This window comes from Misgurnus anguillicaudatus, chromosome 23 (assembly GCF_027580225.2).
Source record: "Misgurnus anguillicaudatus chromosome 23, ASM2758022v2, whole genome shotgun sequence".
In the NCBI taxonomy this organism is placed as follows: Eukaryota; Metazoa; Chordata; class Actinopteri; order Cypriniformes; family Cobitidae; genus Misgurnus; species Misgurnus anguillicaudatus.
This window is the reverse complement of record NC_073359.2, coordinates 28035796-28179466: the sequence shown is the minus strand read 5'-3', so window position 1 is coordinate 28179466 and position 143671 is coordinate 28035796. Positions and strand designations below refer to the sequence as shown.

At 36.5% G+C, this 143671-nt stretch overlaps 11 protein-coding genes across 16 annotated transcripts in view; 7 read left to right on the top strand and 4 right to left on the bottom strand.

Moving 5' to 3' along the window:
* Positions 1 to 20507, top strand: part of ptprsa (protein tyrosine phosphatase receptor type Sa) — a 240010-nt gene extending 219503 nt beyond the window's left edge. The window contains exons 29-36 of the mRNA XM_055217681.2: positions 2407 to 2561; positions 2793 to 3078; positions 7099 to 7277; positions 7397 to 7523; positions 7612 to 7737; positions 10864 to 11018; positions 15703 to 15838; positions 15916 to 20507. Of these exons, the coding sequence (XP_055073656.2) occupies positions 2407 to 2561; positions 2793 to 3078; positions 7099 to 7277; positions 7397 to 7523; positions 7612 to 7737; positions 10864 to 11018; positions 15703 to 15838; positions 15916 to 15984 (1233 nt within the window). The 3' untranslated portion in view covers positions 15985 to 20507. The remainder of the gene's footprint in view (positions 1 to 2406; positions 2562 to 2792; positions 3079 to 7098; positions 7278 to 7396; positions 7524 to 7611; positions 7738 to 10863; positions 11019 to 15702; positions 15839 to 15915) is intronic.
* A 12189-nt stretch (positions 20508 to 32696) lies between these two features.
* Positions 32697 to 48048, top strand: tbxa2r (thromboxane A2 receptor). Of its 2 annotated transcripts, XM_055217937.2 has the most exons (4): positions 32697 to 33097; positions 37071 to 37946; positions 41282 to 41415; positions 44761 to 44982. In XM_055217937.2, the coding sequence occupies exons 2-4, from the start codon at positions 37152 to 37154 to the stop codon at positions 44840 to 44842; spliced, it is 1011 nt and encodes a 336-aa protein (XP_055073912.2). In that variant the 5' UTR covers positions 32697 to 33097; positions 37071 to 37151; the 3' UTR covers positions 44843 to 44982. The 2 variants fall into 2 exon arrangements, with proteins under 2 accessions (XP_055073912.2, XP_055073911.2); XM_055217936.2 differs by lacking the exon at positions 41282 to 41415 and having other exon boundaries at positions 32786 to 33097; positions 44761 to 48048.
* Positions 47323 to 63748, bottom strand: gipc3 (GIPC PDZ domain containing family, member 3). Its single transcript, XM_055217935.2, has 7 exons — positions 63181 to 63748; positions 60931 to 61116; positions 58713 to 58893; positions 52346 to 52455; positions 51948 to 52029; positions 51626 to 51779; positions 47323 to 47871 (listed from the first exon to the last, which is right to left on the bottom strand). Exons 1-6 carry the CDS (start codon positions 63478 to 63480, stop codon positions 51628 to 51630), a joined length of 1011 nt encoding a protein of 336 aa, XP_055073910.1. The 5' UTR covers positions 63481 to 63748; the 3' UTR covers positions 47323 to 47871; positions 51626 to 51627.
* A 3324-nt stretch (positions 63749 to 67072) lies between these two features.
* LOC129453554 (GRAM domain-containing protein 2B) lies at positions 67073 to 85965 on the top strand. Of its 4 annotated transcripts, none has more exons than XM_055217853.2 (13): positions 67073 to 67380; positions 79824 to 79973; positions 80272 to 80332; positions 80418 to 80490; positions 80666 to 80769; positions 80856 to 80954; positions 81071 to 81142; positions 81333 to 81401; positions 81525 to 81609; positions 83351 to 83431; positions 83587 to 83686; positions 84053 to 84160; positions 84275 to 85965. In XM_055217853.2, the coding sequence occupies exons 1-13, from the start codon at positions 67088 to 67090 to the stop codon at positions 84288 to 84290; spliced, it is 1311 nt and encodes a 436-aa protein (XP_055073828.2). In that variant the 5' UTR covers positions 67073 to 67087; the 3' UTR covers positions 84291 to 85965. The 4 variants fall into 4 exon arrangements, with proteins under 4 accessions (XP_055073828.2, XP_055073827.2, XP_055073829.2 ...); XM_055217852.2 differs by having other exon boundaries at positions 81522 to 81609; XM_055217854.2 differs by lacking the exon at positions 67073 to 67380 and adding an exon at positions 73659 to 73824 and having other exon boundaries at positions 81522 to 81609.
* A 2294-nt stretch (positions 85966 to 88259) lies between these two features.
* gpr35.1 (G protein-coupled receptor 35, tandem duplicate 1) lies at positions 88260 to 93225 on the top strand. The gene is made up of 2 exons (XM_055218384.2): positions 88260 to 88695; positions 92304 to 93225. Exon 2 carries the CDS (start codon positions 92313 to 92315, stop codon positions 93207 to 93209), a length of 897 nt encoding a protein of 298 aa, XP_055074359.2. The 5' UTR covers positions 88260 to 88695; positions 92304 to 92312; the 3' UTR covers positions 93210 to 93225.
* A 3271-nt stretch (positions 93226 to 96496) lies between these two features.
* LOC129453965 (G-protein coupled receptor 55) lies at positions 96497 to 99372 on the top strand. Of its 2 annotated transcripts, none has more exons than XM_055218382.2 (2): positions 96497 to 96786; positions 97396 to 99372. In XM_055218382.2, the coding sequence occupies exon 2, from the start codon at positions 97417 to 97419 to the stop codon at positions 98374 to 98376; it is 960 nt and encodes a 319-aa protein (XP_055074357.2). In that variant the 5' UTR covers positions 96497 to 96786; positions 97396 to 97416; the 3' UTR covers positions 98377 to 99372. The 2 variants fall into 2 exon arrangements, with proteins under 2 accessions (XP_055074357.2, XP_055074356.2); XM_055218381.2 differs by having other exon boundaries at positions 96499 to 96748.
* Positions 99107 to 105701, bottom strand: lim2.2 (lens intrinsic membrane protein 2.2). Its single transcript, XM_055218383.2, has 5 exons — positions 105452 to 105701; positions 101982 to 102186; positions 101478 to 101615; positions 99755 to 99889; positions 99107 to 99287 (listed from the first exon to the last, which is right to left on the bottom strand). Exons 2-5 carry the CDS (start codon positions 102157 to 102159, stop codon positions 99217 to 99219), a joined length of 522 nt encoding a protein of 173 aa, XP_055074358.2. The 5' UTR covers positions 102160 to 102186; positions 105452 to 105701; the 3' UTR covers positions 99107 to 99216.
* A 1121-nt stretch (positions 105702 to 106822) lies between these two features.
* ftsj3 (FtsJ RNA 2'-O-methyltransferase 3) lies at positions 106823 to 112312 on the bottom strand. The gene is made up of 20 exons (XM_055218147.2): positions 112155 to 112312; positions 111855 to 111960; positions 111733 to 111779; positions 111569 to 111648; positions 111396 to 111495; positions 111130 to 111324; positions 110907 to 111022; positions 110714 to 110818; positions 110536 to 110636; positions 110377 to 110460; positions 110130 to 110291; positions 109908 to 110043; positions 109268 to 109458; positions 108991 to 109102; positions 108679 to 108917; positions 108083 to 108171; positions 107891 to 107993; positions 107625 to 107808; positions 107457 to 107551; positions 106823 to 107372 (listed from the first exon to the last, which is right to left on the bottom strand). Exons 1-20 carry the CDS (start codon positions 112219 to 112221, stop codon positions 107126 to 107128), a joined length of 2559 nt encoding a protein of 852 aa, XP_055074122.2. The 5' UTR covers positions 112222 to 112312; the 3' UTR covers positions 106823 to 107125.
* A 1681-nt stretch (positions 112313 to 113993) lies between these two features.
* On the top strand, positions 113994 to 126877 carry lonp1 (lon peptidase 1, mitochondrial). Its single transcript, XM_073861398.1, has 17 exons — positions 113994 to 114575; positions 116844 to 116932; positions 117047 to 117166; positions 117266 to 117521; positions 118586 to 118647; positions 118864 to 118993; positions 119071 to 119154; positions 119375 to 119595; positions 122395 to 122533; positions 122626 to 122804; positions 123206 to 123293; positions 123921 to 124043; positions 124118 to 124234; positions 124325 to 124631; positions 124895 to 125115; positions 125221 to 125385; positions 126323 to 126877. The coding sequence occupies exons 1-17, from the start codon at positions 114009 to 114011 to the stop codon at positions 126470 to 126472; spliced, it is 3018 nt and encodes a 1005-aa protein (XP_073717499.1). The 5' UTR covers positions 113994 to 114008; the 3' UTR covers positions 126473 to 126877.
* A 1304-nt stretch (positions 126878 to 128181) lies between these two features.
* rpl36 (ribosomal protein L36) lies at positions 128182 to 132084 on the bottom strand. Its single transcript, XM_055217565.2, has 4 exons — positions 131973 to 132084; positions 131440 to 131534; positions 129244 to 129378; positions 128182 to 128312 (listed from the first exon to the last, which is right to left on the bottom strand). The coding sequence occupies exons 2-4, from the start codon at positions 131530 to 131532 to the stop codon at positions 128223 to 128225; spliced, it is 318 nt and encodes a 105-aa protein (XP_055073540.1). The 5' UTR covers positions 131533 to 131534; positions 131973 to 132084; the 3' UTR covers positions 128182 to 128222.
* A 540-nt stretch (positions 132085 to 132624) lies between these two features.
* On the top strand, positions 132625 to 143319 carry lmnb2 (lamin B2). The gene is made up of 12 exons (XM_073862245.1): positions 132625 to 133066; positions 134151 to 134290; positions 137433 to 137586; positions 137666 to 137791; positions 137878 to 138048; positions 138143 to 138268; positions 138364 to 138584; positions 139428 to 139665; positions 139747 to 139851; positions 139939 to 140058; positions 140132 to 140230; positions 141114 to 143319. The coding sequence occupies exons 1-12, from the start codon at positions 132851 to 132853 to the stop codon at positions 141153 to 141155; spliced, it is 1758 nt and encodes a 585-aa protein (XP_073718346.1). The 5' UTR covers positions 132625 to 132850; the 3' UTR covers positions 141156 to 143319.
* Positions 143320 to 143671: the final 352 nt, after the last annotated feature.

Here is a 143671-nt window from a genome sequence, read left to right as displayed (position 1 = left end):
CAAGTGCACATACAATATAATAAGTGTACAAACACTGACAACAACCAACATTTAACATTTTAACGTTGAAAAGACAGGCGCTCATGAGACACACTAGGGAACGCTTTTGCTTTAAACAGAGTTTTCGGACGCAACCCTTATTTCCCTCTTGCACGTTTTTTAAAAGGCCCATTTCACTTTGAAGAAATAAGGCAGCAGTATGATTGCAGACTGTTGAGGGAACGGTTTTCAAATGCCCTCGCGGGGTTCTCATCTCGAACGCTTACAAGAACGCACACGAGCGTTTTTATAATCTCCTCATTCCACATCCATCATCTTTTAATGTTACGCCTGCCAAGGAGAAGCACTTAGCTAAGTGGCCGGAGCAAAACTACTCCATACAAAATTGGCTTCCCAGACACGCAGCGGTCAAGTAAACATAAAGATGAAGAGAGAAATGGAGAAGGGTCGGTGAGTTACAGTCAGACGGTAACGTGAATTAAAATGGATCGAGCTTTTACTGTAGCGAAGGGCGCATGGTAGGACACAAGCCGCAGCATTGATTAAAAAGACTGTGGCACTAAAAGCTATGAAGTTTCTTCTCGCGGTTATGAAATGCTTGCGTTTTAAAAGCTTGCGTGATGGCTAATGCTAATTAATTCATCAAATGAATCACCTTCTCGGTGACATTCATCGATGTTTGGCATGGAAAGGTATAAATCATAAAGATAACGATGTTGGATGTCCTTGTTTAAAATAAACCAACAATACAACAGAAACAGGTGCACGCTTTTGCAATGTATTGGGTTGTCCGGGTGTTTTGCTTACATTAGAAACATACTCGCACAGTGTTTGGGTCCGTGCGGCGTATTTATGTGCACGCATTTTCTGCAGTGGCACGCAGTCGTCCCGAAGTCATGAATTGTTAAAAACACATCTACTGCAGAGAACAGAGACTGCAGAAGACAGCCGGAGAAAAAAAACAGAAAACTGTGCCAGCTCGCTCTTAATTACGCCTTTTATTTATTCATTTATTCAAAAGAGGCCTCTGTTAGAAGAGCAGCGTTGAGATGTAAAACCTTCTTTTAAAGAGAAAATAAAATTAGAAGGAAAAACTAGCAGGCTTTTCTGTCGTCTTACTGCAGTCAGATTTTTTGTAATCAAAACACGGTTGGTATAGCAGAAAATGACAGAAAGCAGTGACAACAAAGTCACATGTTACATACATTTATCATACTAAGGAAATTATGGATAATTGCATACATAATTAAAGTTTGTTTGCATAATATATATGTATGTGTAATTATTAAAATATTTATTTAAATACACACACATTCATATATTTTAGAAATATTTACACGTGAATATATATTTATTTATATTTGTATATATTGTATTATATTAAATTATTTATAATTTATAATAATATATATATAAAAGTATTTTATATATATATATATATATATATATATATATATATATATATATATATATATATATATATATATGTGTGTGTATATAATTATTATATATATATATATATATATATATATATATATATATATATATATATATATAATTATTATTTTATATATATATATATATATATATATATATATATATATATATATATATATATATATATATATATATATTTTGTTTAAAAGATTGTTATTATTGATATATAATTTTATATTTTTTCATATAGTTATAAATAATAATAAAACAAAAAAATACAATTATTTTATATATATATTCCCCATACATATTCATGTATGTATTTAAGAAACATTAACCTATATGTATATGTATTTATTTATATATATTTAGATATTCTATATTATATATAAATTCAAAAAGGATATTTAAAATAAATGTCTGAAATGTACACATGTATGTGTGTGAGTGTTAAAATAAACCTAATAATTACACACGGTGCACACACATATATTATTTAAAGAAAATCACTTTTATTTTGTAAGCAATTAATTTCGATTAATCTTTGCCAGCACTAATATACATATAGAATTTTTCTTAGATGTATACATGTATTTGTGTGTGTTTAAATATACATAATATTTACACACATTTATTATGCAAACACAATTAATCGTGATTAATCGCTTGCCCACAACTAAAAAATACATAGATAAGTATTTAGTAGTGATAAATGTGCTGACTTGGTTCAGACAGAAATAAAGTGATTTGGTGATTGAAAAAGAAATCTTCATGATCTTTTGCATTCTGAATATTTTGGAATTAAACAGAATTATACATCGATAAAGTTTAAAGTTCCTAATCCTTTTTCCCTGTTTTTTCTAAATTCATTCATTGCTGCGTCCATCACCATACTAAAAACTGTACTGACTTTATTTCTGCATTTGTTTCTGCGTGTGTTGACGATTTTCTTCTCATTGGTTTTTGAAGAATGGCTCCAGCGAAAAGCGTGAAGTTCGACAGTTCCAATTCACTGCCTGGCCGGACCACGGCGTTCCCGAATACCCCACCCCATTCCTGGCCTTCCTCAGGAGGGTAAAGACCTGCAATCCACCAGACGCCGGCCCCATCGTCGCCCACTGCAGGTAAAAAACATATATTTTTTTAAACTGGAAGTATAGTTTGGTTTATACGCATGCGCATGTGACGCAAATTTCGTGTACAGTTTTTTGTAACCGCGCGTACAGGAAGATGTAGTTTGTAGTACAGGAGATGCATTGCATTATGTTGCAATGCGCATGTGTTGAGCGTCATGCATATACTTTGCAAGACTTGTGCGTTCGACCATGGTTAACAGAAGGTATATTTGTTTTCAGCGCTGGCGTGGGTCGTACGGGCTGCTTCATCGTGATCGACGCCATGCTGGAGCGCATCAAACACGAAAAGACCGTGGACATCTACGGTCACGTGACCCTCATGCGCTCTCAGAGGAACTACATGGTGCAGACGGAGGATCAGTACAGCTTCATCCACGATGCCCTATTGGAAGCGGTCGCCTGCGGTAACACCGAGGTGGCCGCACGGAGTCTCTTCTCCTACATCCAGAAACTGGCACAGGTGGAGGCTGGAGAGCACGTCAGTGGTATGGAGCTGGAGTTTAAGGTGAACAAAATATATATAAATTTGAAATTTTGTTGATTGTAGTGATGAATTTTGCTAAAGTAACAAAGGACAACAGCTTTATAGTTAAAGGCGGGGTGCATGATTAAAAAAAAACTTTGGTAAAGGGATTTCGGTTGAGTACCAAAACACACTTGTAGCCAATCAGCAGTAAGGGGCGTGTCTACTAATCGACATCAGTACCTGGATTGTGTATGTGTGGGGTGGGTCTAACAAAAGAAGGTCCAGATTCTATTGGGGGCGTGTTTGTTTAGGTGATTTAAAATATCAACATTGGCTTTCAGCGATCATGCACCGTGCCTTTAATGTCACAGATTCATTGGTATGAGAAGTTCACACTTTTGTATCAGACGTAGCTTGTAATCATGCATTGTTTTTAGCAGCTTGTAGAAGTGAATCCCGTGACGAAGCCTCGATAATAAACCGTGGCTGTCAGGAGCTTGTTTTGTTATTGTGGATACAGGTGTGAAACTCAGGCTCTAGTTGTGACAGAAACAAATGAAAGTTAGCAGGAACCTGATGACAGTCAGAGAGGAATTGTGTGAAGGGTAATTAACAGTCAACAAAGTTTGATGTTAACCGGACTGATTTGTTTTGTATTAAACTGAAATGAATCACATTGAAGGTTTCTGGCCTTTGAGATTGACGCATTATAAAGCTGTTACACGTCTTATTATTATGATGTCGTTTAGATATTTTAATTTGTTTCTCTTGTAGCTGTTGTTTTGATTTAAGTAGCAAGGTTGTTTTGTCACAGTAGGGTCTCTATTTACTATAAACAAAAAAATCTTCAGTGTAGAGAACTATTTGGTCACATAGATTTTTTTAGTCCTTAAAGAGATGAAAAAATTAAAATTCTGTCATTCACTTACCCTTAAGTTGTCCCAAACCTGTATAAATTTGTTTTGCTGAACATTAATGAAGATATTTTGAAAAACTGATCTGGGGCACCATTCACTTCCATAGTATTATTTTTAGGTCAGTTCAGAAGTGTTTGTTTCTCCATTTATGATGAGTGTTTGGACCTCAAGAACATTGTAAAAAATATTGGCACATTGGCTTACAGAAGGTAAATGTGTTTTCCATGCCGGCTTGGGTTGTATGGGCCCATGTTTCTTTCTACTTTGGTCACATAGCTTGTAGCATCTTTATTTTTAAACTTCTTAAAAGATTAGTTTACCGAAAAATGAAAATTCTGTCATCATTCACTTACCCTTAAGTTGTGTCCAAACCTGTATAAATTTGTTTTGCTGAACATTAATGAAGATATTTTAAACTGATCTGGGGCACCATTCACTTCTATAGTATTATTTTTGTGTCAGTCCAGAAGTGCTTGTTTCTCCAGATTCTCTGAATTTAGACATTTATGATGAGAGTTCAGACCTCAAGAACATTGTAAAATGGCACATTGGCTAACAGAAGGTAAATTTGTTTTTGGCTCGTACGGGCCCATGTTTCTTCCTACTTTAGTCATGTAGCTTGTAGCATCTTTATTTTTAAACTTCTTAAAGGAGTAGTTAACAGAAAAATGAAAATTCTGTCATCATTCACTTACCCTTGAATTGTCCCAAACCTGTCTAAATTTGTTTTGTTAAACATAAATTAAGATATTTTGAAAAACTGATCTGGGGCACCATTCACTTCCATAGTATTATTTTTAGGTCTGTTCAAAAGCGTTTGTTTATCAAGACTGTCAGAATTAAGACATTTATGATGAGAGTTCAGACCTCAAAAACATTGTAAAAAAAATATTGGCACATTGGCTAACTGTTTTAAAAAACTGTTCTGGGGCACCATTCCCTTCCATAGTATTGTTTTTAGGGCAGCCCAGAAGCGTTTTCTTTTCAAGACTCTCTGAATTTAGACATTTATGAGGAGAGTGCTGACCTCAAAAACATTGTAAAAACATTTATTGGCACATTGGCTAACAGAAGGTAAATTTGTTTTTGGCTCGTACGGGCCCATGTTTCCGACTACTTTGGTCATGTAGCTTGTAGCATTCTTATTTTAAACTCCTTAAATGGATAGTTCACCGAAAAATTAAAATTCTGTCATCCTTTTCTTACCTTTTAGTTGTGTCCAATCCTGTATTAATTTGTTTGCTGAACATAAATGAAGATATTTTGGAAAACTGATCTGGGGCACCATTCACTTCTATAGTATTATGTTTAGGTCCATCTAGAAATGTTTGTTTCTCTAGGCTCTCTGAATTAAGACATTTATGATGAGAGTTCAGACCTCAAGAACATTGTAAAAAATGTATTAGCACATTAGCTAACAGAAGATAAATGTGTTTTAAGTGCTGGCGTGGGTCGTACTGACCCACATTTCTTCCAACTTTGGTCACGTATCTTGTAGCATCTTTACTTTTAAACTCCTTAAAGGGATAGTTTGCCGAAAAATAAAAATTCCGTCATCATTTACTTACCCTTAAGTTGTTCCAAACCTGTATAAATTTGTTTTGCTAAACATAAATAATGATATTTCGAAAACTGATCTGGGGCACCATTCACTTCCATAGTATTGTTTTTAGGGTAGCCCAAAACTGTTTGGTTTTCAAGACTCTCAGAATTTAGACATTTTTAATAAGAGTTCAGACCTCGAGAACATTGTAAAAAATGTATTAGCACATTAGCTAACAGAAGATAAATGTGTTTTAAGTGCTGGCGTGGGTCGTACGGACCCACATTTCTTCCAACTTTGGTAACGTAACCTTTAAACTCTTAAAGGGGATAGTTTATCATTTACTTAACCTTAAGTTGTGTCCAAACCTGTATTAATTTGAGGATATTTTGAAACACGGATCTGGGGCACCATTCACTTCCATAATATAATTTTTCCTACTCAAGTCAATGGTGCCCCAGATCTGCTTGGTTACACACATTCTTAAAAATATCTCCTGTGTTAAGCAGAACAACAACATTTGTACGTAAATGATGACAGAAAGGTGAACTATAGCTTTAAGGAGTAGTTTGCTGCTTTTTTACAAAAGATCAACGCTCACCCCTTCATATCCTGAAGAAATAGTGTATGAGAAATCATTGTAGATTGATGCGATGCTGCTTAGAAAACAAGGCTTCAACCTCTCTGAAGCCCCATGGACCCCCTAAAGCTTGCTTGTTTCTTATTAATTCAGCAGCTTGGTTTATGATTGGCTCTTCCTTTCCTTCCTTCTTGTGCCCTTTCGGGTGCTTCTCTAAGAGCAAAGAAGAACACAGAGGTAAAACTCAAGGCCTAAAGCAGGAACTGAATGAATTTTGAACTGGCTAAAGGCTTAACCTGCTGGAACATTGAGAGCAGGATCATTCCAGACATCTGACCTAGAAAGAGAGAAGAATCGTGGGTACTGCGGTGCCGCTGATGGTAATTGAAGGTTGCAGGCCTTAATTTGGATCATAACACGAGAGCAGGAGAACCGTGTACGTGGAATCACTCAGTGTTGACCCGTAACAAAAACAACAACGTCCTATGTGTCCTAAAAAACTGTGATAAACGGTGACCCAGTTCGCCAGTTCCTGTCAAGTTTGCGTGATGTTTCTGTGGTATCTGAGCGGGGTTCTGCGCCAACGGATGGACGATGGATGGATTTTGGGTAATTATAACAACAATGGGTGCTGACAGTGTTTCCTGCGAGCACTCATAAACTAGGTCACCCAGTCTCGCCCGATTACAAATACTCTGGGAGCAGGTGGAGTGGAAAAAATAGACCCATTAAAACCAAAATAAAGGTCAGGACAGTTAAATGGCCGTCCTGCTGGATCCTTTAGAAGTCAAAGTGTGCAGTTTTACGATCAAAAGATGAAGTCATTTTAGCTGGAAATGTTTACGGTTGTATGATGAATATTATACAAGGGAATTTCTCTGATGCTCGATTCTCCAGCCACACCACACCGCATCCTGGCCAGGTGCAAGGAGCGGCATCTTTCAGCCCGTCTGAATATATCTTTTTTGGTATGATGCAATGCAAAGCATTTATTTTCTTGTCTTTGTTTCTGCCCGCAGCGCTTGGCAAACTCCAAAGCCCACACGTCTAGATTCATAAGTGCCAATCTGCCATGTAACAAATTTAAAAACCGTCTGGTCAACATCATGCCCTACGAGACCACTCGAGTCTGCCTGCAGCCAATCAGAGGCCTGGAGGGGTCGGACTATATTAACTCCAGCTTTATCGATGGATACAGGTACACTTTTACTATTACATACTATACATTTCCAAGTGTCCAAGATTGATGAGTGAGTTAATGTTCGACTTCATTGTATAGATCATCTCACATAGATTTTCCTTTTTTCATTCCCGCAGACAACAGAAAGCTTATATAGCCACACAGGGACCATTAGCAGAGACCACCGAAGACTTCTGGAGGATGTTATGGGAAAACAACTCCACCATCGTAGTGATGCTGACCAAACTGAGAGAGATGGGCCGAGTGAGTTTCTCAACATGAGCGTCGAATGAGACAAACTTTTCGCAGTGCGACACAGTTCGATTGAATCCTCTCTCGTGTGTTTTTGCAGGAAAAGTGTCACCAGTATTGGCCGGCAGAACGTTCTGCTAGATATCAGTACTTCGTGGTGGACCCGATGGCCGAGTACAACATGCCACAATACATCCTTAGAGAGTTTAAAGTCACGGATGCACGGGTGAGTCCTGAAAACACGTAGTACATTGCAAAAAACTTTCTTACTTAGTATTTTTGTCGTTTTTAGTACAAATATCTAAAAATTCTTAAATAAAGATGCTTTTTCTTGATGAGCAAAACGACCCAAGAAAATAAGTCTAGTTTTAAGACCAAAAATATCAAATTTAAGTGATTTTGTGCATAAGACAAGCAAAAAAAAATCTACACTAAATTCAAGAAAAATTTGCTTACCTCATTGCAGATTTTTTTGCTTGATATTTTTACTGAAAACAAGATAAAATACTAAGACATTTTTTTCTTGAAAAGCATTTTTTGCAGTGCAGCAAAAATATCCAACATGACCAAAGAAAATAAGACAAACATAAAAATTTAAGTGAATTTGTGGATAAAACAAGCAAAAAAATCTGCCAAAAAATGTAAAAAAATATTGAACTTTTTGCTGAAATTTAATTGGAAAAAATTCTTACCCCCGTTGCCAGATTTTTTGACTTGTTTTAAGCACAAATTTGCTAAAATTATATATTTTATTGTCTAAAAACTAGAAGTATTTTCTTAAAATCAAATAAATACATTTTGAAAAATAGATCTTTTTTTCTGAAAACAAGACAAAAATACTTAGTAAGAAAGTAATTTTTGCAGTGTTCAGAAGAATTACCTAAGAAAATAAGACAAAAAACATAAAATTTAAATCTGCCAAAGGTTGTAAAAAAAATTATTGAACTTTTATTTGAGAAAATTTAAAGAAAAAAAATTCTTACCCCGCTGCAACACTTTTTTAGCTTGTTTTAAGCACAAATTCAGTTAAATTGTATATTTTTTTTGTCTAAAAACTAGACTTATTTTCTTAAAATAAAAAATACATCTTGTTTAAGAATTTTTAGATATTTCTACTGAAAACAAGACAAAAATACTAAGCAGTGTTCAGAAGAAATATTTAAAAAAATCACCTAAGAAAATAAGACAAAAAAACATACAATTAAATGAATTTGTGCATAAAACAAGCAAAAAAATCTGCCAAAGGTTGTAAACATTTCTGAAATTTAATTTGAGAAAATTTAAAGAAAAACATTCTTACCCCGTTGCGAGATTTTTTAGCTTGTTTAAGCACAAATTCACTTAAATTGTATATTTTTGTCTAAAAACTAGACTTATTTTCTTAAAATCAAAAAATTCATCTTAATTTTTAGATATTTTTTACTGAAAACAATGGATGTCATGAAACTTTTTTACGCATCTTTTAATGAATATATTAAATCCCTACCAACTTTCTTGAAAAAAAAAACTATATTTAAAAATAAAAATTTCAATTTCTTTTCCACATTGCCAAAAAATGACTTTCTTACTTAGTATTTTTGTCTTGTTTTCAGTATAAATACAAAAAATTGTTAAATTAAGATGTATTTTCTAGCAAAATGACCCTAGAAAAAAGTCTAGCTTTTAGACAAAAAAATATATAAACTTAAAACAAAAAAAATCTGCCAATGAGGTGAGAAAATTTTTCTTGAATTAAGTGTTTAAGAAAAAGTTAACTTACTTAAAGTTTTTTTCCAGATATTTTTCCTTGTTTTAAGCACAAATTTAATAAATTATATATTTTTTGTCTTAAAATTAGACTTATTTTATAAGGTAATTTTGCTCATTAAGAAACTACATCTTAATTTAAGAACATTTAGATATTTTTACAGAAAACAAGACAAAAATACTAAATTAGAAAGCCATTTTTTGCATTGAATGAGTCTCTTGCTCTTCAGACGGTTGATCGATGTATTAAATGAGCGAGCGCGTCCCGCTTAACTAAACCTCTTACATAGCGAACCCTCATCAGTCAAGTGGCCTTTTCGCCGAACTGTTAGCGTTCACGTAGAAACCATCGGACAGGCCGGAGGAGAAAATGAGCATCCAGAGCGTCTCTCAATTCTGATTGAATCATTCAGTCAGAGCTCTCCAATAATCAGCCTCCAGCCCGGGAACTTTAATCAGATGAGAGGGTCCGAACGTTCGGATCAAGAGGAACACAATCCAGCTCTCCGTTCGGCTCAGGAGGAGTCACGTATACAATCACACGATTCGACGCGCATCGTTCAGCCCTTTAGGGTGCAAGCGTGATTCGTTTCAGGCTGTTTTACGCCTTGTTGCTCTTATTTTGTCACAAAAGTAAAGGGTGTTTGTTCAAGTTGATGAAAGGGGAAGATAATGGCATGACGTTGTGTGATTGCAAACAAGCACTTTATGCAGAGATTAGGGCACAAAAAATTGTGTGTTTGATCTGGAATGCCTTTCTGTATACAATTCATTTGAACTAAATGCTGTTTAATGCAAACAGTAAAATAAAATACAATAAATACTCAACACTACTTTTCACAACCAAAGCACTTTTTTGAATCAAATTTATTTAGATGAACCAATACAACAATGCTACAAAAATACTCCTGATATTGACGATCTTGTTCATTTTTTATCATTGTTAATACATGTCATAATAATTATGATGTAGCATTCGGTCCAAGATTTAGGTTTTGATCCTCCAGCGTCCTTTATAGACTCGCACTGCACAGATGAGTGAATATTCCACCCCTTCCACAGGCCCAACCAGATTTAATCGTTTCGCCTGAACTTCCCTTCGATTATTTTTCTCTCGCTCTTCAAAGTGGGCACCGTCCAGACTTCCCTTTCTCTCCTTCATCGGGGGGGCTGCGCTGTCTCCGCTCATCCATCAGCGGAGCCGCTGCGAGGTTCTCCAAAGCACGAGTCGGGCCATCGATCACCTGCCCGGATCACTCCATTTAGCACCGTCTCCACGAGACTGCACTCGTCATGCCAACCGCCCCATCGATTTCCCTTAACTCAGAGTTATTCCAGCGAAAGAAAAGAAACAGTGACACAAAACAGAAGAGTGCGGAGTTGGCCGAGATCGCCGGGTTGATGTACCGACGTAGTCTCTCTCTCGAGTAATCTAGCATCTAGATGGCAGGTATCCGTTGTACCTTTCAGCGTCCGCTCGGATACGGTCATTGATCGACTGATGTTGTTCCGTGAAATAAGGGATTGTGTCGGAATTAAAGGTTCTGATAAAGGGTGATTGACGTCGGCCCACCTGACATTTATCTCTTTGTTGTCTCGCTCGCAGGACGGACAGTCCAGGACCGTGCGGCAATTCCAGTTCACCGATTGGCCGGAACAAGGGGTGCCCAAATCCGGAGAGGGTTTCATAGACTTTATAGGGCAGGTGCATAAAACCAAGGAGCAGTTCGGGCAGGACGGGCCTATTTCTGTCCATTGCAGGTGAGCACATACACTAAGATTATTAATTTTTGTCTGTAAAATCAAAATTGGAGTTTTGTGTTTCTTAAGTTGTCATGTGACCAACAGGAAGCAGTTTTACTCAAATCTTGCTTTTCTTACATGTTAGGATACGATTTATGCATCAGTGAGACATCGTAATTCCTAAACGTGACAGGCTTCCAACGGGTCCTTGAAATCCTTGAAAGTTTGTAAATCTGGGGGGGGGGATTTCAAGGCCCTGGGAAGTTTTTTAAAATATACATACATAGATACAGGTCATTGAAAGTGCTTTAAACTATTTTATGCAAGAAGATGTATGGAAAAAAATCCATATTATTCCCTGTGTAGTGTAAGATAATATCATACAAATTCTAGACTTTTTAAGCACACGTGCTAAACTGTTTGCTTTAAATGCTTATATCTTCTATATCTGAATGTTGATTCATACCAAAATGCTTTTTTGCATAGTTGTGTTTGACACATAATAACGTCTCGGGTAACGTATGTAACTATTGTTTCCTGAGAAGGGAACGAGACGCTGCGTCTCCCTTGCCATACTTCCTGCATCTCTGTAACACCGTCTTTGGCAATATTTCAGATAGCGATATACTTCCTGACTCCCACGTCACCCTGTCTTTGTCATTAAGCCTCAACATTGAATGAATTTGATATACACATTCAGACACACTTACCCCTGGAGGCGTCCCCAAAGTGTCACCGCAGTGACGCAGCGCGAGTTCCCTCGAAAGGGAACTGTAACAATGTATCTTAAAAGGTAACATGATGTACCTTGCTCTCACTTGAAAACACATTTAGTCCTTGAATTTGAGGGTATTGGACCTGGAAAGTCCTTGAAAGGGCCTTGAATTTGAAGTTAACTAAGGTGTGGGAACCCTGAATTGAAATTTATAATTATTATTTTTTTATGTACACAAATGTTGCACAAAGAAAACATTTTCAAACCTTGTCAGCAACAGTGCATCACAGAGCGATGTGTCGCCTTTTCTCATTACAAACCTGACCGCCGGCTAAAGTGGCATGGCCACCATTTAACAAGCGAATTTGAAAGAAGATATCCTCCAGCGCTTTGTGAATAATGGCCACGTTTGCTTAACTCCTACAGATCTGTTTCTGCCAATACTGCCAACGCTCCACTGCATATTAAACACCATTATACAGGCCAAATAAAACACTGGACATGTTTGTGTTGTGTCATAAAAAACAGAAAAGGGATGTCTATAATAGGACTTATTAAACTGTCAGCTGCGTTTCCATTACCCTTTATATTGCGCAAATTGACATTGCGAATTGAAAATATGACCAATAGAAACACGTCAACTTCTCAAAACCTCTCATATGTCGCAAAAAAACCGTTTTTATGTTCGTTATTTTGCAAAGGTACTAAAAAAAGTATTGGGTAATACGTACTGCACCCAGTGGAAAAGCCCCCAAAAGTAAGCTTTGCAAAACTTCGCAAAAACCCTCATATGTCGCAAAAAAGCGTTTTTATGAGGTGGTTTTTCAAACAATTCTGAAAACTGTAAATGAAAACCCGTTTTCAGGTCACCTGATGCAAGTAAGTCACATAATTATTATTATTATTATTTGAAGATGATGCTGTATGTACTAAAACCTCCCAGAAACACCTCCATACATGTCTGCTCCAAAGTATAAGAGGCTTTACTTGCCAATAATGTTTGGATAATACTCTTACATCTCCTTCAGTTAAAAATAATACCTAGTGCGGTGGATGTGAGATTAGTAAACGTACCAACATCAGTTGACGTGATGTTTGGAATGACTATGAAACTACGTTTCAGTCGCATATCATTGATTAATGGAAACGCCGTCTTTTGTTGACATTTAGAAAATAACGCTAAAGTTTGCGCAAATCTGCAGTGGAAACGCAGCTTGTGATAGGACATGACTACAGAATGGTAATCATGTAGTAATTATTTATTTTGGATTGTAATGACAGTTGACCAATCACAATTCAGTATTCCTATATTGTTTTCTCCTCGTCTCTCCTCATCTATCTCTCTTCTGTCCAGATTTCATATCTAATAGAGACACATGGTTTTGTCATTAATTGCATGATTACATAGAGTGAATGGAAGTGTAAATCCTTTCATTCAATGCTTCTTCACGCCTGTCAGATTTCAGAGTCTATCTGTTTAGCCAGCACGTCGCTGAAGTCGCAGAGCAGTGCGACCGTCTGCCAGAAGAGCGGTTAGATGCGTAGTTTCTTTTCTTTCTTCTCCCGTTTGGCAACATGAAATGTCAAAACAGTTCTGTTTCGTCCATCTAATGAACGTTTCGTAATTGTATGATTATAATGCATTATATGTCACCTCCATCCTCACTTTCCCAGCACCGTCGTCACTTTCAATCTTACCGAGTGCAGAAGGAAATATAAGCCTGTTGTCATATCAATTATTGTTCGCTTGGTGAAGCTGCTCGGCACTAAAGCGGCTTATTGAAGGAGGCCTCGGAGTATTAGACTTAAGACTCCTATTTCAAGCACTGTCAAAGCGAGACGAGCACAGAGTTTGTGAGTGGGCTTTATTCAGAATGGCCTTGAAAAAGTAGGTAAGAAATAATTGACGACAGGCAATTATTCGAAAATAATGCACACCCAAGGTGGTAATGCAGGATGGCGTGTGCATTATTTTTATATAATTCAAAGGAGTTAATTATACCACGGTTACTACAAATATTGCTCTGGTGGTTATTTTAAGACATTTGATAGGTTAGGTTTGCAATTATCGAAAAATAATGCATATCCGTGGAACAGCCCCGTGGTAAAATAGTATTTATATCACGGCCTGTTGAATGTTTTATTCTGATTGGTTAAGAAATGTTCCATGGGTGTTGATTATTTTTTTCTGTAAAACACACACCTGAGTTACTGTGGGTTCACACCAGCCACGTATGAGGCATCAAATTTGCGTCTACCGCATCTAGTTTGCCGCTTGAACATTTTGAGTTTACTCGCTTCATGCGTGTAATTCTGGTCATCGAGACATTCAGGCGGAAATTTGCGTCATGGGCGGGGCATCTGTGACTCCGCTCGCTTCCTGTAATCACGTCACTACTAGAGCAAGCTCCTGATTGGTTAACGCGGCGTGTTTTTTCGCCAAAGTTAACATTTTCGACTATACGCTCGAATGAGGCGGAATCGCGTCTACCGCACCGTGCTAAATGCCTCATTCGTGCCACAAGACATCCAGATGCGCGTCAACGCGTCTTCACATTGACTTAACTTTGAAATCACTCAGGCTTCACGCCTCTACCGCCAGAATAATTGACTCGAAAATAATGCACACCACTTCGCATCGTGCCGCATTACCAGCTTGGGTGTGAATTATTTTTTAATAACTCAATGACTCATCGTCAGTTATTTCTTGCGTAGTGCATTGTGCACAGTGTGCTAATTTTCAGGGCTTTACGTTACGTGCTTTTCCATTGCATATTACCCCACAGTTTGGTTTGGGTGAGGTCAGCTTACTTTGTGAGCTTTTCCACGTAGTACCTGATACTTTTTTAGTACCACCTAAGTTGGGGTTCCAAGTGACCCGAGCTGATACCAAAACGTGATGCGAAAACACTGTAGATCACTGATTGGTCTGAGAGAATCATCACTACCAGCGTCATCGCTATAATAAGATTAGCTTTACCTTTATGCTAGCTTGTCTCGGGTAAACCTGTTGTCATCTGTGCTCTGCTATAAGTTCCCAAACTCCCTTTAAGCGATGAAAAACATCTGTTTTGTGCATGTGGCGGCACATTTGCGACACGTACGTCTGCATACATGCTTAAATGCAACTTAAATGAGGCTCAGCGGAGCGCGTCGACTGACGCTACGGGTGTTTGTACAGAAACTGTCATGGTAGTGATAAACGTGATGTGCAAACATCTATTTGTGGTGGCCAATTTTAATTTTGTGGTAGACTGAGAAATAAATAAATGTATGGAAATGTACAATGACGCTCTCAGCTCGTGATGGTCGCTTTCGAAGCACTGCTTCATGAGACTTCGAAAACTTTACGAATCTTTTGTTTCGAATCATTGGCTCGGAGCGTGTTTCAAACTGGCCAAGTCACGTGATTTTAGCAAACGAGGATTCATTACGTCATAACTGTTTTGACGTTTTGAAAATATGATGATTTACCACTAGGGGGAGTTGTAAAAAGTGTAAACTTTTTGGACAGAACTGCTTTTAAACAATATTGACCAGCAGGTGTCGCCAGCGTGTGTGGTGTTTCGAACACTTCGAAAACTGAATCAATTTTGGGAGAAAACCAATTGCTTCGAAGCTTCGGAAAGCTACGTTTCTCCCATCACTAGTCACAGCAGTAGGCAGCGTAAATATAACAACACGCCTATAATCCCTTTCACTCCGAAGTGTTACTAAACTTGATGGAAAAGCTAACCAAGCCAAAGTGAGGTAAGGTGAGCCGACCTGACCCAAACCGTGGGGTACTATGCAATGGGAAAGCGCCATTAGTGCCCACATTGTATACGGTATCCCACAATGCATTTGACTGTCAACCACAATTTTTATTGTTCGATCGGGGGTAGCACCTGAAGTACTATACCTTTGCATAAATATTACTAGAAAAATCGTAATCGCATGCATTGATCATGTTAACTGTGATGTTTAACTGTTTTATTCTCAATGCAGTGCTGGGGTGGGCCGCACCGGGGTCTTCATCACGCTCAGCATCGTATTGGAGAGGATGCGTTACGAAGGTGTGGTGGACATCTTCCAGACGGTCAAAATGCTAAGAACACAACGACCAGCGATGGTGCAGACAGAGGTAAGAGATTGTTTATTTCAAAAATACAATTTTTGTAGGTGAAACTAGCATCTCATCATTTGTTTTCACCTCTACAGGACGAGTACCAGTTTTGCTACCAGGCGGCTCTGGAATACCTTGGAAGTTTTGATCACTATGCAACGTAAAAAGCCATTTTGTTCGTCCTGCCCCATAGCCCCCTCTCCCCCCCGACAGCCTCCTGAGCCATAAGAACTTGCTTGAAACAATGACAAATATTCGAAATTTAAATACAGAGAAGAAAGTTTTTAACCGTATTTTAGGAACCATTCGGAACGCCATGATGAATAATCCCGATTGGATAGCGACACTGTAGTAATGCAATCCCACTGAAAACAGATCTTCTTCGCGGAGGAATCGAACATCACGGCTCAGGCTGTAGGGTGGGAATGATTTAGGTGTCGGACCACTAACTTTACCTCAAGTGTTCTGAGGAGAACGTGCATCTTTTAGTTCCAAACTAACTATGAACATTTTACAAACGAGTTAATGAAGGAAAAGCCGGGAGCAATCGAAATGTGCCCACGAATGAACTAAACGGATAAATGGTTACACGTGATTGGGGTTGAATGGAAATCCTGCCCTGTTTACTAAGATGGAAACATTTGTTAGTTTAACAGTGGACATCATGAAGGATTTGTAGATTGGGAACTTGAAGCGACGGTACAAATGGACAACTCACATTTAGTTTTTCTCCAATCCTTTCCTTGTGACATTTCGCCATCCGAGTAAAATTGGGAACAAATTGAAGGCAAACCATTCATCCACTTCACAAAGTAACTCTCCTCTGGACACTACCGGAGTCCGACTTCACACTTCTTGAGGAGGCATTCGTGCTAAGTTAATCGTATTTCTTAACGCATCGAGTTTCTCTGCCACAGGTGCGGACAGTTCGAGGACACACTAGCAAACGTTTCTGCCGATGTAGCTCCACCTCTATCCTCCTGTGAGCCAATGAGAGCACGATCTTGGGTGCAAGAGACTGATCGGAGAGAGATGCGTGGGAAATGTTTTCGTTATTACGATGTCCCTAGTGACCAACGTTCATTGCCATCGTTCAAAATGACTATTTTGTTTTTTCATTTTTCGCTCTCGATACCAAACGTGCTGCTTTCGCTCCATAATGCTGTACGTGTACATGTGAAGATTTCGATCGAGGATGGGTGTTCTGGTCCCGGGTGCAAAGACATGCAGTGCCCCCGTGCATTATTCAACGATTTCTTGCGTCGGTTCGTTTGGGAGAAGTGGATTTGGCATTAAAAGCAAGAAACAAGGAATAATTATACAAAATATCGGTACAACTATCTTCAGACGGGCATGTTTTGTTGTGGGTGGAACTGTTTGATATGCGTATGAGGGGGAGGAGTCTCCTCGCTGATTGGTTATGGTGACGAATGCTTGAAACCTTGAGTGAATGAAAGGAGCCGTGTGTAATCTTATTTCCAAAAAAAGCCTTATTCTTGTAACATCATATGATATAGTATACATTGATGTATTATTTTGTTTATGGTTATCGTTAACACACATTTGATTTAGTTTTTATTTGTTTGTTTTTTAACAAAATACTCGTTTTTTATTAGCAAGAAAAAATAATGCTCATTTTGCTCATGTTATGTTAAAAGACATTTCTATTTTTTCACTCTAGAAAAATTATGATGCGTTCGTGTATGCGTACATAAACATATACGTATACATACACGATCGCATATATAAAGCGAATATAAAGATGAATAGCCTTTTTTGTGTCTGTATTTTTTTTTTTCGAAAGGGAAGCGTTGATTTTTATATCACCAAGAAATTAACTGCGTGTATGAATTTTTTTTAACAAGTTGGGAATGCGAAAATTTCCCATAAATCATTGCGGTAAGAGCTCCGATCGTGAGCCGGAACGCCTTTGACTTCCTGTTGCCCGGTAACAAAGGGCAGATTAATTTCAATCACTATTGTTAATCATTAGGAATACTAGTATTAACTGAAGTATTACTTTTATATGATGTAGAACTGGTTTACTAACCTTTAAATCGAACAAAAAACATCTTCCAAATTTACCTAAATAAACTTTACAGTTTGTTACAGCCCGTCTCTGTGAAAACCTTCATTTTTTGTCTTTTCGAATCTTTTTTCTTTCTTAACCACAGAATGTTTGCTCGTTTGTTAGATATCAGCTATGATCCTGAATATAATGACTGTAAATAAACAAATATATATTATATGTATTTGTATAAATTGACCCACAAGATTTCTGTCTTTGAACGATACAAAAAAAAGTTTATGCTAATGGAAAAACCTTCCAGAGTTTTGAAAGAAGCTTTGTCTCACGCTAACAGCTCTGTTTATCTGCGATCCCTTCATTTCTTTCGTCTTTCATCCATTCACTCGTTCTTTTCTTATCTTAGCAGCCACACGCTGAAGCCCAGTGGTGAGAGAAATACTGAAGGCGCTTCTTCTGTAAATCTTTGGGCAACACTTATTTTTCATTCTTGTAACTGTTAAGGATGGAGCTCTCGAATCTTAAAGAGCGAGTTTTATTAAACTTGGCCTTGTAAGACCATTGAGATTTTTTGCATTGTGACTTATTGGTCATCCACAACCTAATTTTACAGTATTACCGTAAAAATTACATTAAAGGCAGTACATCAAATGCTTGGACAGTACTTATTAACGTCAATATGTAAAGATGCAGTTCTTTACTGGTGCTCACTTTAGCATTTCTACAAATGATGGTATTTTACTCTTCACCTGTTGATCTTCAATAATAAATCCTAAAAAAGAATTATTAAAACTCCTTAAGATAAAACAATACAAAATTAAGAGCGTTTGACTACCTTTTGACCATTGCGATATTGAGAATGAAAGTGATCCTGTCATGAAATGTCACAATGTTGAAAGTCTTAATTTTCTTTAAAATAATCTCCATCATCTTTCTTCGAAAAATATATTCCTCTCTTTTGGTTTATGGTGAAAAATTACCCAAAAGTCGCAAATGTGAATCCAGTTTTTACCTGTACGAAACCTAGGGCCTCATTTTTAAAATGCGTAGAAAACATCCTAAATTTGATTATATGATAATTTCTTGTGTTCGTGTGATTCATAAAACTAATGTGTTTACAAAAAAATATGGGTATAGATGTAAAATCTATAAATCGTTAATGATCTTAAAATTGTGCGCAGCTAAATAGTTTCAAATCTCTTAATTTAAACGTTGCCTAATTAATGTCATTGACATATAAAAGAGCGTCTGTCAATGTTTAAATCCGTTTCGAGCAGCAAGAATGGCTTATATTTTCAAAAACCTGCAGCAATCGGACAAGCAAAAGTGCGTACGTCTGCTCAGACCCTGACGTGGCGCTAAGCACTTTTCAACGTCAACGCCAGTTCTTATAAATATATGGACTTTGCCGTGGATTTTAACACACCTTACGATCAAATCTGTGCGTACGCAAGCTTTAAAATCAAATCTGTGCGTACGCACACTTTACGATCAAATCTGTGCGTACGCAAGCTTTATTATCAAATCTGTGCATACGTACGCTTTACGATCAAAGCTGTGCGTACACGCATTTTATGATCAAATCTGTACGTACGTGTACTTAAAGGTCAAATCTGTGCTTACACACTCTTTGCAATGAAATCTGTACGTACACAAGCTTTATTATCAAATCTGTGCATACGTACGCTTTACGATCAAATCTGCGTGTACACATGCTTTACGATCAAAGCTGTGCGCACGCAAGCTTTATTATCAAATCTGTGCATACGCACACTTTACGATCAAATCTGTGTGTACACACTCTTTGCGATGAAATCTGTACGTACGTGTGCTTTGCGATCAAATCTGTGCGTATGCACTCTTTACGATTAATTCTGTGCGTACGTGCGCTTTACGATCAAATCTGTGCATACGCACGCTTTATAAATGAGGCCCCTAAAGTTTACAATTTATATATATATATTGTTGTTAGATTTGGATAAAGAAGGGCTAGTGTGGCCAGTGCCTATACAAATACCATATAAACAGCGAGAGGAAATTGCCTTCAGTGGTTGCGGATTAGCTTCATGACATCATAGCTAGCATAGCATCTCTCACCACTGCCCCCTGTGTTTCACCTTTTCAGTCACAATTCTTTTAAAATGTTTCATTTTTTGTAAAGAACTAGAAGTTTACTGATGCATGCCATGTTACTTTAATTTTTTTTACTTTGGGGATTTTTCGTTAAGGGACGAAGTATGAGAGCAGAGAGATCTTGGAACCTGGAAATTCCAGCGCTGCCTTTTAAACCGTTGGGAGTTTTGTGTGTTTCTAATGAACTTTCTTTCGGAGAAGCAAAAGGACACTTGTGCGATTGGACTGACGGATTTGCTCGGAAAATCAAACGTTACGATGTTGGACTTTGGACTAACGAAAACTTGGACTGATTAGGGAACATAAAACGACGAACCAGTACACAAAAGTGAACGTATTAATACAACGGCCAACAAAAAGAAGAAAAAAAGCCAAACTTGAACGTGAAAATTGTTTCTCTTTGTACGAAAGCCAAGTGCTATCAAACTGCTTTCAAACTGTTACTTCTGGTGGACACACAATAATTGGTTTGAAACCACTGTGTATGTAGATATGTTGACTTTGTATTAAAGAAATGTTGTCTGAATACATCTGCGTGCCTTTTCTGATATTTTCACACAGTCTTACTTACATTTGAGTCGTTACGAATTTCCATTATATTTCACATAATCATTTAAATGTACCGAATGCAGTTTGATGCGACAGATGGTTAGATTAAATTGCTTACGGACGACCAATCAGCTGTCATCCCGCATACCAACTAAACAGAACAATCAATTATTTCACAATCTGGCCTGATAGCTAAATTGTAATCACATCCACAAGCTCGTGTTCACTTCACTTCATATGCGAACATCACCTAATGCCGCCCGCGGCGTCGTGTTTTCATATAGTGACCTGAAAAAGTAATGACTGTCAGATTGTTGCCTTGCTGATGTAGATTTGCCTGAAATTTCCATATCTCCTCAAGAACCAATAAGCAGAGAGAAAGACTTGCGTCCAATTACACCACCAGCGGTGTCGGCTAAGATAAGCATCACCTTTTAATATTGTTTGTATTCACTGTTAAGGATTTAAAGAAATCCCTCGACACCTTTGTAAACCTGCCTGTGGTCTTGATTCTCTTTTATATTTCTCTTGGATTAGATTCTCTTTCTGATGTCTGTGTTAATATCACCTTACAGTTCACAGACTCGACTTAAATCGCAATAAATGCCACTTGGTTTAGCAGGATTCAACCTTTGCCAGATGCTATTTGCTCTCAAGACAAACACGTAGACAGATAATATATATTGTCTGTAATCTCTTATAAGAATGTAAGAAGCTGACTTTGAAACAATATTTGGTTTTTGATGACATCACCTAGGCCAGGTATGTTATTGGAGAATAGCTAAACAGCAATTTAGTCATTATTTTAGGCTAATGTTTATAGGTTATTTCTATGTGGCCAGTGGTTAATGCTGTAATTTTCTTACGGGTAATGTTATAATAGAAAAAGTGAAGGAATTGCTACAAAAATGCATTACTGTTAAGATACATGATGTTGTTTCCGCGTTTTTCCGTGATCGTATAACGAATTCCTGTTTTTGTGTGATTATGGTTACTCAACGGTTTTGTCCTATTTTCTTACCATTGTCACTTCGGTTTAGGGTAAGATTTACATAAAATGACATCCTTACCCAAACCCAACTCTTACCCTAACGCCAGGCAACATATAAAAAAATAAATCAGAGAAAATAGTATAAACCAATACAAAAAGTGACAGTCTAATGCAAGCTCCAAATCTAACCTTAAACCGAAGCAACAATGATTTGAATATAGGAAAAAGCAGTTGAGTAACCAATACATTCGTTATACGATCACGAAAAAACGCGGAAATACGTGATAATGTCACGAAAAAAGAATTAAAAATGTACATGACTATATCGCAAAACCTCATTAAACACATTGTTTTATACCAAATATACAAAATAACAATGTTTTTAGCAATGAAATAGGTGCTCTTTAAAATCTAAACATGTAACTTGTAGCGATCATTCTCTGATGATGTCAGCTTGAGGGCTTGGGCGGAGTATCTGTTAACCCCGCCCCCTCCAACTGAGTTCCATTTCTGAACTAAACGCCTACTTTTCTATATCCAATCAATTCACGGTGGAAAACACAAGTCACGCCCACTTTTTTTCTTCGATATTCCATTTCAATCAGAAATACGTCACATGAAAGTCGATCGTGACTTCCTGTTCCGGGAACTTCAAACTTTAGCCTCTATGTTGGTTAAAAAACAAAATCTTCAAAACCAGATACTGATGTTGAGAAGAGTAAGGGGTCGATCACACAGGACGCGTTTTTATCAATTAAAAGTGTAAAGGGGGTCGCACACCGGACACGCAGCTCAGCGCTGCGTTGAGTCGCATCTAGGACAACTCGGAGGTATCATACACCAGATATGCACATTAAATAATGCGAGCTTAGTCAGATAGCGTCTACTTCAAAATGCAAAATATACATTAGCAGCCAATGTTAATCGTTAATGATTTGGGATATTATTATAATGTTAAACTGTGTGAGTGGCGCGACAAGGATTTGCGCAACTTCCTGAGTCGTAGCTGGGCATCGCGGACAGGCACCACCTGTCGGCGCCGGTGTGCGTATACTCATAGAAAACAATGTGTTTGTTTTTTTAGAATGGCGCGGCGCTGAGCTGTGCGTCCTGTGTGTGACCCCCTTAAGGCGGACCACACTGCCTTTATTTAACTCCATGTAGCGTAAGCTTTAACGCTTCCCATTCACTTTTAATGGGTGACTGAATTGTAGATTCATCGGTGCCACTTCACTGCCGTTCAGATCGCCTTGTTTAAATAACCTAGGCAAAGCCAGCCAATGATGTTTATGGAAGACCGGAGCATGTATTGCGGCCACTGTGATTGGCTGTTGGCCACGCTTCAGACAAGCCTTCCGTCAAGCGTTAACGCTTTCGCCCCGTGTGAATGTACCGTTAATCATCCAAAATTCACTGCAAACTTGCGACTTCATTTAGGTGTGACACGCCCACTTTTCACCATCCAATCACAACAATGAAGATAAAACTGAAGTGAAGGTGCTGGTTTAATTACTTTCCTCAGTTATTAACTCATTAGCGTGTTTACAATGAAAACCATCAAATATTTAATTGCATCACTGTGGCCAAAAGTCACAGAAACGTAAAATATTGAAATGCAAATAAATTAAGAGCGCCGGCGGTCCATGGCGAATATACGCTACAAAAAACACATAAATTAAATAGAGCCATGACAAACTTAACACTGGAACAAGAAACAAAATTTATTTTCTGTTTTTTGTTGTGAGATTAAACACAAAAATTGATTTATACAATGCAATTGCTTTTTTTTTATTTACTTCTTTTAATGAACAACCCATAGTTTAACTGTGATTTGTTACCTTTGACTAAATCACATTTTGCACACAGGCTCACTTCTATCTGAAATGCGAGTATACTTTGTTTTAAGTACGGTAGTGAAGTAGGGTTCCTGTTATGGTTTTCCAATTTTTGGGCACCCTTAACCGTGACCTTTTCGTGAAAGCAAATCACTTCTTTCTGAAAATCCGCTCGAATACACTCGAGGTTTATCTCCGAGTGTCTGCTCTTCCGAGTTTATTATGCAAATGAGACAATTTGACAGATTGCACGCAACCCTTCATAATCACTGTTCACGGGCGGCTGACTTCTGCATGGTGAGCTCATTCGCTGGGTGCTGTGCATGTTTATACGTCCTAAAGAAGCAGCACTTACGAGAGTAACCCGCATTACATGTGGGATGGAGTACTGGGTCGTTGACCTTTGCCCTTTGTCCTGGGACAAACCACAACAAAAATGCAAGTCTGATGACAATAATAGAAACAGATCCATGCGGCAAACCAATCTACATGTTATATGTGAGTCTCATAATCTAATTATGAAGCAAGAAGCATCAAAGTTTGATTTCAATCTTATATATTAAAGAATTAATTCATCTAGAAAACAATAGATCATAAAAACTACTACAAAATCTCTCTCTCTCTCTCTCTCTCTCTCTCTGTCTCTCTCTCTCTCTCTCTCTCTCTCTCTCTCGGCACTCTGCTGCCCTCTAGTGATAGACAGAGGAACTGCTATAAGTCATAACTTTATTAGAGTAATTACTGTACCATAAACCGTAATGAGAAGCAGAGATCATATCAGTTTCGGTCGGCAGTGTAACTGTATTGTAATTCACCCTCAAGATGTTTCTTATAACAAACTCATTTAAACCTAATTAAAGATTACACTAGTCTGGGATATGAGACTGTTATTGGTCGTACCGGCCATTTATGTCACACAAAATGAATCTCTTTTAATAACTTTAGGAGATTTTCCATCATTTGTTTCATTTAAAGAGCCCCTATTATCTTGCTATAAGAATGTTATTTGGTTCACACTGTAAAAAATGTCTTTCTTACTTAGTATTTTTGTCTTGTTTTTTAGTACAAATATCTAAAAATTCTTAAATCAGGATGTTTTTTCTTGATAAGCAAAATGATCTAAGAAAATAAGTCTAGTTTTTAAACAAAATGTATTACATTTAAGTTAATTTGTAAAAAATCTGCCAATGGGTTAAGCTAATTTTTCTTACATTTTTCTTGAATTAAGTGTTTTAAAAAAAAGTTCAAGATATTTTTGCTTACCCCACTGATAGATTTTTTTGCTTGTTTAACCACAAATTCACTTAATATGATATTAATTCACTTATAATTTGATATTTTTTGTCTAAAAACTAGACTAGATGCATCTTGACTTGAGAATTTTTAGATATTTGTGCTTAAAACCAGACAAAAATACTAAGTAAGAAAGTCATTTTTTGCAGTGTGTAATGTAATGTATTCATGTGGTTTATGGTTTATTTTCCACTTACCGTACATTATCGTTGCTCTTCTATATGCTTTGTCTTTCTGTAATGCGTCAATTTGTACAAAGCTCATCATTCTGAAAACGTGGTGAGCTTTGATCGACAAGCTATCCAGTGCGTTGTGATTGGGCGAATACCTCAAGCATGTGACGGAAATACCATATTTGGAAGATCACCTATAAAGAAGTTAATATCGTCTTTATTTCCTTATCCATTTGAGACTAATCTGATCCAGAAAATGCAGATTACCTAGGTGATCAATCAACTTTACCTTTAACATAACAAATTGGTAAAGTAGGAATACTAAAACTATGTCCACCGCAAAAAAATGACTTTTTTACTTAGTATTTCTATCTTTTTTTCAGTACAAATATCTAAAAATTCTTAAATTATTATGTTTTTTTATGAGCAAAATGACCCAAGAAAATAAGTCTAGTTTTTAGACAGAAAATATAAACTTTAAGAAAATTAGTGCTTAAAACAAGAAAAAAAAATCTGCCAATGGGGTAAGCAATTTTTTTTGAAAATTTTCCTGATTTTAGTGTTTAAAAAATTTTTCAAGATTTTTTTGCTTACCCCATTGGCAGATATTTTGCTTATTTTATGCACAAAATCACTTACATTTGATATTTTAGGTCTAAAAATTAGACTTATTTTCTTGGGACGTTTTGCTCATCAAGAAAAAGCATGTTAATTTAAGAATTTTTAGATATTTTTACTGAAAACAAGATAAAAATATTAAGAATTTTTTTCTTGAAAATCATTTTTTGCATTGTACTAAGTATTTTAGTTTTGTTTTCAGTACAAATATCTAAAAACTCTTAAATCAAGATGTATTTTCTGCATGAGCAAAAGACTCAAGAACAAAATCTAGTTTTTAGACAAAAATATTAAATTAATAAATTTGTGCTCAAAACAAGTAAAAAAATCTGCCAATGGGCTCAAAAAAATCTTGAAATAAGTTTATTTTTTTATTAAAAATTATTTTATTCTCACCCCATTGGCAGATATTTTTGCTTGTTTTAAGCACAAATTCACTTAAATTGTATATTTTTTTTGTGATTTAAGAATTTTTAGATATTTGTACTGAAAACAAGAAAAACTACTATGTAAGAACGTCATTTTTTGCAGTGTAGTCCAAGAAAAGAGATTGCAGTTTTGAATTTATAACTTTGCAGATGGTTAACATCTAACACACACATACACACCAAAGGAAATGTAAAATCATAAAATGGAAAATAGGGGCTCTTTAATATCTGATAGCAGAGCTCAGTTATAAACACAGCTGCTTTGCATAGGATGGCAATGCAATGTAGTTTGTCTCTTAGAGTAAAAGTTGTTCATTGGATGTTTTTGTTCATCTGCTATGTGAACCTTGAAAACGAACTGATAAGAAACTTTGATGTATACAATCATAATAAAATAAATGTACCATGTACCATTTGAAGAGCTCAGATGCAAAAGCCCGTACAGTATTTGGTTCCAAAAAAATCTTGTTTAATATCAATCAAACTGCTGTTGCTTTATTTTGATTAAAGCCTTCATAACTAAAAAATAATACAGCACAATAAAAACATGATAACATAATAATAAACATGTTTTGACAAAAATTTTGGAACCAAACTTTTCATATGTTCATTAAATACCTTCATGTAGTTCAAATCCGCTTGATCCTCAGACTATTTAGAAATATCATTTTATGGTCAAAATCGGCTAAACGTCTTTTTTTTAGCAAAGTCTTCTTAAGTGCACAAAAGATTAATTGGATCTCATTCAAACTTGAGTCCATTGTAAGTACTTGGACCTGAATGCGGCCCATAAGTGGCAGTCATACGGACCACAGCGCCCCCTTATGTGTGGTTCAGTTTCTTCATTTTCACATTCTGACTTTCGTTATTTGTAATGTTTCTAGTTGCATCTTTAGTGATTGTGCAACTGTTGTTTACTATGTCTTGGATATTTTGCCAAAAAGCTTGCATGCACTTATAAGGTTTCGCAGTGAAAATGTGTTAAATACCAATGCAATGACTAAAGTGACATTTGTGAAAATATAGCATTTCGATTTTGATAATAACCTTTTCTTTGGCATTAAAGTTATATTACTAAACCGAAACGAGCCTGAGAAAAAATGCTAATTTACAAGAAAACACGTCAGAAGCGCTTAGAGGGTTTTGTATCTGAACTTCTTATTTGTTGTACAACATTTCCAAAAATAACATATGCACATTGCAGTATCAAGAGGTGTTCACGTAAAAAAAATTTTTGTTGTTAACTGATTAACATAATTTGTTATCTACAGCTCAGATCTTTAAAGAAGCAGTTTAGACCCGAGTACAGTTTGTTGTTGAACGCAGAAGTATTTCCTGTTCAAAGGTCGGATTGTTTTGGTCAAAAGCCTTATTTGGTGAACTTTCTGCTGATTGATGGATCACTTAGAAGAGTTTGTTTGAACTTGTCTAGATAAGTTTACTCTGAAATTACTGACCGTAAAATTCCGGTAGTTTCAGGGTAAAACAGATTGTTACTGTGATTGCATTTTTGTGCTTTCTCAGTCTCATGTGTCCAGATTTGAAACCATCAACATAAAGACTGGTTTAGTTTGCAGCTCACACATCACACTGATCCATTTATATTATATAACATTTATGCAAATTGGAGACGAAAAAGATCATGGGTTTTATTCCCTGTGAATACACACATGATGAAATGTATACCTGAAGTTACTTTGGATAAAACCATCTGACCGATGCATACACGTAAATCATGATATGTGCAATAATAGCGTAATGAGTGTGACATTTGCAGGCAAAACTAGAAATATCAATTCACAACGAATGCATTTATTACCAATATATTGTTTATATTTTTCTAAACCCCTGATGATAGACTATCAGTCTATACTCTATATGTTTTCTATTTTAAATAAGGGAAATATGCATGCGTTATGGATGTGACAAAAAAGTTTTTAGGTTTTGGCTAGAAGGGATACAGCTATGGCCAAATCTCGCAAGATGTTGGGGTCAAGGTTAGGTTTGGACTGTATGCCTTCTAGCCACAACCAACATACGTTGTAGGAATTTTGTGGACTAAAATGCACAAACCATAAACAATAATACCCAACAAATGAAGAAAGGACGGCTCTCCAAAGATCATTTAATATTTATTTGATTTACATTTTTGTATGCACATTCATGAGGAAGAAACAAAGCTATTGAGATCTCTATTATGGATGTGACAATTTTGAAATTTGTACTTACTTAAAGCAACACTAAAGAGTTTTTTTTACCTAAAATAACATTTCCAAAAAAGTTTCAGTCGTTCATCCACTCGAAACAGGGTGAACGGCACTTTCACATTCGCTTTGCAGCCCTCTATCGGCCAAAACCGCAATAAAGAAGTTTCCAATCGTCGGGTCGCGGTCCTGTAGTTCGAGTGAAAACTACAAAAACTTGCTTTACGGCAGACGTACAATCCAATCAGAGCCAGCTTTGCTGCAGTAGGTTAAATTATTTATGACAGTGGTAATGGACAATTCGGCTTCTAACCTGTGGGGGGAGCAAAGAGCAAAAACTCTTTAGTGTTGCTTTAACTGTGGATAATATGAGTATTTAAATCACCAAATATTGACATCTGAGATTTCAGTTTGGTTAAAAACTTTGGGTTAAAACTTTAGTTTTCATAATAAGGTTGATATTTGCATGAAATAGCCCTAGTGTCATTAATAAGGGGTGATATAGAGCGATTTCTGTATGTATGAATAGTTTATCATGTATAAAAACGTGAAAAATAAAATGTTATAAGAAAAGTAGTTGACATTTCTCATAACCTTTTTATTTTTAATAACATTATTAACTTAAAATCCCACTGAAGTGCCCTGACATGTGCAGCATTATTTGATGTGTTGACGCTAGTTTAACTAAAACAACGGAGCTTTGGAGAAGACCCGCCCCCTTTTTGAAAATAGCCAATAGCGTTTCATTTATGGCACAGTCCAGCAACTACATACTGTAACAAAACTTCAGCATCTAAAGAGCATTTGATTGAACAGAAAATTTGATGAGAATTGTCGATTGTAGTGTAGAGTGATGTCATAAAAATTTGCAACTTTTTTAGCTGTAGGTTTTGAATGCTTATATCGTCTGTATGAGAATTTGGTCAGTGTTTTGGACCATACCAGTTTATATTTATTCTTAAGCCTTACGTTTTCATACTAAAAGAAAAAAAGTTTAATTTTAATTTCATGGGGACTTTAACCTCCTTTCAGCGTTCAAGTAATTTTCTATCAGTAACCCAGACATCGCTTCAATTTGGACGCTGTTATTGTGATCATCCGAAATCTTGCCGATGGGAGTTCAAACAGAGGGCATGAATTTTCCCGTCGGGCTTGTAACGTATCCCCCTCTGTGTTAAATGATGAGAGGTTTGGCTCTGAAACGCACCAGCCTGCCATTGAGGCTTAACTCGGTTTCTCTCCTGTTGTTTCCAGACCTCTGTATGTGTGTGTGTGTTCGCATGCCGTGATGTGAAACTGTGTGTCGGCCGTGACCTTGATCTGTACCCGTGCGTCAGGGTGCCAACATGGGCATCAGGTGTTGGCATCCGCGCTGCAGGTGCCCGTTCCCAATTATAAGGGCGGGCTGACAAGCTGCCCGGTGGGCATGGCAGCAGGCCCTTAATTTAATTACATGGAAACGCGGTGATTTGGGGTGAAATGAAGCAGAACCTGTCTGTTTGTTAGCCACAGCTGACTGCCACTTTGACTGACAGACCGTTCGGATCCAGGTGCTGTAGTTGATGTTATTAACACGGGTTCAGCGCTCTCGAGGAGGGAGACTGCGGGGCGTCTGAAGAGTTGAATTTTCTTATGTAAAGAAAGGAGGATTTTGGACCGATTGGTGTGATGCTCATTGATTTAGTAAATATTTACATTGAGGCATACGGTAGATGCTTGAATCCAAAGTGGTTCACAGTGTAGACGTCCAAAAATAAGCTCTTCAGAGGCGACACGATCAAAAAGCATTGCAGCTCTTTACGACCGTCTCAAAAGATGCATGCTGTGAAGTAGCATCACTTTGAAAGAGTTAATAGTTTGGACGAGTTATAAAACTTGAACGTCAGCTCTTAACTTGGCCCAGACTCTGCAGAGAGAGAGAGATAACTTCTGCAAATGACCCTAGACGTGCTATAAATGTCTGTAAGTATCAAATAAATCAAGTCGGGTTCAGCTGTATTTGTTTAGATTCTAGTGTCTCATGTTGTCATATGGTTTGTGTTATACGTCAGATTCATTCTGTGGAGATTTATCAGTTAAACTTAGTGAGGAATGTGAGCATTTCTGAATTCAGCGCCAACATGAAAAAAGCACAACACACATCTTTCTGCGGAAATTTATTGGCGGACCAAAACTATGTGAGGATCTGCTTCTGTTGTTAATTGCATGGGTTTATAAAATGGCCAGATGACGCATGTTCTGTATGTGTAACCCATATACCCATTTATCAGAATTGGCTTGTGTGTAACCACCTAGCAACCACCAAGAGCACCCTAGCAACCAGGAAGATTAAAGCATGGATATGCCTCTTATATGTTCTTGAGAATGATAAAAATATGTAGTTATTAATAAACTTTATTCATATAATAAACATATTAATATAGAAATGTCTTCTAAAATATTTGTCTGTCTGTCTATCTATCCAACCTGTCTGTCTGCCTGCCTGTCTGTCTGTCTGTCTGTCTGTCTGTCTGTCTACCCACATAGAGAGCTGTCTGTCTGTCTGTCTGTCTATCCATCCATCTGCATGTCTGTCTGTCTTTCTATCCAACTTATCTTCCAGCTGTCTTGTCTATCTGTCTGTCTACCCACTTAGAGAGCTGTCTGTCTGTCTGTCTGTCTGTCTGTCTGTCTGTCCATCCATCTGCATGTCTGTTTGTCTATCTATCCAACTTGTCTTCCAGCTGTCTTGTCTGTCTTTCCACCTACTTAAAGATCTGTCTATCTGTCTATCTATCTGTCTATCCATCTGCATGTCTGTCAGTCCGTCTGTCTATCCAACCTGTCTTCCAGCTGTCCTGTCTGTCTTTCTGTCCAACCTGTTTTCCAGCTGTATTGTCGATCTTTTTGTCTGTCTGTTTGTCTGTCTGTCTGTCTACCCACTTAGAGAGCTGTCTGTCTGTCTGTCTGTCTATCTATCCAACTTGTCTTCCAGCTGTCTTGTCTGTCTGTCTGTCTACCCACTTAGAGAGCTGTCTGCCTGTCTGTCTGTCTGTCTGTCTGTCTGTCTGTCTGTCCATCCATCTGCATTTCTGTCTGTCTATCTATCCAACTTGTCTTCCAGCTATCTTGTCTGTCTTTCCACCTACTTAAAGATCTGTCTGTCTGTCTGTCTATCTATCTGTCTATCCATCTGCATGTCTGTCAGTCCGTCTGTCTATCCAATCTGTCTTCCAGCTGTCTTTTCTGTCTGTCTGTCTATTCAACCAGTATTCCAGCTGTCTTTTCTGTCTGTCTGTTTGTCTGTATATCTATCCAACCTGTCTTCCAGCTATCTTGTCTATCTCTTTGTCTGTCTGTCTCTCTGTCTATCCAACCTGTCTTCCAGCTGTCTTGTCTATCTATTTGTCTGTCTGTCTCTCTATCCAACCTGTCTTCAAGCTGTCTTGTCTATCTATTTGTCTGTCTGTCTCTCTATCCAACCTGTCTTCCAGCTGTATTGTCTATCTTTTTGTCTGTCTGTCTGCCCAACCTGTCTTCCAGCTATCTGTCTGTCTATACAACCAGTCTTGTCTGTCTGTCTGTCTGTCTGTCTGTCTGTCTGTCTGTCTATCTATCCAACTTGTCTTCCAGCTGTCTTGTCTATCTCTTTGTCTGTCTTTCTGTCTCTCTGTCTGTCTGTCTGTCTGTCTGCCCAACCTGTCTTCCAGCTGTCTTGTCTATCTATTTGTCTGTCTGTCTGCCCAAACTGTCTACCAGCTATCTGTCTGTCTATACAAATAGTCTTCCAGCTGTCTTGTCTGTCTGTCTACCTTCTTAAAGAGCTGTCTGTCTGTCTATCCATCTGCATGTCTGTCTGTCTCTATCCAAACTGATTTCCAGCTGTATTGTGTGTTTATTTGTCTGTCTGTCTGTCTGTATGTCTGTCTATCTATCCAACCTTTCTTCCAGCTGTATTGTCTATTTATTTGTCTGTCTCTCTGTCTATCCAATCTATCAATAATCTATCTATCTGTCTCCAGCTGTCTTATCTGTCTGTCTGTTTGTTTCCTTCAAAATAATTAAATGCCTCAATTCGACTATAGCAGCATTTAAACATGCCGTATTCTAATTGTAGAGGAATGTTTTTTGCAAGCCATGCTTAAATGCTCGTCTTCTAAGCAGAAACAGACATCATGTGCTCTGAAGGTCCATAACAGTAAAATATTTTTGGTTTAACAGCTCGAGCTATTTATGGTGCTCATTACAGCAGAAACGGCTTTCAGCTTGTATACGATCCAGTGCTAATACTCTCCTACAGAAGAGCAACTTTCTTTTTGAAGATGTCTGGGCAAAGCCATTAGAGCACAGCACATCTTTAAAAAAATTACAGCTAGATGTTTTCATGTATACATGTAAAACATTTTAATATAATATTCACTATATGATCATGTATTTCAAGTATAATGTACAATGGTCTTCTATTAGTTAAAATGTTGATTATATCTATAAGGCCCTGTTTTACTGAGACTTTAGTAAGCCACCTTCTAGCTAACACACACCCTACCAACCTCATTGTGACATGCTTAAAACCAGAATGCCCGCAACGATGCAAAATTGTTAAAAAATATAAATGAATTTAAATTGAACTTGATCTTAAATCACTTTCACTGGTTTGCATTATTAACATGATGTAAAGTCATGTTCACAGAGCCATTATCAGCTCATGTAAAGTTAAAGCAAATGTAAATGCGCAGCCTACACAACAAACACTTCAAAGAGACTATCACTCATTCAGACGGGTTCGTTAACATTTCCGCGTTTTGGCATTGATCTTAATTTGAGAAGTTTCTTCCAGATCGAGGCTCATCCGGGGGCAGTCGCACTCATACAGTAGGAAAAGATCATCATCCTCACGGTCATGTGTGTTAGAGCTGACGATCACAGATGTGTGAGAGCTGTAGCAGGATGAAAGTGATGACGCGCAGATCTTCAGGCTCTTTTGGAGAGACGCGCGTCACTGGAGGAATGCGCACTGGAGAGACTCTACAGCTTTGACGCTTTCAGAGGTAAACTGGTTTTATATTTATTGACTTATAAATGATGCCTTTAGACAATCATTGTTTCGCTTTACAAACCTTGTTTTTGGATTCAAACGTTGAGTTTTATGCGTTTCCTCCTGCGCGTTGGAGACGTACGCGCCCATGAAAGATAAGCACGTGCATAAACTCAAGAAACATCGTTTGTTTGTGAGCTTTACAAACTTTACAACTGGGAAAAATGTCATGGCTAGAAATGACTGATGACTTTGTCAGTAGATATAAAATGTAAGATTAAAAAGACCATTAAACGCAAAACCATTGTTTATGTAATTCAGTGTCTTAATTTTTATTCATTTTATTTCAATTTATCCGCATTAAAAATACTGTAGTATACTTTAGTATTAACTATAGTAATCTGTACTAATTTACTACATTCTGTCTTTTTGAACCTTACTGTAGTAAATAGTAAATTATATTAAAGTATTTACAACACTTCACTGTAGTACTACAGAATACTATAGTATACATTAACAAAATGTAGTAGTTACTATAATATACTACATGCTTATATATTTTGATTATAGTGCTGCATAATGATTAATCGCAACTAATCGTTTGCAAAATAAAAGTTTTAGTTTACATTATTTATGTTTGTTCTGTGTATAATAATTATGTATATATAAATACATGCATGCATGTATGTATATATTTAAGAAATATTTAAATGTGTATACTTATTTTGCAAACGATTAATTGCGATTAATCGTATTGCAACCTTTTTATATAATACTGCTGTTTTATTAACAATAATGCATTTGGCAGATAGTTTTATCAAAAATGACTTTCAGTTCATGTTTGTGTGTTTCCTGGGAATCGAACCCAACATGAGCTTTGCAATGCTTCACCATTAAAGCTATAGGAACCTTAATTATATCGTAACTTTTATTATATTCTACAGTAGTGCCACTTATCGTTTTTGCTTATATTACAGCATTAATGCGATTTGCAGCTATACGTTGAAAACCTGATCTCTGTGAATCGATCTGAAAACTCTCATTTGAAGGAATCTGATTAGCTTAGTTCGGTAAAGAAAACGTCTCCGGCTAATGGGAGTTTGTTTTGGAAAATATCATGCGCACAAACAGAATCTGTTTCAGGTTACCGTATACTATATCATCATTACAGTAAACCAGAAGACAAACAGGATCTCAATCCATCATTAGCAGTCAACTTTCATTCCCTCATGTATTCTGATGTTTTGTGAAAAATAACATCTGAGATTATACAGCACTTAAAGTATTGATCTAAACTTAGAAAGCAAACAGTATTTGTAGTTGAAGCCACCTAATGTTTAATAAAATAATTGGCAAGGAGCTGCTTCATATTCCATGGGGAAACACCGGAGAGGGATTTAAATCTCATCGGACGGCTCAGTGTAACAAATAATATTGCATTCCTAAAATGTCATAGTTGACTTCCTGTTTTTTCATTTCCATCTTCTCAGCATCTTTAACAGAAGCTTTAGAGTTAAAAATGTTGAGGGTTATGAGAGTAGTGCATGAATAATACAATAACTGTGAATTAAATAATAGTACATGATGTGTAGTAATAATGTAAAACAATTAATTCTATGAATAATGTGAACCTTTCATGTTACATACACTTAAAAATAAACGTTTTATCCAGCATTGGCTGCCAGTGACTTCTTTTTTCGAGGGCAAGCGATGCGAAGTTCGTCACAACATGTATGTAGCTCGTCATGTGTGTTGTTCCTTTTTTCAAAATATATGTTCCACGCGTTGAGAGATCCTGTGTGCATAACGTGTCTTGTTAAAATAAGTGCCTGCTGCAGACGCGTCTAAAGGGTTTATGATAAAAGAGACACTCGCATTTGCCAGATACGCGCATAATCTCATGCATAATCAAAGTTTACTGTTAAGTGAGTGTCTTGCGTGTATTTTGTGAATGTGAGCGTCTCTTTTATAATAAACGGTTTTGACATGTGTGCAGCAGGCACTTATTTTAACAAAACACGTGATGCACATTGTTCCAATGATGCAACAAACACATATTTTGAAAACACAAGCAACACACATGACACTCCGAACACATACCGTGAACCCGCGCCCCTCGGAAGAGCAGTCACGAGCCGCCACTGCTACCCAGGATTCACAGTAGCTGCGTCTCCATTAAAGATTTGCGCAAAAAATAGCGCTATTTTCTAAACGTGAACATTAAACTATTGACATCATTAAGCATTTCCATTAATCAATGTTATGTGACAAAATGTCAACTAATTTTGTTGTGTCGCATTCCAAAAACCTCGGCGAAGGGTGTGTACGATTTTATACGGTGTTGTGCACTTGACGGTTTTTGTGGCGCAACAAGTCGTCGAACACACCTCTTCTGTCTTGTCCTTCAATCAAACATACAGAGACATATTTCATGTGTAAATTTTAGGAGGATCTCTTGGCAAAAATGTGATATAATATACATAACTATATTATCAGTGATGTATTAGATCGTACATAATGAACTGCATTGTTTTTATTACCTTAGAATGAGACGTTGTTACATGGAGGTGTCCGAATTGTTTCTACAGTAGCCCTAAATGGACAAACTGCTCTACGGAGCGCGTTTTGTCCCTATGTTATTTTAGACGACAACATGTTTGTCCTGTGCCGGCTATCATATGAGTTTTGAAATTGAGGGGTGAGCTGTTGGTTGCAATTCGCAGTCTTACCACTAGATGCAGCTAAAATTGACACACAACAACTTTTTAAGAATGATCATGTGACTTTTACACACATCAGGTGACCTATAAATGCAAAAAACATGTTTCTGTTGCAGTTTTGCCATATATTGCCCCTAAGATGACATTGGAGTAAAAAAAATCTAAAGTTTGGTTTCATGTGCTCACGTAAAACTTCCATGTGCTCATGTGAAACCTTCATGTGCAGAATTTATTTTTAAAGTTTAGTTTTGCGTGCTCACGTGAAACTATCGCATGCGCAAGTGAATCTATCGCGTGCGCACGTGAAACTTTCAAAAAATTAAATAAAGTTTAGTCTTGCACGTGCGCACGCAAAACTATCGCGTTTAGTCTCATGTGCGCATGCTATACTTTCACGTGAAACTATCGCATGCACACGTGAAACTAAACGCAATAGTTTCACGTGCGCACGTGCGAGACTAAACTTTATTTAATTTTTGCTCCATGAACCCTTAGAGCTCCGTAAAAAACACCTTTCCTGAGCATAAAAACCATTTTGCGATATACGGGAGTTTATGCAAAATGGCTATGTTTAAAATTTATTTCAATTTGTTCAATTTGAAAGGCAATTAATAAAAAAAACATTAAGTCAAAGATACTTAAATAATAAAATAATTTAAAAAAATAATACTTTAATTATTACTTTGTCATAATCTGATCATTATTGACTTTAAGGTTTTATATAAACCCTTTAACATAAAAAAATATATATATATATTTTTGGCATCGTTTTAAAAGGGACTTTTTAGACTATAGAAAAATACAAAAGAAAAGATTCAAGAACCTGAAGATGTGTCTTCTACGACATCACTGGAAAGCACGTTTATTTTTAAGACAAGTGTATTTATATTTTATAAGTACTCATCCAATAAGATTTTATAACCAGAACTGTTTTTTTATTTCAGGTTTGTTGTTTACAGGACCTGACAGATTTGATGAACAGTGTAATATCTGAATTGATAACAGTCCATTCCCACACTATGCTTCTAGTTTTAGTTCGTGTGCGCTGTTGAACATCTGCTCAAACGTCTGTGTATTCTGTTTTATTGCACATGCTTGAAAAGAAACATCTGACTAATTTATTCCAAAACAATATCTGAAAACGCAACATGTTGCGTCAAATCTGAGCAGAAATTATGTGACATCAACAGCTAACATGCTTTGAATCAAGAGTGTACATAAAACATTGTTTTTGACTGCCGTTTTATCTTTGTGTTTGTTAACCAGCTCAGAAGATCCATAAAGGTTCACACAATGCAATAATCAGAAGTCCTTTATTCTGGAGAAGACCTCTCATCTTTTGGCATCATGGATTCATCGCTGTCCTCCAGCAACGCAACCCCTCTGTGCTTCTCTATCAACAGCCCTCCGTTCGAATACAACCACACCGTTGCTTCGGCGTATTTCTCAGCCGTGTTTAGCGGACTGGGTCTCAGCTCCAACCTCTTCGCTTTGGTGGTTCTGGCCAAGACGTTCCATCACACCAAAAGTCGCGCGCGTTCCAACTTCCTGCTCTTCCTCGGCGCCCTGGTGTTCATCGACTTCATGGGACTTTTGGTGACGGGCTCCATCGTGGTCTCCTTCCACATCACGCGCTTCAACTGGCGCGAACTGGACCCTCACTGCCACTTCTGCAACTTCATGGGCATGTCAATGATCTTCTACGGCCTATGCCCGTTGCTGCTCGGTGCCACTATGGCCATCGAACGTTTCATAGGCATCAACCGACCGTTCGCTCGTTCCTCGAGCATGACGAAGGACAGAGCGTGCTCCACGGTGATCATGGTTTGGGTTACGGCCGGTTGCATCAGCCTGCTGCCTCTCACCGGGCTAGGAAGCTACCATCTGCAGATGCCCGGCTCCTGGTGTTTTCTCAACATCAGCTCCAAACCTCTGGATATGACCTTCAGCCTGATCTTCTCGCTGGTCGGCTTGTTGTCGATTGCCGTGTCCTTTCTACTCAACACGGTGAGCGTGATCACTCTTCTGAAGGTGTGCTGTGGACAGGACAGCCAACAGCGGAGACGAGATTATGAAGTGGAGATGATGGTGCAGCTCATCTTGATCATGGTCATCGCCTCCATCTGCTGGTGCCCTCTACTGGTATGTTCTCAGCTACCTGTGTACCTGTCTCCATTCAAATCACATTTCAGATAGATGCGCGACTTGACACTACTTCTTGTAATTTCTTGTAATTGTCCACATCCTGTGCAATCGACTGGTTTTGCATCACTACTTTATCTAACTATTATTTGTTCGTTTTCTTCAGTACAGTGCACATATAAAACGCAGGTACGATAATTAGGTCAGATAGATTTAAGCTTACATAGCTTTAATAAGAAATTGTCATTGAGGAACATGAAGGAATCGTGTGAGGGCTTCTGATAAGACCAATGCCACAAAGTCATTTCCTGTTGAGCGGAAGAACAGGAAGTCCTCCCAAACAAATATGCACCCATATGCGATCCACCTCAGAGTTTCACCAAACATGAACGACATCAACCGTGATCGTAAGTCAATCAAGGGCGTTGTGTCAGATTTTGGGGTGCATGAACACCCAGAATGTCGCCTTGGATCTCTAGAGTCCTTGTGTGATAATACTTGAGAAAACTGAAAATATAGCCTCTGTGAATTTCAGGGGCGTAATCTGGATAATTGGGAATACAGTCTCTGGGAATTGTAAGGAAGTGGCCTTAATAAATAAGAATACAGGCTCTGGGAATTTTAGGGAAGTGACCTTGAGTACAGTAGGATGTATACATCTCAGCTGATACGCCACGACATCGAAATATTTGGCTGGTGTGTAGTGATGATAATTCCACATGATACTAGCCATATAATTGTCAGGAGAGCAAAGTAAACATCCTTATCGTCCTTTATAAGAAGGGAGAGTTTGCATTTAGTCAACGTCTGTGGATTTTGGAGCAAATAAAGTCTTTCACTTGATAGTAGATGCCACTTTGGGCTGAATGTGTGACATCCCACAATAAATACAAATCCCAGATGAGATGTAAAGAAGAGAAAATGGAAAGTTATGCTTAAGTCTCCTGTGTATCAGATGTTTCCCCTGAGAAAAAGACCCAGTAATCTCACAAATGTTCTCACAATCACACAAAAATGTATTTTTATTTCTCCTAAGCACAGTGTTTTAGTCGAGTCCAAGTTAAAGCCAAGATCAGAGATCGAGGGTCAAGGGGCGTCATGCACCACAGTGTGCAACGTGAAGACTAACTTTCATATCAAATACTTGTATTAATGTATAAGTGACATCTGAAATGGCATTTATGTTCATTTACATTCTGTTTAATGACTTTAATTGTGCCATTAATGCATTTGCACAACATCTGCGTTATGTTATAAAATAAATGTCATTATAAATACATAAAGTATAGAAACAATGAAAATGAGATAAGCAACAGTCACGTGATTGAGTTTAATTTTCAGCGCTGCAAAAGCATTAATGCTGTAATCTGCACTTTTCGTTTATTTGCAACTTTCATTTTAATTGCCATTATTAAAAATGTAAAAAAATATGTTTATATAAAATTAATAGAGGAACTCATATGTGAGCAATGTGACTCTGCGCCCTGCCGTTGGACCAAGATGAATCTAGAAATCAAAATTTTAAACAATAACTTCTTTACACATCAAGAGTTAACTGCACATTACCGTACTTGGGTTTGGGAGTGTTGTGAGCATTTTTGATTGCGCTGTGGCGTCTGCGGCGATTGCGTTGTTGCGTCTATGGTGATTGCTTTGTTGCATCTGCAACACCTGCGCTGTTGCATCTGCGGCGAATGCTCTGTTGCGTCTGAGGCGATTGCGTTGTTACATCTGCAGCGACTGGGCTGTTGTGATTGCGCTTTTGCGTCTGCAGCCACTGCGCTGTTGCGTCTGTAGCGATAGCAATGTTGCGTCTGCGGTGATTGCGCTGTTGCGTCTGCAGCGATTGCTTTGTTGCGTCTGCGGCCACTGCGCTGTTGTGTCTGTGGCGATTGCGCTGTTGCATCTGCAGCGATTGCTTTGTTGCGTCTGCAGCCACTGCGCTGTTGCGTCTGCGGCGATTGCGCTGTTGCGTCTGCTGCAATTGCATTGTTGCGTCTGCAGCGACTGGGCTGTTGTGATTGCGCTTTTGCGTCTGCAGCCACTGCGCTGTTGCGTCTGTAGCGATAGGACTGTTGCGTCTGCGGTGATTGCGCTGTTGCGTCTGCAGCGATTGCTTTGTTGCGTCTGCGGCCACTGCGCTGTTGTGTCTGTGGCGATTGCGCTGTTGCATCTGCAGCGATTGCTTTGTTGCGTCTGCAGCCACTGCGCTGTTGCGTCTGCGGCAGTTGCGCTGTTGCGTCTGCTGCAATTGCATTGTTGCGTCTGCAGCCACTGCGCTGTTGCGTCTGCAGCGATTGCGCTGTTGCGTCTGCTGCGATTGCATTGTTGCATCTATGGCGATTGCTTTGCTGCATCTGTGGCCACTGCGCTGTTGCATCTGCTGCGATTGCATTGTTGCGTCTATGGCGATTGCTTTGTTGTTTCTGAGGTCACTGCTCTGTTGCGTCTGAGACGATTGCGCGGTTGCGTCTGCGGCAATTGCGCTGTTGCGTCTGCAGCGATGACGCCTCTGAGCTTTAACTTAACACTTGATCTCTGGTCGTGGTCTTGACTCAGACTCGAGTTGGACTCGACTACAACACTGCCTGAGCAATTTTAGAAGAAACATATGAGACTAAATTGATATTTAAATTCCAGTGCAACTGAAAATTCCATCAAATCTCCTGAGCTATGAAAGAACAGTAAAATTTCTGGGATGATCTCAAACTCAAAAACAATATGAGTAGATGAAAATGCATCCCAGATTGCAATAAATACGTAAGGAATAATTGACAACGGGCCGGAGACTTTTTCGAAAATAATGCAAGGTGGTAAACGGCCCGAAGCGGAGTGCCTTTACTCCGCCCTTTCGTTATTACATTAAAGGCGGGGTGCATGATTTTTGAGAAACACTTTGGAAAAGTGAGTCAGGCAAAGTACCAAAACACACTTGTAGCCAATCAACAGTAAGGGGCGTGTCTACTTACCAACATCGTTGCCTGGGTTGTGTATGTGTGGGGCGGGTCTATTAAAAGAAGGTCCAGATTCTATTGAGGTAGGGTCGTGTCTTTAGGTGATTTCAACATTGGCATTCAGAGATCATGCACCCTGCCTTTAAACGCATGTCGTCAATTATTGCTCTAGTGTTTATTTCAAGGTAAGGTTTTTGATCATGTGTGTGTTTATTGAAAAATAATCAATACCCGTGGAACATTGCCCAACCAATCAGAATAAAGCATTCAACGTGGTATAAAATACAATAAAACAGCTTGTGTTGAGGTCCGATGTAAAGTCTTGATCCTTGCGCAACTCCTTTATTGAGTTTGCTGTCTAACTTTGTTTCTCCTGGACAGATTTACATTTTGAGGACAGTTGTGTTGTCCGAACCTGTCCAGCCGCATAGTGTTCTGTTTTTTCTGCGAATGGCCACCTGCAATCAAATATTTGACCCCTGGATATACATCTTATGTCAAGAGTCTAGACTGAGGCGAGTAATCCAGATTACAATCTGAATTAACTTTGATCGTCATTCACACTCACTCATCGAACGGCTTCGACTGCTTTTGACGCTGTGCTGGTTGACTTCAGAGCACATTTACACCTGGGATTAAGATGTGCTTTGGTCGATGTGGACTAGAGAAACACATTCACGTTTACACCTGGTGTTTTAATCTGTGTCTTTTGTCCACTTTCACCGCTTCTGTCCGATCGACCAAAACGCATCTTAACACCAGGTGCAAAAAGGTTGAAAAGCAAAAACGGCCGCTGCTAACTGACATCATCATCATCATCATCATCCACCTAACATCTGACAGTGGTAACCATAGCTTCTGCAAAAATGCATGTGTTCATACAGTTACTGTTACTGTAAAGCCATAACAGATTATTTGAGGGTTTTTAAAAAGCACAAATATAATAAATATGTAATAAATATAAATGTCATACATAATTTTTTGTTGGAAGCTGTGGTTACCATTTGACTTTTTTGCAGGACTGCATTATGTTTCACCGAATGAACTGTGTGTAGTTGTCTGTGTGCGTGCGTGTTTGAGCATGTGTGTTTAATCAAGTGTACACTTCGACAAGGTCTTTGATTTAAAAGTGCGTAGTGTACTACTTTAAATAGTATTGAATCATTCCTATGTGTTCATGTTTACAGTAAATCCCTTCGCTATCTTGCAGGAATGTGAAAAGTGTCCAACACGATCGTCTGACTAACAAGTTGCTTAAACCCTTGAGATATGAAGAAATACAAGTGGCCTGATTTCATATTTAATATCTGTGTTTTTTTTACTGTAATTGTTTTTACAGTAGCAGGGTGAATCTTCTCCAGGTCAAGGATTATTTGCATGTTTTAAATAACAGTTAAGCAAACAACTTTCCTTTAATTCTCACACATTTAATCTATCCAGACACTTTCATTTATTTATTATTTTTACAGGATGAGATATCATCCAGACACAGGCTGCGACGGGTTTATCTAATAAATGGTTTTGCGGGTGGTCATGAAAAATATACACAACAAAAAAAATGTAGTCAGCCAGCGGAGTAAGAAAAATAAACAAATTAAGTTTTGCTACATTATTAAGTGTTTCTTTTTAAGTTTATCTGGTAACACTTTACAATAAGGTTCATTAGTTTACATTAGTTAATGTATTAACTAACATGAACAAAGCATGAACAATACATTTATTACAGTATTTATTATTCTTTGTTTATGTTAGTTAATAGAAATACAGCTTTTAATTGTTTGTTCATGTTAGTTCACAGTGCATTAACTAACTTTAACAAGATTTTAATAAAGTATTAGTAATTGTTGAAATTAACATTAACCAAGATTAATAAATGCTGTATAAGTGCAGTTCATTATTATGTTGCGTTTACACCAGCCGCGGGAGAGGCAGCAAAAACATGCTATTCGCGCGTAGTTGGACGCTTGAACATTTGAGTTTACTCGCTTCATTCACGTGTGATAGCCGCGCGTGAAATTCTAGTCATTCACATGGAAATTTGCGTCATGGGAGGGGCTTCTGCGGCTCTGCTGAGACTCCGCTCGCTTCCTGTAATCACTTCACTACTACAGCAAGGTCCTGATTGGTTAACGCAGCACAGAAATCCACAGATTTTTCAACTTACAAGTTTTCCGCGGCAACGCTCAATTCCGCGCCATTCGCACTGCGCCTACAGCACAGCAGGATGTTTAATCGCGTCTTTGCATTGACTTAACATGTAAATCACCCACGCTTGCCGCCTCTACCGCTGCTGGTGTAAACGCAGCATTAGTTCGACTAATGTAGTTAACTAATAAACCTTATTGTAAACTGTTACCGTTTATTTTTTTCTTACCGCATTGGGAGATTTTTGTTTTGACTTTACGCATAAAAAATTTATCTTGATATATTTTTTCAGATAAGAGGACTTTTTCATATTTGTTCAACAACGCAGCTTGATCTCAAGAAAATGATTGAAAATGAAATTTATACAAATTTTTACAAAAACATGATTATTTTAAAAAAGCCCCATCCATAAACCCAACCACACTGCAAAAATGACTTTCAAGAAACATTTTACTTACTTTTTTTGTCTTGTTTTCAGTAAAAATATCTACATTTTTAAAAGTATTAATTATTATTAATACGTCTAGTTTTTAGACCAAAAATATCACATTTGGGTGATTTTGTGCATAAAACAAGCAAAAAATCTGCCAATGGGGTAAGCAAATTTTTTTATTTACATAGCAAAAAACGATTTTCATGAAAAAAATCTTAATATTTTTGTCTTGTTTTTAGTAAAAAAAAATCTAAAAATTCTTAAATTAAGATGCTTTTTCTTGATTAGCAAAACGACCCAAGAAAATAAATCTAGTTTTCAGACAAAAAATATGGAATTTAAGTGATTTTGTGCATAAAACAAGTAAAAAAATCTGCCAATGGGGTAAGCAAAAAGTTTTGAACATTTTTCTTAAACACTAAATTCAAGAAAAATTCAAGAAAAAATTGCAGATTTTTTTGGCTTGTTTTATGCACAAAATCACTTAAATTTTGTATTTTTGGTCGTTTGCCTATCGAGAGAAAGCATCTTAGTTTAGGAATTTTTTTATATTTTTACTGTAATAGACAAAAATACTAAGAAAAATATGTATTGAAAATCATTTTTTGCACTGTAGTGTTTAAAAAAAATGTTTTATGCAGAAAATCACTTAAATTTGATATTTTTGGTCTAAAAACTAGACTTATTTTCTTGGGTCGTTTTTCTCATCAAGAAAAAGCTTCTTAATTTAAGAATTTTAAAATATTTTTACTGTAAACGAGACAAAAATACTAAGAAAAATATGTATTGAAAATAATTTTTTACACTGTCGTGTTTAAAAAAAATGTTTTATGCAGAAAATCACTTAAATTTGATATTTTTGGTCTAAAAACTAGACTTATTTTCTTGGGTCGTGTTTCTCATCAAGAAAAAGCATCTCAATTTAAGAATTTTTAGATATTTTTACTGAAAACAAGACAAGGATGCTAAGTAGAATTTTTCTTGAAAGTCATTTTTTGCAGTGCATTACTTGGGCGAAAACTAAAGTATGGAAATGAGATCTGAATTAGCCACCTTGTTAAACTTCACATAAGATTATGTTGAACATCGGCCTCAGATAACCTTCTGCTCTTTGCTTCTTCCATCACACAAATCCATTTTTCGAATCATCTCATAAACATTTTCAAGCCTGTGGCACCGCATTGTTTATTTGACTCAAGTGAGATTCGAGCATCCACTGACGTTTGATAAACACACGGCCAGATATGTTTCTCTCTCATCGTCCCTCTGTATTTTTTCGCAGGTGTTTATTGCGCAGACCGTGTTGTCAGGCAGCAAGCTCGAAGTTCCCTACCTTCTTCTCTGGATTCGTTTTGCGACATTGAACCAGGTCTTGGATCCCTGGGTCTACATCTTATTCCGACGTTCCGTACTGAAACGCATCTACCCCAGGATGGATTGGTCCCGCGGCTCCATCATCAGCCTGTACCCGTCATTTTCCACCTCTATCCGCAAGCTCACGCGCGGCTCCCTGGGAGGAACGCTCGGACAATTGGAAAATCCAGACGGGGCCAAACCAGATGATCCTTTGTCAGAACAGAACACGTCGGTCTCCTCCGAATCCCTTAAAAATTAGGACGCAAGTCTGGCTTGCCCTTCTCTACATTAGCAATGCAAAGGTCATATATGATAAAAGAAAAAAGTATTGATTGAATGCACCGCAATGCGTAAATGTAAACAAAATGATGGAAAGCATGAGTAGCTTACTAGAAATGTTTATTTTGTAGCTTTGTCCTGATCTCTAAGTAAACACATTCACACCGAAGTGTGCAGAAATCATATGTTCTTGTGGATCAGATGTTCTTCATCATGTGTCACTTTATGGTCCACCACGTTTGTCTGGAGTCATTTTTAAGTGGACTCGTCTGACAGATACGTACAGATGCCATTATAGGAGTTTCGCAGACTTGGATGATTTCAGGAATTCTGGCCTGTTTCCCGGACATATACACTCCTTTCACTTACTGATAAAACTTTGAGGACCACACAGTTTGTTAAAATGACATTTAAGCACAATTCACAATTCTGCATGTAAATGTGAAAAGAGAAACACGCGCTCGCTTTCTTAATGGAACATTTTTTTATATTTTCTGGATTTTGGATGCTGTTTAATGTAAGAATTATATTGGTAGTCGTCACGGCTTTAATACGTCTCTGTTGGATGGCCAGTCAACAATAGGCCCCGTTCCATATGTGTACGAAAATGTGATGATTGACACGTAACCATAGCAACATTTGGCCGTCTTGAGGGGTTATCATTCACAGCTTTGACTAAAATAATATTACAGCATTATGTTTTGCAATTAATCTTCTTTTTGGCATTGTGTGTTGTACGCATTTGTGAGGGTGCTTCTCTCATCACTGTCTTGCAGTGTTGCCAGGTCCTCGTCTTTTTTGTACTTGCATACTGTTGTGGCGCTTTTAACCATTTATGGCTTTTGGCTCATGAAGCAATCAAGTTGTTAATAATGTAAAAAGCTGCCGGTCTCAATATTTTGATCTTTAAGGTAAAGCATTTGGATTTATTTCCGTTAATTATTGGATTTATGTTGTTTTTGTGCAAGATCTGGCAATACTATTCAGCAAACGCCTCTGTCATTTTCTGCACCATGTATACAGAAGACTTTTCCCCTTCTAGGCATTTTTTTCATGATGCACATTAAATTATTTCGTCAACAACTAGTTGTTAAGTTCGGTTATGTACACACTATGCAGAGTTTCTGTAAATGCGGTTGCCAGTCCTGTAAATTTCTGGCCTGTGCATGTATGCTTCAAAATATGACTGTGTTACTTAGTATTTTTGTCTTGTTTTGAGTACAAATATCTTAAAATTCTTAAATCAAGATGTATTGTCTTGATTAAAAAAATACCTAAGAAAAAAATAAGTAGATTTTTAGATAAAAATATACAATTTAAGTGAATTTGTGCTTAAAACAAGCAAAAAAAAAATGATTGAATTAAGTGTTAAGTGAATTAAGAAAAAAGTTTTTCTTCTTTCCCCATTGGCAATTTTTTTTTTTTTTTTTTGCTTGTTTTAAGCACAAATTCAGTTATTTTGTTATGTTATTTGTGTAAAAACTAGACTTAGATTTTTAAAAATAAAGATGCTTGATGAACAAACCGACCCAAGAAAATGTGATTTTGTGCATAAAACAAGCAAAAACGGGGTAAGCAAAAAAATCTTGAAAATTTTTCTTAAACACTAAACTCAAGAAAAATTAGCTTACCCCATTGGCAGATTTTTTGCTTGTTTTATGCACAAAATCACTTACATTTTATATTTTTGGTCTAAAAACTAGATTTTATTTTCTTGGGTCGTTTTGCTCATCAAGAAAAAGCATCTAATTTAAGAAGTTTTAAATATTTTACTGAAAACAAGACAACAATATTACGATTTCTTTTTCTTGAAAATAATTTTTTGCAGTGTAAAAGGTAAAGTGACAACCGAATTTAAATGCAGTGTGTACGAGGCCATATATATTCATGTCGATAAATTCAAATCGCACTGAAAACTTTACACTTTAAGCTAAATTTGGACATACAGGAGATGAACATCATTGTGTGTTTAATGAAATAATGGGAGTTGTGCTTTCTGTGTGGTCTCAAAATGCTTCCTTGTCATGTTAATTTCCTGTAATATATTTATGTCATTGTGTTTCCTCGGTGTGTCAGCCAACATGTTGCATCAGAGTCATTATTTAACCCAGTTTTGTTTCATTTGCATTGACCCATCAGAATTGTGCATAACAGGATGAAATTTCAGATAATAGAAAACATAAGTCCAATAAGTACAAGACGTGCGATATGTAACAGCTTTTTTTATTTGTACATACATTAAAATGTCACATCAGATCATCTTAAAAGTAAAACATGTAAATGTGAAACAAGAAATGTACTACGCAGTGCTACTGTATGTCCACTTCTTTTTTTAAGGTTTATAAGCATTACAAGTATTCACATGTGTCCGGATTTGATGATTTATATTTACACAAATCGTTTATGTCACAAGAACTATCATTAATCTTAAAGATCATTCATTTTGTATTGCTTGCAACATCTGTATGTATCTATTCATGAAACAAAATTTCTTTTAAAAGCAAAGACAACTAATGTATAACCTACAGCCCTACTATATAGTCAAAAACATTGTAATACTTCAAGTCAAATTTGTTGTGATAAACACATACATGATTAAAGGTTTAAACGTAAGAAAATGTGCAGGACCGTTTGATCTGAAGCGTTCAGCCGGAATACCTTGACATTTTCCATTCCTCAGGATCAGTACGGGAATCGGGAGGTTTGTGTATGAAGATAGTCGACAGAGGTCACAAATCATCCGTAACGATCAGATACACTGAGAAACAGACAAGAAACATGTGCTTCTGTGAGATATCAGGAGGTCATGAACCACAGACCCAAATCTTCAAACGCTTCTGACGGTTCAGCGTCATGTCACAATATACTGTACTGTAAGTGTTTCTTTGTTTCTGTGAAGAACCAATACTCAATAATAAAGACCTTATGGGATAAGCTTTGTGTGTTTGTAAATAATATATGTAATTTAAGTAAAAAATTTAATATTTAGACCAAATTATAAAAAGAAATATATGGGTGGTTTCCCAGTCAGGGCTTATCGTAGTCCAAGACTAAAATGCATGTTTGAGCTGCTTTCATTTAAAAAATACCTTGTCCTGTTTAATTTTAACATATTTTGGCGACAGTGTTTTGTCTTAAGATGAACACCTTTGGGGTTTTGTAAGGTATGTTTGTTTTTTGATTTTCACAAAAGTTTCACAAAATGCCTTCCAGGAAAATTTTCTTGTAAAAATATATAAACATACAAATATAACAAATATAATATTACAACAAACATAACGTCCTATCTATATTTTTTCTCTGCTGTTAAACTCTTAAATACGGGTATTTGTCTTAAAAAATAAAATAATATCAAAAAGCTGAAATAATTGCATTTTTGTAAAATAATTTTGTTAGAGATCAGATTTTGTAAGATTATTAAAACATACACATAGTTTCAAATGAATTAATAATGTTTTGGCTTCAGTTTTTTTATAAATTGAGTAAGTGGATTATCTAGTGAATTATTGCAGTATTGCAGATGAACATAAAAGTTCATCAGGAACACATTTTTTATGCAAATGTTTTCTTTTAATTAACGAGATAACTCATCAATGGTGGAGAAAGAGTTATTAACGCCTAGTCTTCGATTGACATAAACCCTGTCTGGGAAACTGCCCCATAAAGTTTGGCTAGTGGTCCCCTACTTAAAGATCATCTGGGGCCTCATTTATAAAGTGTGCGTACGCACAGATTTGATCGTAAAGTGTGCATACGCAAAAATCCATGGCAAAGTCCATATTTATAAAAACTGTCTTTGACGTGGAAAAGTGCTTAGCGCCACGTCAGGGTCTGAGCAGACATACGGGTTTAAAATTGGGTTTAAACATTGACAAGCGTTCTTTTTTATGTCTATGACATTAATTACGCATCGTTTAAAGGCGGAGATCTGAAACTGCTCGGCTGTGCACACAAGTTCAGTTCATTTGCGATTTATAGATTTAAAAAGGGTACGGGCGTTTTCTGCGCCGCGTACGTTCGGTTTATGAATCACACGTACGCATTTTTGATAAATGATCGTAAGATCAAATGTAGGATGTTTTTACGCAGCATTTTATAAATGAGGCCCCTGGACACCAAAATCCAGTGAGAATTACTAACATGATGTCGTGGCAATTCGTAAGTATTTTACGAGATACTATGCTAATTTGAATGACTTCAAAAAATATTTGTACGTTTTACGATCGGCTTGACCCCTTGAAATCACTGAGAGCTGTATTGTGACGTATTTCCAAGTGAAACAGAATATCACACGAAGTAATTAGTGAGCGAAGTAATTAGTGAGCACGTCTTATGTTTTTCACTGTGAATTGATTGGACATAGAAAAGTAGGCGTTTCATTCAGAAATGTAACTCACAGCAGATTGACAGTTGGAAGGGGCGGGGTTAAGGGATGTTCCGCCCAAGCTGTCTAGCTGACATCATAAGAGAATGATCACCACAAGAGCGTGGAAGTTTATTTTTTTATTAGAGTTTATGATGGTGAAATGATGACTTGAACAGATAAATGATGAACACGGCAATATTTCATTAAAAATAAGGTTAACACTTTACTTGAATGTGTGTTTATAAGACTGACATGACACCTTTATAATCATGACATGAACATGAAGGAGATTTTATGCACTTTTAAGACAACTGTCATTAAGTGTCATTTGTTTAATTATGTCATTTTTGATGCAAAGATGACATTGTTGGAGATGTCTTTGTTATGACAACTTGACATAAACCCATACATCATAACTTGTCATAAATCTGTCACAGAACCATGACATAGCAGAATAATGATCAAACTTAAGAAACAACCTAGCTTTATGGGATAACATTACATTAAACTGTCATTTAAATGTCATTAAGTGTTAACACTATGTGAAGTAATTTAAATAATTTAACAAAATGCAACAGACACGTCAAAAGATTATACTTAACTTTATGTATGTGCACAATACATAAAAAACTAACAAAACATTTCATTGATTTAATTAATAAATTTAATGTGATAAAAAGTTTTTGCAGTGATATGGACCCAACACTGCATGGCTTAACCATTTTTGTACTGATTTAATTAAATTTTAGATGAATCAGTCTCCAAATGCAATAAAATATAATTGTATCAATTTTAATTATTATTATTATTATTATTATTAAATTATTTATTTTATTTGTTAAACACATGGAGGGAACTTAAAAAACATAAGAACTAAATAATATTAATGGCATTGACATTTTAATGGCAAATTATATTTGTATCACTGTAGTTGAGGTCAAGAAGAAAAATATTCATGATTTTGTTATAAAACTATTTCACAGAATATTAACACTTATTGACATTTTAATGGCAAATTATATTTGTATCACTGTAGTTGAGGTCAAGAAAAATATTTATGACGCGTTATGAAACTTTTTGACGGAATATTAATACTTAAATGACATTTTAATGCCAAATTATATTTGTATCACTGTAGTTGAGGTCAAGAAAAATATTTATGATGCTGTTTTGAAACTTTTTGACGGAATAATAATACTTAATGACATTTTAATGTCAAATTATATTTGTACCACTGTAGTTGAGGTCAAGAAAAATATTTATGACCCGTTATGAAACTTTTTGACAGAATATTAATGCTTAATGACATTTTAATGACAAATTATATTTGTACCACTGTAGTTGAGGACAAGAAAAATATTTATGATGCTGTTTTGAAACTTTTTGACAGAATATTAACACTTAATGACATTTTAATGACAAATTATATTTGTACCACTGTAGTTGAGGTCAAGAAAAATATTTATGATGTTGTTATAAAACTATTTGACAGAGTATTAATACTTTATCGCATTTTAATTACAAAATATATGTGTACCACTGTAGTTGAGGTCAAGAAAAATATTTATGATGCTGTTATAAAACTATATGAGAGAATATTAACACTTAATGACATTTTAATGACAAATTATATTTGTACCATTGTAGTTGAGGTCAAGAAAAATATCCATGACGTTGTTATAAAACTATTTGACAGAGTATTAACACTTAATGACATTTTAATGACAAATTATATTTGTACTGCTGTAGTTGAGGTCAAGAAAAATAGTTATGACGCGTTATGAAACTTTTTGACGGAATATTAATACTTTATGACATTTTAATGGCAAATTATATTTGTACCACTGTAGTTGAGGTCAAGAAAAATATTTATGATGTTGTTATAAAACTATTTGACAGAGTATTAACACTTAATGACATTTTAATGGCAAATTATATTTGTACCGCTGTAGTTGAGGTCAAGAAAAATATTTATGACGTAAAAAGCGGTCAGTTATGTTGTTTTGGTAATGCCAAGTTGTTATGACAAGTTAAAATGTATTGGTTAATGTCAAGTTGTCATAACAAAGACTTCTCAAACAATGTCATCTTTGCAAGTGTTACCAAAATAAGAACTGTCAAGTTTTGATTTCATGGGGCCTTTTACCTCTAAATCCGTCCGTTCTTAACGTCTCCAAGAGCGCCCCAAACTTCAAACAGAAAGACGTCGGGAAAGCCGAAGTCTCCCAGAACGGAGTCGAGCGCCTCTGCAAAATCGTCCGGGTTGTTTTTGTCCCTTCCAGCTTCCACTATGGTGGTCGCTGTTGAACAATGCACAACATGACATGGGAAAAATGGAATGAAGTCTGGCTTAAGTAAACTACTTTGAAATACTTTGTTGCTATATTTCTGCTTTTCCTAACATAAACTTTCCATCATTTGGTTTGTTTTATGAAAGAATTCTTGTAGGGGAAAATGTCAAATCTCACCGAGCTCCTGGTCCCGGATTCCCATGTAGCTCTCCAAAAGCTCATCCACCTTCCTGATGGCCTTGTCTTCAAACTCGTTGGGCTGGTAAGAAATGAATGGTTTTTGAGTTCAACTAGAACAGAACTGTATTGAAAGTATAACCCAGCAAGCAATTTTACGTTTAAAAGACATCCTAGACGTCTAGGCTTAAATAAATAAAAAACCAAACACTTGTAATCACTGTTGCTTACATGATATTAGTTATAGTTATTTAGGCAAAAATGACATGTAACCAAAATCAAGTTTATTTTATAAAGAAGTGAGTTCGCATAGCCAGACTACATCAGGTCTATAGTTGACCTAGATAATAAAACGACGGCTATTGTTTGCGTAGAAGTTTCTCACACCCTGAACTCACCATTTCCTGAAGCGTCGCTGCTCCTTTGGATCGTAGCCGAAGGGTCTCCTTCCCGCTCACCATTTTGCCCTCACTGGACTTGGGCGCTCTCGTTCTCTGGCCTATCATGTCTAATCGAGACAGAATGTTCAATAGAAGCACTTAAGTTTATGAGTAAACAATGTCAGACGGACCTACTGATTGCCATCTGGCTTGCGTGTTTACGTGGCTGAAACAGGAAAACAGATAAAATCACCAATAGCAAATGATGAAAACAAATTCCAATGCATCTCAGTCTCGCCTAAAGTTTCCTGTTTGTGGCTGAAACCTTACCGCATCTTCTCGTGTGTGTGATGGTAAATTCATGCATTGTAACAGAGATCTATAAAGAAAAATGATTGGATATTATTTAGACACATCAATGCGACGTAATGACGCATGGCTGTATTGCACGCAGACGAGAGAAATGAGATTCCTTCAAGTGAATCACTGTGTTTGTGTCTCTACATAGCATCTGAGATCTGTTAAATCAGAAATGTTACATTAATTTTGCTTTTTACAGATTTTGATCGTGCTTTTGTTACATTTTGTATAAATTGCTTATCATATTAAGTGTTTGAATTCTTGTGGTACTGCACAGACAGATTGCTCTTGATGTCACCACAGTCTGAAAATTACCCGAATAACTTTTAACTGAACCTGACGTGCATAATTTTTTTTAAAGAAAGACCCAACACGAGATAAACAACATTTTTATAAAGATAAAAGTGCCCTGACATGGTGCTAAGGACATTTCCATGTCAAAGACATTTTTATGGACTTGGATTTTTTCGTACGCACACTTTACGATCAAGTTTGTGCGTATGCACACTTTATAAATTAGTTCAATAATCTTATTGCTGGAAAATCAATTAAATCACAAGTGATTGAACTAAACTGAACTACAAAATTGGTAACAAACTGTGTTCCTGTCAGCCCAGTCACACGAAATTACGTACCTATAGTCACATATATTTTTTATTTTTTTTCATGATACCGTCACGAATTTAATTTTTTTCATGATGCCGTCACAAATTTTATTTTTTTCGTGATCGTACCACGAATTTCTCTATGTGTCATTGTCACGTATTGGTTACTTAACTGTTTTGTCCTATTTTCTTACCATTGTCGCTTCGGTTTAGGGTTAGATTTAAATAAAATGACACCATTACCCAAACCCAACTCTAACCCTAACGCCAGGCGACAATGTTTTAAAATTTAGAAAATATAAAAAAATTAATCTGAAAAAATAGTATAAACCAACAAACACCAAATCTAACCCTAAAACGAAGCGACAATGGTTTGAAAATACGAAAAAGCAGTTGAGTAACCAATACGTGACCATTATAAACAGAAATTCATGATACAATCACAAAAAATACGGAAATTTGTGAAAGTATCACAAAAAAGAATAAAAATATTACGTGTCTATAGGTACATAATTTTGTGAGACTGGGTAGGTTCCTGTAGCCCATGGTTTTCAAACTTTTTTGTCAGCCGAACCCCCTTTACCTAATTTTTTTATTAAAGTACCCGCCGAGATTTTACGTAAATATTTGAATAATTTAAAAGCACATTTGCATATTTAATTTTTATGATTTTAGTTTTTATATAGTATTTTACATAGGTATTGTTATTTTTACCTTCATCTGGTAATTTTTTGTCAACATGATCTCACGGCAAGTTGTGTTATAGTCACAAAATGTTTCACTAATTCATTGGTGTCCATGGCAAAAAATGCAGCTCCTTCTCGTGTCCCGAACACAAACGTCTCTTTCGTGTCACTCAGCACAAATCTTTATAAATAGTTTTTTGTGTAAGTGGCAGTGCTTGTTTCATGTCATTTTATGTATTCTCGTTTTTTTTCTATTTTTAAATCATTGTCGCTTGAGGTTGAGAATGATTCTGATCCCAACCCCAAGCAACAATGGTTAGAAAATAGGAAAAAACTATGAGAAAACAATACATAAAATTACACGAAAAACTATTTGAAGAAATTTGTGCGAGTGACATGAAAAAGCTGAATTTTGTGCCATGGACTCGAACAAATTAATAAAAATTTTCATGACTATAACACGACTTTTCGTGAGATCAGTCTGTTTTTGTAATATTGTGCAATGTTCACATGACATGCAGATTAAACAAAAAAAACTATTTTTTTGTATATTTAACTTTTATGATTTTTCAGTTTTTATCAGTAGTATTTTACATAGATATTGTTATTATTACCTTCATCTGGTAATTTTTTGTCAACATGATCTCACGGCAAGTCGTGTTATAGTCACGAAAAATGTTATTAATTTATTCGTGTCCATAACACGAAATTCAGCTTTTTTGTGTCTTGAGCACTCAGCACGAATTTCTATAAATAGTTTTTCGTGTCCGTGGCAGGACTTTTTTCTGGTTATTTTATATATTCTAATTTTTTCCCTATTTTTAAATAATTGTCGCTTGAGGTGGGGTTAGATTTGGGGTTTGGATTAGGATGTCTAAAAATGTAACAGAAAGTGATTCTAACCCCAACCCGAAGCGACAATGGCAAGAAAGTAGGAAAAATCTATGAGAGAACAATACATAAAATTACACGAAACAGAAAGTCGTGCCTCCGACATGAAAAACTATTGATAGAAATTTGTGAGAATGACATGAAAAAGACATTTGTGCCCAAGGCACGAAAAAAGCTGAATTTCGTGTCATAGATACAAAAAACTATTTATAGAAATTTGTGAGAATGACATGAAAAAGACATTTGTGCCCAAGGCACGAAAAAAGCTGAATTTCGTGTCATAGATACAAAAAACTATTTATAGAAATTTGTGTGAGTTACACAAAAAAAACCATTCGTGCTCAAGGCACGAAAAAAGCTGAATTTCGTGTCATAGATACAAAAAACTATTGATAGAAATTTGTGTGAGTTACACAAAAAAAACCATTCGTGCTCAAGGCATGAAAAAAGCTGAATTTCGTGTCATAGATACAAAAACGATTTATAGAAATTTATGCGAGGTGACACGAAAAAGACATTTGTGCTCATGGCTCATGAAATAAAGCTGAATTTCGTGTCATAGATACAAAAAACGATTTATAGAAATTTGTGCGAGTTACACAAAAAAGACATTCGTGCTCAAGGCACAAAAAAGCTGAATTTCGTGTCATAGATACAAAAAATGATTTATAGAAATTTGTGCAAGTTACACGAAAAAGACATTCGTGCTCAAGGCATGAAAAAAAGCTGAATTTCGTGTCATAGATACAAAAAAATTATTTATAGAAATTTATGTGAGTTACACCAAAAAACATTTGGGCTCAAGGCATGAAAAAAGCTGAATTTCGTGCCATGGACACAAATAAATTAATCAAATTTTTCATGACTATAACACGACTTTCCGTGAGACCAGTTTGTTTTTTGTAATGTTGTGCAATGATCACATGACATGCAGATTAAACAAATAAAATATCTCTTTCGTTAGTAAAAATCTAATTTTCTAGTAAATGTTTTGTTTAATTTTTTTTTATTTTAAAATCATTAGTTTGCATCTTATAATTAATAAGTTAATAAATATTTTTCATCAACTCATAAACCCCCTGCAATTCCATCGTGAACCACTAGGTGTTCACAAACCCCATTTTAGCTGTAGCTCAACTGTTAGCGCATTGTGTTAGCAACACACTGTAAGTTTGAATTTACATACAGATTCATATTGAATACACTTTGATAAAAGCGTCTGCCAAATGCATAAATGTCATGTAAATTCGAGATCCCAACCCTGCCGCATAATATCATCAAATTAGCCAGCAGACAAATTTTGGTGTCAGCCATTTTCCTCCATATGGCTTTGATCTTGTATGCGCAAACACAGTGGGAGAATTCAGTGTGCATTCGAGAGTATAATTAGCCGCGTTTCTCACACAAAAGCTAATCCATCATCCTAAAACATCCAATTAGCTAATGCTATAATGATAATCAAAGACCTTTCAATTATTAACAGCAGTAATTTGCTGTCACAGAAAGCACCGACTACTACGCTCATTGCAGCCTGAGAGTATTAAGGCTAATTCTGTATTTGATTACGCTACCGAGCGTGACGGGACGTTCGCACAATAGACCGAGAGAGAGAGAGAGATGGAGATTAGTGTTTGTTTTTCTAGCACAGGGACCTGTGGGAGGAAAGCAGTCATCTAATTATTAGTATTTAACACTTTGAGTCTGTAATTATGGCAGAGGACCTGTGTGCAAGCAAAGCAATTACAAACTAATTTATGAAGGCCCTGTAGTTCATGTAGTTTCAAATATGGGTATGCACGGAGATTAAACAGAGCCCACCTGCAGGATTCATTTGCGTACGGTCAAATATGGCCAACATTGGTTTTGCATTATTGCTGTAAAGTTTGTTGAAAATGAAACGTGATCCTGTTTGTGAAATCCAAAGATTCGGAGCACACTCCCTGACTTTGGGTTACGTGATAGGATATCATCTGGGTTTAATGTAAGGTTTATTATTTTTAAAACAAAGGGAATATTAAAAAATAATCACGTGTTTTAAGGCTACAGGATATTAACATCCTGTCTACAAAGAGGTTTTCATTGTAATGGTAAGAGGGGAAATTCAGCACCTCATTTAATCATCTGAAAACATTTCCTTTATAAAATTGGTGTATTTTCCGTTTTTCCTTCACATTTCCTAATCTGTACTGTAAGGTCATTGCAATGTAAAATTTGACTCTGGTATTACAGAGCAGGGGTTTATGATGCCAAGGCCTTCCAAATATATACACACTCACCTAAAGGATTATTAGGAACACCATACTAATACTGTGTTTGACCCCCTTTCGCCTTCAGAACTGCCTTAATTCTACGTGGCATTGATTCAACAAGTCACTGAATGTATTCTTTAGAAATGTTGGCCCATATTGATAGGATAGCATCTTGCAGTTGATGGAGATTTGTGGGATTCACATCCAGGACACGAAGCTCCCGTTCCACCACATCCCAAAGATGCTCTATTGGGTTGAGATCTGGTGACTGTGGGGGAGATTTTAGTACAGTGAACTCACTGTAATGTTCACGAAACCAATTTGAAATGATTTGGGCTTTGTGACATGATGCTTATCCTGCTGGAAGTAGCCATTAGAGGATCATAAAGGGATGGACATGGTCAGAAACAATGCTCAGGTAGGCTCGTGCAAATTGTAGCCTCTTTTTCCTATTTGTAGTGGAGATGAGTGGTACCCGGTGGGGTCTTCTGCTGTTGTAGCCCATCTGCCTCAAGGTTGTGCGTGTTGTGGCTTTACAAATGCTTTGCTGCATACCTCGGTTGCAACAAGTGGTTATTTCAGTCAAAGTTGCTCTTCTATCAGCTTGAATCAGTCGGCTCATTCTCCTCTGACCTCTAGCATCAACAAGGCATTTTCGCCCACATGACTGCCTCATACTGGATGTTTTTGCCTTTTCCACCATTCTTTGTAAACCCTAGAAAGGTTGTGTGTGAAATCCCAGTAACTGAGCAGATTGTGAAATACTCAGATTGGCCCGTCTGGCACCAACAACCATGCCACGCTCAAAATTGCTTAAATCACTTTTCTTTTCCATTCTGACATTCAGTTTGGAGTTCAGGAGATTGTCTTGACCAGGACCAAGCCCCTAAATGCATTGAAGCAACTGCCATGTGATTGGTTGATTAGATAATTGCATTAGGAAATTGAACAGGTGTTCCTAATAATCCTTTAGGTGAGTGAGTGTATATATATATGGGATATGTTTTACTTAATTCAAGAGCAGAATAGTTGTTTTAAGTGGAATCAAAATCTGTGACAACTAGCCCCGGTCTCTCCGCTATATTCCTTACAGAACAGCATTGAAATGGTCCCATATAGCTGGACTGTAGTTAAACCACTAAGTCATAAAGATATCAGTGATAAGCATACAACAATGAAACAACACGAGAAAACATATATCAGGATGAAAGCTTTTATGGATATTAATGGAAATCATTCCAGGATTTTCTATTTGATATCTCACTGTATCGTTTTATTAACTATGTCTCAATTTCCCTTTTAATGCTGAATTAACTCTGGATGTCAGTGAGGGTTAATATCTCATCTAGCAAATAACTGATTTGTAAAGAGAATACAGACTCAATAATGGGATAATAATAGGCTCAGTGGTTCTGCAATGTATACTGTTTATAAAAAAAATAAAACAATGTTGCTTGTTATACAAGCAGGAAACGACTAGATGTGTCAGATACCGTCCACTGTACTTTTAAATTGGGATGTGTTGTTACCCTGTTTGACCACATGATGGAGACTCTTCAATATAGAGTCCCTAATGCTGGTGTTAGAAACTCACCAAAGGCTTTTTTAGGCTCCACCAGACGCAGCGTGAATGGATTTCCTCTCGTCTGCTCCTTCAGCATTTTTGCAACTTCATAATGCCGACATCCCACAATGCTCTGGTCATTGACGGCCTCAATGTGATCGCCAACACACACCGATTTTATTCTGTCAATGGTGCTGCCTTCCTTTATCCTCTTGATAAACAAAGCATATAACAACATTAACACAACATAACATTTAATATGCCAAATGACAAATAACATTTGACATAACCTACAACAAAACAAATAGCACATAACATTTAACACAATTTATAACATTTAACATAACAAATAACACATAACATTACATTTAACACAATGTATTACATTTGACAGAACAAATCATCATATAAAATATAACATAGGCTAACATTTAACATAACATAACAAATAACACATAATATAACATTTGACATATTTGATGGGGTGTTCATAAGACTGACATGACACCTTCACAATCATGACATGACACGTGTCATAAACAAGAAGGAGATTTAATGTACGTTTATGACAAATGTCATTAGTGTCATTCGTTCAATAATGTTATTTTTTATGCAAAGATTACGTTTGAGATGCAACTTGACATTAACTAATACATCATAACTTGTCATGACAACTTGACATTACCAAGAAGACAACATAACTGACCACTTTTTACAAACGATACAAATTGAACTGTTCATTAAAATGTCATTAAGTGTTATAGTTTTATAAAAGCATCATGAATATATTTCAGTTCATGTTTTTTTTTTAAGTTTCATCCAGGTGTTAGAGAACCAATTATCGAATAATAATAATAATCAAAATTGATAAAATTGTTAGGGCTGGGCATAGATTAATCTAGATTAATCTCATACAAAATAAAAGTAATTTTTTGCATAATATATGAGTTTGTGATGTGTGTAAATATTATGTATATTTAAACACACACACACATACATATATATATATATAAGAAATGTTTTATTTAAATATTGTTTTTTATTTATATATAATATAAAAATATAAATAAATATATATACACATGTTAATGTTTCTTAAATACATACATGAATGTGTGTGTATTTATATATACATAAAAATTACACACAGCACAAACTCATATGTTATGTAAAAAAATACTTTTATTTTGTATGAGATTAATCTAGATTAATCTATGCCCAGCTCTAAAAATTATATTTTATTGCATTTGGAGAGCGATTCACCTAAAATTAAATTCAAACAGTACAATAATTTGTTAAGCTATGCGGTATTGGGTCCATATTGCTTGAAAAACGAATTAAATGAATTAAATATATATTAATATAATAATATATATTGTTTTTTCTTCTATGTCAGAAAATTATGTATTGTGCACATACATAAAGTTAATACGTCTTGATTTTTATTACAAAATTATATTTTTTTTATTTAAGTTAAGGTTGTCAAAATATTAAACTTGTTTCCTCATAAGTGTCGGGATAAGTATTGTAATCACAATGCAAAAAAATGACTTTCTTACTTAGTATTTAGTACAAATATCCAAAAATTCTCAAATCAAGATCCATTTTCTTGATGCACAAAATGACCCAATTTTTAGACAGAACACATCAAATTCAAGTGAATTTGTGCATAAAACAAGCAAAAAAATCTGCCAATGATATAAGCAAAATTTTCCTAATTTTTTTAAAATTAAGTGTTTAAGAAAAAAATATTTTTTTGCTTACCCCATTGGCAGATTTTTTGTTTGTTTTATGCACAAATTCACTTTAATTTGATATATTACTTATTTTCTTAGGTCATTTTGCTCATCAAGAAAATGCATCTCGATTTAAAACAATATACACTTCAAAAAAATGTCAAATATAAGTGATTTTGTGCATAAAACAAGCAAAAAAATCTGCCAATGGGGTAAGCAAAAAATCTTGACATTTTTTCTTAACCACTTAATTTAAAAAAAAATAAGAAAATTTTGCTTACCCCATTGGCAGATTTTTTGCTTGTTTTTTGCACAAAATCACTTAAATTTGATATTGTTGGTCTAAAAACTAGACTTATTTTCTTAGGTAATTTTGTTTATCAAGAAAATGCATCTTGATTTAAAAAATTATAGATATTTGTAATTAAAGCAAGACAAAAATACTAAGTAAGTAAGAAAGTGATTTTTTGCAGTGCACTACAAGTGTGGTGTTATATTGTGTTTACACTTACTTTAATGAAAGCATATCCCGCCCCATTGTCTGTGATGGTCAGGCCAAGTGCATCCTCTGTCTTAATGACCTCGACCTCTTTAGTTTCACCTCTCACGTGGGCAAATATGAAGTCATCCAGGCCTATCTGACCTCCTAAAAGCTTCTGCATGTCAACTTTATGGGAATTCAAGGTGCAGAAAAGGATCTTGGAAAACAGAAACAGACATTAATACTTATATTCATGTTAGTGACGTACAAAGAAAACGAAACCTTTTCCAGTGTTTTCCATAGTGAACCCAGTCACATACAGGACTGATACAGTAGAGGGCGCTGTTGAGTCTTATACATACATGTCACATACAGAGGTCGCTGTGGTGCAATATAAACTGATATCTTGGTTAATTATATACAATTTTACGATTGCTTTATTATTTATATAGGTGAAAACATAAAGCATATAGAGCTTTTGCCTGTTTTTTGAGAGTGTCGTTATGTTCATGCATGCTTATAAAACCTTATCAGCTCCTGACAATAAACTTTTGACTCATATGAAGCACCTACTGTAGATAGAGGTTTAATAAATCCTTGCGTGCTGGTGTCTCATATCCTTGAACTCTGAGTTAGTGGTGAAGGGGCTTGATAAAAAAGATCTTGAAGGACATCTTCTAGCCTTTGTGATTTTTACAGTGCACAAAAGTTATCAGTCTTGCAAGGTCTAATATACAAGGCCACAGCAATCATCCCTTATGGCCAAAACATTAATTTCTTTGGCCAAAAATATGTTTAAATATATGCTAAATACATTTTGTAGAAAGCAAAGCTTTTTGAAAATATATTTAGTTTTAACCTTCATATATAAACATATATTTTATTATTCAGATATGGCAAAAAAATATTTTTTCCTGACCAAAATATAAAAGTGTGTTTAAAATGTATAAAGTATAAGTATAACATGTATATAGTATGTATAAAATCTAAAATTTAAATATATTTTTACAGTTGAAGATATATTTGATTTTAATATATTTTTAAACCTGTTAGGTTTGTAACATACAAAGTTTTTCTTCCAATGCAACGTGAATATAAATACTTTAAAATACATAAATTTTTTAATACATTTCAAAACATAGAAAAATGGCTAAAAATATATTGGTGAAAAAATAGTTTCAAAATATATTTCAGTAAATTTATTTTGGCCATGGTTTGCATTATTTTTAGATATTGAAATATGCTTAATTTATATTTGAAAATATATTTTTTGCTTTATGGGATTGTAGGAGGCACTGCTCTAAAAAACTATTTTGTATTATTTGTTATTATTTTGTTTTAATCAAACAATTATAATTAATCATAAAATTACATTTACATTAAGACATTTGGCAGACTCTAAGATGAATTGCTTTATTACTTCCCATATATATTTCAAATATTTAATATTAATTAAAAATGAAAAAAATTATATAATTAATAAAGCAAATAAAGCATTTAAAATATATTTAACCCACTTTGCATCCAAGCAAATAAATTCACTTCATATTGGAAGAAAAAAAACATTTTCACTAAAAATATAATTATTTAAATTAACTTTATTGTTTATAAAAATGTATTTATAAAATATTTACAATATTAATATTATATATTTTTCCTGTATGGGATGTAAAATTAGAAATGTATGCTTGGCCCTGAAATATTTTCAAATAAAAAATATATTTTATTAAGCTTTACTTTCTACAAAAATGTATTTAGCATATATTTAAAACATACCTTTGGCCAGATAAACTTTTTTTTTCTGTATGCGTTTGCTTAGCACAAACACATTTGCTGAATGCATAAATGTAAATGTAAAAAATATTTATTTTAAATCTAATAGTTCATCATTTATACTGCTTTTAACAGGAATATAAGAAAGCATTCTGGCATTTTTGTGATTTGTATTATTTTGTTTGTTAGACCTAATAATTAAAATGGCTCGTATTTCCTCTTTTTTAGTGTTCACCCAAAAACCAAACATGAGATTCACTAAAGGATGACATATTTGATTAAACTTCACATTAAAATTAATTTCTTCAGGTATGCCTATACATTTCATCACTATGTGTTTTTCCTGGTATTCAAACTCTTGACCTTTGCACCTCCAACTTAATGTTCAACTAAGCTATATGAACAAGAATACACATACATCCATAATATACATCCAAAGTGAGGCCAGACGCCACAGCTCAGTTTCATTTAAAAATACAATATGGTGATATTGACTCGATCGCCGTACCTCAGATGCTGAGATGTTGAAGACCTCTGCAATTTTGGCGTATAGTTCCTTCACATTGGTGAACCCATGAATGCGGGCCGTCGGGCTCCCGTGAGCCAACTGCGTGTGAAACACCAACTTCGCTCTTGGACACGGAGGAGGCCCGGATGGCAGATCTTCCTGGGATAGCGGTGGCGCTGATGGGGCCACTCCCTGGTTCTCCTCATCTCCCACCGAACCTTTAGCGTCCCGTACATCCGGACTCATGGCCTCTCCGTTGGGCTCCCGGTCATACGTCGTCTTCTCGGACTCCTGCTGCATGTTGAAGACTGAGGCGTATGCGGGCGCCTGTAGTTCAGTCTGGCCAGTTAAATTAAAGATGAGGGTAGCCGAGCAACGCTGAACAGCTGAGCGATTTTGGGCGCTGCTTGGTGGAAACCCAAAACCACCTGAGCTGGAGATCTTATGGGTGACACTGGAGACCTGAACAGGGCTCTTCAAAGAACCGACACATCACACCGACCCGGCACCTGAAGTGAGGTGACAGAGTCGAGGACGTGTTGACCATCTGGCTACAGAACTGGCAGATCTTCATAATAGAGATCTGCCGTTGGTCTATTGTGTGTGCATTGTGTGTTTAGACTATAAATTTGGGTAAAACCCAGCATTTTTAGCTTTCATGTTGTTGCAAACCTGCTATTATATTTTTGGAAAACATAAAGGTCATGGGTTTGATCCCAGGAAACACACAAACGGATAAAATTGGATAAAAGTTGCCAAATGCATAAATGTGATGTAATGAACAAATCTGTAACTTTAAAATTAAACATTAGTACATGCATGAGAGATTAGGGGGTGGACTTTTTGACTAGGACAAGTAAGCGATCACCTATTAGCAACCATGCAGATCATCCTGGCAAAGAAAAGCAATTAAATGTGTTGAAAGCTCATGTTCAGAAAATAGTAGCACAAAGTGTATATTTTGCTGAATAAAAGCAGTCTCATCATGAGCAACATTAAAGGTCAAATAGCAGATATCAGGAACTGGCTGTAGGCCTGATGTTTGTCCTGTAGCGGGTACAGCGCCTCCTCTGTGCATTTTGTAATCTGATCCGCTGTGTCAACTCCTTCCCCTCCCCACATATACCGACTGTACACAGACTTCATGCTCGGCCCTCGCTATGTTTTATGCATAACAGGGCGTGTGCGGGTCGTATGATGTCATGTGACACAGTCATGTGATGAAAGCACAGGGATCTGACAATAGAAGGTCTTAGAAAGACTGTGATAAAGTGGAACTGTACGTTGCGGTGCAGGATACGAGTAGCTTGAGGGCTGGATATTTTATGTGTGAGGCTAAACCTGACTGACACTTTTGTAAAATAGACACAAAAGAGAGATTTAGTGATTCAGATAAAAGGACAGAGAGACGGATACATGCATAAATAGAAACATAGTGAATTATAGCATTTATTAGTCATTAATAATAAGATTAATTTCTAAGATAGATATATAGGCAGGCAGACAGACCAGACACACAGACAGATACATAGACAGGTAGACAAACAGACAGATACACTGATAGATACATAAATAAGTAGACAGACAGATACACAGATAGAAACATACATAGACAGATACACCGATAGATAGAAAGATAGACAGGTAGAGAGACAGACAGATACACAAAAAGATACATAGACAGGTAGACAAAAAGACAGACAGATACACCGATATATACATAGACAGGCAGATACATAGAAGGATACATAGACAGGTAGACAGAAAGACAGACAGATACACCGATAGATACATAGACATACAGACAGACAGATACATAGATAGATACATAAATAAGTAGAAAGACAGATACACAAACAGATACATAAATAAGTAGACAGACAGACAGACAGACAGACAGACAGACAGACAGATAGACAGATAGATAGATAGATAGATAGATACACTGATAGATAGATAGATAGATAGATAGATAGATAGATAGATAGATAGATAGATAGATAGATAGATAGATAGATAGATAGATAGATAGATAGATAGATAGATAGATACATAACATAAACAGACAGACAGACCGATACACCGATAGAAACATAGACAGGTAGACAGACAGACAGACAGATACATAGACAGGTAGAGAGACAGACAGAAACACCGAAAGATACATAGACAGACAGACAGATACATAAAAAGATACATAGACTGGTAGACAGACAGACAGACAGATACATAGACAGGTAGAGAGACAGACAGAAACACCGAAAGATACATAGACAGACAGACAGACAGATACATAAAAAGATACATAGACTGGTACACAGACAGACTGATACACAGACAGATACATAGACATGTAGACAGAAAGAGAGACAGAAACACCCATAGATACGTAGATAGTTAGACAGACAGACAGACAGACTGACTGATACACATACAGATACATAGACAGATAGACAGACAGACAGACAGACAGACAGATACATAGACAGATAGACAGACAGACAGATACATAGACAGGTAGACAGACAGACAGACAGACAGATACACAGACAGATACATAGACAGATAGACAGACAGATATATAAATAGACAGGTAGACAGACAGACAGACTGATACACAGAAAGATACATAGACAAATAGATAGACAGGCAGACAGACAGACAGACAGATACATAGACTGACAGACAGACAGATAGATACATAGACAGAAAGACAGACAGACCGATACACTGATAGATACATAAACAAGTAGACAGACAGACAGATACATAGACATGTAGAGAGACAGACAGATACATAGACAGGTAGACAGACAGATACACAGATAAATACATAGACAGACAGACAGATACATAGAAGGATAAATAGACAGGCAGACAGACAGACAGACAGATACATAGACTGACAGACAGACAGACAGATACATAGACAGAAAGACAGAAAGACAGACAGACAGATACACTGATAGATACATAAACAATTAGACAGACAGATACACAGACATATACATAGACAGATAGACAGACAGATACACAAATAGAAACATAGACAGGTAGACAGAGAGACAGACAGACAGATACATAGACATGTAGAGAGACAGACAGATACATAGACATGTAGAGAGACAGACAGATACATAGACAGGTAGACAGACAGATACACAGATAAATACATAGACAGACAGACAGATACATAGAAAGATAAATAGACAGGTAGACAGACAGACAGACAGATACACTGATAGATACATAAATAGGTAGACAGACAGATACACAGACATATACATAACATAAACAGACAGATACATAGACAGGTAGACAGACAGGTACATTGATAGATACATAGACAAGTAGACAGACAAATTGTAAATTAAATAATTTATTAGTAGCATTAATTATGAATTGAGAAAGTATTTATGACATTTTTAAAGCTATATGTCTTTTAAAATGTGCATTTTTGACGGTGCTTAATTTTTATTGTTTAATATTTTGTCTGTAAAAAACTGCATTTAAAGGCATCATGAATATTATTGTTAATTCAATATATCTTGTGAGTGTTCAAAACCAGATTCCCACACTTTTAAAATATCTAGCCAGATAATTCTTTAGTCTATATACTCAATCTAATGGATAAATTATTAGTTATTATTTAAAATTATTTCATATATGTCTCAAAACCTCATTCAACCCCTAGTTAAATAAACGCAGAAAGCGATACAGTGAACAATAAACATACAATCTAATCTATAATCTAACCCCGCAATATGTTCAACCTCAAACACAAGGCCAGTGTGTCATATACATGAACGTCCAGTATATCATCAACAATCCATATAGCGGTTCTCCCCCTCACTTCCTCCCCCTACCACCACGTTGCATCAAGACACGCGTATGCCCATAAAAAGGCATGGGCGGAGTCGACGCCAGCCCACCGCGGTGTGATTGGACGGCGCGGCTGACACCAGCCGCTCTGATTGGCCCAGAGCACTTGGTCCGATTTTGTCTCATTTTGTTAATCAAGCAACGCTCATGGGACGCCGAAGAGAAACCGGATCGTCGCATCCTCGTTAAACGGTGTTGTTTTTTTGTCGGCGTGAGTGAAGGAAGGATGCTGGAGAATAAGAGGGAGAGACTGAAGACATTTCTGAGGAAGATCGACGAAAGCGCGTTGACCCGAATCAAGCATTTAATGAAAGAGAGGTGAGCCAAATCGTTAAAGACCGCACATCCGGTCACGCCATATACGCGGATCTGATTTAAATATGTTAATTTCTATTTATATTTCATATTTTAAAGTCCTAGCGTGTCAATATCAGGATCCATACGGTTTGCAGGAATATAGATCAAATACGTGTTCGTTTATAGGTTAATCCACCCTGTTTGTGTGTGTGGTGTGCTTGCGTGTGTATGTGTGTGTGTGTGTTGGCATTACTGCTTCCTGTTGCCCGATGCATATCTAAACAAATGCATATTAGAGAGTGTACAACAATATATTTCTATATGATTTGTGCTTGCACTTGTTATTTATATAGTGTTAACCGCTATTTCACTATTTTTGTGAGGATGCCAACAGTTAGCATGTTTTATAATAATGCACACAGACAGTAATACTAAAATATCATTAACTGGTTATTTTTGGCTGTATCCTTACAAAAATATCACTGTGATGTTACCAGTACATTGATGGTATCAAATGCTAATACCACTGTACTTGGATACACAATGACACTGAATGATTGACATGTTAATGCACTGTGACATTTGCATGGCCATTCAATGAATACAATGGTGCACCATCAAGTACATGTTCAAAACAAAGCTGTACCATAGTGATTATTTTACTTTATTTAGATGTCAACACGATCGTGTCATTCGCAGAAAGCTTACAATCAGCCTTGTGGGATAATATAAGCTAATATGTGTAATATAAGCTAAATATTGACACATTTACGTACACACTTTACGTATTGTTATTATTAGAAATATTAAACCCGTATTGTACCTGTATCGCATCACGCATGTTATTGTAAAGTCACTTTTAGATCTAGTAAAGCTTGAACGGCTATTCTTGACACTGGGATGAGTCAGTACTATATTTATAGTTTAGATTTATATGACCAGTGTGACTTGGAAAGTCATCAACCATCAGGTGGAAAAAATAGGGCTAAGACGATTAGTCGCGATTAATACTAATAATGCCTCCTTAATCAGAAAGGAGATATACGCACACATCTTTCATTTTCTACGGCTCTAAAAAAAGTCCTTATAATCTAAAACCATTGAGTTTGAGTCGTTTTTAATGTTCATTTTAAAAACAGGACTTGTCGAACATAATCATAATAAATATTTTGTATTATCATGAAAGTACCTGAAAAGGTTTGATGAACAGCGATATAAATATTAGTGCTGGGCAAAGATTAATCGCGATTAATCGCATACAAAATTAAAGTGATTTTTTTGCATAATATATTATGAGTGTGTGCATTCATACATTCATATGTATTTAAAAAGCATTTACATGTGTGTGTGATATATTTATTTATTTTTATATATTCTATATGATATATAAATGTAAAAAAATATATAAATAAAACATTTCTGAAATTAATATATATGTATGCGTTTGTGGTTAAATTTACATAATAATTAAACACAGTATACACACATATATTATGCAAAAAAGCACTTTTATTTTGTATGCGATAAAAGTGATTTTTTGCATAATATATGAGTGTGTGCAATTATTATGTATATATAAACAGACACATTCATTTATGTATTTAAATGTGTTTGTATATATTTATTTATATTTTTATATATTCTATATGATATATAAATAAAAAAATTATATATAAATAAAACATTTCTGTAATAAATTTATGATTGCTTTTGTGGTTAAATATACATAATAATTAAATACAATATACACACACATGTATTATGCAAAAAAGCACTTTTATTTTGTATGCGATTAATCGCGATTAATCTTTGCACAGCACTAATAAATATGTTAATAGGCATTTCATATTGAGTTTCTGCACGAGAGCGCCCTCTGGTTTTTGGATGTAACGCAATTTCACCGTAATTCGTTTAGAAACTGAATTGATTTATCGTCTCAGCTCTAGAAAATTTCTCAATGAATTTTGGACGCCCTAAAGTGGTACTTTCTCATACTCCACTTTGACAAAAACAAACGAATCTAAATCACAATCGCGCTCCAAATTCCTAACCGTCGTGAAGGTGTGAATGCGTTTGCTTAACAGGTGACGGCAGTTGACTCTCTTCAGTTTGGATGCAAATTGACCTCTTTATTAAGCGAATCGTTTTTCTTCCTGGCGTGTTTTGAATGATCGAATCGCATCTTGTAATCAAATTAAGGTACGTTCGAAGTGGAGCCGTTACTCACAATGCCATCTGATTAGTTTAAATTGACAAGTGTTTGTCTAGATAAAGCGTTAAAGTCGTAGTAGTATTCAATGCGTTTTATACTGTACTATTTTTATCCCAAAGGCTTGTGGGACGTGGCAGGTGGGCATGCCAGGTGTCGGCAAGCTACTTTCTCCAGCCCTTGTAAAGAAAACACCACGCATGTGTGCTCGTGTCTGCTTCTCGTAGCCATAGATAACTGTAATACGATGTTTTATTGTTTATTATACTGTTACGCAATTTTGTACAGAGGACACATGCAAGGACAAGTCGATTCAAAGATTCGGTTTTGGTTTGAGTTTCCCAGCAATGATCTCTTGTGAGCCACACCTCACGCATCTTTAGAAGCTCAAGACCTTGCATTTTTCCCAGCGACGTGCTAATGATTTTTCGTTTAATTTGTCGCGTGAAGGTCAAGCAGGCGTTCGCCGTGGTCCTCACGCATTTCACGCTAGTTTGATAAAAATCCCCAGTTCGACTTTTAACTCATACTTCTTTCGTTTTAAGGACGGAAAGTGTTATTTGTTACTTAGACTTCCCCTAAGCTACTTGTCATGTGATCATTTCAATCATTTTTCTCTGTTTTCCATGGACATAAAGACCTTTTCTGTTTGGAACGGGAAGTGAGGCTGATGCATTGGGGTCACATGACTTTCACAAATGTTCTCTGTGTTGTTCGCTTGGCCTCCGTCCACGATCGACAAGCTGTTGTTTGGCCATTGCAGTTGGTGTTGGTCACAAGCTGGGTGGAAGTTTAAGCACAATTCACCTCCTCCTCCTTTATTTCTATATGTTAGTGTTATGGTTTAATGATTAAGACCTTTACAAGAGTCCTGACTACTGAGTACTGAGTTCTGTTCTTGTGAATTGGGCGGGTTATTACTAGTAGTGAAGACCTGGTGGTAGTTTGGTTTGTTAATGCTATAGCTTTGGTTAACACATCCTCAGCTGATGTGGTACAGTTTGAGGTGTGACCCATCCCCTACAAGCGGTTTGACTTTATTTTCGTTTCAATTTGAAGGTCATCTGATTCATTTTGTAAGATGGGAAATAAATTAGTTGCTCAATGGGTAATTCAAACAGGAATTTTCTTGAAAACAATTCGTGATTTCCTGGTGTGCTGCGTTGGCTCATTTCGAACAGTTGCTTTATGATCTCTGTGTCAGCAGCATGTTGGCAGTAAACTGATATTTATATCATGCTACTCGTTTACTCCACCCAGTGGCGATTTAGTACACTTGCGTGCCATAGGCCGTTAAAATCTTGTCTATCTGTTTGGTTATGCCGTGACAGCTTAGATGATATTCTCAGTATCATATTATGTTAGCGTGCTGTATGTTCTCTCTGCTAGTATAAACTTTCTGTCACATTCACTTTTATCTTTCTCAGGACATGGCGTGCTGTTTGTAAACCCGAGTACAGGGTGATCTGCTTGAGTTTAGGGAGCATCTGCAAGTCTAGCCTTGTTTTCATTTGACATTGTTGAATCACATATACATATGCTAATGCATTTTAGCTAATGAACGTTAGCCTTGAAAGCTTGCGTACGTGTGAATGACTCATTTGGGTTTAATGTGTCACAAGGAGGTCATGGGTCGGATGGAGAACAGGATCAAGGATGAGTTGGACTTTCTGTTCATGTGATGTAATTGCTTGTGCAATATCTATTCCATTGAAGGCATTTGTCATGTGTAAATTTGATCTTGTATGGTTTAAAGGGATAGTGCACCAGACAAACCTTTTTTTATTATTTAAACACCCTCAAGTTGTTCCAAACTTTCTTCCAAACAAGTTGTTTCCAAAAATCCTGTGTCATTTACAAACCAGTATAATTTTTTGTTATGCTGAAAACGAAGACATTTCAAAGAATTTTGATCTGGGGCACTATTGACTTCCATAATCTGAAAAATAATACTATGGAAGTCAATGGTGCCCCAGATCATTTTGGTTATTAACATTTCTCCGCTGAACACAAATTAGATATTTTGAAACATGTTAATATCCATGGAAATCTGGGGCGCCATTGACTTCCATGGTCGAAAAAAATATACTATGGAAGTCAATGGTGCCCCAGAACTGTTTGGTTATTAACATTGTTCTGCTGAACACAAATGAGATATTTTGAAGGACGTTTGTAACCAAGCATATCTGGGGCACCATTGACTTCCATAGGCAGAGAAATAATAATATGGAAGTAATGGTGCCCCAGTGCACCAGAAAAACCTAAAAAAATTATTTAAACACCCTCAAGTTGTTGAAACACAAGGTACTTCCAAAAACCATGTAATAATTTAGAAACCTGTATACATCTTTGTTTTGCTGAAAACAAAGACATTTTGAAAAATGTTTGTAACCAAGCAAATCTGGGGCACGTTGACTTTCATAGTCAGAAAAATAATGTATACTATGAAAGTCATTGGTGCCCCAGATCTGTTTGGTTATTAACATTGTTCTGCTGAACACAAATGAGAGATTTTGAGGAATGTTTGTAACCAAGCAGATCTGGGGCACCATTGACTTCCATAGTATTATTTATCCGACTATGGAAGTCGATGGTGCCCCAGAACAAAAAGTTGTACGGGTTTGTAAATGATCACAGGATTTACATTTTTTGGTAAACTATCCCATTATATAAGATTTTCTTGCAAATAAGTTAATTCCAAAAACCATGTAATAATTTACAAACCTGTATTCATTTTCTTTGCTGAAAACTAAGACATTTTGAATAATGTTTGTAACCAAGCATTTCTGGGGCACCATTGACTTCCATAGTTGGAGAAATAATAATAATATGGAAGTCAATGGTGCTCCAGATCAGTTTGGTTATAACATTGTTCTGCTGAACACAAATGAGATATTTTGATGAATGTTTGTAACCGGGCAGATCTGGGGCACCATTGACTTCGGTAGTCAGAAAAATAATACTGTGGAAGTCGGTGGTGCCACAGATCTGTTTGGTTATTATTAACATTGTTCTGCTGAACACAAATTCGATATTAAAAGAATGTTTGTAACCAAGCAGATCTGGGGCACCTTTGACTTCCACAGTCTGAAAAAAATTATACTATTGACGTCAATGGTGCCCCAGATCTGTTTGGTTATTAACATTGTTCTGCTGATCACAGATATATTTTAAAGAATGTTTGTAACCAAACAGATCTGGGGCACCATTGACTTCCATAGTCGGAAAAATAATACTATGGAAGTCAATGGTGCCCCAGAACAAAAAGTTATTACGGGTTTGTAAATGGTCACAGGATTTATATTTTTTGGTTAACTATCCCATTATATAAGATTTTCTTGAAAGGAAAGTTATTGTTATTGATGCAGCAGTAATATGTTTTTAGTTATTTGGCATTTTTTATTAGTTTAGTTTAGTTATTTATAGTTTTTGACGTTATGAATCTGTAGTTTTTCCATCTTGGAAAGAAAAATCAGACACAAGAGGCCAACTAAATGTTAATGTATAATTTTGAGTTTGCATAGGAATTTCAAACAATGTAAATGGGTTTGGAACTTAATTTAAAAGTACTTTATATTACGCATTTTAATTTTCAATTTTATAGTTGCACACTCTTTTGTGCTTCTAATATTGGCCAATTAAATCAATGCTAAAAGTAATTTTGCATGGATTTAATGCTACAAACTAACTGCATAACATAACATTCCTAAACATTTCCTAAGCCCTTATGTTGTCCGGGCAAACCCCTCTTTTGATTTCCCATGAGCCTGTAATGCTGCCTTCTATGTCACAACAAAGACAATATACAGACCACTAGCGAGGCTATTGTCTGTTTCTCTTTTGTGTTCCTATGTCTTGCCTGCCGTAGTTTGCATTCCTCTGCAATCCCTCAATAGCATTTAAATGGGCCATTGTGTTATTCCCCCATAACCAACCAATCCCAACACACTCCGGTCGTTTCCAAGGAAACACCGGCTGCCGGGGTTGGAGGTGAGCGGAGTGGGCCGGACGAGGATCGTTGGTTACCTCTTGGCTTCTCTGTTCTCATTATCTCATTTGTTCCATCGGACCGGCCGAGCTTGTGTAATTTAACAGCTGTAAAGTAAACCTTTAGACTCCGGCGCGTGGCATAAGACGTTAAGTGGGTCCAGACTGAAGAGAAGAACCACTGGAGATCACCGGAGAAAAGTCACTATTATGGACAGCGTGAAGTACCAAAGCAATACTGAAACGGGAGCTTGTGAAGACGTGGGAAGGTAGGGGTTTGCTTTTGTCGGGGTGATAAATTCTTGTGCCTGGGCAGCTGAAATTGCGTCGTAAACAGCTGTGGAGAGACGTCAGATCGGGGGTTCACATTGGATGATATTTGTACTTCTTAAGAAACTAAGTAAAGTAAAAAGTGAATTAGTTGATTAAGTAATTTTTTGTGACATTTAGCATGATTGTTCTTGGTCTTTCTCTGAATTTTGGTGCGAAAGTTGAGACCTTTTGTCACTGATAGGCATTTAGCACGTTTCCTTATTTAGAATATGGAGAGCTCCTCACGACATTTGTGTTAACAGGTAATTGAAATCAGATTAGATAGCCATCACTGTCTAAAGAAAAAGCACAACTTGCAAAAGACTCGCATTTTATCTTTGGTATCATTAGAATGAATCAGCAGGGGATATTTGACGCCCACTGTCTCTATTTTAAATCTATGTGTGTCTTTAAGCTAATTAAAGTATGGTTGCTTTTACTGTATAAAAAAATAATCTGGATTACAATTACGGGTAAAACAATTATATAATCGTCAAAAGCCTCAATTACAGCTGTCCAATTCTGTGCGTTTTGTCAGTATGTTTGAGCACCAAATTTTATCAAAGAGTTTAAAATTGGTAAGTTGACGTGTACTTTAGTCATTCGTTTTGGATTTTTAACTAACAACATAACTCTCATAATTATTTGTTATTTACATTATTTAGTTTTGGATGTTTAGAATTTATCATGCAGCTGCTTCACAGAAAATTATAAAACTTTTTAAAACTTTAGTATAAAACCAGCAATAAAAATCGTAATATTAAGGCGAATAATTGTCAAATTATGATTTTTGTCATAATTATACAGTCCTAGTGTATAACGCAATACTAATACAATATTGCAACATAAAAAAAAACAGTTAATAATAAAAGTTGCAATTACAATATTAAGGCGAATAATCGACAATTGATTTTTGTCATAATTGTGCAGTCCTACTGTATAACGCAATACTAATACAATATTGCGACATAAAAAACCCCGTTAATAATAAAAGTTGCAATTACAATATTAAGGCGAATAAGTGACAATTCATTTTTGTCATAATTGTGCAGTCCTACTGTATAACGCAATACTAATACAAAATTGTAACATTCAAATGTAAAAAAAATTAATAATAAAAGTTGCAATTACAATATTAAGGCGAATAATCGACAAATTATGATTTTTTTGTCATAATTGTGCAGTGCTAATGTATAACGCAATGCTAATACAATATTGTGATGTCATATAATTGTAAAAAAATTATGTTAATAATAAAAGTTGCAATTACAATATTATGGCGAATAAGTGACAATTAATTTTTGTCATAATTGTGCAGTCCTACTGTATAACGCAATACTAATACAAAATTGTAACATGCAAATGTAAAAAAAATTAATAATAAAAGTTGCAATTACAATATTAAGGCGAATAATCGACAAATTATGATTTTTTTGTCATAATTGTGCAGTGCTAATGTAGAACGCAATGCTAATACAATATTGCGACGTCATATAATTGTAAAAAAATAATGTTAATAATAAAAGTTGCAATTACAAAATGTGTTGATTATTCACCTTAATAATGATATTTTGTCATAATTGTGCAGTGCTAATGTATAACACAATGCTAATACAATATTGCGACATATAATTGTAAAAAAATTATGTTAATAATAAAAGTTGCAATTACAATATTAAGGCGAATAATCGACAAATTATGATTTTTTTTTATCATAATTGTGCAGTCCTACTGTATAACGCAATGCTAATACAATATTGCGACATATAAATATAAAAAATGTTCATAATAAAAGTTCCAATTACAAAATGTGTTGATTATTCACCTTAATAATTATATTTTGTCATAATTGTGCAGTCCTACTGTATAACGCAATGCTAATACAATATTACAATATTGGATACAACTTTGTATCCCTGGTAAATTTTTCTATTAATGTAATATGACACGGATTGCCACTCCTTTTTTCTAGTCTATTATGTCGTGTTTATATAACAATGGGTGCAACAACCCAGCTCTACAAAGTGAAAGTGTTGAGATTATATTTACCATTATGTGAATGTTGCTTACTTTCCCATCAACACCCACACTGGGGCAGTAGTTTCCCATCCAGGCAGCTCTCTACCACAACCCCACCTCAATGAGGTGCAAAAACCCTGCTGACAGCGTTTTACAAATTCTCACTTAACAGGGCGTGCAGGTAGTGAGATTAGAAAGTTTAACCACAGAAACGTCAATCTTGCGTCACGTCACAGACAGATAATGCAAGGTTCAAGTTCAGTTTAAACGGATGAAATGATATTTCTGTTTGCAGTCGCTGAGCTCCAGTCTGGAGTATAAAGTAAATGATTTAATTTGCTTAAATGAAAGTTAATTTTCTTGATTTATAACATGTATTCATTGAGGTCAAAAGCCACAGTCTCCACCTTTACCCTGAAATGTCGTAATTGCGTTATGGGGTTTACACGTTTGTGAGCCCGGACCACAAAATCAATCATAAGTCGCATGGGTATATTTGTAGAAATTTTTCTTTTATGCCAAATAGGATATTAAGTAAAGTTCATGTCCGATGACATATTTTTGTTAGTAGATGCATTGCTAAGGAACAAATTTTCTCAGTATTTAGATTTGTTTGCACCCTCAGATTCCAGATTTTCCAATAGTTGTATTGTGGCCAAATATTGTCCTATCCTAACAAACCATACAACATTGGAAAGCTTATTTATTCAGTTATGATACATCTCGATTTAAAAAAAAGACCCTAATGACTGGTTCAGGGTCACAATTTAATTGCGTATCGCTCTTTTAAAGGGAAAGAATAACTGAAAATGTTGTGATTTTTAGGATAAGAATTGAGCAAAGCAATTTGAGTATTTGTGTACCCTGGGAATCAAACCCATAAGCTTTTGCACTGCTAACGCGACACTTTAACAACTAAGCTGCTTTTTACCACATTGGCTAATTCATCCCATCGGTTTGCATGGTCTGTTTTGAATGCATTTGTGTACCACATGTCTACATTTGCTTTGATGTCAAAAGACCACAACCACATGAAGTTAAATGCCTATTTTGGTATTCTTCTGAATAGTACACTGTAATTATGCAGCTGGTTGCCAGTAACTTACTGTAGAAGACAAAGCCTAAAAATGTTTCAAGTAGATTTAACTTTGAACAAACTGTTGCCAGTAAATAACATAAATGTAAAATCTACAGTAAGTTACTGGCAGCTAGTTGCCATACTGTAAAAAAAATTGCTGTAATTATGCAGCTGGTTGCCAGTAACTTACTGTAGAAGATAAAGACTGAAAATGTTTCATGTTTATTTAACTTTGAACAAACTGTTGCCAGTAAATAACATAAATGTAAAATCTACAGTAAGTTACTGGCAGCTACAGTAAGTTACTGGCAGCTAGTTGCCACTGTAAAAAATGTGCTGTAATTATGCAGCTGGTTGCCAGTAACTTGCTGTAGAAGATAAAGACTGAAAATGGTTCATGTTTATTTAACTTTGAACAAACTGTTGCCAGTAAATAACATAAATGTAAAATCTACAGTAAGTTACTGGCAGCTACAGTAAGTTACTGCAAGCTAGTTGCCACACTGTAGAAGATAAATACTGATAACTGATAATAACATAAATGTAAAATCTACAGTAAGTTACTGGCAGCGATAACTGATAATAACATAAATGTAAAATCTACAATAAGCTACTGACAGCTACAGTAAGTTACTGGCAGCTAGTTGCCACACTGTAAAATATTTGCTGTAATTATGCAGCTGGTTGCCAGTAACTTACTGTAGAAGATAAAGACTGATAACTGATAATGACATAAATGTAAAATCTACAGTAAGTTACTGGCAGCTAGTTGCCAGTAACATTCAGTAATACTGTAATTTCTACAGTAATTTTTTACAGTGAATACTGTAATTTTTATATACATTTTTACAGTGTATTCTTTAAAACATACTTGCGCCTATATTGTCATTGGCCCATATAAACGGATAACTGCTGTCAATTTTCCTGTAACCTCTGTACTCTATAAAATACGTTTCATAGTTTTCTCACACGGCATAAACCCTTCCCCTACTAATGACTTTGCGTGACATTAAAAAATTATTTGCAGAGGCCGTGCCCATACAGTAGCTGCCTGCCATAGCCAATTAAAATGGCTGGTGTGGCCTCTTGCGAATGTATTTATCATTATCTCTGGTCACGTGATGTGTTGTGATAATTGTAAAATGTATAGGTTGACAAAACCTTGAAACGGAATTAAAACTACCAAATGTGGACAGATGAATAAAATCCTGCACACTATTAATCCTTGTTAAATATTAATGATTCGTGCACATAACAATGGGAAAGTTTCACATTTCACCTGAATGTTTTTGAATGAATGCCTTTAGCTTTTACTTCCTTGTCCGTTCCTTTCACAAAAAAATTCCTATAGTTCAAGAAACGCAATCTGCTTTCATTTTGCCTTTAGTGGGCCAGGGTGGTGCCGCATTTCTCATTTCTTCAAGCATGCTATTACCTGCATGCAGGTGTTCCATTACATCACGCTGCCTGTCACACCATCTGAGGTCAGTGACTCCGCCCCCTCTCATTTGCATTTAGAGGAAGGATGGCACTCCTATTGGAACGCAACCGCAAATGCTGGGAGGAGATACTTGTTTTTTTATTTACAGAGCTTCTGTGTGCGGTTTTATTGTCGTATTGGCAGACTGTCGGACTGTAGAGTTATGGCTTGAAGCCAGCGTCGGTGTCTTTTGTCGCTTTTTGAAGGATTATTCGATTATGAATAGATCTTTGAGTTTACGTTTACCCAGAAGACATGGCATTAATCTGTACAGGTGAGGTGGATCTTTAAAAATGGGCATTTTCTTTATAAATAGGAAGGATGGGTGGATGTGTACTTGGGTTTTAAAATAAATGTGTGTTCTAGATTGTGTTTTTAATGATATAAGACATAGTCATAGGAGTCAATAGAAGTTTGACGTATCAAGATTGTGTGTTTAAGTTTTTCAGTTGTTAGTATAACAAATAAAACTTGTAAGCCTTGTTTGTCATCATTGGTCATTGCCAGTTAAAGGAAGTGTTGCTATTAGATTTAAACTTGAAATAATAAGTGGCCCATTTATGAGATAACTTGACTGTCCAGTTCCTTTAAGTGACATCAGGTTTTAGCCCGTGGCAATCTGAGTAATGAACGTCATAGTTTTTGGTCAAAGTATTGTAGGGCTCTATGAAAGTTTTTTTTAGTTTTAATTACATTTTATTATGTTGTTTTTATTTTTCTGGATTTTGTAAAGAAATAATTAAATTTAAGTTATACAACAATGGTTTATTAATGGTTTGCATTCAAAAGTACATTTTGGTAGTGCTTTAATACTGTATTTGGGCAATGCTTATTATTTAATAATTGTATAGTAAAATCCAACATTAATTATTTTCCTCATCCTTAAAGTCCTCAACAAATGTACGTCTTGCTTCCGATGATGTTCATGTACTTGTTATTGAACCTTGCAATGTTGTATTTTTAGCCTGTAGCCCCCTCCTTACTTCGAATGTGTGTCTGATCGATAGTTTGTTGACAGAATTTGCAAAACAGCTGCTGTCCCTCTTTATTTTAATTTTTTTGAAGACTTTGTGGTCTCGGATGGTCGTTTTTAACATGGTTTTCTCTATTCAGAATGAATGTTTATTGTTCATGGTGCATAATCACGTGACCGTGTTCCGTCCCGCAAACAGTGAAATGTTTCCAAACATTTTTACCATTTTATTTGCCAGTAAAGAAAAATAAGTTATACGTTTTTTTTAACAGTTTATGCTAAATTCCGCACTATAGAACACATTCCGTTTCATGTCTCGATTCCGTGATTTGTCCGTATTTTCTGCATTGCGTTCCTATTATTTTCTGCGCTGTGACACTTACCGTATTTTGACGTGTTTTCACAGCTATGCAGTCGATGCTGGAACGCTTCCAGGAAAGGTTAAGAAGGGGAGGATGAAAACCAGAACGGGAAGCAGGAAAGCTTTTAGTTTAGAGGAAAACCAGCTTGAGGTTCAACAGCAGGCCAAGAGTCTGAGCCGGCCGGTCCAGCTCAGGTAAACCACTTACTTTTGTTATTTACCCTCATCATTTTCCATTCAACAAGGGGAAGGCCTCAAGGCTTAAACAATAACCCTGATGGTTTACCAGCATGAAAATTCGACTTTAAGCCCTCTGGTGATTTAAATGTTGACATAGTTTAGGTCTTTTTTTCCCTAGTGGTCGACCAATGTTTGTTTTTCCACCAATTAACAAGGTGAACATGGGTATTGGCCAATTCAAGTCATTTGAGATTGGTCAAATATTGACTGAATAATTGTATTGTTTCTTAATTTGTGACTCAATTTTCAACAGGTCTCAAACTTTTGATGTGGACAAGCCTTTAGAAAGGAGCGAGAGCCTCAACTCTAGAAGTGTAAGCTTTTATATCTTGACCTGGGTTTTATTGTATTGTATTGTACGTTTTCGGCGTTTTTAATTCGCTACGTTTTTCTTCCCAGAGTTTTATAAAGCACAACAAAACATTCCACAAACTTTTCCCAGAACTTCCTGAAAATGAAGATTTACTACATGGTGAGTCTATTGAATATGTCCATATCTAATAATACTTTTCTATTGTGCATAAAGTTAACCTTACCCAGCAGGTCTTTTACACAATACAGCAGGTGCGGCCACAATGGAAAATGCGCTGAATGCACAACCGATGTGATGTAACATTTTTATTCGAACTCTTTTATTTGTCCTCTAGCCTACATCTGCGCCCTGCAGAAGGAGGTGCCTTATCACGGTCGGCTGTATATCACCGACACCAACGTCTGCTTCTTTTCCTCTGTGCTGCTCAAGGACACGAAGGTGATAAAACTCACCGACCTTCAAATCAAACCAACCATAAAAAGGATGTTTGAACAATCTGGACTAAAACGAACTGTGTGTTACAGGTGATTGTCCCGGTTTCTAATATAACTATCCTAAAGAAGCAAAACACAGCGCTGCTCGTGCCAAACGCCATTTCTATACGAACCACGGAGGGCGAGAAGGTCAGTGGTTCACGTCTGGCCTTCAAATGTCTGAACATATACGAGTAATAAAATCATGAATGGCAAAACACTTTAAAATCAGATGTAATGATGTACTTTATCTTTCTGTGTTGCAGTATTTATTTGTGTCTTTACGAAATCGAGAAGGATGCTACAAGCTGCTACGATCAGTTTGCCCTCAGCTAGAGGTAAATATTTGATCCTATTCGATGATCTTATTCAGTCAATATTTAATATATAAAGTTTATATTTCACAGAATGTTTTTTACATTATGATTTTATATAGAAATGGTATATTAATAATAAAATGGCAGGTGAGTTTTTACAGATATTAGATCAGATATTAACAACTTGTTTGTTCTGATTTTATCTTTACAGGAAGGAAGTGCCAACAGCAGCCCTCTTTTCTCCTCAGCCGAGAATAGCTTTGATCAAAGCAAACTGGTGGTAAGTGACACTAAGATTAAAGTAGATGAGCTGTACTTGCTCGACTGGAAATACCCAGTCGTGTCAACAAGATGGGCCGACTTTCGTTTGTTTATCAGCATGTTTATCGTTTGCTCTCAGCAGAACTCGAGCCAGTCCAGTTTAGACGATGTGTACGAGGTGGATGGAGGACGCGCTTCTCCCCAGCTAGAGATTCCTAGACTCAGAGGTTCGTACAAATGCACAAAGTGCAAAGATATTTCATTTTTACAAGATGCATCACTGCATGCTATTGCTATGAATTTGGGGAGATCACAGCGGTCAGTATGGCCGCTCTAGCAAAGGAAGTCCCGCCTTCAGGTAAAAAGAGCCAATCGTCATCCGTTAAAAAATGTAATTTTCTGGGGGAGGTGGCTCTGTACACACTTACCTGTTCTTTTATGACAGTCCCTGATGATTGTATGGCATGCGCAGTATTTGACAGGTCTTGCAAATATGGCGGCGCAGTGACGTGACTTCCTTAAAATTATTGATTATATACGTTTTTTACGAGGTGAATTTTTGTACGATTTGAAAAAAATTCCGCCTTTGACGTTTAATTTATAATAATTTTTAATAAACACTTTTTTTACTATGCACTTTATACAAATTTGTACAAATTAGCTGATTTGTAAAATATAAATGGTACAAATTCCCATGAGATAAGATGATGAAGCCAAGTTTTATTTACACAAATATGCAAGCACAATCTCAAGGCGATTCGTATGTATTTTACAAGGTGGCTCAAATTTTGTGAAGAATGCTCTCGCCCCATGACGTTGGGTTTAGGGGTGGGCTAAAATGATTTTATTCCAAAAATCATGTGTTTTATTTATTTTTTTTTAAGAAAGTTTTATTTACATACACATGCTAACACAATCTTCATACGTGTTTTATGAGGTGGTCGAATTTTTTTACGATTTGCTTTCGCCTCATCACGTTGGGTTAACGGGTACGTCATGAGGCGAAAGCAAATTGTACAAAGATTCAACCACCTCATAAAATAATATAAAAAATTATATATAATTTTTTTATAAATCATGCATTTTTGTACAATTCACTTTGTACAATTTCGTACAATTTAGCCAATTCGTAAAATACAAATGGTACAAATTCCCATGAGATAAGATGATGAAGCCAAGTTTTATATACACACGACAAAGTCTCAAGCCGATTCATACGTATTTTATGAGGTGGCTGACCTTTTGAACAATTTTTTTCCACATTTCATGTTTAATTTAGAGGTGGGCTATAATTTATTAATTTTTTCTACAAAAAAAAAAAATTTATGATGCACTTTGTACAAATTCGTACAAATTAGCAGATTCGTAAAATACAAATGGTACAAATTCCCATGAGATCAGAAGACGAAACAAAGTTTTATATACACACGACAAAGTCTCAAGCGATTCGTACGTATTTTACGAGGTGGCTGAATTTTTTAAGAAAAAAATTTCACCTTTTACGTTTGATTTAGAGGTGGGCTATAATAATTTTTTTCTAAAAATGTTTTTTTGCGATGCACTTTGTACAAATTCGTACAAATTAGCAGATTCGTAAAATACAAATGGTACAAATTTCCATAAGATCAGAAGATGAAGCAAAATTTTATTTGCACAAATATGCTAACAAAGTCTCGAGGTGATTTGTACGTGTTTTACGAGGTGGTCGAATTTTTGTACGATTTGCTTTCACCTCATGACTTTGGGTTAAGGGGTGGGCTATGTATATTTTTTCATTATTCGTTTTTGTACGATTCACTTTATACAAATTGGCTAAATTGTACTTAAATTGTAAAATACAAATGGTACAAATTCCTATGAAATCAGAAGACGAAACCAAGTTATATATATACTCATTTCATACAAAATTTATACAAATGAACCAATTCGTTGCCAAGTTTCGAGTGTTGATGTATGTTTCTCTTACAGAAAATGCCGTTGTTGGAACGCACTCTGCAACGAAAAGCATCGTACAAGAGCCGGATGACAGCTCTGCTGATGAATACACAGGTATGAAAAACCAAAGGGGCAACCTTGAATCGAAAGTGCGTCACACATTGTCGTAGCTTTTGCAGCACAACTACATGAGCTGATTCTGCATGTTTTACCAAATGAGCGTTGTCTGACTGGCTAACGGCTAAGATTTTTTTTTCTTTTTGCCGCAGGAGGTTCATGGGTTTGGAACGTGACGGGCCGAGCTCGATCTCTCCTCATTCAAAGAGAAGTCAGCAACCTCAATACTCTGCTCCTCATCTACCTGATTCTGTAAGTGTTTCGTGGTTGATTTTGACATTTCTAATAGTGATTTTGGAAGATATCAACATGTGTATTTTTCCCCAATTCATAATTTTGGTATGACGTTTGCGATCATTTTAAATGGCAGTTTATTTGGTTTTACGTTTTAAATGTCACAAAATCACTTCAGTAGTAGATTTCAGTAATATCGAGACAAACCTAAACAATGTCTGTAACCGCAGTAGCATTAGTCATGCCAATTGGAACTGTAATGTAGTTTTAATCGCCAAATACACATGAGAAATAAACCCGTTGACATAGTGGAGAAATGCATTTTTGTCTGATTTTCAAGTTGAAACTCTCTTAATATTTTTTTCTTCATTTTTTTTTGTGCAGAGTTGTTCTACTCCTGCTGTCTTCTGGTTATATCGGCTTGCGTATCGTGGCCTTAGAGGAGCAGCTGAGTTCTCTTGGTGCCCTCCCTGAATTCACCTTGCATAGCGGGTAAATGCATATATTGGCACACGTTGAGCAGGCTTTATGGCATGCACCCAATATAAAAAAATTTTAATGCCAACCCCAGGAACTCAAATATGTTTTTGTCTCTTCACATTACAGGTACAAAGACACATAGCTCTGCACCAGTGAGGCGGCACGATCTCGGAAATGTTCGGCTTTTGTGAAGGAACCACCAAAAATATCTATCACTTTGGATCTTGCGGTTGTTCGAGGATCCCTTATCTGCCCGCAGCAATAGCCGGGAGAAAATTTTATATGCACATGCCACGGCCACCTTAGTTCCCAAAATAAAATTGAAGGCGTGATCGTTCACAGAAAGGTGTCGGTTACGACAAGCATGTCTTTACCTGCTGGTGGAAAACTTTGGGTTTCGGTTTGCCCGACCTAAGCAACCAAAGACAACCGGTTTGTCTCTGAACGGCATGAAGGATTCAGTTATACCATGGGAAAGCATGAGGCCTTTCATCTGAAGTGCACAGTTTTTGGTTGGACACATTGGAGCTTTTACAACCACCGAAACAGCGCCAACCTAGCATAACCAATGACTTTATTGACTTCAGTTTATCCAAATTTGCATATTTTGTTGACCTGCTCATATCTTCTTGTTTTGTGGTGGCTTTCGCTCTGTTCATTATAAGGGTTGCAATTATTAAAATTAATCTTGGTTTATTGGTTAAAAAGATAAAAGGTAGGCTAGCTAGTCAACCTTTAGTATTACTGTATGTATAGTCTATGCACACAAAATGCTCAGATCAGGTATTCAACAAAATTTTTGTAACTTTATTGTTTGTATTTTATACTAGGGAAAGAGACAGAAGTTAACCATGCAGGTCTCATCCTTGCCAAAAAAAAAGAAAAAAATATTGTATTGTTTAAGAACAGATGTGGAATGGGGCGTTGCCAGATTGACAGCTTAAATTGCATGTTTTCGCCAAACAAAACAAACTTTTCCATACAATAGAAATGAATCGAGATACTCACGTCATGTTTGGCGAATGTTCTAAAGAAAACGGCACGGTCCAAAATATGCATGGTTTTGCGTGCCTATACGTGTGTTCTTAAAAATACGTTGCAATATGTTAAGAAGATTGCTTGTAAAGTGAGAGATGTGCCGATGTTGGAGTAATAGTGCACTTTAAAGTGTGAAGACTGCCTCTGGCCGAAGGGGGCGCTATTGGGAAAACTTAGTCTGTTGATGTTTATTCATTCATGGTGTATTAGATGGTGCTAAGATGCTCTCACTCAGGGCTAGTACAACCTCCAGGAGTTTACTCGCAATGCATTGTGGGAATGCGTTTGTGTTAGCAAACACGTTCTGTCGGTTTTATGGTCCGCGAACCATTCAGGCACTCGCTAGACATTTCTCGGTACGCATGTCAGGAACGGACATGCATGAACTCTGCCGGAGGCGTTATGCATTTCTTTCGATTTCTAGAGTTTCGCAAGTGCATGTTCATTAGAGATCTATTGAATTTCATCTGATGTAATTCTAAGGAGATGCTCTTGGAATGATTCAGATTGATTTGCACATATATTGTTAAAGCATTGCATTTCATTGATGGGGCATCACAACGTTGTAGTCCCTTAAAACTGTCTAATAACCACAATGCAAAAATCTTGACTTTCATAAATCGTGTTTATATTGCACTATTAAAGTGTTGGACTTATTGTTTTTGTAACAATTTGTTAGTAAAAAATCATTGTTTTGTCTATTTATTGTCTGTGTAATTAAAAGTGGTCTCTGTGAGACTGGTTTTGAAAATTGTTTGAATAAATCATATGGTACCAAACATGTGTTTGTTTGTTTATTTAATGTACATGTAATCCTAATGCAATGCATTATTTGTTATTATCACAAAAGTGCATATGATAGATTTAATCCTACAGGTTTACAGGATTCGTGACAGATGAATCTGCCGTAGGGTTTCACCTTAAGCGACTTGGCGTGGCGTGCATTCAATGCATATTTGTGTATTTTGCAGATGCTTTTATCCAAAGCAACTTGCAGTGCATTCATATATTTAAATACATAAACTATAAGAATTAAAGAGAGAATCATTTTCTTATCCTCATGTTGTTTTAAACCTGTATGAATTTCTTAAAATGATGGTAAGCACATAGCTGATTGTAACCATTGACTTCCATAGTAGGGAAAATAAATGCAATGTACTTCAATGGGTGCCGTCAACTGTATGCTTACCATCATTTATCAAAATACCTTTAGCATTTATCACAACACTTCCATAATATTTGTTTTTCTACTGTGGAAGTCTTAAGTTACGGCAGCTGTGGGCTTAACATCATTTATCACAATATTTTCTTTTGTGTTCCTCAAAGTAGTAGGCTACACTAAATCTATAACTTAAATTTTAAGGGACCTTCAAGACAGCACATGTCGACGGCCATGCACAGACATTTTTAATAAAATATGATTATTATTATAGATTACTAGTAGCAACTAAGAAAAACTTATTATAATATGTTTAATAACAAGAATTAAAGTGTGACAAACTGCTTAATATTCTATATGATTTACCTGCTGGCTTTCTGTGGAGCTTTGTATCCATGTTTGCAATGTTGAACTGCCTTAAGCAGCCTCCCTTTCCACTTTATTTATTCCACTTATTTGTGAAGGCATTGTTTTTTGTATTTTTTGTCTACAAAGTGTGCCAACAACAATCACAAATTTGGTAATAAATTTCCAGACTTTATACTGGAAAAAACATTTATGTTGTCAGTTTGCTGTATCCACTTGTGTTCGATTTTGAATTCAGATCAATGTTGGATATTGACGTCAGGCCAAAGTTGGGCCTTACATCAGGCCAACGTTGGATTTTGATGTCGGCTCAATGTTGGATTTTGACGTCAGACTTTGACATCAGATCAACGTTGGATTTTGACGTCAGATCAACGTTGGGTCCTGACGTCGTATCAACGTCAAATTTTGACTTTGGACCAACGTTGGATTTTGACATCAGATCACGTTGGGTCCTGATGTCGTATCAACGTTAGATTCTGATGTCGGCTCAAAGTTGGATTTTGAAGTCGGATCAACGTTGGATTTTGACGTCGGATCAACGTTGGGTCTTGACCTCAGATCAATGTCTTTCCCATCTGTCTTCTTTTTTGTGAAGGCATTGTTTTTTTGTCTACAACACTGCAAAAAATGACTTTCTTACTTAGTATTTTTGTCTTGTTTTCAGTAGAAATATCTAAAAATTCTTAAATCAAGATGTATTTTCTTGATGAGCAAAATTACCTAAGAAAATAATACTAGTTTTTAGACAGAAAATATACAATTTAAGTGAATTTGTGCTTAAAACAAGCAAAAATATCTGCCAATGGGGTGAGAAAATTTTACTTGAATGAAGTGTTTAAGAAAAACGAAATCTTATTTCACAATTTTTTTTTCTCACCCCATTGGCAGATAATTTTGCTTGTTTTAAGGACAATTTCACTTAAATTGTATATTATTTGCCTTAAAACTAGACTTAATTTCTTAGGTCATTTTGCTCATCAAGAAAAAGCATCTTAATTTAAGAATTTTTAGATATTTCTACTGAAAACAAGACAAAAATACTAAGTAAAAAAGTAATTTTTTGCAGTGAAAGTGTGCCAAATTTGGTGATATTTATGATTGGGTAGTTTAATTTGACAAGACAAGCATTGTAATTCTAAGAATGTGAATATTTTTTGTTACTGATACCACACATACATCTCGGATATGTCAATTTGATCTCTGCATCTACATCTGCAAGATGTCTCTGAGACGTTTCCTAAAAGATGTAGTTTAGACATATTAAAGAAGTCTTTGATTTAGAATGTATGTAAAACAGCTCTTTAGCAGATGTACCTCTTTGGTTGCTAAGTTGTTAGCAATTTTAGAAGACAGAGCAAATCATTACAGACGAATTACAAAACAAACTACCAAATTACTAATTCAGCTGATCAGCAACTGAGTTAATGTAATGAATCTACCTGTGACTGCAACAAACGTATGGAACTGTCATCTCCACTCTTTAAAGACCGGACACAGGTTGTGAGAGATGCTCTGGAGCGACCGGGAAAAGAGGGCACCTCTCACCTTCCTGTGCACGGCCCAGCATGTCAAGAGGCAAAAAATAAACATGTCTGGTGAGGTTGCTCGAGGAATCTAGCACTTTGACATCTGACTGTAAAGTGAATGCATATTTTTGGGGTTAGTTGAACAAAAAAGGTGAGTTGTAGTGGTGTCAGCAGTTTTGGGTGAAGATATATCAGCTCAATCTAACAAAGAGGAACAGAAATGGCCGATAAATGACAATGGAAATTTCTAAAAGTCTGCCTTGTGTTTTTCAATGTAGTTGTATGTCATTAATACATGATGTGTTTCTAATGGCTCTACGGCTTCAGGAGGAATACAGAGCATGTTGATGCTTGTCTTTTTCTTCAATGTGTTGACTGGTGTATTAAGGACCCGAGTGAAATTTTAAACTCCAGATATCAACCAAAAGCGTTCTTCTCTACCGGTCCTCTCACAGGTAGGCTATAAACTTTTTTGTTTGCTTTTTGTATGAAATTGCAAGATGTTTATTTAACCTGTTAATTTTAATTCATTCACAAATACTTTAACATATTCCTAGATGGCACATGTACGTCTGTAAGATGTCTGCTAAAGATCTGCGGTCTCATTTATAAAGCGTTTTTACGCACAGATTTGATCTTAGACCGTGCGTACGCTCAAATCCACTCAAACGCGCAGATTTATAAAACTTGTCTTTGACGTGGAAAAGTACTTACCTCCACGTCAGGTTCCGACTTGACGTACGCACGTTTCCTTGTGGCAATATTGCAGAACTGCAGGAAGGCATATTCGAAACTTTTTGTTTTGTACCTTTTGTGGTCAACATACAGAAACATTTTTTCATTTGTTTTGGAGTTGTCCTTATTCAAAAAAAAAAAAAAAAAAAAAAAAAATGGTTAGATTTGCCCTCTTTTTTTAGAATTGATATATTTTGCTTAAGACTTTGTTTGGAGAATATTTAATTAGTTTTTTTTCTCTTATGATATCTTATTACATAAGAAATATTATTTGATTAATGTGTCACTTTTGTTTGCAACGTTTATTATAAATAAATGTAAATATGGTGATTATAAACCATTATTCCGTATTTTTTATTAGAAGTTAAGCAATAGGCTACCTAAAATCTATTAATAATCTGATTAACAAGAAAGCTGCTAAATGTATTGATGTATGTCAGCATTTCCATGTTTTTATTTAATTCTTTTTCTCTTTCATCCCCTGGCTAATGTAAAAAAGTGTTGAATATGTTTGATAAAAAATAAATAAATATTCGAAACGTTTACAGCGTCAACATCATCTGTATAAGAGCTTAGACCGGGCACAAAAAACCATAACCGAAGCTTCTGCACGTTGTGTCCGAGCCCGGCCCGACCGACACATTACCGACAATGTTTTAATAGTGCGCCATGACGTTCTCAACTACAATTCAGAGTTGTTTGAATTACAGAAATCTGTTTAGAATTATCTTAATGAACTAATGCAACAAGGACGAAGCGTGTAAACTGCGCTGTTTGTTTATTCAGAATAGAAACATAAAAACATGCAACAATGATGCACACAGAAAATGAACAAGAATGAACTGTGGAGAAGGCCTACTAGGCTGCCCAAAATAATTTAACCAGGGGCCTCATTTATAAAGCGTTTTTACGCACAGATTTGATCTAAGACCGTGCGTACGCTCAAATCCACTCAAACGCTCAGATTTATAAAACTTATCTTTGACGTGGAAAAGCACTTACCTCCACGTCAGGTTCCGACTTGACGTACGCACGTTTCCTTGTGGCAATATTGCAGTGTTGCAGGTAGGCATATTCAAAACTTTTTGTTTTGTACCTTTTGTGGTCAACATACAGAAAGAAAAAAAAAGGTTTGTGCTCTTTTGTTAGAATTCATATATTTTGCTTAAGACTTTGTTTGGAAAATATTTAATTAGTTTTTTCTCTTATGATATCTTATTAAGAAATATTATTTGATTAATGTGTTACTTTTGTTTGCAACGTTTATTATAAATAAATGTAAATATGGTGATTATAAACCATTATTCCGTATTTTTCTATTAGAAGTTAAGCAATAGGCTACCTATAATCTATTAATAATCTGATAAACTAAAGCTGCTAAATGTATTAATGTATGTCAGCATTTCCATGTTTTTATTTAATTATTTTTCTCTTTCATCCCCTGGCTAATGTAAAAAAAGTGTTGAATATGTTTGATAAAAAATAAATACATATTCGAAACTTTTACAGCGTCAACATCATCTGTATTAGAGCTTAGATCGGGCACAAAAAACCATAACCGAAGCCCCTGTTGTGTCCGAGCCCGGCCCGACCGACACATTACCGACAATGTTTTAATAGTGCGCCGTGACGTTCTCAACTACAATTCAGAGTTGTTTGAATTACAGAAATCTGTTTAGAATTATCTTAATGAACTAATGCAACAAGGACGAAGCATGTAAACTGCGCTGTTTGTTTATTCAGAATAGAAACCTAATAACCTGCCGCAATGATGCACACAGAAAATGAACAAGAAGGAAAGGCATACTACTCCAAAATAATTTAACCAGGTTTTAGAATATATTTTAAAACAAAATATGTTGGCCTATTTTGATATTTTAAAATGTAGGCCTATTCTAATGCAAAAAGATGGCGCCCAGCTATGTTCATGAAACGATTTTCTAGTTCGTCATCTTTTAATAAATATTTAAAAATATAGCAAAATTGTTTCGCGGTGTTTAACGCACATGTTAATGTTACAGAACATGTGCTTAATTGAATGAAAGTAATACCGATCGAATTTAATGATTAAAACGACTTGAAAGGAACTAAATTGTGAAGCCTTGATGTATGTATCCTACAATAAGGGACATGCGACATTTAAGAGTGATGGGTATTTCAAAAATTAATATAAATTATTCCCATGCATCGATTTTAATGTTAAACATCTGTAAATCCAAATGAATCCATATGGAATATATTCCGACAGTTTAAGATACGATCTTTGAATTTTAAAGTCGAAAATATGTTATTTTAACACCGCCGCGCAGGAGGCATGGCAAACTGAAACAAAACTTTAAATACACAAATATTACGTTTAGCCTACGTGTAAAATTATATTTAAATGAAACCCGAAAGATCTACTAATAATCGCCTTAACTTGAGTGATTTCAATAAAGTTTCCATGTTAGAAATTAGAAATATTTAAAACTTAAGCAAACGACAACGAATATCTTTTCTTACCACTCGCCATTGTAGCAGTCAGAGAATTTTGCCTTTGAAAATGTAATATTTATATGCTAATGAATTAAATTAGGGGCGTTTAGAAGGCGGAGTTCTACGAGCATTCAGCTGCGCACAATTTTAAGATCATTTGTGATTTATAAACCGCACATCTGGAAATGAGGCGTACGCACGGTTTTTTGTGCGTAAGCTCCTTTTCTCTGAATCACACTTACGATCATTTCAGAAATGATCTTAGATGAAATGTAGGACAGTTCCTACGTCGCACTTTTATAAATGAGGCCCCTGGTGTGTAAAACATAAAGGTCTTAGAAAGAGCTGCTTAACACATTCTAAATCAAAAACGTCTTGCAGACGTCTTCAATAGGTCTATATGACATCTTTTAGGAAACGTCTTGCAGATGAGCAAACAATCTAAATAATACGTCTTGGAGTTGTATACGCAGACATCAAATAAACGTCTCCGAGATGTATATGTGTGCTTTCAGGGTTGTGTGTATATAGTAAGGAATAATGTACCTGATACCAAGCTGGATATACATTATTACATGGCTGCCTTCCTGCCACACAAATAAATACACAAAATATTGATTTGAAATATTTTGTAAGCTCATTTGTAACAAAAGTGGCATGAGAAAAGAGACAGCGGAGTGATACATTCGACGAAAGTAGTACCGGTCGCTCGCAGTACCCGGATGAGCGAGTGACCAATCAGAATCAAGTATTCCAGAGAGCCGCGTAATAATATTTTATAATAGTAAAGCCTGTTTATGTTCTGTTTGCTTTACAACAAACTAGTTAAACGCGGTTTATTTTCATTTCACAGAAGTTGAAGATGCTCAACTGCACCCTCAAGGTCACCGACGCGTTCTTGCACGTGCAGAAAGCCATATACATACCTACATTCATACTGGGAGTTCTGGGGAACATCTACGTATTTGTGATCTTTTGTCGGCGTCCAAGGACCGACTGGACCTATATGATGGTCTACATCAGCAACATGGCCATCGCCGACTGCGTCTTGTTAGTGATCCTTCCAATTAAGGCGCATTATTACAACAGCACGTTACAAGAGCACTCGAAGAGCACGTGCAATTTTCTTTTGTCACTCTATTACGTGAACATGTACGTCAGCGTCTTCACCATGACTACCGTGAGCGTCGTGCGCTACGTGGCCATCGCGTTTCCATTGAAGGCGCGCGAAGCATTCTCCTGCAAGCGCGCGCTCGTGGTGTGCGCTCTCATATGGCTGGTCGTTGGAGGTTTTAGCCCCGTTTACTTTCTCAAAGACTCTGATAATGACAAAGCTATGTGTTTTCAGCGAGTTAAAGAAACACTGTCGTTGCATTTTATAGTTTTGTTGACTGTAGTTGGGTTCCTCGTGCCACTCCTCATCATGTTGTATTGCTCCATCAAAGTCATTTATACTTTAAGAAAGCAGTTAGATGTTGGCTTTCGTTCAGAAAAGATTCAATGCATATTCATAATCGCTGCCAATTTAATTGTTTTTGTCATTTGTTTTCTTCCCGTCAATTGTGGGTTTGTGTTGAAGTACATTGCGCAGGCGCACGAGTTCAGTTGCGACGTGCAGTTTCTTGCGCACAACTTCGTGCACGGCGCCATGTGCCTTTCCACCATGAACTGCTGTCTGGATTGCTTTAGTTATTATTTTGCAACCAATACAAGGTGGAATATATGTGGCATAAATCAAAGAAACGAAGAATATGAATAAAATTGTAAAATGTTAATTCAGTTATATTTCTTTAGCACTTTTCACAATTGTACTATTCTAGAATAATGTCGATGATGTGTTGTTGCGGCTGGGTTGCCGGTAACTTGCTGTGGATTTGGATTTATGTTATTTGCTGGCAGGAGTTTGTTCAAGGTTAAACACATTTTGAATATTAACAGGTCTTTGTCTTTACAGAATGAAGCTACAGTGACGGCCTCATGCAAAGCATTCTGGGAACCAGAAATCATCATCAACCTTTTTCTGTTTTTTGCTTCAGATTTTGTTTCCCAGAATGTTTTGCTTGATGCTGTTTTTTTAGTTTTACTCTGGAAAGACAAAGACTTAAAAATGTTTAATGTTCATTTAACTTTGAACAAAATGTTGCCAGTTAATGACATACATTTAAATCTACAGTGGGTTTCCGGCAACCCAGCTGCAATAACACAGTATTTTCTACGGATAAATTCTGTAGAGATTGCTGTGTTTTTGGCGGCTGATTGCCGGTAACTTGCTGTAGATTTTGTATTTATGTTGTTTACTGGCGGCAGTTTGTTCAAAGTTAAATTATAAACATTTTTGTCTTTATCTTCTACGGTAGGTTGCTGGCAACCAGCTGCATAATTACAGCTAACTTCACTGTAAAAAATTGCTTTAGTTATGCAGCTGTTTGCCATTAACCTACCGTAGATTTAAAATTTATGTTATTTACTGGCAACAGTTTGTTGAAAGTTAAATTAACATTAACAAGTCTTTGTCTTTACAGAATAAAACTATAAAATAACAGCCTCATGCAAAGAATTAAGGGAACCAGAAATCCTCATCAACCTTTTTCAGTTTTTTCCTTCAGATTTTAGTTCCCAGAATGCTTTGCACCAGGCTGTTATTTTGGATTTATTCTGTGGAGATAAAGACTTGTCAATGTTTAATGTTCATTTAACTTTGGTCAGACTGTTGCCAGTAAATGACATCAATGTTAAATCTACAGTAAGTTACTGGCAAACAGCTGCATAACTACAGCATTTTTTTACAGTGTGGTAACCGCAAATTAACAATGGTTTTACTACAGTAAGCATAGATAAACCATGTTTTTTTTTTTTTTTGCAGTAAATCTATGATTTTACAAATGGTAATTTGTACAGACATTTTAAAAGTGCATTTTTTTGTTTATTTTATGTGTTGTAAAATCATAGATAATTTTCTTAAAGGAAACAGGAAAATAATGAGAAATGATGCAAACTTAATCAAAGCACTTAATGTGAGATAAAATGTCAATCATTTCAGGTTCAGGTTGGGGAATTCATAAAAAATTTGAGTGCAATTTTTCACAATTATTTATTGCTGCAAAGATTTACAGTAAATAAATGTATTCAATATATTTCATCATAATATGTCTATAGTGCCTGTACTTACATAATATCATTGCAGAATACATTTACATTAATATCAACTGTAAATTCAATCTGTTTGCAATTTGGGCCGCTATAATGAGTGAAGTATCAAACAGGCCTTTTTTCATATAAGCAAGATATCCATTTTTAATAAGATGTATTAGCTATAGGTTTCCCAAACTGGGCTTCGGGAATGGTTCACCAGAGGAGTTCGTAAGTCAATTCAATGACAATAAAATAAAAAATAAAAACACTTAGGTGTTAGCTAGGTACGCATCTTAAGACAAAACGATGGCACTGATATATTTTGAAGGGATAGTTCATCCAAAAATAAAAAATCTGTCATCATTTACTCATCCTCATGTTGTTTTTAACTTGTGTGAGGTTTTTTATTTTGGTGCAAACACAACACAAACGAAGATATTTTGATAAATGATGGTAAGCAGCTTATTGTAACCTGACTTTCATGGTAGGAAAACAAATATTATGAAAGTATTTTGATAAATGATGGTAAGCACACAGTTGATGGTACTCATTGAAGGGACGTGCACGGGGGTTTCTCAGGTTGCACGGGCAACTGCCCATATGGCCTTCTCGACTCACTTTGCCCCTCCGAGGTGGAAAACATAAATGATGCATAAAACAAGCACAAATCACTTAAATATCACTTGAATTTGATATTTTTGGTCTAAAAACTAGACTTATTTTCTTGGGTTGTTTTGCTTATCAAGAAAAAGCATCTTAATTTAAGAACTTTTAGATATTTTTACTGAAAACAAGACAAAAATACTAAGAAATGTTTTTCTTGAAACAATTTTTTTGCAGTGTGGAGACAAATTAGTTAAAAAGTTTGTCCGTTAAGGGCTTCTGTAGAAACATGGCGGCCCAAAATGGCGACTTCCACGTAAGGGGACCCTCGATGTATGTAGATTAAAACGTTTCATTCTAAGGTAATAAAAACATAATGGTTCATTATTAAAAAGTCTTTATACACCCCTGATAATATAGTAATGTATATTGTTTAGCATTTCTGTCAAGAGATCCTTTTAAAAATTACACACTGCACCTTTAAGGTGATTGATGTATTTCAGTGTTTTACTTATATATTTTAATATAAGTTATTGTCAGTCCTTCATATAGCTGTGAGTTGTTTTTCTTTTTTTGGGGAGGGGGTGCCCTTTTATAGGTCACAGCAACTGCCCCCTTAAAATTCCTGTGCACGTCCCTGTCCCATCATACTTTTTTCTTACTATGGAAGTTGATGGTTATACAATCAGCCGTGTGGTTACCATCATTTATCAAAATATGTTATTTTCTGTTCATCAGAATACATGAAAATCATACAGGGTTGGAACAACACGAGGATGAGAAAATAAGATGAACTATCCCTTTAAGATATGTCAGTGCAAGATGTTTTAAGGCAGATCAAACATTTTGGGACTGGGATATAAGCCCTGTGCGGGAAACCACTCCTACTTGCACAAAAGATACTTTGTTTAATCTGAAAGCATGTGGTCACAACGCTACAATCAGAAAATGAGAACTCAAAAAGAAAATTAAATGAAGATCCAATTACAGTGTCCTTCAAGTGAATCATTTAGGTTGAGGGGGTTACGCTGACAAAAAGTTTGAAAGCACCTGAGCTATAGCCTACTGTACAAAATAACAGTCTGACTGTGTAATAATAATCAACACTTTAATTATTTATTAACATACAAACAGTGGTCCACATATGATATTTTAACTTTAAACGTCTTCAAACCCTTAATATCCTAAACCGTGGTTTACTACAGTTTAAACAAAAAACATGGTTAATGTAGTAAAACAATAACAAAACATGGTTACTACACTTTTACCACAAAAAAAACATGATTTAAGGGCGTGATCTTCAAGAAATCGGTTCATTTCGATAAAACGATCGAGCGAACCGACTCCTAGATTTGAACGATGCCAGATACAATCATTGAGCATAAAAAAGAAGGTATTTCCGGAAACTGAAACACTTTGCAGAACCGCGAGCCGAGGTGTGATCTCTCTTTGTCCTCCAGATCGTTAAAAATTACTTGTACGATGCTTGAGATTTTATTTTCACAGTTTTGAGTGAAGGAAACGATCGCGCATGATTGATTCTTTTAGCCGGGCACGTAAAAGGTAAAGACATACCTTATTTGGCTGATGTTTCAGTGCAGGTACTGTTTAGGTTATTTACGTTGGTTATATTTGGCTTCATCATTTTTATTTTTTCGAAAGTTTGGGTTAGCTTTTTTCGTTTTAATCCCTTACCACATTAACCATGTTTTTTGTGATAAAAGTGTACCATGTTTGTTGTATTGATTACTATTAGCAAAACCATGGCTGTTTTAGTAACCATGCTTTTTTAAGTATAGTTAATTTTCACATGGGATGAAATACAAATTAAAATATTGCAATGAAAAAACTTGTGCAAACATGCATTTATTTTGCAAACATGTCATTTTTTCCTTTTAATGAAATGCAAAAAAAGAAACACTTAATTTATTGTGATTTGCAACCATGGACCAACAAGTAATGTTAAGTGTTGTGTTAAGTTTTTGTATTTTATGTAGCCCTGCTGAAAAACGATAGAAATCTCTAATGGTCTTAGGGTGATTCATGGTAATGTGTTTGGATTTAATGGTTATAATCAGACTTGCATTGGTTTTAATGGAGACTATAATGCTCTCAGGGGATCTCTAATGTGTTTTTTTCAGTGGGTTATGTAAACATATTGGTATATGTTATGGAAATTACTGGATTTTCTTTTGATATTTCTTCAACAGAGTGGCGAATCCATTTAAAGGATGAATGAGACCTGCAACCTCAACATCACACAAGGCATCCAAAACCTTCAGTTAGCCACAGCGATCCCCACCTTCATCGTCGGGGTTGTGGGGAACATCTACGTATTTGTGATGTTCTGTCGGCGTCCCAGAAAAGACTGGACTTACATGATGGTCTACATCACGAACATGGCTATCGCCGACTGCGTTGTGTTACTGATGCTGCCCGTCAGGATTGTGTCCTACTATGAAGACTCAAGGAAAATCTCGAAACTATGGGACCATTCCAACAAGGAACTGTGTTACGTTCTCGTGTCGATATATTATGTCAACATGTACGTTAGTATCTTCACCATGACGGCCATAAGCGTGGTGCGTTATGTGGCCATCAAGTATCCTATAAGGGCCAGGAGTGTTTTGTCCTGTAAGAAAGCCCTGTTGGTCTGTGTGCTCATATGGGTGATCACCTGCTCTTTAAGTGCTTGTTTTCACTACGTGGATAAGAACGAAGACAAAACGACCAATTTTAAGTGCTTTCAGAAGAACAAAGCGAAACCACTTGACATGAGCTTCGTCCTGGTGTTGGTCATAGTTGGGTTCCTGTTACCCCTTTTGATCATGTTGTATTGCTCCAGTAAAATCGTTTATACCCTCCAGAAGCAGTTAGACGTTGGATCTCGTTCTGAGAAGATTCAATGCATATTTATCATCACTGCTAATTTAATTGTTTTTGTCATATGTTTCTTCCCAGTCCACTTTGGGTTTCTTTATAAGTTCCTTTTGCAAGAGCATAAATACAGTTGCGACGCACAGAATTTTGCGCACAATTTTGTGCACGTTGCCATGGGATTGTCCATCATGAACTCCGGTCTGGACTGCTTCAGTTATTATTTTGCAAACAAAACGACGTGGAATATGTGTGGCTTGAATAAAACGAAAGACAATGGCGATGAAAACGTTGCACTTCAAGATAGTAAATAGAATTTGTAGACGTTGTAAAGGTGCGTTCACATTAGCAGCGACTTTATTGCTTGCATGTTCCCAGGGACGGGCGCTTAGGTTGCTAGTAGGGTTGGGTATCGTTGAATTTCAACAATTCCGATTCTGATCAATTCAGATTCTTTTCGATTCCTAACGTCGATTACAATTTTGTAAAAGAAAAAGTCGACTAACTTTTCTCTTTTTCTCCTGTCGGTCCCAAAAGTCGCTCTTCATTTGCATAAGACTTAAATATTCTTCAATTTAGCTGTGTCGCTGGACACACCTCCTCCGGCTACCAATCGTAGCCATCACTTGTGTCGTCAGAAATCGCCAGCTCTCCATTGAAATCAATTGGATGGTGTCACTGCGTGTCGCTTTTATTGTGAACGGGGAATTACTCCATTAAATTTTGGTGTCATCAAAAAACATTATTATAAAGATAGATGAGCTTATGCACTTTTTTGGACTATTTGAATGTTTACAGTATTTGGCAGCTGTCTAAACTACTGTATAGCTGAATATATACGTGATATGTCAATACAATGGGTTAGAATTTCATTAATAGAAATGAAAGCATAATAGTGTTTGTGTGGCAAATCATAATATCCTGGGGCTGTAACTGATATTCGATCATCCTGCATTTGTACGCCATCTGTGGGATAAACACGCACAAAATGGGACCAACATATGTAGAACAATGTACAACATTGCAGCAAGAATCCAAACGCAGTTGATTTATTTAGTGCCTTTATTTGCAGTATCAAGGTTTCAAATCAATGTCTTGAGAGGACCGAGTCATGATGCATAGCTTAAACAGGAGATTGAGATTTCTTGAGAATTTCAGGTGTCTGAAACGCTTGAAGGCGCAGGTTCAGCGATGGTCCTCTGATAAGCACAAAGCTGCGTGACACCTAAAATACAAAGAAGCTTGCGAGTCAGACATCATCATCTGCTTTTCGCATTTATTATATTGTAATAAAAAAAAAAGTCAGTAAATGCTAATGTTTCGGGAATTTTTTTTACATTTTTTAAATTTCTTATTCTTTTTTAAATACATTTTTATCTTCAATATTTTACGTTTTTTAAGGTTCTCTTCAAAATACCACAATTGTTTTATTTTTGATAATAGCATTTTTTTTTCAATTTACCGTTTTTTTTACATGTTTTTCTCTTATTTTATCTTTTTCCTCTTAAAATTTTTTTCTCAAAATTTGTATTGCTTAATAGCTACGGTGTAACGATTAGCATGTGTTACCAACCTGTGCCAGTATCGGTAACCATAACATTTTACCCTTACAATGCATTGTTACATAATTGCGACGTTGCAATTAATTTTTGCAAAGAGCACTGAAGAGAGAGAGTAAAAGTTGATATTTACCCGCCCCTAAAGCTAATATGATGCCGATCCAGCCAACGATGTAGGACCACGAGAATTTCCATTCGATGTAACGCTTGCCAAAAAAATGCACAGTCATTCCCGTGTAGATTGCCAAAGCCAAAAGCGCAAAAAAACCTGAAACACAGAAAAACACAAATGCACTTGTAACTAGGGCTGTCACAGTTATGAAATTTGGCTGGCGGTTAATTGACTAAGAAAATATGAGAATAAAATGTCAAAGCAATAAAACAGACAGTTAATCGTCATAATCTTCACAATTTCTTTAACGAAATAATTTTCACTCATTGTTGTAATTATTTAAATTAAAATATTTTGCGAGGTTTATCTGGCAGTAAATATTAATACACATAACACATTTAAAAGTAATCTGATACGGTCTCGTTTATACAGGCGCTGCAGCTCCCCCTTGTGTTTTTTAAAGAGATGTACAATCATTGCGGTGATCTGAAATCATCGCGATGAGATGATTATTTAATCGAAAAGTGTTCCGATTTTGGTATTACAGAGTCACTGACAACAAATAGACACTTTAAATATCTGTCAACTTGAAATGTAATGTTTGTATTCATGTTGGTTTTTAAAGCCATTTGAAACTTTTTGAACAAAAACGGATTTCATTTACATTTCAAATTTATGTATATAGCGCTTTATACAATCTTGCTTCGTTTCCGATCAGCTTAGTAAGTAAATAAGAAAATGATAAAATAAACAAAATACCATAATGGTCCTCATATATATAGATTATAATTTAATTAAACAGTATATCTATTTTATCTGAGACCATAAGGCATTTAGTAAATTAATGTGACATTAAACCATGTCTTTTCAGGATGTGAAAGAAGGAAATGGCACGTAAAAAACAGGTGTGTTACATACACAGAGCATTTGTAATAATACTATGAACTATAATATGCTTGCAGAAACAGTTTGCAGTAATATCATGAAACGTACCCAGGAATTACACACCAAAAAAAGTGAAATAGCAAAAATGTAAGAAATATTACCCACGTAATGTCTAGAAATGTTAAGTGTTTAAAAAAACATAGCTTTTTGTTACAAGTTGTATAGGCTATGTTTTGACATTTTCATGCATATTTTACAAGGTTTAAAGTATTTTATTTTTTTGATAGTGCACTTTATGTTTTACCACATCAATCTTGCGGTTTCATAGTATTATACAATCTGTCATATGACGTCAATATAGCTTTCTGTATATTGGTTGCATGCATTTGATTTGTCAGACTTAAAAAAAATATTATAAAGTTTTCTTTTTAAAGGCGGGGTGCGTGATTTTTGAAAAACACTTTGGAAAAGGGAATCCGACTTCATTGCCTGGTTTATGTATGTTTGGGGCGGGTCTATCAAAAGAAGCAGATTCTATTGGGGTAGGGGCGTGTTTGTTTAGGTTTGTTTGGCTTTCATGCACCCCGCCTTTAATGCCACTTCTGTTATTACAGCAAATACCAACTGGACATTTTTACTTTAAAAACACAATATATCCAAATGTATTATAAATCATGTTTACAGTGTCTTTCTATGCATGATCTGAATAAAATCACATCATACACAAATCCTTTCAGAAGGAGCCTCCTGTATTATTTAATAATACTTATCCAAAATGACTCTCAACTTGATCAGTTTCGAGAACTTGAAATCTTATGTTTCAAAAAAAAAAAACCAGCAGAATGATTGGTTTACCCACCTGACAGGAGCAGAGCAAAACCTGCAGTCCGAACTCGACTGCTTCTGGGTCGCTTGGATGCGGTGGCGCCCAAAATCACTCCAGCGAAACAGCCGAGCACCGACAGCAACATAAAGGCCCGTGTGGCATCCCAGAATGCTGGAGGACAGACGAGACTGTGTCAACATCCTGTTTTCAGTTTATAGATGTGATTTGACTGTTTAGTCTATTACTTACTAGGACAGATTAGACAGAAGATTAGACTAAATATGTTAAAGTTTACATATGAAGTCGTTGGATGTGTTCTCCAGTTTTGTGATGTTACATTTTATTGTTGATCTACTCGTGTCAAATGCGATTATAAAAAGCCATAAGCAATATGTTTGCATTTATAAGGTAATCAATATATCAGTAAATTAAAAAAAAAATCAAAACATTTGGAAAATAAGTGCAAAACGTATACATCTATAAGCAGCAAATATACCTTGTTACAATTTTACTCTCAATTTTTTTTACTGTACTCACCCACTGTAAGTGTGTGGGCGTGGCACTTGCGATTGATGCAAAACCTCCAGAGTCCCTGATTGGCTGCATTTCCAGAGTAGCGATACTGCATCCAGTAGTCTGTTGCTGTGGAGATGATGAGGAGCACAAGGGCCGCCGCTCCAGAAAGTGTGGCCCCGCCTACTAGTGTGAACACCATGAAGGAGAGGCCCGGGACAGTGTCCTCCTGCAGATTTAGGATATGAGGGGACATTAAGTCTTTAAGTATGGATAAATTTGACATTTAAGAAAAATAGGTAACACTTTATTTTACGGTGTCTTTGTTACGCATGCTACATGTAATTATTATAGTAATAACAGATAATTATGCATAATTACATGCAACTAAACCTAAACTATACTCTAATCCTAACCCCAACCCTATAGAGTAAGTACATTTTGTTAATGATTATTACTTAAAGCAACACTATGTAGTTTCCATGTAAAAATGATTTACAGCTCCCCCATGTGGTTGAAAAGCGCAACAGTGCCTGGTATCAGACACTCTTCTGCAGGCGGGGGAGGGGCAGGGCTGTGTGCTCTACCCTCCACCGCCACTTTCAGAGTGTGCTGGTAGCAGCTAGGAGGCTGCTCAGGTTGCAGCAACGGTAGAATTCATCCAGTTAAAAGTTGTTCTATCACTGAAATAATTTTAGAGACATTATTGAAAGGTAAAAAAACTACATAGTGTTGCTTTAATACTTAAATGTATAATTACACTGTAACAGTGATGCCGTAAAATAAAGTGTGACTGAAAAATATTTATATTGCAATTACAATATAACTGCACATAACACTGAACGCACTACCCAATGCTTTAGATAAAGAAAACATTTGTCAAATACATAAACATGAAACAATATTTTATAGCAACTTAAAGGAAATCACCACCGTTTTTCAATATTTTACTATGTTCTTACCTCAACTTAGTCGAATTAATACATACCTGTCTTTCTTCAATGCATGCACATCATCTTTGTACAGCGCATCGTGACTGTGTTAGCATTTAGCCTAGCCCCATTCATTCCTTAGGATCCAAACAAAGATGAATTTTGAAGCCACCAAACTACGTTTTCCCTTTTTAAAGACTATTACATGAGTAGTTACACGAAAACAAAGTGAATTTTTAAGCGGATAAATAATGAGAACTATATTGTATGGCGGTAGAGCACTTACTTTGCAGCACTTCGACCTCGGCGTGCAGTAGCATCACCACTCCTGACTACTCCCCTCTCGCTCAAATTTCCATCAATATTACTGCACCGAGGTCGAAGTGCTGCAAACTAAGTGCTCTTCCGCCATACAATATAGTTTTTATTTTTTATCCGCTTAAAACCACATTTTATTTTGTGCCACCATACTTACTCGTGTAACAGTCTTTAAATAGGAACAACATGGAAGTGTTTGATGGCTTCTAAATTCATCCCTGTTTGGATCCTAAGGAATGAATGGGGCTAGGCTAAATGCTAACACATTCACGACGCGCTGTACAAAGATGAAGTGCATGCATTGAAAAAAGATACGTATGTATTAATTTGACTAACTTGAGGTAAGAACATAGTAAATATAAAAAACGGAGGTGTTTTCCTTTAACTTAACATTACTCAGTTTGTGACTTACTTTACATATTTAAATTTATTTAGTTAGCTGTAAAAATATATTAAATTATATTTTAGGTTTACCTTATACTTTACTTTAGCTTTTCTTGTATTTTATCTTTTTTTAATCTATAGAGTTTATTTCGCTGTATGTAACAAAGAAAATTTGTGAATTTTTCACGTTGCTATAATACTTAAAACAATCTTAATAAAAGAGCATTAAACCGCGTTATCTTAGTAGAAGTAGTAAAAAGTAGTTTTTAGTAAAAAATGATGGTAACAGTTTCAATCAATTATTATTAGTAGGGCTGTCAATAGATTAAACGCGACCAATCGCATACAAAACCAAAGCCTGTGTTCGTGTTATATATTTGTGTGTTTATTGTGTGCAATTACTATGTATATGTAAATACACACATACAAGTATAAATTTAAGAAAAATGTTCTTTGTGTTATATATATTTTTTAAATTGATATAAAATATATCAAAATCTAAATAAATATATATACATATAAATGTTTATTAAGTATATTCATGCATGTGTGTGTATTTATGTATACAAGATAATTACATACAGTGCACACACACGTATATTATGCAAAAGCAAACTTTTATTTTGTATGCGATTAATCTTTTGACAGCCCTAATCATTAGTACTGTCAAATAATAACAATGAAATAATGGTAATTGTAATCTTAAAAATAGTAGTATTATTAAAACCAATATTACTATACCATTACTATAAAATAATAGTGAAATTTAACGAATAAAAATTGCATTTCTATTGCAAATATCTATTTAATCATACAAATATATCTTCAAAATCTATTTGTTTTCAGATAACCTTGATAATTTGAATTAATTAATTATATAATTTATAATTATATATTTTATAACAATATACTTTTTAATACTGGCTTTTGTAACACCCTAGCAACGCATTAGCAAATATGCTTATTGTCGAGCCAATGTTTTTTTTTGTGGTGGGCAATGATAAATCACGATTAATTACATACAAATAAAAGTTTTCGCATAATATATTGGTGTGTGCTGTGTATATGAATAAATATATAAATACACACACATTCAGTATGTATAAACATTTGTGTATGTTACATATTTATTTATATATTATAAATAAATAAAAAAGATTCTGAATATACATTTCTGAAATGTATACATGTGTGTTTCTGTTGAAATATACATAATAATTACACACAAAAATTATGCATAAACTTACTTTTATTTTGTATGCAATTAATCGCGATTAATCATTGCCCAATACTAGTTTTTATATATGCTGTACCGCTATACTATCTATACCAAGCAATAGCGCACAGTCCTCCAGTAGTTAATATGAATCTCAACCTTAGATGAACAAAAGTAAACAAAAGCAGTTCTGTACCATCAGCATTTGGCTCGTGTAAACCAATCAAGCATTTTCTGTTTTATATTACGCATAAATAGCTTTTGAAAGCGAGTTGTTTGCGCAGCACGAACTACATCAGCACATTTTCACGCCTGTGCCTGCTGTGTCTGGTACACCCATGCGTGCAACAATTTACTATTCAGTGAATAAGAAAGCCATTCATGCAGACTCTCAAAGCAATGCAATAAAGTACAACTTTAAATCGCAAGTGCGCAGCAAACAAAAAAGGTCTTTGTTTGGAGCACAATTTAAAGTAGATTTTTAGCCAAACAAATACATTCACATTGAAAGGCAGACACAAATTGTACACTTATAAGTAGTTTGATAGAAAACAAAGTTGTCCATTGTGTCAATACAATTAGTAAATAAACTTTTATGCAAGTCAATAAAACCTAAATTATTTCTAGATAAATAAGAGACGTACCTCTCTGTTGGTTGCTGTGTGTCCTGAAGATCACTGTCGGTTTGTCCGGTTGTAGGGTTTATAAGCGCACTGCGCTCGGTCTTCATTGTTTTATCCACAATAGCGCGAATGATCCAGTGCAGCATGTGAGATGTGAGGTAATCCACATCTCTTTCACACTCGTTCTCTAACAATCTCTCCAGTTTTACGTCATCTCCAGTATTTCAGCGTGGGATGTCTCTTGACGTATGACCCCCTTGTGTTGTAACCCACTTTTGACCTTCTGGTTGCTCTCGAGTTTTACTACTTTGGCTGAAAGTTGCTGATCAACCCTGGCACAGTGTTTGGGAACATAAGGGCTTTTTTGGAGGGGACAAAAAATCTTCAGTCTATGCTGTGTTCAGACCAGCCGCGGGAGGTCTCACGGCGCGAATGATGGTGCATTCACACCAGACGCGGTAGAAGCGGCAAAAATGGGATATTCGCGCATAGTTGGACGCTTGAACATTTGAGTTTACTTGCTTCATTCGCGAGTAAAATTCTAGTCATTCGAGACATTAACGCAGAAATTCGCGTCATGGGAGGGGCTTCTGCGACTTAGCAAGGTCCTGATTGGTTAAAGCAACCCGGAAATCGGCCGAAGTCCAGACTTTTCAACTCGCGCGTTTCCCGCGGCAACGCTCCAATCACAGGATGCCTAATCGCGTCTTTGTATTGACTTAACATGTAAATCACTAGCGCTTGCTGCCTCTACCGCATCTGGTGTGAACCCTGCTTGACGCGTTTAGCGCGGCACGGTAGACGCAATTCCACCTCGTATGTGCGAATGGCGCGAATTTAGAGTTGCCGCATGAAACACTGAGTTGAAAAATTTTAACTTTGGCGAAAAAACGCGTTGCGTTAACCAATCAGGAGCTTGCTCTAGTAGTGATGTGATTACATGAAACGAGCAAAGTCGCAGAAGACCCTTCCATGATGCGAATTTCGATGACTAGAATTTCACTCGCGAATGAAGCGAGTAAACTCAAAATGTTCAGGTGGCAAACTAGATGCGGTAGACGCAAATTTGATGCCTCAAACGCAGCTGGTGTGAACCCACGGTAACTAATCCAGATCTTGAGTACACAGCTTGTAAGAAGAGATAGATGAAGATAGTCGAACATAAATCGGTCCCAAAACGTTTTTCGACACCAAGTCACGTACGCTAATAAAATTAGCATTTATTGGGCAAAATTACTTTAAGCAGTTCAAATTTTTGTACATGTATAAAGTCACGCCGTGTACAGGTATAGCTCCTATGTTTAAAATTTTTTTTAGGAATGAAACACAAAAAAGAAATTTAATTCAACTTTACAAATATTTGGAATCTGTAAGAACGACAATCATAAAACGTAGCGTCAATTCTGATGTGTTTATTCAAAACATCACTAACAATTCAAGCAAAAATGTTTAACATATATTTCAATATAATCAAAACATTACAAGGTTCATATAGCATGAACAATATGTTGAAAATCAATACACACAGCATTAGCACAATGCTGAAACAGTTCTGATTGGTCAACGATTTCAGAGTCCGAGCTGAAGCTGTCAGCAACAAAGTCTTACGATAATCTGTAAGAAAAGACCTGACGTACATTTCTACTGTACAATACAGTAAGAATTGATATCACAGAGGTGACATCATAAAGTCCATTATTTCTTATGTGGACGTCCTTTTCCTGCCTTCATGCCACGCCCTTTTTTCTGGCCCTTCCCACCTTTGCCTTGCCTCTGTTCTTTCCTTTGCATCCCCCGCATGTCTTTCTTCATCCTGCTGTCCACCACGCGGAAAGCGCCTTTTACCCCGGCCGGGCGGCGTACTTTGCGTCCAGCGCCCTTCTTCGCCACCACGTACGTGACTTCTCGCTTTTCTTTACCAACTCCTGCCTTTTTGTAGATGCTAATAAGTGTGAAAACAAATATGTTAGGAACGATTCTGTGTGATTTATAAAGCACTAAATAGAATGAGGGCATGCTAAGTCACCTTTTGAGCTGAGCCATTTTTTCTCGCTCGGAAATGTCCACAGTGTTCACGACAGCTTCTGCCTTTTTCTTGGCCTGTTCCATCTTCTTCAACGTCTGAAACAAAACAAAAAAATATGTAAATAAACAACACTTTATTTATACATTTTTCTCTCTTCTGGAATCGTACCCTTCTCTTCTTGCGAGCTTTGGCCTCTGCGACTCTCTTGATCGGACGGGCGTTGATTTCCCGCCATTTCTGCTTATATTCCTCCACCATTTCTTTGGTGACGGGAACGGGTCTTTTCCTGTGCTTAACTTCGTCGTCAACAAACCAGGCCGGAACTTCTGTCATGTCCTCAGAGTTTGCATACCTAAAACGGATGTTACGCATTTTAAGACGTACACTAACAGAGATAGTCGTGAGTATTGTCAAAGATAAATCCCTGATCTTACCTGTGGAAGGAGCCGTCAATCACGTCTCGCATTCTTTTTTTGGAAGTGGCGATCTGGGCACCGAGCGCCAGACCCTCTGCGTCAAGAATTCGAGCCCGCTTACCTGAACATAAAAGTGGAATTATTTAATATATCAGTGATTGTTTCGTCACTTCGTCTGTAAACATAAAAAATTGAAGAGTATCTTCTCACTTGTGCTTTCAACTGGAACGACTTGAAATTCGTCATCGTTGCCCGGCCCAATCATACCAGCAGCGGCATTTTTCATCTGCGCGATCTCACTGTTGACAAACCAATGCTGGTTTTACTTTTTAGCTAATTACAAATATTTAAATTATTGCTGTGAAAAGATGAATCGCGATAACTTGCTTTCAAAATAAAAGTTTGTTTTTGCATAATATATGTGTGTGTCTGCACAGTGTAATTATTTTGTATATATAGTAGATAAGAAACATTATAATTTTTAAAATAATTACGTTTGTGACAAACGTAACTATTTAAAAAATTATAATAATAATAAATAAATAAATACATACATACATATAAATACATACACATTAATGTATGTATTTAAAAAAAAAATCATTTATATTTATCTATATTTTATATTATAAATCTAAATAAAAAATACCAATTTTTTTCTTAAATTCACACAAAGTACACACACACTTTTATTTTGTATGTGATTAATCGCGATTATTCTTTTGACAGCTCTATAAAAAAAATTATAAATAAATATATTATGGCAATTCATTTTTTGACCGTCCTAATTTCAATTGATATCTCACGTTTCATCATCGCTGCTATCATCATCATCAGAGTCGCTGTCGCTGCTGTCTTTATCTGCCATCTTCTCCACTTCCTGTGATGGAGCGGCCACTTCCTCTTTGTGTTCATCCTCTTCCTCAGCCTTCCTCTTTCTGCCTTTTCCTGACGGTCCGGACTGACCGCTGTGTAGTAGCTGAGTCTGTTTCAGTTCCTTCATGGCGTCTTTGTCGTCGTTTAACTTCAACTCAGCAAAGATGCCCTGCGCAGACGATCAACGTAAATGACAATACAAATGGTATACGAAGGAAAATCGAAAAGTGAGCCATTCGCACCTTGCTGAACCACATGTCGGTCTCTCGTTCCTTCTTCTCATCTTTTCCTTCGAGGGGGACCAGTAATTCATTTTCATCCCCATCGTCTTTCTCTTCAGCTGCAAATGACACGCTGCAGGAAATGCAAATACGGATTAAGAAAACGCATTTTACAGGATAACAACCAAAAATGCAGGTTTGAAAAGACACGAGGGTGAAATATAAATAAATCATCAATGCAGCGATCAAAACCAATTGATATGAACACCAATAAAGAAAGTAAACAACAATACATTACCTTTTCTTCTTGGGAGCCGCTTTCTTAATTTCTTGCTCTTTCTTCTCAATTTCCTCAAGGTCATCCGAGTCCAGGTCAGACGCCAGGGACACCCTGTCCTCTTCAGAATCGGAGAAGTACAAATCTTCCTCATTGTCGTCTAACAGGGCATCAGCTCCTTTCATATCACCCAGAGTGATTTCACTGAGACCCTGTGAAATAACCATATTAGATCTATATTACAAGAACACATCCTTCCTTTATTTTATGAGTATCGCCCATGCATATTTAAATGTAATCTGATACGGTCTCGTTAATATAGGTGCTGCAGGTCCCCCTTGTGTTTTTTAAAGAGATGTACAATCATTGCTGTGATCTGAAATCATCCCGATGAGGTCAAACAATCGCGATGAGATGATTATTTAATCATTGGTACAGCCCTAATCTTGACATCATTTGCATGTCAGTTTGCGTGGTACCGTATGAGGTCGAATACTCCTGTAAGTTTTTGAAATGAATTATTGCGAAACAACTAATTTACGCTTTAGTCGCATGACATTGGTTATGAATGGAAACAGAACTTTTTTCAAAATTGAAAAAATAGCACTATAGTTTTGCACAAATCTGTAATGGAACTGAAGCTTACGTTACGATCTCTTACCTGTGCCTTTTTGATGGTGCTGAGGGAAAACATTGATGAATCGTTGTCGTCGGCTATGGAGACTCCAGGAAGGTCCATCTTAAGCTCCACCCTTTCTCTCTGTTTTCTTTTATCTTTTAATAGCTTCTTCTTTTTCCTGTTCAACATTTAGTCCAATCGACATTAAATACAGTTTGACGTAATATACAACAGTTTTCCGTTTTTACAGCGATGACACTTTACCGTCTGAGCTCCGCAATCTCTTCGGCTTTCAGCTCGGCCAGCTTCTTTTCCATTTCCTCTTCCTCATCTTCCTCTCCTTTATCCTGCTCGTCGTCTTTTGCGGCGACCTTTTTCTTGCTTTGCTTCTCGTCGGTATCGCTCTCTTCTTCACCGGAGCTCAAGCTACATAAAACAACACGTCATTATTACCAATTTTATTAGTAACTTAACAATTGCGTATTTGCTCATTGATGTCGTATTGAAGTACTTGATTTCCTGGCCCGGCTCTTTGGCTTCCTTCAGTTTTTTAGCCAGGAATCTTCTCAGCTTGGACCGCCAAGACAACAGCAACCTGACGACAAACAGACTCAAATCAGATTTGACCAACAAAAACAATTGTGGATATGAAAATAACACAAATACTCACCGCAATTCCTTTCGACCCAAGACCTTAACGTCGCGACAACATTCTTTGATTTCAGATGAAGTAACGGGATGGGATTCCAGCTCCGGGCTATCAAAGGTTATCTAGGGGAGAGATGGGGAAACATGAATTAGGTTGGCAACTATAGGTGTGTAAAATTGCCAAATTATTTTAAACGTACCGCATTGGCTTTGCTCAGAAAGTCTACAGGGTTCTCGGCTTTTAAGAACTGAGTTACTGAGAAAGTGTGATACAACGTAAGATCGCCGTCATTGTATCCTTCAGCCTGAAACACAGCAAACAAACATTATTAGACAAAACAAAGACATTTTGTTTACATACGAATACAATTTTGTGTCAACATTTGTGTCTACCTTAGGCTTTTTTGTCGTAATCAGCTCTTTGACGGTTTTTACTTGCACATCAACCTCTTTAAAAGCATGCTTGGGGTCGAAGAACTTGTTGTCGATTTTATCCGGGGCCACAAAACCTAAAGTTACGAATAAAATTGTAAATATTTCATTTAAAAGTGTATTTGTGTGTATATATATATATTTATATAAATATATAAATAAATATGGATAGTCGGATATTTACTTTGACAGACGACAAAGATCTCAGCCGATTCGTTACGGGAAGCCTGCGGTTTGGTGGCCTGGACCTTCTTGAAGAACTGCTGGAAGATCCACATGAGAGGCTGATAGTCTTTAGACCGGAAAACCTTGGTGATAAACGTCCCGCCCTTGTTGAGAAACTCGCAGGCGAGTTTAAGGGCCATCAGGGTAAGGTTAGCTACAGAGAAAAGTCACCAATGAGATGGTGTGCAATAACCACATGCGTGCATACACGTCGTTCTCACGTACCTTGAGAGAAGGCGTCATGTTGCCAGTTGGCACCGACGTTTGGAGCACCGTCGTTGAGAACCACGTCCACCTTCCACGTCTGCAGTTCTTTCCTGAGAGCCTACGGACACAACTTTATGAGTCGATGATGCTCACAGCTTTGTTTATAAGCTGAATTAAATATCACCACACACCTGTCTGCATTTTTCAGTTGTGATGTCTTCTTGAAGGGTGACGACATTTGGGATGGGTTTGATCGGGACCAGATCCACACCTGTAATCGGATGAAGAATGTCAGTGTTTTATTGCTATGGTCAAACTTACTTCATTACATTAACCGGCTTGAATCCATACTTACCAATAATAAGACTGGACACGGGCATAAACTTTGATGCCACCTGCAACCTGAATATGACAGATTTTAGTGGCTGACCTTTAAATAATTATATTTAAATGAAATTATCAGATGTGTCTACACACCATCCACCTGGAGCCGCACACAGATCCACCAAAGCTCGAGCTTTTTGGAGAAACTGGAACTTGCGATTGAGTTGAATGAGCTTAAACGATGATCTGGAGCGATATCCTTCAATATAAACATTTGACAAACAACATATCAATAATAAATCTATATAGTTAGGTCGATTTAGACTGTTTACATGGTATGATGTATCATACTAGTCTCATAAAACAATAAGATTAACCCCAAAAGATGAATCGTTGTATGTCTAAGTTAGCTCACGTGTTGCGATCTTAATAAACGAGTTTAAATGACTTTACCTGTTTCTTTCGCGAGATGATAGAATTTGTCCTTTCTCGTTTTTCCGACTTTGAGTTTTTTACCCATGATTTCTGTTGTAAGTGATCAGTTTTTGAGCAGTTTTTAGACACCTCTTCCAGTGTCTCGCTGCTCGGATGAGGCTACACGTGTATTTTAAGTCGCGCGAAATTGACGTCACTACTTTACAAATAGTTTATATTTAGATTTTTATACTTTTTATCATAATATGTGATAAATACACGTGCGAATATAAGACACGTAAATATCGTCTTGTGTTTTGTGCTGGGACTGTTTTATTGTACACAATTTGTCATCATATAAGTAATCATCATAAGTAAAAATCATATATATTTACGTTGGCACCTTTTTAATATTACTGGCATTAATGTAAAAACAAAATACAAATAATTAAATAAATACTGAAAGAAATACTTTTTTAATATACACATTAATAAAAAAATAAAGCTATGCGTCATGTTGACGCCAGGGGGCATGATCACCCCGTTAGATGTCATCAATTCAATCCAAGGCTGCAGCCTCCGGAGGTTGCTTTTATAGGCTGCATGTCTTATTTTAAAATATTAACGATTAAAAAGTTGATTATTATTTTCAGTTAATCATAAATTGTTGTAATATGCTTATGATTTGTGAATGTAATGCTCAGTTAGCTTAAATAAACTTGATAACGTATGCAGCCTGCATATGCGACCTCCGGAGGCTGCAGCCTTCGGATTGAGAAACGGACCGTTTTTAAATGTAATACGTTGTTCTTGTGCTTTTCATCGTCTTATAAACATATTTAGTGAAACATATTGACTATATAACCATAAAGAAACAATAAAAAATAAAGACAAAAAAATAAATGAATAAAAAACGTTTTTTTATGAATTACAAAAAAGAAAAGATAGAAATAAAGTTATATTATATTAATTATATGTATGTATTAATGTATATTTTTTATATAATTAAAATATATTACATAAAATATTTACACATAGAGAATTTACAGCTTTTACAATTTTTAGGTAATGTTGAACTTCTGTCAGAAAAATGTACCTTCACTGAAATTTAAGAATTATAAATTGGGCTAAAAGAAGAAACAAATTAATGAAATTAATATTCCTTATGAGAAAAAAATGTAAAATTTTCAAAGCACAAAAAACTGAATGATGGGAACCAAATTAAATTAAATTAAAGCATGTGTCTGTATGTAAACGACAAAAATACATAATATATCAATATCACAATAACATCTGTTTGCAGGATAGTTTTAGAGAAAATGTAACAACCAGAGCATAGCATAATACATTTTTATACAAAACAAAGTATGATATTAATTAGAAATAGGGCATTTGAAAATAACATTATAGTACTTAAAACATGTTAATGACTTTTTGTTTTTTATCAATTTTATAAAATAGATAAAACAATAAAATTCAACTAAAACACCTTGAATGTTAGGGATGAATCTAAACATTTTTGTTTATGTAGGCTATATTGAATTTTGCCTGCAATATGAAAAAATTAACAATGACCTTTGTTAGCATTGTTTTGGGATAGTAACTTAATTGTAAGCAATGCTTTCCCCTGACGACAGGCGGCGTGCTCTCTCCTAATGCCGGTTTCTCAATCCGAAGGCTGCAGCCTCCGAAGGTTGCATTTCGAGGCTGCATACGTCATCAAGACTGTTTTATTTCAAAATATTAACAATTATAAAGTTGACTATTAACCTAAGTTAACCCTAAATTCTTGTAATATGCTTTTGACTCGCGAATGTAATGCTCTGTTAACTGGAATAAACCAGACTTAATAACATATGCAGCCTGCAGCCTTCGGATTAAGAAACGGCCGATATGTCGTCATCGAAACCCGACTGCAGGCAGTCACGTGTCCCTCCGAGAGAACACTCCAGATCAGACATGGCGGCGTACATGAGAATGTGGAGATCATACAGAAACACCAGCACTTTGTCTGCAGCGGGTCCCGGTGTGATCAGAGCCGGAATAAACGCGTTATTCTCGCGGGATCCGCCCGGCAGGAGCGCCTTCACCCACATTCAGCGCTCATACTCATATATTACCAGCAGAAACTCAGCATTATGCAACAGCAGGATCACAGCATCCATAACGACTGACAGGTGGACCAGGGTCACTAACGGTCTGGTCGGGTCCGGGTCACCCATCGGTGTTTGTCAGAGAAGGTTTGCGCTCGGGAATAGGGACAGTGGGTTTTCTGGAGAGGATGGTGCTGAGAACAGCAGTGGATCTGCTGGAGATGAGTCTGGAGGAGATGAAGGTCCTTATACTCCTCCTCAGATGACAGCTCTCACCCCTATGATAGTGCCTGAGGTTTTCCCCAATGTTCCTCTCATTGCTGTCAACAGGAACCCTGTGTTTCCCAGATTCATTAAAATTATTGAGGTAAGGAGGAGAGATGCTTTATTTACATCATCATCATGCACAGATGATGCAATCATACGTTTGCTTATACATTTCTTTAAAGTTCTCTTAAAAACAGTTAGATATTGATTATAAATCTGTATAGTTTGAATTTAGATCCTTTAAAGTCAACTTTTTAATGTTTTACTCCATTGTTTACTTTGTGATGTTGATTACTTTGAGATTTCATCATACACAGAGACAACTCACTGTGTATCTGTGTTGACCTTTAAGCTGATAAAAGGCAATGTCACTAGAAAGTTCTCTTGATGTTGAATGTGTTATGACCAAACTTGCTTTAACATTTTATTTGTTTACTTTATAAAATAAAATAAAAATGTTAAAATGCTGCACCTTTTAAATTTATGCATTTTGCAGATGCTTTTATGACAAAGTGACTTAAAACACATGATCAGTATGTGCAGGGCTGCCAAAAGATTAATTGCATACAAAATAAACATTATTTTTTGCATAATATAAACACACAGACATGCATGTATGTATTTAAGAAATATTTACATAGATATAATATTTAGATTTTTATTTTTTTTATATGTATAAATAAAAGAATACAAAAGTAACATTTTTCTTAAACTTAAACATGTATGTGTTAATTTATGTATATACATAATATTTATACACAATACACACACACAAATACTTTTATTATGTATGCGATTAATCGCGATTAATCTTTTGACAGCCCTAGCATTCACTGGGATTTAAACCCACAACCTTGATTTGATTTATTGGACAAAAATAAATTAACACTTTGGTCAAGGATAACACAATAAAAAGTAAAAAAAAAACTTATCTCCATTGTGGTCCTTGAAGCAAAACAAAACTTCACTCCTAGTGCAAGGGAAGCAGGAGCATTGGCATTACAAATAAATACAACTACTTCATCTAAAAAATTATGAAATACAAAATAAAATCATAATAAGATTCTCTTCCTATCGAGCCACAGACATTCCAACTTGATCTCAAGAATTTGTACAAATTAGCCACTTTGTGAAATACCCAGACAGCAGACGACTCCGGGACGGATCTGGGTGAAAGTCAGCAGCTGCGGTGCAGATCCGGTGCAGATCTGGCTCGGAGTCGTCTACTGTCTAGGTATTTTACGAGTTGGCTAATTTGTTTGAATTTGTACGAAGTTGTTGGACTTTTTGATACTTTACCCCTAACCCCACCATAAAACCCAGGGTCACATGGATGAAAGAAAATCTTACAAAAATGTAAAAATTTTGTTGTACTATTCCATACGAATTTGCCACATTGTAAAATACATGTGATTTGCCACAATGAGAATGTGCTTGGAAGACAGGAACAGGAAAATCCTGCACATGCTCAATGTGGTACCTGTCCATAAAGTCGAAGGTGACATTTGTATTTGGGATGTTTTGTAATATTTTCTGTTCCTTTTCCTCAGTTTGTTTCATTCCGATTGAGCCACAGTAATACCAACTTAATTTCATGGTAATTCGTAAGTAGGCGAGTCTGGGCCGGATCTGCACCGGAGCTGCTGACTTTGACGCAGATCTGGCCCGGAGTTGTTTGCTGTCTGGGTATTTTATGAGTTGGCTGGCTGAGTTATTTGTGTAAATTCGTAAGTCGTTGGAAAAAGTGTACGATTGTTAGAATAAAGAATAAAACCAATAATGAAACCCAAACCCCGGCCCTAAACCCAGTATTACAGGACCCAGTTCATTTTATTAGCAACTCGAAGCTTGTAGGTTCGATCCTAGGTAACAAACTTACTAAAAAGGGATATTTTGTTGTCACCGATAGCCTTGTGATTAGTGTGTCGACTTATGCGCTATAAGTCAAAGTATACATTGACACGAGTTTGATTCCTGTCTTGGTCCGGAGGTCCTTTGCCAATCCCGCTTTCCTATTTGTGCCTAATGCTAGGACTGTCACGATTATGAAATGTGGCTGCCGGTTAATTGCCTAATAAATTGTGACGATTATGACGATTAATTGCCTGTTTTTGGGCTTTGCTGGTTATGACACTGTCAGTTAAGGAACGCGATACAGTCCAATTTATACAGGAGCTACAGCTCCCCCTTGTGTTTTTAAGAGAGATGTGCAATCATTGTGGTGATTTGAAACCAATGCTTTCCTGTCAACTTTCCACTATCCTATTCCAATTAAGGCACAAAGAGCCTCCAAAACATAAAAATACCTTTTATGCACTGTAAGCCGTCTGCCAAATGCATTCAATCTTGAAAATTGTGTCATCCTTAGGTTAAAAACAAGCAACTCGTGGACCTGTTAAGGAGAAAAGTACGTCTTGCTCAGCCCTACGCTGGTGTATTTCTGAAGAAAGATGACAAGTAAGTGATTTTACAACTGATGTGACTTCAACTTGACAATCAGTGCTACATTTTTAGTAGATTCGTTTTCGTTTCTGTTTAATTCAAATACTGGTGTTTATTTTATATTACCAGTAATGAATCAGACGTTGTGGAGAATCTGGATGGAGTGTACCACACCGGAACGTTTGTGCAGATCCACGAGATGCAAGATCTCGGCGATAAACTTCGCATGATTGTGATGGGACACAGAAGGTGATTCCCTGAATTAATATCTTTTTCATAGCCGTTTCTCTGTAGATTCATTAAGATGAAAAAATAAAAAATGTTCAAGTGTGTGTACTTTTTATGTAGAATTCGTATTAATAAGCAATTGGATGTGGACCCGGATGAGCCCGTGTCCCTGGAGGCCAACGGTGAAGAACACTCGAAAGCTCTGCGAAGGAAACCGAAGAGATCTCGTAAAGATCCGGCGTCTCTGGCCGAGGTTATGCAGGAGAAAGTGCAGGAGACGGAGTTTGTGGTGGAGGCCCTGCCTCTGCCCGGCGTCCTAATGGTGGAGGTGGACAATGTAGTCCATGAAGACTTCCAGGTCACAGAAGAGGTCAAGGTATTGATGTGATACTTATACATAAAACCCTGTGGAACGGATTAAAGGGCCAATAATGATATTATATAATAACAACTGAGACTTATATTACATCTTGTAAAAATTGGCATATTATGCTGTTTTCATCTCTGTACCTTTAAATGCAAATGAGCTACAGCTTTCAGGTAAAATAGATCTGATTCCTGTTAAAACAGCCTGGGACAGTAGTATCTTCAGCCACATTAGTGCTACAACGTGCTAACAAACACATTTAGATGAGCTTTTTGGGTAAAATTAACCTGACAGTTAGTGGCGGTGGGCGGAGCTTTATCAGTGTGATGTCACATTGTTGCATGTTTAATGAGACTGTTTTGGTTTAATGGGGATTAAAAAAGAAGGAGTGGGTGGATTTTTTTCATTGTAGGGTTGTTGTGTTTAAGCAAAGCTAACGCATTTCTGTCCAAACACCTTGTAAAAGTGAATTTTGCATAATATGTGACCTTTAACTCATTCACCGCCATTGACGAGTTATCTCGTCATTTATGAGTTCATATTTAACTAATAAAAATGCCTTTCTGGACGAATTTCAAAGTGAAAGTGTAATACCGCTTTTATCCACCAGATGGCGAATTTATCAAAACCGGATGTTAAAAAGATTTTAAGATTTATTTTAAATGCCTTTATGTTTGATAGTCATTCTGAGTCTGATCTCTAACATAAATTCCTTTACAAAAACGCAATTTTTTAAGCTTTTTGCTCAAAATGTTGTATTTTTTAAGAGAAATATTTCATATTTCAGTGGTTAAATTAAGTGGAAAAAGTAAATATATAATGAAACGTTTTTCCCCATTTTGTTTGTTTGTTTATTGTTTGTTTGAAAGCAGAGGGTGTGTTCTTTAATTGATATAATTTGTATGTTTATATAGAAAATAATTTTTCCTGCAAGGAATTTTGTGAAAATTTTGTTAAAATCACAAAAATGCAGGTGGGCAACTTTTCTCAAAAAGGCTGGCGGTGAATGAGTTAAAAGTTTCATATTAAAAGCCACAATCCTCAAACTTTGTATGCTTTCATGTTTAAACTAGGCCCTGACTGCTGAGATTGTCAAGACTATCCGTGATATTATTGCCCTGAATCCTCTGTACAGGTAACGCTAATAAATGTAAAAATGTATTTTCATATACTGTATGTAAAAACATTGTGTAAAAATATCATCTTGATATCTTTAATATTGGCTATCATGTCAAAGATTGTATGTGAAATTAAACTTTGATCTCATCATTAGATTATAAGACTTTAGCCTGATGGGATCATATATTTATTTCAAATGTTGTAAAAAATAAAATCTGTGTTTTTTCTGTAGAGAATCTGTGCTTCAGATGATGCAGGCGGGTCAGAGGGTCGTCGATAACCCCATTTACCTGAGTGACATGGGCGCAGCTCTCACCGGTGCCGAATCCCACGAGCTGCAGGACGTTCTGGAGGAAACCAACGTGCGTTTGTGCCATGACGTTTTTGTAATACGTTTCTGTTGCTTAATGTGCGTCTGACAACGATTCTGTCTGTGCAGATTCCCAAACGATTATACAAAGCCCTTTCTTTGCTGAAGAAGGAATATGAGTTGAGTAAACTCCAGCAGCGTCTTGGCAGAGAGGTGGAGGAAAGTTTTAGTACACTGCTAAGTGTCCTTTAGTAGCTCTAGTATGGTTGTATTCAGTGGTGCACTACCATACTACTTGTACTGCATATATATTGTGTATAATAATATGTTAGTATAGTTTACATACTCAATACTGTTTTACATACTTTGGCATTGAAAGTTAACTTGAAAATGCATTTATCATGCAGTTGTACGTTTTCATCTTGATGTTTAGGTGGAGGAGAAGATCAAGCAGACCCACAGAAAGTACCTGCTGCAGGAGCAGCTGAAGATCATCAAGAAGGAGCTCGGGCTGGAGAAAGAAGACAAAGACGCCATTGAAGAGAAGTTCAGAGAGAGGTTGAAGGATCGGACCGTTCCTCAACACATCATGGATGTTATCAACGAGGAGCTGAACAAACTCTCACTGCTGGATAATCATTCATCAGAGTTCAAGTGAGGGCATCTATAGTTTTTTTTGTCAACATTTAACTATAAACAATATTTTGATTGATCTTCTTATACCAATAAACATGCTCGTGAAGATTACCTCTGCTGAAAGATTCAGCAAAAAACCAAACTTAAGATGCTACACTGAAAAATGATTTTCTTACTTAGTATATTTGTCTTGAGTTCAGGATGAATATCAAAAAATTCTTAAGTCAAGATGTATTTCTCGATGAGCAAAATGACCTCAGGAAATAAATCTAGTTGTTAGACAAAAAAAACAACAACATAAAATTAAGTAAATTTGTGCTTACAAAAAAATCTGTTAATAGGGTTAGAAAATGTTTCTTGAATTAAGTGTTTAAGACAAAAGTTTTTTTTACCCGATTGACAGATTTTTTTGCTTGTTTAAGCACAAATTCACTTAGATTTTATGTTCATTTGTTTTTTTGTCTATAAACTAGACGGATTTTCTAATTTGCTCATCATTAAGATGCATCTTGATTTTAGAATTTTTAGGTATTTCTGCTGAAAACAAGACATAAATACTAAGTAAGACAGTCATTTTTGGTAAACTGGTTTAACATAATGTCTAGCTGGTTATTAGCTCTCTAGAACAGTGGTTCTCAAACTGGGGGCCCCTGAGATAGTGCCAAGGGGGCCCTGGTTTAATAACATTTTATAAAATTAATTCATTTATCATAAATTCTGTGTAATTAAATGTCAGAAAAATAATTTAAATGTTACGTTTTGGAATGTTTTATGTCATAAATTTTCTTTGGGGGGGCCTCGAAGGGATGAACCGTATACAAGGGGGTCCGCACGCTGAAAAAGTTTGAGAACCACTGCTCTAGAAGATGATTGATTGGTCGCACTGCATTTCAAAAAATTAAGAACAAATTTCTTAAATATTTTTACTGAAAACAAGTCAAAAATACTAAGAATTATTGAATTAGGGGCCAGTCACACCAAAATCGCTTTAAACGCTTGCAAACGCAAGGCGCGATGCACTGCCTTTTTAAAAAAAGAGCAGTGCGACGCGGCTTTTCATATTGCTAAGCAACCACCGAGTCAGCTGTCTTGTCAATCAAATATTGAAGCGTGAGCGCTCTTTTGCTGTTAACTGTCACATTAGCAGAAACTTTAAAAAGATGACGCTTGCTCTGACCTTGTTTGAGGGTGAGAGGTGCACAAACACGCAGGAGAGAGTGAGCGAGTGGAGTCGGTTCTTCAAAGCAACTGTAAACTTCCCTCACCACAACGTAAGGCCTGCCTCTCCCCTCATTCGATTGGACAATGGAAAGACGCGAATGACGTCGGACGCTTCTCCGCTCTCAGCGCTCCTTCAAAAACGCGTGCGCGGCAGGCGGCTAAAAACCGCAAACGCGCCCTGCCCATAGAATATCATTCAAAAAAGGCACCTGCAACTGCCATAAACGCTTTTGGTGTGACTGGCCCCTTAAGATGCTTTTTCTTGATGACCAAAACGAGTTTGGTCTAGTTTTTAGACCAAAAATATCAAATTTAAGTGATTTTGTGCATAAAACAAGCAAAAAAATCTGCCAATGGGGTAAGCAAAAAATCTTGAACATTTTTCTTAAACACTAAATTCAAGAAAAATTTGTTTCCCCCATTGGTCGTTTTGCTCATCAAGAACAAGCCTCTTAATTTAAGAAATTTTAGATATTTTTAGTGATAACAAGACAAAACTACTAAGTATTTATTTCTTGAAAAACATTTTTTGCAGTCTGAGGCCTTGCTGCAGAATAAAATGAATGACATTTTTTAACTAAAAACAGATTAATTGCTTTTGGGAGATTTTTTAACACAGCATTCCCTAAAACACAATATTTTCACACGTACACTGCACAGCTAACCAAACAGACAAAACTAATATAATTGTCATTTTTTAAAATCATAATCGTAATAATATATTACCATTTTTAGAAGAGCTGTAATCTTCTCTATTTGGCATAGATTTTTTTTCATTAACACACACTGTGGCTCAAACAAACTATATCACTAAAGTCGTGACGTGAATAAAACCACGTCGATATATATACTAATTTCGAAAGTTTAAAGTATATAGAGAGTTGCACGGATGACATGTTTTTGTAGGCAAAACCTCACAACGAGTTAGCATTAGCCTTAAAGTTAGCCTTAAAAAGAGATTTTGGGTAAAACCATGTTTTTCGTTTTATTCTACGACAGAAAACACCAGTAAAGTTTCTAAGCATCTTTAAAATGGTGGTTGCTAATAAGTTGCTATATGAAACCAGATGTTGGAGACTTTAAACATCCAGAAAAAATTCAAAACAATGTAACAATTCCCAAAAAAGATTAATCCACAGAGATTTTAGTTGTTCGGGAACATGTTTTTAATAAAGTTTGAAAGAACTTGGTGGTGATAACATTAAAATCAAGTGACTGTGGTGTAGTTCGCTTATAGCCCAATGTTAGCTTTTCATTACTAGCAAATGCATTAACACTTCAAAATACATAAAAGTTGTGTTCATTTGTAAAGATTATCTTGATTAATAAAACATAATCAGTATCATAACCTTATTTCTCATAGAGCTTATTTTTTTGTGAAATCCCATTGACTTTTTGCTCGGTTGGCCTACAAAAAACTTCTTCCTTGTAGCTTTTTTAACTATTATAAATTATGCAATACAATAAATGTAAGCTAGCTTATGAATATTCATGTGTGTATCTCATAAGCTCTTGTTTATTCTGTTTTTTACGATGGCATTTAACTAATTTTTGGCTTAATTTTTTCTTCTATACCGTTTTACCTAAAATCCCCAGTGTTACACGTAACTACTTAGACTGGCTGACATCCATGCCGTGGGGAACCAACAGCGTGGAAAACCTGGACTTGAGTCGTGCCAAAGAAGTGTTGGAAGAGGACCACTACGGAATGGATGACGTTAAAAAACGCATTTTGGTAAAACACATTTTTAAACCTTTCCGAAAGTGCTTTGGTCTCATGAACTATTCAAATCCTGTTAATCCGTGCCCTTGTTTTTATTCACGCAGGAGTTTATAGCCGTGAGTCAGCTGAAAGGCAGCACACAGGGAAAGATCTTGTGTTTCTACGGACCTCCAGGCGTCGGAAAGACCAGCATCGCCCGCTCCATCGCCAGAGCTCTTAACCGTGAATACTTCCGCTTCAGTGTGGGGGGCATGACTGATGTGGCCGAAATTAAAGGCCACAGGTGGGTGATCGCATGTGACAATTGTGTATAGATATAGGCTGCGTCCGAAACCGCCTATATAGTAGGCGAGGCGAGTAATATGTCCGAAATCAAATGTCCTGTCCAGAATGACGCACTTCATGTTGACTTTCAGTCTTGTGGCCTTAAATTGCACATGCTCCCTTAGTCTACAAGTCCATAGGGTGTCCCATCTGCCATTTTTACTTTCCGAAGTGTGCTCATCAGCGCCCCCTTTGCACCCTTGATGTAGTACTTTCTAAATCATTTATACTATCCATATTCATTTAATTCAGTACCTACTGTCACAATATGCAATTTCGGATGCAGACAAAGTCTTTCTGTTCTAGTTATATTTGGCATATTTAATAAACTAAAAATGTGAATTGCTGTGTAAATCACAGGAGGACATATGTCGGTGCGATGCCAGGAAAGATCATTCAGTGTCTCAAGAAAACGAAGACGGAAAACCCATTGGTCCTCATCGACGAGGTATATATCTATTTTTATTAAACTTTTACCTCTCTATCGCCATCTCTGTTCGAAACATTAAATTGCAGGTTACTTTACAAATGTGAAATCTGACCTGACAGGTCAAATTATAAATCATCATTTTAAGTTTACGTCAATAATACTTTATTTTTAAAGGTGCAGTGTGTAATTTTAAGAAGGACCTCTTGACAGAAATGCAAAATAATATACAAAACTATATTATCAAGGGTATATAAAGACCTTTTTATAATGAACTGTTATGTTTTTATTACCTCAGAATGAGACGTTTTTATCTACATACACAGAGGGTCCCCTTACGTGGAAGTCACCATTTTGTGCCGCCATGTTTCTACAGAAGCCCTTAAGGGACAAAGTTTTTACTAAGTTGTCTCCGACAATGACATGTTTTTCCGGTGGGGGCTACCGTAGCTTCTCTATGCGTTTCAAAAGCGAGGGGTGAGCAGAGGACTGAGCGATTGGTTGCAGTTCGCAACCTCACCACTAGATGCTGCTAAAATTTACACACTGCACCTTTAACCAAAAAATTATGAATCGCATCTTAAAAAAATACAGAATCTGCTCTACACTCCAGTTTCTAGGATTTTGTCATTTTGTCTGCATTTGCAGGTTGACAAGATAGGTCGAGGTTATCAGGGTGACCCATCATCCGCCCTACTCGAGCTTTTAGATCCCGAACAGAACGCTAACTTTCTAGACCACTACCTGGATGTTCCCGTTGACTTATCGAAGGTATTTAACTGCACATTCATCTCTTTATGATGTCTGTTGGAGACCCCGAATTCAGTGGATGTTATTTTTTCCAGGTGCTTTTCATTTGTACTGCCAACGTTCTCGACACCATTCCCGAACCTTTGAGAGACCGAATGGAGATGATCAATATATCGGGCTACGTCGCTCAGGAGAAACTGGCCATTGCAGAGGTACAGGAGTAACTTAGCTTTTTCCTGGCAGCTAGTCACGTGATTAATATTTGCATCTAATTTTATCTACGTCTGTCTTTACGATCACAGAGATACTTAGTGCCCCAGTTACGTTCTTTATGCGGTTTGGACGAACAGAAGGCTAACATCACACCCGACGCTTTGAGCGTCCTCATCAGACAGTACTGCAGGGAAAGCGGTGTCAGAAACCTTCAGAAGCAAGTCGAAAAAGTGTTCAGAAAAGTGGCGTTCCGCATCGTCAGCAGCGAGGAAACGACGGTGAACGTCACCTCTGACAACCTTCAGGATTACGTTGGAAAGCCCATCTTCACTGTGGACCGGATGTACGACGTCACTCCGCCAGGAGTCATCATGGGCCTGGCGTGGACAGCCATGGGTAAGGAAATTTCATCACAATAAAATTAAATAAAAATGTGTACTTTTTACAGTGATGTCAATGACAGCAATTTATACATAACATTTGGATGCTGAAATTGAACGCATTCAGGAATTAATAAATATTTTCCACTTCCATAATATTTGAGAAACAGTTCTTCGAATCTCTCTTTGTAGTTTTAGTGTTACATTTGTTTGCGATTATTTATCGTCTACATTTGTCCACAACAGCGTTAAAAACATCATTCATCTTTTTTTCGGCAGGTGGGTCTACTCTGTTCATTGAGACGTCTTTGCGGCGCCCAAAAGAACCTCAGGGAAAAGACGGACCCAAAGACGGGACACTTGAGGTTACGGGTCAGCTTGGTGATGTCATGAAGGAAAGCGCCAAAATTGCCTATACGTTTGCCAGATCGTTTCTCATGAAGGAACAACCGGACAATGACTTCCTCATGGGATCTCACATACATCTCCACGTTCCTGAGGTGGGTTGACGTTTTGGTATAATTAGCGTAATGTTTTGAGTTTCACATAGGTGTTAAATAATTCTATAATTTCTTAAAAAAAACTAAAATCTGAAATCTATTTAGGGTGCAACTCCTAAAGACGGACCAAGCGCAGGGTGCACCATCGTCACGGCCCTCCTGTCCTTAGCCACCGACACGCCAGCGCGTCAGAATGTGGCCATGACGGGAGAAGTGTCCCTGACCGGAAAAATCTTGCCTGTTGGAGGGATCAAGGAAAAAACTATTGCAGTAAGTCAACAGAGAGGAAGGTCACAGTCACTATCTCGCATCCAAACACAGTTTACTGAAATATCACGCATGTTATGTAGTTTGCATTTATTTAAAGCGACTTGCAGTGCATTTAAGGTCCTATGCATTTCAGGAATGTGTATACATTGAGAATCGAACCAATCGGTGTTGCTACTTTTTTTTTTATATACTGTATATTTACTGTTGTATTTTTTAAATAGCTTATCCCAATACCATTTCTTCTATACGGTCTTTGTTTGAAAATACACTAGTCAACATTTGAAGTGGATCAAAACCTATTATAAATGTTTGTTAAAAATATTATTAAACAAAACCCGTTCTTGTTTCAGGATGACACTGATGAACTTTTACATTGCAAAACATGATTTCAAGAAAAAAATTGTCTTAGTATTTTTGTCTTGTTTTCAGTAAAAATATCTAAAAATTCTTAAATTAAGATGTTTTTTCTTGATGAGCAAAACCACCCAAGAAAATAAGTCTAGTTTTTAGACCCAAAATATCAAATTTAAGTCATTTTGTGCATAAAACAGGCAAAAAAATCTGCCAATTGGGTAAGATACTTTTTCTTGAATTTATTGTTTAACAACCCCATTGGCAGATTTTTTTGCTTGTTTTATGCACTAAATCACTTCTTAAATTTGATATTTTTGGTCTAAAAACTAGACATTATTTTTCTTGGGTCGTTTTGCTCATCAAGAAAAAGCATCTTAATTTAAGAATTTTTAGATATTTTTTACTGAAAACAAGACAAAAATACTAAGACAACTTTTTCTTAAAAATAATTTTTTTGCAGTGTATGATCCATTTCAAATTTTTACTAGTGGATATTTTCTGTAAAGCTGCTTTGAGTCAATGCAAACTTGTGATAAGTGTTTTTGAAATGAATTTGCATTAAGTTTTCCATTTTTCCCAACAGGCCAAGAGAGCGGGTGTGACGTGCATCATCCTGCCTGCAGAAAACAGAAAGGACTTCTCGGACCTCGCCGAATACATCACAGAGGGTCTCGAAGTGCATTTTGTGGAACATTACCGTGAAATCTATAAAATAGTTTTCTCTGGACAGTAATGAATAGAACCGCTTTGATTTGATACTTTGCTATAACACTTATCAGTGAAAGAGTCCACCATGTAAGGAAAACACAGAACCAGAAGCCGAATATGGTTCTCTCCATTGTGTTTATCCAACAAAAGAAGCATGTTAAATGTTTATGACATGTTGCCTCTTTTTATGTGGGACATAGATCAGAAAGTTGAAATATTTATGGATGGCAGCCGTACCCTATACATCCCCAAAACACAAGACTTTAGGATCATGCTATAGCTGCTACGCAGCTAACTTCAGATTATTTTATAGTATCGTATTCAATAGTGATAGAAATGAAATTCACATCTTGAACATTTGTCATCTTTGTAAATAACTTATAAGAATATTCCTCAATTTACAATAAATATTAACTTGATGTTAAGAAAAGTATACTATTTTGTCTTGAATATGCACACACCTGGATACCCTACTAGTGGTTCCCAAACTTTTTCAGCGTGTGCGGCCCCCCCTTGTGTACAGTGCATTTTTTTTGCAGCCCCTCGAAAGAAATTGTATGTAATATTTAAATTTAACAAAACATAAAATTATACCTAGTTGGCTTATTATTTTTTTGGTTTAATTACACAGAATGCATGATAAATTAATATATTTTATAAAATGTCATAAAACTGAGGCCCCCCTGGCACCCAGTTTGAAAACCACTGCCCTACTACATTTGCAGTAGACACACAACAGCATACACAATGAAATATTGTGTCCCACAATGCAATTTATTACTTCATGTTAAATAAGTTTATAGTGACCATTTTTTATTTAACTTTTTAGAGTCAATACATGTTAATAGTTTAAAACAAATATGACAAGGTGACATTATAAAAAAAGTTTATAACTGCATAATGCATTCCCTTAATGAACTTTAGTAAATATATTCATGGGCACCGTCTGTACATCAGGGTTCCAACACCTTAGCTAACTTTAAATTCAAGGACTTTCCAGGTCCAATACCCTCAAATTCAAAGGACTAAATGTGGGGACACATTTCAAGTGAGACGTGTGTTACCTTTTTAGATACATTGTTACAGTTCCCTTTCGAGGGAACTCGCACTGCGTTACTGCGGTGATACTTTGGGTACACCTCCAGGGGTAAGTGCGTCTGAATGTGTATATCAAATTCAACCAATGGTGAGGCTTAACGACAAAGACAGGGTGATGCGAGAGCCAGGAAGTATATTGCTATCTACAATATTGCCAAAGACGGCCTTACAGGGACGCAGAAAGTATGGCAAGGGAGACGCAATGTCTCGTTCCCTTTTCAGGGAACAACAGTTACATTCGTAACCCGAGATGTTTTCATGTGTCAAACACAACTATGCAAAAAAGCATTTTGGTATGAATTAACATTCGCATAGAGAAGAAATATAAGCATTAAGCGAATAGTTTAGCATGTGTGCTTAAAAAAGGCTAGAAATATGATATTATCCTGCACAATACAGGGAATAATATGGATGTTTTTCTAGAAAACTTCTTGCATAAAATAGATTCAAGCACTTAAATTCAATGAATGTATCTATGTATGTATATTTTCAAAAACTTCCCAGGGCCTTGAATTTTTCCCCCATATTCACAAACTTTCAAGGAGCTGTGGGAACCCGGTACAAACACAGCACTTCTACAGCTGTAAGAGTCACCAAGAACACATTACTTTTATAAATGAGACAACGGTCAAATGGTTATGTTTTTACACATACAAATTTATTTGTCACAACACCGGTTACTCCTTCTTGGCAGCAGCTTTCCTCATTGCGGCCAAAATGTTGCTGAGTTCTTCCCTCTTTCTCTTGGCGCGGATGTGAGTTCCCACCTGGAGACAACATTACAATGAGCAAAACACCACCACATGCACCTTAACATTTCACAAATAATGACAATGAAGACAATTAATGTAAGGCTTAGCTAAATTTAAATATGCAGCTATGTAGTATTCAATTTCTGTTTTACATATTTTAATCTACTAGTGCCCTAACTAGACATCAAAATTAAATAAAACAGAAAAGGAATATTATAACAGTCTAGTTGTTTTGGATGAAAATAGTTATTTAAAGACTGTTAACTCTTTCCCCGCCATTGATGCTTTTCTGACGAGTTTTTACAGTAATCTGCAATTCCGCTATCATACAGTAGATTACCCAATTTATAAAAATTGGAAGCAAAAACTAATTTAATTTTATACTCTGTGTGTTTTGATAATCGTTCTGAATCTGATCTTTAACAAAATTCCTTTACAATAATGCAAATATTTCATATTTTTGCTTAATATTTGGTATTTTTGAAGAAACCTACACATATTTGAGAGGTTATAAAAAGAGAACAAAATGAAGAAAGGATGAAACATTTTTCCCTGTTTGTTTGAAAGCAGAGGGTCTGTTCTTATATTTGATATATTTGTATGTTTATATATTTATAGAATAGAATTTATACATTTTGGGAAAATCACAAAAAATGCTGGCGGGCAACTTTTTAAAAAAGGCTGGCGGGGAATGAGTTATAGCGAAAACTTGGTTAGATACACTTATCAACCCAGGTGAATGAATGCAAACATTAACTACAAGACATCAATAACCACAAATTATAAAACAAAAGCATCATCGATCCAACCACAGCTCTAACTAACCTTCCTAAAAACATTACTGTAAGTATAAAATATACCTTTCTACATAATACACAAGCTCAAACATATGAAAATCACATGCAAAGGAGTCCTCAGATGAACACTACTGAGAAAACAAACGTACCCTTTTCTTGATAAATTTGAGGGCACGTTTGTCCTTGGACACTTTCAGCAACTCCATAGCACGCCTTTCATAGGGGGCGAAACCACACACCTCGCGGATCATGTCACGCACAAACTTGGTGTGTTTGGTCAGACGCTGAAACATAAGAGCAAAGACACATTAGATAAACATCCCATATTATAGAAACAAATAAACTATTAAAGGGATAATTCACCCAAAAATAAAAATTCGGTCATCATTTACTCACTCTCATGTTATTACAGTGTTGTTCTGATCAGTTTGTAATTAAATCAATCAGAAGCCCCATTGACTTGCATAGTATACTTTTTTCCTACTATGGATGTCAATGAGTTCTCATCGATTTGGTTACAAACATTCCTCAAAATATATTCATTTGTATATTACTAACCCTAAACTAGTTTTCAACATTAGGGTTAAGTAAATGATTTTCAGTTTTGGGTGAAGAACAGGTCGAAGTTACCAATGATGCAATGCTCTTCCAAAAAAACAACAGCAACACTATTATATTAATGTCTGCCACCATTTTGTCACAAATAAGCTAACTGATGCTGCGTACACACCAAACACGAAGCATCGCGTTCCTTCATCTAAATTACACACGAGATTTGACTTAGTGTCATGCGAATTTTTGCTCAAGTTGAATATTTTTAACTTGCGCAAAGACAGGTTTGAGGTGAATTGCGCTTTTCGCAACAATCTTGGCACCCAATTAGCATCATTTACATTGCCATGCGTAAATTTTGCATCTATTGACGTCTTGCACGTAATCTACTCACGCAAATTGTTGAATCGCGTTTGGTGTGTACGCTCCATATGGCTTTACATTACAGTGAGGTGACATGATCATAATCTTTCACTGCTACAACATAGACGTTAATTTTGCTAATCGTAAACATTATTATTTATACTAATTGCAACTAATAAACTATTACAGCTATTTTCTGACATAAAAAAGCTATTTCTGTAAAACATTTAAACAATATGCATTGAAGTGCCATTCAAATATGAACTGAAATACATCGGTCAATATTTGGGTATTTTGGAAATACACAACCCACATGACAAAATAATATATTACACTAACTTTATTATTTATTACAGTAACTTATACTGTTGTATTAACTATAGCAACTTGTAAACTATTCTAAATAGTGTAGCATATTTTATTATTTACTATGTTAAGGATAAAAACCCTTTAGTATTTGGGAATTACTACAGGTCACTTTAGTGAAAACTAGAGAACACTTTAGTATTTGTAAAGTGGTAAAACCACTGACGTTATTAATAGGTATGTTGCTAAAATTATCAAAATGGATAAATGCTAAAACGAGATGATCATATATAAAGAGATTGAAAAAAGCTTTTAAATGAGACCAATATCATGTATATGGGTTAAAGAATAACAAAGTACTGGCCATTTGAAACTCGAAAATTATCACTTTATTTGGTCCCATGTTTTCCATTAAAATTCAAGAAAATGTGTGACCGAATCATGAAAATTATGACGTTTTTAGCTATAACTTTTTAAATTTTTAAGATATTGACCTGAATCTTTCAGGATAAGCTGTTTGCCATATCCTCTACATATTCTACTTCTGAAAAGTCAGATAAATAAAAAAACAAACCACTAATTAGACCAAATAACACTCTTTATTCAGTCTATATATACAGACATTTACTAACATGGCTATACGGCTGCTCCCCATTCTTTACCATTCAAGCAGATTTTGGTAGAGGTAAAACCACCTTTGGTAGTCGTTCAAATTTATTCAAATTTCGTCCACTTGTTGTTTAGAAATTAAACTAATTGTCTTTACAATTTCAAGAATGTCTTTACTCAACTTAAGTAAAAACAGCGATGATTTTACAAACAACATACTTTGGCGAGCTCGCACGGCCAGTAGTGAAACATAAAAGGTGGTGACTGAAAACGAGAAGGTACCTATGCTTCTTCCGGTGATGTTAAGAATTAAAACTCAGAAATTTCACCATCAACAAACCAACAGAAGCATTATTTTCCACAACACCGCGCGCCGCCTGAGGAAATCTTGGGTTTCGTTGAGCGGAACCAAAAAATCAGCCGCGACAGCGGAGTTAGCAACATACCTATTATTAATTACAAGGCATTGTAACAGTACATTGTGTAACTAGACTAAAACATTGGCTCAAACTCACCCCTCTCCTGCGGCTGTGCTTGGGCTTGGTAACATTTTTGGTCACTGGGTGGCCTTTATTAAGGCCAACCGCCATAGGATACCTGATGGCCATCTCTGTGAAGATAAAGAGTGTTTTAATGTAGACTTATAAGCTAAGCCGATGGACAAAAATGTGCAAGATACCGAGTTGCATGTGCATTGAATGATACGTCAGTTATGACTTCCAAAACCATAAAACAAAAACACACCATTTTATTCATTAAAAACGGTAGCATTTGCATTTTACACATAGTCGGAACTTGAGTCGTACAAGTGTGGCAAAAGAAATGAGTGTTTGAGGGAACAACATCTCTGACATTACGGTGTTTCACTGTCTACTTGTAACGAAACCCTCCAAAACACACAAACATCTTGAATCAAATCACAATAATGGCTTAATTCCACTTTAAATGGGATATTATTTAGTCTACAATCGCACTCGATGCGATTTTTATTAGGATTGATCAGATATAAAGTGGATTTTAAAGGTTGAAATGTTGCGGAGATTCATACCTGCGTTTATCTAATGGCGTCCAAACCGGAAGGACCGTAGCCAGGCGGAAGCTGAACTTTCACACGCGACGACACGAGACTCGCGGGAGGAAAAATAATGGCGCCATCTAGAGGTGAAGGACTCGTTTGAAGTTTACAGTGAACATCTGCCACAACGTGTAAATCAATAAATCATTAATAGGATTAAAAACAATGAACAAAGCTGGTATTGTTACTATTAAATTTTAATGGAGAAGCATTAGTAAGGTATTTGTTCTGCCAATTAATCTGTACATGTATAATGAATTGTGCGTATGTGTGTCGAATTTTGATTTGATTAATTCATTAAATTATTAGTTGACACTTCCAAAAGAAGCAATTAAATATTTAAGAAGTGTAATAGAATTCAACAAGTCAAAGTAAACAGCACTTGTTTGGAAATGGTCAAAAATTAATAAGAAAAACTTTTATTGAATATGCATTATTAATTGTATGACGTTGGTACGTTGATTTATATATAGTTCATTTTGCTTTTAGCGATACTAGAATTCTCACAAATATTTTATCTTTACCAAAACATTTATTTGTATATATTTGAAGTTTCCATTCGAACTACAAAGCCCATAATCTCTTGCGACCGAGTTTTGGCGCGGTTTTACGTTGACGGCGGCCATTTTCTTTTCACACCTCCGTTTCAAACACAGCCAACCAGCAGCAGGACTACAAAAATACTTTCATTCAAAAAACCCACAAACGAGAACTTCCAGACACCGTAGGAACACCGTTTCTACTACAAGTCGGGCGCCACTGCAAACACCGGGCCGAAGCAGAGCTCTATCGCCTCGGGGAAGGAGTTTTGTTTTCGTTTGAGATAAAGAGGGTCTATAGCGTGAAGCGATATGGCGACCGCAACCCCGAGCCGCGAGTCCAGCCGTGCGTCGGCCGCAAAGACGCCGCTGAGCCCCGCGCGGATCTCTCGCCTGCAGGAGAAGCAGGAACTGAGCGCGCTCAACGACCGACTGGCCGTGTACATCGACCGCGTACGGGCGCTCGAGCTCGAGAACGACCGACTGCTCGTGAAAGTGTCTGAGAAGGAGGAAGTCAGCACCAAAGAGGTACGCGTGCTTCTTTCTGTCGCTTTTCATTGCATTTTTTTGCTGATAAACTTACTATGATTTAAGTAAACAGTTTTAAAGTGTGAGGAAAGTCTCTGTTTAAACTTAATTCACTCGAGTTTAAGTTAACTTCACGCCATGAGTTAGATGCGTTGCGAGATGAATTGAGGCGCGTGGTTGTCTTTTTGTGTTTTTTCATACATGAAAGCTTCTAGTTTATCAGGTTATCTAAACTTTATTTTAACCTTACGTTTTGGATATCAATGTGTGTGATGCGCATTGCCCTTCTAGTTTGTATTTCAGCGAATTTTTTTTTTTTTTTTTTTAGATTTATAGTTGAATAAAACTTTGTTGGAGTTGTGCACGGTTATGCAACATTTGAAAAGTCGCGCGTGGATACCACGCGTTGGTTTTACTTAACTTAGGACGTCCATGGAAGTCGTTTTATTTTCAATAAAATTCGCACGACAAATATATGTAAAGTGTTGCAACACCTTACATAAACGCATGACAAAATACTTAAAGGATTTTACTCGTAAACGTTTTTGCTTTTAAGATTGAGATTTTCCTATATGCACGTGAACGTGTTAGGTGGACTTAGTGTAAATTTTAACATCTTCTCAGTGTGAAGTCGTAGTGAGTTGTTTTTATTTGATTTCTGAGTTTTTTCCTGGTGTGTTTGGGCGTTTTCCTTATGCTTTGGGTGTGGCCAAGGTCTTTCAAATTTGAATCTGAACTCGACCATCTGCTCCCCCTTTGTTGTGAACGGTGACCATATGAAACTCCCCCCTCAAAAAATAAACCGAGAGATGTTTCAAAAAAGGTTTATTCCGTTTTTGCACGAAAACGGGTAATAAAAACGTTTTTAAACCCCTCCAGACATTTTCACACTCATTTTAAATGTAAGCTGTACCAGTCTTGAGGACTGTGTGGACGGTACAGATGATAAAATAATTAGTTGTGGGTCATTTGTTGATTTTAGCTTACATAGTTGTAACTCATTTGTATAAGTAAATATTAACGTTGAGCTCTTGTTTGTTTTGGGCGTAACACAACAAACCTGAATAGATCTTTTTCTCTCAAGGTTTCTGGGATTAAAACACTCTACGAGGCTGAACTTGCCGATGCCAGACGTGTGCTTGACGAAACCGCCCGGGAAAGAGCCAAACTTCAGATCGATCTCGGAAAAGCCAATTCTGAGCTTGAGGAGGTCTCTAAGAACTAAGTAATCACATTTTTGCATAAACAGTATCGTGTTTTACTGTATTAGACCTTTAATCTTTTTCTTTTAAGTAGATGCATTTAAACTTGACTTATTTGAGCTTACTTAACCAGGCTTACTTAATCCATATCCATCTGCTGCTTCGGATAATGCGAATCTCTGCAAAGTCTTACAAGTATGCGTGTTTTATTGGTCGTTTCTTTATCCCACCTGTACAAAGTCGTTTTCTACTTAGTCGCATGCGTTTTGCTTCAAATGCTATCTTGTTTGTCTTGTTGCTAATGAGTACATCCAAACAGGAAGTGTGTTGCTATGTGGGTAACTGCTTCAACCACACGCAGCAAGCTGCATTATGCCATGCACCTACATTTGGCACGCATATCTAAGTGGTTTGGGTTTTTTATGCCAACATGAGTCAACGTGGTCAAATGGTGACATTCATGTAGAAAATCTTAGTACTTCAAACAAGTACTGTAACTGAAAGAGTTAAGTTAAAATGTTTTTTGCTCTATTCATTTTAGCGGCAAGGCTAAATAAATTATGCATTGTTAGGCACAACAGAGTGATTCTGGGTGAATTGATAATTACTATTTATTTATAGATGGTATTCTTAGTAAACGGGATTTTCACAGAAGTTTATCGGCATTACTTAATACATCTGTATTTACATCTTCAGGGTTTCCCGCAGAAAATTTGTTAGTTAAGGTGGTAGGGTTGGGCGGGGCCCGGGGCGTGCAATCAAAGGGGCGGGGCGTACGCGTTATGATGAAAATTATTATTTTTTATTTAAAACACTTAAATAAAACTTAATTTTGAAGAAACTATGACAGAAAATGAACACATACTAGAGTATTGGGGGAATGGTCTACTCATTTTCAATATTGAAGTATGTTGTTGCCTTGGCTAAGAATTGTTGATACATCCCTCTATCATCTGTGTGCGTGCACGTAAGCGCTGGAGCGCGCTGCGACGCTTCGATGGCATTTGGCTTGGCCCCATTCGTTCAATGGTGCCATTTAGAGATAAAGTTAGGGCGTTTTCACATCTGTAATTCGGTTCATTTGGTCCGGACCAAAAGCAAAAAATGATACATTGTAACTTTTTTAGCAGATTTGGTTCCATTTCACACCACACTGATTGCTCTGATCCGCACCAATTGAAACGAACCAAAATTCTGTCATGTGATAAGATCAACATCACTCATTGGCCACATGTATTTGAACGTATTTCCTAAACGGCTTCACGATTGGTCAGAATCAACGTGCGGCAAATTCCAACGGAACCCCCGGAAGTAAACAAAAGAAGGATAATACAGCAGACACCATGGACAGACGGCTGCGCGCTGTAAATATGTCTCCGTGGTTGTTATACATAGTTTGTATACAGCACTCTAGACAAACTGTTCATTTTCAGAAACGGTTTAATGCACTACAAACGGCGAAGACAAAAAATTTCCGAGGCTCCGCCCGCACCTCCTCGCAACTCCAGGTATGTCCGCGATTTGTCATTGTGCTAATATTGCTAATAGAAACGGTCAACAAACACTTCCTCATCCGATAATGCGCAGTTGACTACGGCAGCTGGTTTAGTCCAAAATGCGCTGTACTTTTGCAGTTAGGTCGGTTCGATCTCGGATCGTGTTCTCACCACAAACGAACCGCTCTAGAGTTCGTTTGAAAGCGGACCGAGACCACCTCTGCAAGCTGGTCTCGGTCCGCTTGTTTGGTCCGCTTCTGGTGCGCACCAGAGTTCGATTGCTGCATTCTCACCTGCCCAAACGAACTGCACCAACTGAGCAATCAAACTCTGGTACGATTCAATCGAACTAAACAAGGCAGGTGTGAAAACCCCCATAGAAGTGACCAAACACATCAACGTTTTTCCTATTTAAGACGAGTAGTTATACGAGCAAGTTTGGTGGTACAAAATAAAACGTAGCGTTTTTCTAAGCGGATTTAAAAGAGGAACTATATTTTATGGCGTAATAGCACTTTTGGGAGTACTTCGACTCGCCTGAAAAGTCCGCTCCCCTTCTCACTCTCATAATGGGAGAGGGAGGGTGTTACTGCGCCGAGTCGAAGTACTCCCATAAGTGCTATTACGCCATACAATATAGTTCCTCTTTTAAATCCCCTTAGAAAAGCGCTACGTTTTATTTTGTACCACCAAACTTGCTCGTATAACTACTCGTCTTAAATAGGAAAAACGTTGATGTGTTTGGTCACTTCTAACTTTATCTCTAAATGGTACCATTGAATGAATGGGGCTAAGCTAAATGCTATCGAAGCGTCACAGCGTATCAACAATTCTTAGTTAAGGTAATAACATATTTTAATATTGAAAATGAGTAGACTATTCCTTTAATGAATTAAATGTTTTTACCTCTAACGTGAATAGCTGTGTGATGAAGTGGAACTAAAGCGTTTAATAAACACAAACTAAAGCAGATGTTGTAGAATGTCTGGCGAACGATGATAGATAGTGTAAAAATGTATTATTTCCCACTATTAATTACATTATCTTAAACAAGTGTAACTACTGTAGCATGTAAATAATGCACATAAATAAAGTGAGCAAGAGCGCTCAACAATTATATCTAATCAACAGGCACGTGAAACCTAGCTAGCAGGTCGCTCAAACAACAAAATCACCTGCTAACTTACTTTGAATTTGCAAGAACTGTAGACTAATACACACTTTAATAAACCCAAAACATAAGTCTACTTACAGTTCTCACGGACACGCGTTTTATCAACTGGCTATCCTACAGACATGACGGACCACGTCTTTATCTCATTTGGCATTTTCGCGTGCACGCTCATGGTGTGAAGCGCGTCCGCGCTATTCTCCAAGATGTTTTATTAACTGGCTAGTTATCATCCAGACAGTGACGGTCCAGTCCACGTCTTTCTCATTTCGGCCGTGCGGCACACATGCCCGCTCGCGGTATGAAGAGCGTCCGCGCTATTCTACGTTTTTTTTTTTTAAAGCTTAGTTAAGGCGGTAGGGTTTCTCAGCTTAGGCGGGCCGCCCGAACTGAAAAGTGCTGTGGGAAACCCTGATCTTTGACCGATTTATAACCTTAAATACAGCTTTCCACTTTATTACAAACAAAACTGACATATTAAAAATCTTTTCCAGCTATAAGAAGAAGGATGGAGATTTGGTTAAGGCCCTTGCCCGTATCAAAGAACTGGAAGCCCAGTTCAACAAAAACGAGGCGGCACTCAACACGGCTCGTGGCGAAAACAAATCCCTCTCTGCAGAATTGGCCGACCTGAAGGCTCAGCTCGCTAAAGTAAGACATCTTTACATTTTAAAGGTACTAAGTTCCCCTCGCTTGGTGCATAACAGAAATAACTTTTGTGTCCCTTCAGGCTGAAGATGCTCACGGTGTGGCTAAGAAACAACTGGAGGATGAGACTTTGTTGAGGGTGGATGCGGAGAACCGCAGCCAGAGTCTGCAAGAGGAGCTGGAGTTCAGGAAGTCTATGTTTGAAGAGGTCAGTACTTTTTAAATAAACCAACCAACCAACCAATAAAAGCATAGGTCAAAGGGCAGTACCGACATTATGAATGTTTTTCCTAGGAGGTGCGCGAGACGCGCAAACGGCAAAGTAGGCGTACGGTGGAGGTGGACAGTGGGGCGCAGCAAGACTATGAATTCAAACTTGCGCAGGCGCTGCAGGACCTCCGCAGGCAGCACGAGGAACAAGTGCAGATTTACAAGGACGAGCTGCGTCAGACTTTTATGGCCAAGGTACTAAAAGAAACCAATGTTGGTGACTTATTAAGTCTTTATCACTTGATGTAGAGCAAAGTAAACGATTTCTTTTTTTTTTTTTTTACTGCAGCTGGATAATGCAAAGGTGTCATCCGACATGAATGATAAGGCGGTGCTCACCGCTCGTGAAGAGCTGCAGGAAGCTCACATGAGGATCGAGGGCCTGAACTATCAGCTCAGTGCCCTGCAGAAACAGGTATGTGCTCCATTTACAGTACATGCTAAAATATGCATAGATATCATGCAACGAACGCTGTGCATATTCACAAAGGAGTTTTTGTTCACCCGCAGGCGTCGTCCGCCGAGGAGCGTATCCGTGAACTGGAAGGCTTGCTGGCCAGCGACAGGGATAAGTACCGGCGACAGCTGGACGCTAAAGAGCGTGAGATGGCCGAGATGAGGGAGTGCATGCAGCAACAGCTGAACGAGTACCAGGAGCTGCTGGACGTGAAACTGGCTTTGGACATGGAGATTAATGCCTACAGGAAGCTCCTGGAGGGAGAAGAGCACAGGCTGAGTGCATACCACAGCACACACCTGCTCGTTCAGTCTTGACCGTTCTTACATAATACTAGCTTTGTATCTGGGATCACTCACAAGTGTACAATTAAGCAAAAATGACAAGAATGGTGGGCCCGGGAATGCTTTTGAATTGTTCAAATGTGCCTATACTGCACAAAGTAAGGCGACTTGCGAGGTTTTAAAGTGTTTGAGGCCAGAAATTCTGTTCACTGTAATTTGCAATGCTTACTATTCCTAAAATGCTATCTATTTAGGCAGCTTACTAGGTTTTGAAATGCTAGGTATTCAAAGTAGCCTATGGTCAAAAATGCTGTCGAGGAAGGAAGCTCGTTCTTCAGACATGTTTAAGCATGCTTGAGGCCTGAAGTGCTGTTGATCATCATGCCATTTTCGAGCATTTAACATCACTCCAGGCAGACACACTTGTCTCCTGCCGCCGATGTTGTTATAGCAGCTGGTTATTATTGCTCGACGTCATACCGTCATTTTCACAGACACCTGCGATGCGAACGTTCTTTAAATCCACTTCACATTTTTGCGCGGAGAAGTGAGGCGGATTGTAAAATGTCACGCTGGAGCGATAATTATTTCGTCCTCTAGCCGATGAGCAAACAGATAACGGATCGCTCACAAGAGGTTGTCATTAGACTTAGCATGAAGGCGTAGAGAGGAAGAGCCACAGGGAGCTAGGCCATCTTCATTTGGACGACGTGTAATAGGAAGGAAAGGTAAGCAGAATAGACTTGCATGACAAATATTTACACGGTGCGGTTGCCCGTTCGTAGTTCTCGCTTGTTATTGTAAGCATTTTAAGTTTGCATTTTTTTGTCTAGGCTGAAGTTGTCCCCCAGCCCGTCCTCACGAGTGACAGTGTCCCGCACCGTGGCCAGCAGCAGCAGCAGTTCTTCACGTACCTCCCGTGCAAAGAGAAAGCGCGTTGAGCTTGAGGAAGGCTCAACTGGTGCCTCCAAATTTCACATCAGCCAGAAAGCAGAAGCCACTGGCAGCGTCAGCATCGAAGAAATCAATCTGGATGGAAAATCGGTCACTCTCAGGAACAGCTCCGATAAGGTCCAAATGATCCCAACCATAATGTGATAAACTCTGGTTCACCAAAGAGGAAATATTGATATTGTTTGTTTTCAAATTTAGGATCAATCTCTGGGCAGCTGGCGACTAAAGAGGCAGATTGGAGATGAGGAGATCACTTACAAGTTCAGCCCCAAGTTTGTCCTGAAGGCTGGCCAGACAGTAACTGTAAGCAAACCGGACCATAACGTCTGCTTTTCATTTTAACACATTTAATATGCGTCCAGCTGTTTATTCTGATGTTACGGTACACAGGTGTGGAGTGCCGATGCCGGTGTGTCCCACAACCCCCCCTCAGATCTGCTTTGGAAGAGCCAGAGCTCTTGGGGCACCGGAGAGAATTTCCTCACCGCGTTGATCAATTCAAGCGGAGAGGTATGATATCTGGTTAATTTGTGCTGTATTTTGATAGTTTTGTGCCTCCTAACATGGAAACTTTTGCTTTTAGGAAGTGGCGAAACGAACCGTCATGAAAAGTGTGGTGGAGATAGAGAATGGTGATGATGAGGATGGAGAATTTGGAGATGAAGATCTTTTCCATCAACAGGTTAGTCATGCTCTGGTTTGTCGTATAGACACATCATGTATTTTTGTTCCTTAACCCCCTAACTAGCGCTGCCCTTTATGAGTGGGTGGGGGGTTAAAAACTGATGTACACTTCTTTATATTAAAGGCGGGGTGGATGATCTCTGAAAGCCAGTGTTGAGATTTGAAATCACCTAAACAAACACGCCCCTACCCCAATAGAATCTGGACCTTATTTTGATAGACCTGCCACGCACATACGCAACCCAGGCAACAAAAGTCGGGCTACCAAAGTGTCTTTCAAAAATCACGCCCCCCACCTTTAATATTACTCTGTCATTTATCTTTGGTCTAGAAGCCTAATCTTTGTCTTGTTTGAAAGAAAACACAAACATTTTTTAGCACTTTACATTTATTGTAATAAATAAAAATAATGCAACAAAGTATATGTTTTATACATAAAATTATCACAAAAAATAGGTTTGTTACACTTTTAGTGGTTTTACCAACAATGGCCACAAGGTGTCAACGTTTGCTGCATACTCTTGTCACAAATTAATAAATTACAGTCATTGCATTATTATTAATGCTAAAAGGTTGTAAAATATTAAAAACTATATATTTTTGACCATTCCAAAGATATATAGTTTGTCATTATATTAAAATGTACATGCTAATTGGCACTTGACAGTTCAAGGGTTAAACCAGCTAAAAGTTTAAGTAAACAGGATTAATTGGTGTTGAATGTCTTGAATATAAAATGCATTAATCCATTACAAACTGAACTGGCTTTTGCTCTTCATTTTAATGTTTTTAAAGAGCTTCATTAGAATGCATTTTTTGTGAACTTGCAGAGATTATTTTTTTTAATTTAATATCTGTCTTTACTGTTTGCTCTGTTTCAGGGAGATCCAAAGACCCGATCCAGAGAATGTGCCGTCATGTGATGCAGTTTAAACTTTTAGTATTTTTCTTCCAGAAATCGAGTCTTTTGTAGAGCCACTACTTTTGTATTTCTCAATCATGAGTTCTTAACTTTCATCCCCCTATTTTTACGGACCTCGTTTTTAAAGCCAGTTAATCACGAACTGCGGCAAACAATGCTATTTTTCGGCCGTATTCGTTAATGAATAGCCTCAGAGAGCGTCATAGGAGTCGGAGCGCTTCCGAAGTGCAGCAAAATACCATGTAAGAATGAGTCAAATGATATGAAATTAGAGATTATTTGTGTGAACCGCCGACTAAAGAATCTGCATGATTCATTTTAATAGATATGCAGATTCTTGTCGCTGCAGGTTTATGAATTGGGGAATTATTATGGGATGCTCTGACATGGGCGTCTTTGCTCCTTGGTTTGTGTTCTGTAGTGCACTATTATATCCCTTAACTGACAGTCGCTTAGTACACCTATTGTTTTTGTTTTATGCTTTGCCAATCAGATGAACAGGGTGGAAAGAATTTCCAAAAGATTACTGATTTGCAATACTAACAAATAATTGTTACGTTCGTGTATTTTGATCGCTTTACATAGTATTATGTATGTTGAAATAAGAGAAAAATAAATAAGGTGGTTTTTTTAGTTCGTAGATGCGTCAACGTAAATTTACGAAAGGCAGTCTTGGGTCAGTCTTAGATGGCAGGTTTCAATTAAATTTATTGTTTTGCATTTAAACTCGAGTTGATCGTACGATCAGTAGTCTTTCTCTGTCAATTCGGCTCATAAATCAGAATCGATAAGTTTAGGTGAATGCTCGGTTAGATTAACCAAAGAGATGTTAAGGTTCATAAATATTGTGATGAATGAAATCACGTTTCATTTGTCTTTTTTAGTTTGCCAAATAAAGTCAAATTTGTGTTCTGAATTTGTAGTATTTGTGAAATCCACATAATCTTTATCGTTCCACCCTGTTAAGTCTGTTGTTTTGTTTTTCGAACTGTCTTATGTTTTAAAAAAATTGTTTTTCAGTCAATTATGCATGCAACGAATATTTTTATATAAATAAGTTAATGAGCAGGGGGACATTGCTAACAAATTTGACCCGATTCTTTAGAAAACGAAATTACACTGCGATCTGAGTTTTAACTATAACCATGTTTTTATGTATTTCTTCAGCATTTTTTAACTGTAGTGCACATGATTCCTAAAGCACAATCGTAGTGCTTTTACACGCATTTTAAATTGAGATGAAATGTCTTTGGGCGCATGCCGTGTATACAAACAGTTGACCTGAGAAACAATTTAGATTTTTAATGAATTAGTTTAAAGGGGTCGTCCTAATTTACGTTAACTTTTTGGGGTCATTTCGAAGGTAATGTAAACATTTACCTGATGTATCACGGGTTTGTTAAGCAAGTGAAATTAAGCCCAAGTGTAATTGTATATGCGTACATTTGTAACTTGGCCTCTGAGCTAATAAAATCTTCCTCCTTACTGTGGGTTCACACCAGACGCGAGTTCAACGATTTGCGCGAGTAGATTAAATATAAAGTCAATGCAAAGACGCAATCACACTCGTCCTCGCATTGGGCGATGCGAATGACGCAATATGGAAAAAATGCGCAATTCGCCTCAAACGCGTCTTCGCCCAAGTTGAAAATATCCTCGAGCTAAAAATAATTCACATGACACAAAGTTAAATCCTGCGAGTAATCTAGAGCGAGTAACGCGATGTTCCGCGTTTGGTGTGTACGTAGCATAAGTTTTTAACTTTGTAAGAAATTTACTGATAATCTGTGAATTTCCTTTTTAGTTTCTGTTAGTTACAAACACTGTTTTCATAAGGAATGTAATTTCCTTTATATTGTCAGGTTTTATTAGACAGGGCTGTGATGAATGTATCAGATACAATGTGCTTTGATTTTTTTACGAAATTGTCAATCTGACGTTGCAGTTGTAGTTATTTACTGTATAGAAATTTGAACTACCGTCAAAAGGGTAGAAATTGAGCCATAACGAATTGTGAGCTATAAATTAGAAATTGTGAAGGGTTAAACATTGTACGAGGACTTTGAAAGGGCTGAAAAGCAAAAGTCTCATTCATTTTCATCTATTTTACTTTCATTTGTCATTTTTTTTGTACGCAATATCCAATAAATGTTTTACGTATGAAATGCGACTCTTTGTGTGTAATTTATAATTTTGTGCATCACAAAACACCTCACATACCCAACAATATACGTATGCAACATATAAAGTACACAAATGATCGAAATGCTTGCATTTTTATGATAGGCACATCAGTTAAAAATGTACTCCTAACTTGTCCACAAGAGTGCAGCACACTCTTTCGGTATCGCTTTCATAGCTTGCTCAACAGAAAACAAATCTCCACCTTATATTCTCTCCTTGACCTCTATGTGTTTAAGGCTGTTGTACGCAACACCTCTGAAAGCTGTAATATCATGCTCTTCACATGTCTGCTACCAGCCAGCGTTTTAAAAAACCCGGAGCCACTGCTCATCT

What these genes read in the sequence shown, in the direction of transcription:
- lim2.2 (XM_055218383.2), bottom strand. Translation starts at nt 102,159, where the DNA reads ATGGTGTTCACACTAGTAGGCGGGGCCACACTTTCTGGAGCGGCGGCC. An exon ending in CGCCCACACACTTACAGTGG is followed by an intron (nt 101,616 to 101,981) that starts GTGAGTACAGTA and finishes TCTGTCCTCCAG; the next exon opens with CATTCTGGGATGCCACACGG. An exon ending in CATATTAGCTTTAGGGGCGG is followed by an intron (nt 99,288 to 99,754) that starts GTAAATATCAAC and finishes TTTGTATTTTAG; the next exon opens with GTGTCACGCAGCTTTGTGCT.
- gipc3 (XM_055217935.2), bottom strand. Translation starts at nt 63,480, where the DNA reads ATGCAGCAGGAGTCCGAGAAGACGACGTATGACCGGGAGCCCAACGGA. An exon ending in TCAACATCTCAGCATCTGAG is followed by an intron (nt 61,117 to 63,180) that starts GTACGGCGATCG and finishes CTGTTTTCCAAG; the next exon opens with ATCCTTTTCTGCACCTTGAA. An exon ending in GGAGCCTAAAAAAGCCTTTG is followed by an intron (nt 52,456 to 58,712) that starts GTGAGTTTCTAA and finishes TGTCTCGATTAG; the next exon opens with ACATGATAGGCCAGAGAACG.
- tbxa2r (XM_055217936.2), top strand. Translation starts at nt 37,152, where the DNA reads ATGGATTCATCGCTGTCCTCCAGCAACGCAACCCCTCTGTGCTTCTCT. An exon ending in TCTGCTGGTGCCCTCTACTG is followed by an intron (nt 37,947 to 44,760) that starts GTATGTTCTCAG and finishes ATTTTTTCGCAG; the next exon opens with GTGTTTATTGCGCAGACCGT.
- rpl36 (XM_055217565.2), bottom strand. Translation starts at nt 131,532, where the DNA reads ATGGCCATCAGGTATCCTATGGCGGTTGGCCTTAATAAAGGCCACCCA. An exon ending in AGCACAGCCGCAGGAGAGGG is followed by an intron (nt 129,379 to 131,439) that starts GTGAGTTTGAGC and finishes CTTATGTTTCAG; the next exon opens with CGTCTGACCAAACACACCAA. An exon ending in TCAAATTTATCAAGAAAAGG is followed by an intron (nt 128,313 to 129,243) that starts GTACGTTTGTTT and finishes TGTTGTCTCCAG; the next exon opens with GTGGGAACTCACATCCGCGC.
- ftsj3 (XM_055218147.2), bottom strand. Translation starts at nt 112,221, where the DNA reads ATGGGTAAAAAACTCAAAGTCGGAAAAACGAGAAAGGACAAATTCTAT. An exon ending in CGTGTCCAGTCTTATTATTG is followed by an intron (nt 111,649 to 111,732) that starts GTAAGTATGGAT and finishes ATCCGATTACAG; the next exon opens with GTGTGGATCTGGTCCCGATC. An exon ending in ATTGACGGCTCCTTCCACAG is followed by an intron (nt 107,809 to 107,890) that starts GTAAGATCAGGG and finishes CATCCGTTTTAG; the next exon opens with GTATGCAAACTCTGAGGACA.
- lmnb2 (XM_073862245.1), top strand. Translation starts at nt 132,851, where the DNA reads ATGGCGACCGCAACCCCGAGCCGCGAGTCCAGCCGTGCGTCGGCCGCA. An exon ending in GGAAGTCTATGTTTGAAGAG is followed by an intron (nt 137,792 to 137,877) that starts GTCAGTACTTTT and finishes TGTTTTTCCTAG; the next exon opens with GAGGTGCGCGAGACGCGCAA. An exon ending in CTGGAGGGAGAAGAGCACAG is followed by an intron (nt 138,585 to 139,427) that starts GCTGAGTGCATA and finishes TTTTTTGTCTAG; the next exon opens with GCTGAAGTTGTCCCCCAGCC.
- lonp1 (XM_073861398.1), top strand. Translation starts at nt 114,009, where the DNA reads ATGTCGTCATCGAAACCCGACTGCAGGCAGTCACGTGTCCCTCCGAGA. An exon ending in GCCGAAATTAAAGGCCACAG is followed by an intron (nt 122,805 to 123,205) that starts GTGGGTGATCGC and finishes TGTAAATCACAG; the next exon opens with GAGGACATATGTCGGTGCGA. An exon ending in TTCCCGTTGACTTATCGAAG is followed by an intron (nt 124,044 to 124,117) that starts GTATTTAACTGC and finishes TATTTTTTCCAG; the next exon opens with GTGCTTTTCATTTGTACTGC.
- LOC129453554 (XM_055217852.2), top strand. Translation starts at nt 67,088, where the DNA reads ATGGGCGGAGTCGACGCCAGCCCACCGCGGTGTGATTGGACGGCGCGG. An exon ending in CAGTTTGCCCTCAGCTAGAG is followed by an intron (nt 81,143 to 81,332) that starts GTAAATATTTGA and finishes TTATCTTTACAG; the next exon opens with GAAGGAAGTGCCAACAGCAG. An exon ending in AGAGATTCCTAGACTCAGAG is followed by an intron (nt 81,610 to 83,350) that starts GTTCGTACAAAT and finishes TTTCTCTTACAG; the next exon opens with AAAATGCCGTTGTTGGAACG.
- LOC129453965 (XM_055218382.2), top strand. Translation starts at nt 97,417, where the DNA reads ATGAATGAGACCTGCAACCTCAACATCACACAAGGCATCCAAAACCTT.
- gpr35.1 (XM_055218384.2), top strand. Translation starts at nt 92,313, where the DNA reads ATGCTCAACTGCACCCTCAAGGTCACCGACGCGTTCTTGCACGTGCAG.